General features: G+C 41.7%; 2 long non-coding RNA genes across 5 annotated transcripts; one reads left to right on the top strand and one right to left on the bottom strand.

The window, feature by feature from the left end:
• Positions 1-24,670: 24,670 nt before the first annotated feature.
• Positions 24,671-99,691, bottom strand: LOC132364496 (uncharacterized). Of its 4 annotated transcripts, XR_009502817.1 has the most exons (7): positions 99,464-99,691; positions 46,711-46,976; positions 40,961-41,024; positions 38,885-39,110; positions 29,805-30,002; positions 26,032-26,077; positions 24,671-24,856 (listed from the first exon to the last, which is right to left on the bottom strand). It is a non-coding gene; the product is annotated as an uncharacterized LOC132364496 (long non-coding RNA). The 4 variants fall into 4 exon arrangements; XR_009502818.1 differs by lacking the exon at positions 40,961-41,024; XR_009502819.1 differs by lacking the exons at positions 38,885-39,110; positions 40,961-41,024.
• Positions 41,350-42,989, top strand: LOC132364498 (uncharacterized). Its single transcript, XR_009502821.1, has 2 exons — positions 41,350-41,611; positions 42,489-42,989. It is a non-coding gene; the product is annotated as an uncharacterized LOC132364498 (long non-coding RNA).
• Positions 99,692-144,179: the final 44,488 nt, after the last annotated feature.

Here is a 144,179-nt window from a genome sequence, read left to right as displayed (position 1 = left end):
CAGGGGACACGGGTTCGAGCCCTGGTCTGGGAAGATCCCACATGTCGCAGAGCGACTAAGCCCGTGAGCCACAACTACTGAGCCTGCGCGTCTGGAGCCTGTGCTCCGCAACAGGAGAGGCCACGATGGTGAGAGGCCCGCGCACTGCGATGAAGAGTGGCCCCCGCTCGCTGCAACTGGAGAAAGCCCTCACACAGAAACGAAGACCCAACACAGCCAAAAATAAGTATAAATAAATAAATAAATTTATAAAAAAAAAATACTGGATCTTACGGCCTTCTCATTGAGAAAAAAAAAAAAAAAGACAATAAGGGAATACTATGAAGAATTCTACATGCATAAATTTGACAACTTCGATGAAATGGACCAACTCCTTGAAAAGTACAAAACTACCACAGCTCAGCCAATATGAAATAATTTGAATAGTCCTATAACTATTAAAGAAATTGAATTCATGGTTATAAACCATGGTTTAAAGATAACTTAATGACAAGTCACAGATTGGCATGACAGACACAGCAACCTAGGTACACAGGTCCCTGTTCCTTTTCTGTCCCACTTTGGTCTTGCTTGGATGCTGTTCCGAGCAGCTCAGGCTAATTCCAAGGTAGGCTCATGTTAGCATTACTGTTTCAGTTTGCCAGCCTCCTGGGGGGGAATTTGTTGGAATTTGGCTCTCCGCTATTTTCTGAGGCTACAATGGCCTCAGTGATCACTTGTTTACTCTTTTGGTTGTTGAGTCCTTGCCCAGTGGCCATTTCCTGTCTTCACATGATTCCACCTTGGTAGGGATGTTCCATGCAATATTTGGGACTTACACTATTTATCTGCATTTTAAAGTTAACTGGGCATCCTGTATTTTTACTTGCTGAATGTGGCCACACTTACCTCAGGCCACTTCCCCTAGGATTCCACCTCCTGTCTGTCCCAGGTAACCCCTGAGAATATGTTTTCCATGAATCTTATCACTTAGGGTTTACAGTGACAATATGTTTACACATCCAGGAACAAAAACAGGCTCCTGTCCAACAACCTGGAAGAGGAATATTGTCCCTTCACGGTTCAGGCTCTTCAGAAAAATGCGGGTCTCTTTTCTCTAAACAGCTGTCTCCTCCACACAGGTAATCAAAAACTGCCACAGGAGGAATACTTCTCTTTGCATGTTTAGGGAGAAATAAAAATTAAATTCTTGCCTTGGACTAGTAGTAATAAGTTAAAGATGTGACCAATCCAATCAAAGATTGATTTGCTTCCTTTTCAATAACTCCTTTCACACAGTTTGTTAGAAAGATCTTATATGATCTGACTTTTTGCTAAGTGTGTCTGAGTCAGCTTGAAGGCAATTTCATACCAAGAAAAACATACTGAATTGTGGCATCTGGTGCAAGGGCTGGGAATTCTTTATGTCTGATTAGTGTTCTAAAATGTCTTATTCACGAATAAGCCAATATTTTAAACTTCAAGCACAGTCAAATTCATTACTTGAAATCTGTGATCTTATATTTGCCATGTATTTGAGCACTTTTAAACTCTTAATGATGAAAATGAGACTGTTAGTTAAGCTAAATGACATGACTAGGGTTATATACATTGATTATTACAGCATGCTTGAGTCAGAAACTCTTGCTTCTACAATTGGTGATGAGATATCTACCTCTGCATCTCTATCTATCTATCTATCATCTATCTATCTATCTATCTATCTATCTATCATCTATCTATCTATCTATCTATCTATCTATCTATCTATCTATCATCTATCTACTCTTCTGGTTCTCCATTTCTCCCAACATCCTACAAACCCTAAATTAAAAACATAAATAAAAAATGCTGTGACTTAAATATTTAAAAACTGGATAGAAGTATTTATCCACGGTTTAATTTTTCCCAAAAGCTATAATCCCTAGACTAAAACCACATGGGTGAATCATGCCTATATGTGTAAATACACTTCTTGAGTATTACATACATATATGTATATATCATGTTGGGATACATATAGTAGGCCTTTATCACATACTCCTAAATGAGTACACATGACTGGATGGAAAGACCAATGTATCTCACATTCCATTTCCCTTTGCCTGTTGCCGTCAATGAGACACAGACCTCAGCTTAAAACTCCTATAGCAGAGAAAGGCTTTTGGCTCTCAAAGTGCAAGTGCTCAATCATAAAAAAAACCTAGAGAGTGAGTCTTCCCTTCAACTCATCATTTCCCCAAAGATCCACAGTTTAGGGAGCGAGCAAAAAGAAGAGAATTGGAGTGGAGGTGAGGGGAGGTTAACTAAACTCTAGTGAGCCTTGACAGGGGGTTACCAAGGGCTGTTCCCTCCTCCAGGCTGAGACCCGGGGCAAAAGGTGAAGAAAAGTGTGGAAAAAAACCAGATGAGATCATAGGCACTGAAAGTGGTGAGCATCTATACTCGCTTGCCCCTCCAACCCACTCAAAGGCTGGGGAGGCAGCCAGACACAGGGTCACCTGGAACACCTGCATGTGCCGGAGTGCTGGGTACATGGCCCCAGGCAGCCTCACAGAGCTATGCCCTGACCTCTGACAGAGCCAGACCCTGGGAGCCTTGCAGCCTCCCTGCATGGGCAATGGGATAGCAGACAGGAATGAGGATTTTATTCATTGGAGGAACATCCATCATTGGACGGACAATGACCCAGACCAGATGCCCCCTCCTACCCAATGCCTGGGCCCAGCAACCTAGGAGGGAGAGGGAAACTTCCCTCGACTGAGGTTGTTTCCACATAAGATATACTAAGTATGGTTATAAAGAGACTAAACAAAGTTATATATTTTATGCCACTAAGTTTGTGGCCTGAAATACAGTTCCATTATAGATAGATAGATAGATATCAAATATAATCTTTCATATACTTACATTATATGCATTCTCTATTTTAGGTTTCTAGTCTGCAATTTTGCTGAGGAAACAGACAATTAGGAGAGTGGGCTCTTCTATTTATGATGGAGACTTGGGAGACTAAACAGGAAATTATCACAGTAGTTACAATAAGGAAAACAAAAAAGAAGGTGTGTGTGTGTGTGTGTGTGTGTGTGTGTGTGTGTGGTGTAGATAGACAGATAGATAGAAATATTGAGCTGCCACCTCTCTGCCTAGAGCAGTTATTTTAATGAAGAGGAAAAGCCAGATTGCCTCTAAAGCTTTTGTATAAACCTGAACAACACATCAGGTTTCTTCAATCCACTTTGCCAGCCTCAGCCATGCATTTAATCTTGTGGCCTCTTGTGCTCTCCCAGAGGACAGGCAGAATTCCGACTGTAACTCCAGTGCTGGATTGCACTTTCTGAAACAATCAGATGGTGGGAGATGTGTGGGCTTAGTTTGACCCAGCAAGCCTTTTTCCCCATTAAGGACAAAGCATGAATAAATCAAACACACTTTCTGAAAGTTTTGAGACAAAGCACAGATCTTAGGCTTCCATTCAGGAAGAAGGAAATGATACATTTATTTATTAAATTATGAGAGAAAAAAGAAGAATATTTCTGGTTTCTCTTCATGAATCACTTAAACTAAAAAAGAGGTAGATTTGTGAAGAGCAGCCTAGGTAGATTATGAGAGAGGCAAAATGATGGAGTGGCTGAAAGCATGGACCCTGACATCAGATGCCATGGATTCAAATCCCAGCTCTGCCTCAGTTTGGCCTCTGCACCTCAGTGTTCCTCCTTGTAAAGTAGGGTTTATAACGGTACTTACCTCATGGGATTGTTGTGAGTATTAAATGAGTTCTCTGTCAAGAACCTAGCTTAGTAAACATTATGTGTGTTGCTTGTTATTGTTATTTATTTTAAAAGGTTAACAGGCCAAGATCACCAGCTTACTTTCCACCACATAGGCAGAATTGGAGGGAACAACCTGGAAATCAATATAACAGATTCAGGTTAGGCATAAGGAAGAACTTGGAAAGTTTTTGTTGTTGTTTTTTAAGTTCTGGAGTAGTTCACCAAAGAAGTTACAAGGACTTGAAAAATGCCTCTTAAGCAGGGTAGTTAGTTGCTAATTTGATCAGGATAGTTTTGGTGTAAATTTGTTATCCTAGAGGCATCTCAGATGAGTGTCAACCATCTTGATCTGGATGGCTTGGAATTTTATTTAGTTGTCTCTTCTGACTTTAAATTAGCAATGTCACTGGTGATGATGGTGAATGGTTTGTCATTTCCTAAAGGTACATTTGTCCTGGTGGTGGACCAACTGCATATTCAATCCCCAGAGAAGAGACTGCTACTAGAATATTGTTAAGGTTTTCTTCATATTCCAGATGATGAAGATTTACAAAGAGCATTTCAACACTCATGTGACCATTCAGGATGATTTTCCATGTGAGTTAATGCTATTGAACAAAACAGAAACTGTCTTAAAGTTTTCCTAAACTCAGTTGTGTGTCTTAATACATGCTCCCCAGTTGTTTGAAAACATGTCAAGAAGACACAGTACAGAACAATTAAAATAAAAAATTGAAAACTAGGTTCCTGGTACTGTCTGTAAGCTGCTAGTGGTTTGCCAAAAACAAAACCAGGAACCAAAAACCATCTGTGGTCAGTTAGTCTTTTGGCCACAACTAATTCAAAGGATGCTTTGAGATCAGGGGAGTAAAGCGTTCCACATCTTGAGGCCTGGTTGGTTTTACGGGGTAACCCTTTCCTAAAGATCAAAATAATAACAAACAAACAAAACCAGGCAGTTTGCAAGAGTTATAACTGACCCCAGTGTTGTCATCATAGCAAGAGTAACACAGCATTCAATCTATATGCTGTGCAAATCATAGAGTTGAAAGGACCTTAACAATATCAAGGTCCACCACTTCCCCCCAATTTACAGATGGCAAAACTGAGGCTCCCAGAGCTCAAGCTCTTTATCGAAGGCGTAACAGCTTGCTGGTGGCAGAGCTGAGCTAGGAATTCAAAAGTCCTGCCTAGCTCTCCAACGTCATCTCACACCATTCTCCTTCTCCCTCATTACACTCTAAGAAAAGTTGTCTCCATTCTCTCCAACCAGGCCAGGCTTGATCCCACTTCAAGCCTCGGTACTTGACATTTCCTCTGTCTTCCCCCACACACACATTCCTGTGGCTCCTCCTTCTGTGAACTGTCACCTCAGTTATGATCTTTATTTCCTAATTAGTCCCTGATAACCCACCAATTGCTGTCTATTTATTGTATCACCCTGTTTAATATCTGAAATTATCTTCTTTATTAATTATTTATTTTTCTGTTGTCTCCCTGCCATTCTCAGGTAAACTCCAGGAGAGCTGGGACCTTACCTGTCTTGTTCCTTACTGTATTTCCTGCTTCTAGAATGGTGTCTGGTACAGCGTAGGTACCCAATGAACACTGTTGACTGCAAAAAGGAAGAAAAAAGCTTTTTAAGAGTCCCTCTGTTTATCTGGATCTTCTGATTACATTATGCTGCAACTTTTATTTAACACAGCATAAATAATAGCTACTATTTATATTTTCAAATGTTATATTTTCAAGTGTTACATTTTCAAATGTTCTGTTAGGGCTTTTTCAAATCTTATTTCGTTTAATCTTTGCAACAATCCTAGGTGTTGGTGTAATATCCTTGTTTTTCTGATGCAGAAGCTGAGGCTCAGAGAATTTAAGCGTCTCAAACAAGTGGCAAAGCAGCGTTCCAACCCATGCTTGTCCGACTGGAAAGTAATCAAACCTAAAGTAAGCATACTTGTAACATGCTTTATTTATTACATCTGTTCCCAAGTGTTCAATATCAGGGCCATATCAGTAAATGCCATTACAGAACACTTACCACAGTGAAAGCTCAGAACGAGTTTTACTTTCATATTAATAATGAAGCAGTCAGTCGAAAGTACGGAGATGTTTATAATTGCATTGATCTCTGAATGGTCAAGTAAGCTTTGGCATTCTCATTTGTTTAGGTTTCGATTTGTTTGCTGTGTCTGCCAGGACTGATGAGAGGAAAGGAGAAATCGTTGCTGTGAGGAGAGAGCTGCAGACTCAGGCCTGATAGGCCAGGAGGAGCTGATGTCAAGTTTTGGGTTCGGCCCTGCAACTGTGCAGGAGGCCTCGACCTGTAGGCAATGGGCTCGGGGCTGATTCATTCAGGCTATGAATCAGGATCTTAAGAAGAATTGAAAACAGGACCCATGACCCTAGTCTTGGTCTCTGTTCCGACTGCTAACTGCTGACTGCCATCAGCTCCCCACGCTGTGAATATGGCGAGCTGTGTAAATGCTGACTGACAAACAGGCTGAGAGATAATGGGACATCGTTTCTGGATGGCAGACTTTTTTGACTCTTTTCAAGGCTTGTAAAACTTTTCTGCCTTGATTCTTCCATCCTGGCCATTCTTAGAGAAGGGAGGTGGGGCTCAGAGGAGGGTCAAACAGTTGTTCACTTCAGGTTCAAGGATGTTTCCAGTCAACCCAGAGAGCACCAGGGGGAGAAGGTTCAGGAGTGGCGGCAGTGGTCGAGTCAGCTGCCTCTGATCCTGGCCATGGTCACGGGCATCAGGCACATTCATGACCACCCCTGGCGGGCAGGCAGCATCTTCCACAGACTCTCTCCCTCACGCCCACTCTCTTTCCTCGCCCACCTCAAGCCCTCAGTCCTTATGTTACCACCATCCCTTCCTGCTAGCCTGTCTCCTGAATTACATTGTGCTAAGAGTCTCTTCCCCAGCCTAGGGTTCTACTGCAAGAGCCACTTCCAGGACTGGAGTTTCAGAAAGGGTAGTGTCCACTGTGTTTTTTTTTAAATTTTTTATTCTTGTACAATTTTTAAAGGTTACTTTCCATTTACAGTTATTACAAAAGATTGGCTATACTCCCCATGTTTTTCCATCCATCCTTGAGTCTATCTTACACCCAATAGTTTCTACCTCCCACTCCCCGGCCCCTATGTTCCCCCCACCACTGGTAACCACAAGTTTGTTCTCTAGATCTGTGAGTCTGCTTCTTTTTTGTTATATTCACTAGTTTGTTGTATTTTTTAGATTCCACATATAAAAGATACCACACAGTATTTGTCTTTCTCTATCTGACTTATTTCACATAGCATAATGCCCTCCAAGTCCATCCATGTTGCTGAAAATGGCAAAATTTCATTCTTTTTTATGGCTGAGTATTATTTCACCATATATATATATATATATATATATATATATGTATATACACCACGTCTTCTTTATGCATTCACCTATTGATGGACACTTAGGTCGTTTCCACGTCTTGGCAATTGTAAATAATGCTGCTATGAACATTGGGGTGCATGTACAGTTGAATCAGTGTCTTCGGTTTTTTGGGATATATACCAGGAGTGGAATTGCTGGGTCTATTTTTAGTTTTTTGAGAAAATTCCATACTGTTTTCCACAGTGGCTGCACCAATTTACATTCCCATTAGCAGTGTACAAGGGTTCCCTTTCCTTTTCTTTCTTTTTTTTAAATAAGAGGCTGCTTGCAATATTTTATCTCTTTTTTCCTTATTTTATTTTATTTATTTTTGGCCTCGCTGCCCGGCTTGTGGGATCTTAGTTTCCTGACCAGGGTTTGAACCCGCGCCCTCAGCAGTGAAAGCACGAAGTCCTACCCACTGGATCACCAGGGAATTCCCCCCTTTTCTCACTATATTTGTTTTTATCCAAATATCCCCTTCAGAAAATTCCTGCATGGATTCTCATCTATAATAACACGGGTGTGTACAGAGGTTACCCAAGGACTCAATGCAAAGGAAGGAAAATTATTTTTTAGGCCCTTCTAAAGTCTAGAACATCTTTTGTGCAAAGTAGAACCATGGGGAGCAGATCACGAGCCAGCCTTATGCTCTGTAGTGCTGGGCACCACAGCGCAATGAGATGCAGTGAAAAATATAAAGCTGGATTTTCAAATATGTTAATGATCAGAGGAAAGAATACTACTTGTACATTAAACATTAAAAGGGAGGGGCGAAATATTTTTCTCCAGCAATTTTGGGATGGGAATATAGGAGAAGACAGTAGAGTGTGAAATTTTAATGAAATATTCTGGCTTTTAGGAGGAAAAGCAAATGAAGAGGGCTGGAAGGAAAGCAGGATATACTGAATGGAGCTAGAGGTCAATCTAAGAGAAGTGGTTTTAGGATTAGAATAGACAGGAGGCTGGTTTAGGGAATTCATGGGCCAGAATCCTGGGGTACCACTGTGCCTGGGGAGGCTGCATATGCTTCAGAGTCAAGGAGTGGGGCTTCCCTGGTGGCGCAGTGGTTAAGAATCCGCCTGCCAATGCAGGGGACACGGGTTCAAGCCCTGGTCTGGGAAGATTCCACATGTCGCAGAGCAACTAAGCCTGTGTGCCACAACTACTGAGCCCACGTGCCACAACTACTGAAGCCTGAGCGCCTAGAGCCCGTGCTCCGCAACAAGAGAAGCCATTGCAATGAGAAGCCCGCGCACCGCAATGAAGAGTAGCCCCCGCTCACCTCAACTAGAGAAAGCCCGCATGCAGCAACGAAGACTCAACACAGCCAAAAAAATAAATAAATAAAATAAATTTTAAAAAAAGTCAAGGAGTGGACATGGGGCTCCAGTAGGAAAGGACTCATGCGTGCCGATTGAGATTTTCCAGTGACAGAGCTGGGGAGGACGGGCAGATTTTCAGGCAGGTACACAGAGCACCTGCACCTTGATTGACAGATCAGTCATGCCGCTCACAGAAGTAGCACAAACATGGGAGCTGTTCCCAGGGCTGGCTGAGCTGTTACTAAGGGTCAGAGGAAGCCTTAGTTGTGGGCTTGTCAGGCTGCACTCTGATATGGCCTACGCGTGAAGTGGGGTGAGATGGTGCCCAGACTAGGGCACGCCACACAGGGATGGGCAGTGGGCCCCAAGGGGACATGAAGAGGCTCATGAATCCAGATGCCTACAAAGAAGGAAGGGAGTCCACATGAGCCTCTGGGGAACTTGAACAGGAAAACAGGTCTTTGCCCTACTTTCAGAGGCTTATTCTCATCCTATCCTGGTTAGAACTCATCTCTGCATGGGCTGCCTAGAGAGAAATGCAAAGAGGTGACTTGCTGGAGAAGCCCTCAGTGGAGAAGCAGATATCATGTTCATTACCAGTGTTTCCCTTCGTTAAGGGCTGGAGCTGGAAGCGAGGCAGATAACTGGAAGGGACCAAAGGGGGATGGTCTGGAACAGACTGGGATGGTTTATGTTTATGCTAAGTTATTAGAGCAACTGAGGCTGTGCACCCATCCCTCACCTTGGCTGTATCCATGGGGTGGAGGGTATGGGACCAGGTGGGCTGCAGCTCGTGTCATGTGGAGCCCATGTTGTGAGAAGGCAAGAGTGATGACTTTAGTGGCATTGTCTGAGCAGCTGGATCAAACCTGACCTGCAACACCAATTACTACTCGATTTCAGATACATGAAAAACACATTTACTATTATTATTGTTATTATTGTCAAACTGAATGGGATTTTCTGCTTTTATTTTTTGACATAGTTTTAATTGATGCATTAGGGAAGGGTGAAGGGAGCAAAGCCTACAGGAGGAGTTATGATGGGCTACACAGGCCTCTCATTTCAGGAACTGGGTCTTCTAGAAAATAAATCCTACTGGCTTCTCTAGGGATGGTGGTTTTGAATATAACTTAAGAGCAGTGCCCTGGGGTGAGGGCTTCCCTCTGGAAGCAGCAGCTCATACCAAAAACGGAACACAAGCTATGCAAGGCCAGTAACGATGTCCAGAAGGTGAATGGTAAGAATGCCATTACTTTATGTTTGATTTGTTTTTTGAGCTTCCCTAAAAAAGATGGGAGGTGGGTCAGAATTTCTTGTACTCTGCTAAAGGTTTTGTTGAATTCATCTGCGAGGTTGGAGAAAACTCACAAAATTGGCCCTTCCAGATTGTTCTCTAGCTTCTAAGAAAGTAAGACAGCTGGCTGAGCGTGGGTGGTGCCAGGAGAAGGCACAGAAGTGTTCCTGGTAGAAGGCCCCCCAGTGTGATCTTTCGGAAGAAATGTGCTCCTGGGACCAGGATCCACCCTGCAGCCTCAGCCTCTCAGTCCCCGGGGGCACTGAGGCTGCTCTTCCAAAGAACTCTTTGGTTAGGGTTCAAAAAAGCACTCACTCATCCCAGGGAAAAGTCACCTGCAAAGGAAAACTGCACAGGTAGGCAGTCTCCTTCAGTGGCCTGACGTTACCAAGAGAGGGAAGATCCCCAGTATTTCTATTCCTCTTTCATGGCTTGTATTTTCTCCAATGTTAAAATGCAAATGCTGCCAGGGTAAAGATATTTCACCTGGGAAAGGAATGTCTGTGTGACCTGCCCTGATTTGAAGCCACACCCCCTTCTAGGACTGACCTTGGGAAGATCCTAAGGGAGTTCATTTTTTCTTGGGCAGAGATTGCTCCCTGGAAATAAATGGAAGTAGTCTGGGCAGCTGCAAAATGCTGAAGAGTGTTCAGCAGGCCCTAATCCTGGAGGTCCTTTACAAAGGACTTCATTACACTGTTAACCCCTACAAAAATGGAAAGAACTATTTTCATTTTTCTAAGAATGGTAGGTAGGGGTCACATCATAAAAGCCTGGAGATGTCATGCTAGGGAATTCAGACTGGATACTGCAGGGAACTGTTCCAGAAGGGGAGTGACTGGCTCAAATATACCTTAAGAGAGTCCCTTCAGGCATCAGGGTGAATGGGAGGGAGGTGGGAGGATTTTACAATAGTCTAGGAGAGAGCAAAGGGGGACCTGGTGGTAAGCTGTGACTGCAGGGGATGGAAAGGAGAGGGCGAGTTCAAAAGAGAGAAGCCAAGGCTGACTCATTTTGCTATTTAAATTGGAGGTTGAAGTAAACATATTGAAAATCAGCAAAGTTGACTGGAGGGTAAAATGCTAAAACCCAACAAGACTTTCCTTGCGAGGAGTGGGAAAAGATTGGGGATCCTGGTGAAATGAAGGATTAAGCTAAGCAGGACAGGCTGGGGGGCTGGGGATCGTAGTTAGGACTGAAGTCCCCACTCACTCTTTGATACGGACAACTGCGGTTTGCTCAGCACTGTGAAAGGGGCCGTGCAGATGTAGCTTCCAGACTCCCCCTCCATCTCCAAACATACCGGCCCCCTGGGCTCCTTCTGTTTGGAAATTCTGGAGCCGCCTTAGCACTAAGCATTCTGTAAACTGCTGCACGGTTTTTGCAACAAGCGTGGTACTCTTCAAAATGAAGATTAGTGACCCTGGCTTCTTGCTTACCTATACATTAAATATGTATAGTCTGCTTTATAATCATTACCAGGGAGTAATATCTAGATGGGTCACTTCTCGAGGCAAAGAACAGAAAAGTGTCTTTTACAACGTAGAGTGTCAACTACAGAGGAACATCGTAAAGAAGCACTCACAGCTTAGTTGTGACAGAGTGTTTCCAAAATAGCAGCCGAGACAACCATCTTAACTATGGAAATCCCTGTGGAAAGGCGAGTGTTCTTTCTGCCCTCTCGAAGCCTGCCAGGACTTGAGAGGCTGTGTCATAGGTCAGTGCCACCCACCGCCCAGGGGCTGAGGGCTGCTGGTAATTGTTGCAACTTCACCCATTGTCTCCCAGGCGTATCAGGCCTTGGCAGGACGTGGTGGGCGCCACTCTCTGCTTTCTTTGAACCCTCTCTCCTTCTGCTCCGGCCAGATCATTAGCTGCCAGCAGGCTGCGGCCTCCTCTCCCGCTGCAGCCACCTGACACCGCTTTGGGCTTTGTTCCCGCCCTACTGGAACTTGGTGGCAAAATCAGATCCAAGTCAGCATTATCATGGGGACCGCAGAAGCAGCCTGTTTGCAGGGTTTAGATGTTCCTCTGCGTTTGGCTTTTCTTTCTCTGCTGCCATCCTAGCGATCTCCCTGACTTCTCTCTCGGGCTCTGACTCTAACGTATCCATTGGAGGCCTACCATAAACTGGACTCGTTTGGGGCCTCTCAAATGGGGCCCACACGTAGGGACCAGGCAAATCAGCTGGAGAGAGAGGAATATGCACTTAACCCCCTCTTAAGGCACGCAATTCTCTGTCCCCTAGTCTCACCGAGAGGCCTTCTCCTCTTGCCTGTGTGGACGTAAGTGCCAATTCAGAGGTACGATTCAGGAAAATAAAATATTGCTTCTTGTGGGGATCATAGAGAGCCTTCTGTTCGCATTTTTGGGAAAAGTGTAGACCAATGTAGGTAATGTACACATGACCTGGGTGTATAGGGTATAGGAAAGCCTCATATACTGGGACAGAATACCTTTCATTATGGTTAGTCTGATTCATTTTTATGTCATACAAATGTTAGCTGAGTTTTTTGTTTTTAATTTTCAAATTTTGGGGTAGCTAGATCCTAGGATTATAAATGGAACCTTCAGGAAACTAGATAAATGCAGGTGAGAGATGGAACAGATGTCTAATTTCAACATAAACCTGAACAATATGGTCCCAACAAAGCCTACTGATTTTTAGTTTCTCGTCCCTCTCCTGCAGCACAGGAGAGAAACCAGCAGAAAAGATGAACAAAATTCCCAAGGGAGTTTTTAGTTCTTTTGTTTTTCTTCATCCACTCATCTCTCCACCTTGAAGAAATTATATTTAAGACCCTGGCGAAATTCGGCCGCAAAACATTCCTTTCAGACCTTTTGTCCTGTAAGAGAGAAAAAAAGCCGTTCCGAAGAGCTGATCTCACTTTTTTGTTGGAGGCTCCTGAGCTCTGTCTGTCCAAAGAACATTCTGCTAATTAGTCAGACAGCCGGTGAGTTAGGGCTGCTTGGTTTTTAAGGGAATAGGAATCGTACAACGTGTAAGCAACTCTGACAGTTGGGATTTCTGCTTTCAGTTCTTTTGAAAGCAGAAATCCCAACTGAGTTCCTCTCTGGTGTGATCAAAAAAGTCCAGCCCTTCTGTGGTTCTGAGCAGCACTGAGGATTTGAACACAGGCCTGTGTGTGGGATGGAAGAGGAAACTTGCTAGGAGACAGGTCTGGGCTAAACTGCAGGGCTGAGGAGTGGAAGAACGGGGCTTACCCTTTTAGACACTGAAGAGTGAATCAGAATTTCTTGGCTCATTTACTCCCATCATTTGGGCTGGGTTGGCTTATTGCCCTTGGTCATCTTTAACTTTTTCCTCTGTTCTCGTGTGACTTGTCATATACCAGTGAATCACAGCATAGGGCTTTAGAATCAGACAGACGTGAGTTCCAATCCTAAGTCTCCCTGCCTACTTTGGGTGAGATTCCTAATCTCTATAAGCCTCAGTTTTTTCATCTGTAAAATGGGGATAATAACAGCATACAGGGTTACTGTGATGATTAACCACAATAAAGTATAATGAGTAGCTGGCCTATTGCCTAATCCATTGTAGGTGCTCAAGAGATTATTTCCCTTCCTGGTCCTGGCTGTACAATTTAATAGCTGGGAGACTTTTAGCAAGTCATTTAAATGTTTCTGGCATCAGTCTTCCTTATCTTTAAATTGGGTAGAAGGAGAACACAACAATAATGCCTGCTCACTGGGATGTTCTGAGGTGTCCGGACACGTGTACCTGTGGTCATGGGAGATGGCCACCACTGTGAGACCTGACCACTGGCTCAGAGGTTGACTTCACAGCCATTGCCCTTATGGGGTGGAAGAGTGTCTGGCTTATGTTTGAAAGGGGTCAGAGGGTGTGTCTCCCCAGAGGTGGGACAAGCCTGAGGGCATACTCCTTGCAGGCGGACATCCTAAAGGCAAATAGTAAATTGCTTTTCCTTTGGAAAGCGTGATGGTTAATTTTTATGTGTCAACTTGGTTGAACCACAGGATGCCCAGACATTATTCTAAGATGTCTGTCAGGTTGTTTCTAGATGAGATTAACATTTGAATGGGTGGGTAGAGTGAGTAAAGCAGAGCGCCCCGCCCAATCGTGATGGGCTGCGTTCCATCCATGGAAGGTCTGAACATAAATAAAAGGCCAAGGGCTTCCCTGGTGGCGCAGTGGTTGAGAGTCTGCCTGCCATTGCAGGGGACGCCGGTTCGAGCCCTGGTCTGGGAAGATCCCACATGCCGTGGAGCAACTAGTCCCGTGAGCCGCAACTACTGAGCCTGCGCGTCTGGAGCCTGTGCTCCGCAACAAGAGAGGCCGCGACAGTGAGAGGCCCGCGCACCGCGATGAAGAGTGGCCCCCGCTCGCCGCAACTAGAGAAAGCCCTCGCACAGAAACGAAAACCCAACACAGCCAAAAATAAATAAATAAGTTTATTAAAAAAAAAAAAAAGAAATAAAAGGCCAAACCTCAAGGGAGTAAGAGGGAATTCCTCCTGCCTGAGCGTCTCTGAGCTGGGACATTGGTCTTTTCCTGCCTTTGGACTTGAGCTGAGACATCAGCTCTTTCTGAGTCTTGATTCCTACCGGCCTTCAGGCTGGAACTTACTCCACCTGCTCTCCTGGGTTTCCAGCTTGCCGATCTTGGGGCTTCTCAGCCTCCATAACCACGTGAGCCAATTCTTTATAATAAGTCTATCACCCCTCTCTCTCTCTCTCTCTCTCTCTTTCTCTCTCCTACTGGTTCTGTTCCTCTGGAGAACGCTGACTAATACAGAAAGTCTCTCATTTGTCACTCCTTCCTCTCTCACTGCTTCTGTCTTAATCCAGAGGCTTCTCATCCCAGGATATGAACGGTAGCAAAACTGATCTTTCTGCTTTCAGCCCTCAGATGAGTCTTTCTAAAATTCCAATTACCTCTTGTCTTTTTGCTACTCAAAAACTCAATGGCCCCATCACCTAGATAAACTGAAGACCCCACGGTCTGATATACAAGACCCTCCTATCTGGCCCACTTTATCTTACTTCTCACCATTCCCCTCACAAACTCTTCACTCATCCACTAAGTTCTCACCACTATTTTCCAAAGATGATGTGCATATTCTCAACTCCTAGCCTTGGTCCATGCCCTTCCTCCTGCCCAGCACACCTTTCCCTTCAGCCCATCCTAAACACACCCTCATTTTTGCCATGAGGTTGTTACAGCCGTTGCATCTCATTGGTCTGGGAAACAAGTGTCTGAATTTCTGAGCTCAAGAATGGTTACAATAAGTGAAGCTGGGAGGGGAAGCAGGTTTGATGGGGAAATGATTGGGTAAACCTTGGAGATGTCAAATCTGTGGCAACGGCATTTTGCGGGTGTTCTTTCAAAATCACTTTGGATTTCAGTGAGAGAAATGTTGTTCAGGGGAAATGTTTCTTAAAACTGACAATCTTCTTTTACTCTAATTTTAAAAGTAGAAATAGTTTGATTGGTTTTTTTCTAGTTAGAAAAGAATAAAGAATAAAAGGATAAAGTTTAAAAAGACTAGAAAAAAAGAGGAACTTTCCTGGCAGTCCAGTGGTTAAGACCCCAAGCTTCTACTGCAGGGGGCGCGGGTTCGATCCCTGGTCTGGGAACTAAGATTCCACATGCTGCACAGGCGTGGCCAAAAAAAAAAAAAAAAAAAACCATTAAAAAAGCATTTTAAATGTTTTAAAAAGAAATGATGTCACACTTACTCTTTTCAGACATTTTTATACATTATATTCAACAATATATTGTGAATGTCTTCCACAGCAATGAACATAGATCTAAATAATAATTTTTAATGACCATGTGAGGGTAAACTAAAATGTATGTAATCAATCCTATACTGATGAATATTTAGCTTATTTCAATTTTTCAGTTTTGTAAACAACCTCATCACGTACCTCTAATTATTCTCTTAAAAGAAATTCCTCAATGTGGGACATAATAGTTTGTATAGTTGAGTTTGGAAAATTGTATTGATTTTTAGAGACAAAATTTGCAGGTGTTCATTGTGAGAACAGAAGAAAATAGAGAGATTAGCAAAACAAAGATAAAATAACTCACAATTCCATCCCCTAGCGATAAACTATAGCTAGGTTTCCATAGCACTCCATCTTGGAGATGACAGAACACTTATTATATTATTCTGATCATTTCCTTCTATTTTCCTGTTTGCCCAAGTGGTTGAAATTTTATCTGGATAGTCATTGATGTCTACACATTATTACTGTTTTTCTTTTGCGCTTATACGTTAGGTGTCTCGGCAAAATCAAGATTAATTCTGACATGATACATTACAAATGTATCAAGAGGGAAAGTTATACCTCTACTGCTGTGTCTTATCAACTATATATTTAAATTTTCTTTTTTTTTTTTTAGCTTCTGGCTCCTGCCTTGGAAATTGGATATGGTGCCACAATGCTGTGTCACTTTCCTCCAGATACACAGAGTTCAGCATGCTCGGATCATGTGTTAGGAACTTCCCACTCATCCACATCATCAGCTTTTTGAGGAAACAGTACTTCTCTCTGGGTTATTCCATCTTTTTATTCTTCTTCTCCTATGCCTCTCCATCACCCAGGACTGTGCCTGGTGAGAACCCTGAGTTCAAGGAGCCTCTGTCCCTCTTCTTTAGATTTCACTCTGCATAGCACTATATCTGCCTTATAGTAGCTGCTTAAATAATAAAGTTTTGAAGCAAATTATCCACCAGATTAGTAAGAGTAGGATGATGAGAGAGATAGGAACAGATGACTTTCCTGGCCATTAGGCATTTTTGCCTTCCTGGGGCCTTCCTCCACTTTAAAAAAAAGACTTAAAACTATATTTTACAATTACATTGATATAAAAATTAATTTAATCAAGGCTGGATTTATTATTACATATTCATTATTATTTTATTACTTTTCCCTCTGATTTTAAAAGAAATAAAATCTTTCTGTAGGAACTGTGCCTGACGGATAAGGTGCCCATCTGAGTTTTGAAAGTTAAGGGCAAAGAAATGTGATGCTAGAGGAAAATTCCCCTTCTGGAATTGGCCAGGTTTTTACTTTCATGCTATTCGTTGAGAGTTTGCTATAGTCCGAGGAGCCCGCTTATGTGAATTACTCTTATGTAATCACCACACCAGCCCTCTGTGTTAATTACTACAATTATTTCTCATTTTACAGAAAAAGTAACCCAGGCATACTGGGACAAAATTAAAGCCAAACTCATACGGTTAATAAATGGTGGGACTGGGATTTCATTCACTGCACAAATATTTCTGGAGCATCTGCTGTGTGCCAGGCACTGTCCTGGACAGTAGGAAACAGCAATGAGCAAATCAAAGTCTCTGCCCTTGTGAAGCTTCATACTCAGCCTGATTCCAAAGCCTGTGCACTTAAATCCTATGCCCCAAGTCAAGTTTGTAGGCTTCTCCTATTCCGTGGGCTGAGGTTTTACAAGCGGTGAGAAGCTCTATGTTTTGTGAATAGACGGTCAAGACCCTGGCCAGAATTTCACCTACCTCTCTGCCCCTGCATATGAAATTAAGGCACAGCTACTCATTCCCGTGGACTCAAAGGCTCTTCCATTGGGTATCCCTCTTCCATTCACCCTGTCCTGCCTCGGCAAAGACCGGCATGCCTCCTGTCCCCATTGTTGCCATCTTAGTCTTCCACGATTGTCTAACTCACGGGTGCTGCCAGAGATGCCCATCTGGTCTGGTCCTCACCCCTGTTTAAGACCCTCCATGGCTCCCAATTGCCCTCAGGATAAAGCCCATATTCTCCAACCTGGCCTGTCAGGCCTGTTCTCATGTGGCTCTGGCTTGCCTCCATCCTCACGTCATTTACCTTCTCTTTTCTCTCCCTTGCTCACCACTTTCCATTCCTAGTGAATTAACTAACTGTCGTTCTTCATTAGTCAACAAACATTAATTGAGCACCTACTATAGGCCCTGCTCTGTGTAACATGCCGGAGTATAAAGAAGACGACCCAGTCCCTGATCTTTAGATGCCTACAGCTTGAGACAGAAGAGCAAAAGGAACACTGTGCATTCTGTGAGTAGGACGAAAATACAGAAAATCATGCAGTACTATGGGAGCCCAGGACACGGCAATGATACCTAACCCCACAGGGAGGAGAGCTCATCCCTGAGTGCCGGTGGGTAAAGCCAGAGGTTTCCCTTGGGATGAGGAGGGTGAGCCTAGAGAACAAATGGGGGGAGGTGGAGTGGTGAAGGCAGAGGGTGCTCCACTCTGGGGGCCGAGGCAGCGGGTTCAGTCTGGCTGGGGCAGGTGACAAGTAGGCAGGGACCAGATCCTCGAGGAGGGGCCAGGGTCCCTGCCCAGGGGTTTGCATTTATCCTGAAGGCTGTGAGGAGGGTTGTTAGCAGGGATATGGGAATGATGCCAAAGCTGCTATCGTAATGGAGGTGGTGGAGATGGAGAGAAGTGGGCAGGTTGGAGAGATGGTGAGGAAGTAGAAAGTCCAGGACTTGGTGTCCAAGTGGATGTCAGCATGAAGGAAGAAGAGTGCAGTGATCATTTCCTGGCTTCTGGAACACTGTGCTCTCACTTCCCTCCATGTCTTTGCACTGGTTGCTTGCTGCTTCTGATTGGACCTTTTCTCCCTTTTCACCCAAATAATTCTGCTCACCATTGCCACTCAACTCAGGCATCACCTCTTTCTGGAAACCCTCCACAGCTGTCAGGATCTAGCTGGAAGGAGAGGGCACGTTATCACTGAGCACTTAGGGAGAAGTAGTAAAGCGACTAGTTATAAAGGTGTGAGGAGGGTTTAAGGAAACCAAAAACTGATGGTGCAGTACCCCACGGCTAGTAGTACTGTTACCATCCCAGAGGCTAGAAAGGACCAGGGAAGAGATGGTTTCTAGAACCCCAAGGAAAGAGTCGTGTGGCAAGGCCTACCTGTCAGGAGCTGCATCTTTCAGGAACAGATACAGCCCGTCTGCAATGATCCTGAGAGGAGAAATCCCAGAGAGAATTGGCACCCCAGACTTTCCTCCTTTCCACCCATCTTTTGCTTTGGCTCTTCATTGGCCGAATCCAAATGGACACAGCAGGCGTGGGGGCCTATTGATGCAGTCCCTACGAGCCAGCCCCAGGGCACAGAGCAGGGTGGAGAGTGGGCCTGGAAGACACCCTGACCAGCCCCAGCCCCAGTCTCTAGCAGCAGCCTCTCCCATTAGGTCCCACAACACCCTGTGAGTCTCACCATCACAGCACTGCTCAGGCTCCCACATCCCCACACACACTAGACTGTGAGCTCCTTGGGGGGCATCGGCCACGGCTTATGCATCTTGGTATCTTCCATGCCTAGCACGTGCTAAGGGCTCCACTGATATTGAGTGAATAAGGAGCCACGTGATCCAATGCCAATTTCATATAGAGAGCAATTTCTCAATCTATTATCAGCTGATGCCTCAGTGTGGCTAATGGCAAGAAAGAACAAGTTTTGGCATTATGAGTTTGAAGTTACTCTCCCCAGAGGACATGTACTTCCTTGCTTTATTCTTTTCTTGGTGGATCAGTGTGTCATCAGTCAACAAGCCTGCTGCAGTTTCCCCTGTGGGGCGGGGGGAGGTGCAGAATTCCCACCCGAAATTAACACGCGTCTGCGATTGGTTTCCTTTTGTCACAAAGCTAATGCGAAGCGACCGAAAGCAATGATGCATTATTTCGTGCAAGTGGTATAGGACGGATCAAACAGAAAGGCGTGTTGGGGAATTGAAAGTACCAGGTAAAGGCAGCAGCACAGAGTTCACAGCTGTTTTGCAACTCGTCGTGTTCACACAAGCCGGATGACCGAGTTGCAGTCTGTCCGGTTTGCCCCCGCTTCTCTATTTTCACAACCATCCCAGGTCACCTCCTCTTTCGATCTGGCCTACACTGAGGAAATGGGGAAATCTATTTCGGCAGCAATTTTCATCCCATCATATTATTCTCTAGCTTAATGTTTAAACCCTTTGGACAAGCATCTCCCACTCCACCCTTAGTGATGGAATATGTCCTCTTGTAATTGGGTCTCAGTCATGTACCTACAGCTCCGCTCGCTGTCTGTTGTTAAAGGCAAACTCTCTTTCTTCACTTTGTTGCAAATTCTTGCCCCATCCCATACCTAGTAGGCACTCGAGGGGGATTTCTGATTAAAACCCACTTAGAGGGCTTCCCTGGTGGCGCAGTGGTTGAGAATCTGCCTGCCAATGCAGGGGACACGGGTTCGAGCCCTGGTCTGGGAAGATCCCACATGCCGCGGAGCAACTAGGCCCGTGAGCCACAACTACTGAGCCTGCGCGTCTGGAGCCTGTGCTCCGCAACAAGAGAGGCCGCGATAATGAGAGGCCCGCGCACCGCGATGAAGAGTGGCCCCCACTTGCCACAACTAGAGAAAGCCCTCGCACAGAAACGAAGACCCAACACAGCCATAAATAAATAAATACATAAATAAAAATAAATAATTAAAAAAAAAAACCCACTTAGATATACCTACTCCCTGTGAGTCACAGTAGTAGCTCCCCACCTTGCTAAAAGCTGATGGCAGCCGTGTGTAATGACTTGGCTTCGTCCCCATTCAGCCACTAATCCTGTAGATGGATGATTTTGTTCCTACCTCCACCAAGCCTGTGAAAAGTCAGAAATGTTGCCAGCTTGCTACCTGATTCCTCTCTGCCTCCAAACACAATACAAAACAAGCTCCCGTTTCCATGCTGCACATAAATAGAGATTGTTCTCCAACTTCAGAAATGTCCTTGGCACAGAACGTACAAGCCTACCCGTCACAGGAATGCTCTCTCTCCGTCTTACAGGGCCATGGCTGAGAACTTGGTAATCGTGTTCAGGAAGCCCAAGACGCACCGACCCTTTCCCTCTCCTGATGGCCCTGTGTGATGGAGGGATTAAACATTCCCTACTCAGTCCCCAGAACCTGGAGCCAAACCCACGGGAATTCATGGATGCATTCCGTGTCTCCTGCTCAGAGACGCTACTACCAGGCAGGGCTGCCACATCGCACAAGGTAAACGGTGCTCCCTGGGGCCGTGAAATGTGGTAGGCCTGGTACCAAGCCCTGTCTTGCACCCAGGAAGGCCACTGGCTGTGCGGCATGTCTTTGCTCCTTCAGAGGCCCTCTCTGATCTTCCCAGCTTGCTCTGTGAAAGCAGAGCAGGGTGGGAAGATCAGAGAGGGCCTCTGAAGGAAACAGACCCGTATGCATGGCTTCAACACCTCCGCCCTCCAACTTCCCACTGGCAGGAGATTGGGCGGCGGGGAGTGCCAGCAAACCTGCCTTGCTGCCAGGTTGCTGTGGGTTTGCAACTAAGGGCGGCAGCTCCTGTCAGGCAGCCCAGCCCTCTCGATTCAGTTACCTTCCTTCTCAGAGTTCTGGCGAGCGCTCAGACTACCCCGTTGTCACAAGCCCCAGGGGATTGCGTTATCCCTTGTCACCCTCATCTTTCTAAATGGCTCCTCTATGAAACTCTCTTAATGGTGACTCAGTTCGAGCATGCCATCATTGATTTCTCGCTGGAATCCTGACCGACGCAGCGGTAGATAAGGCAGAGCTAACACTAGCATGGAGAAGAGACAGGCAACAAACACATCTGCAAATATAAGTTATATGATTTTAGATAGCGATAAAGCTAAAGAAGTAAAATAGGGTAATGGGATGGAGTCATCACCTGACTCCGCGCCACTCCCTGCACTTAACAGCCTGATTCAGCAGAGCACCTCCTTCCTTCCGTCTTTTTTTTTTTTTTAGATCATGTATTCATATTGCTACTTTCACGTCAATTCCCTGGTTTTAAAATGAATAAATTGTTTTCTTCAAAAAACAAAAAGGAGGACAACCTGACCGACATCTAGGGGAGAAAGGCTGTATCTTAGAGTGGCCTGGAAAGGCCTTTCTGAAGAGGGGACATCTGATGAACACCATAATGATGAGAATGAGGCAGCTGCACCAACATATGGAGAAAGAACATTCCAGAACAGCAGATGCAAAGGGCCCCAGATGGGAAAGTGTTTGAATAGCATGGAACCTAGCGGACCAGAGGAGAGTAGTAGGAGAAGGGGTCAGGGGGAGAGGGCACAAGGGAGTTTGGGTTTTATCCTACGGCCACTGAGAAGTCATAGAATTTGGGACAGGGAGTTGTAATGGCCACCGTCCTAACAGAAATCAGATTAAACCATGAAAGGGTTTAGCTGAAGAGAACGTGATGAAAGGACTATTCACATAGGTGTGGTCAGGGCTAGGGAACTAATAAAGGGGTGAAGCTTGTGGGAACTGTCATTAGAGAGAATCTGTTAGCAGCCCTACACCTGGAGGGGACAAGGAAGGGGAGCCGTCACTGGCATGGCATCTGGGAAGAGAAGGAGCCGTGAAAGAGGGGCCGCTGATGGGAGCTGCATCAGCTGGTGACTTCCCCAGGCTGTTAGGAAGGTTTGGAGGGTGGAGATGAAGTCGGATTAGGGCACCTCCTGAGCCCTGGGGGCTGAGTCCTGGGGAGGGGAGGGTGGGTGACACAGGAGGTCTGGACTTCAAGGACCACTGGGCACCCAGCCGCCTGCCCCTGTGACGTGAAGTAGAGAGGCTGGGAAGAAGGAATTTCATCTTCCGATGATTACCCTTAGTCCCAGAATGTCTCAGCAAATCCTAACAGTTTACTTAAACATGAACACCTTCAGGGCTGGGTCAGGGAACTGGGAGTTTCGGGGGAAGCCAAGAACAAGACGTGGGGACTGAGGTAAGAGGGGATGCCAGCCCACGGAAGGGCCTTCCCACTGAGGAGTTATGGAGGTGAACGCACGAGAGCCGTCTGGTACCTGGAGCCAAACCACAGCTTCAGGGATGGTTTGTTCAGCCAGCTTCCCAGGCTCGACAAACTTTCCAAAGTCCTTTTACTGCGGTGTTCCCATCATGCGATGAAAGCCCAACAGGTGCTGGTTTGGGCTGAACAAAGGGCTCACTGCCTTGCACCTGCTCACACCAAGGGGCACTTGTCAACTGGCTGGTCCAGGCTGGCAAAGACAGATGGCTTCCAACCCTCTACTCCTTAGTGCAGAGAAGCACAGAGTTCTTAGTGAGACTCAATTCCAGGGAAAGAAAACACTTTGAGGGTTTTCTCGGAGAAAGTAAGTATCTATAGCATTTCCCCACCCCCCCCCCCTTCTGGTTTCTGTCTTGTAGTAAGATACATCTGAAAAAAACAACAGGGCATTGCTTTCTTAAGAAGCCTCAGCCGCCCCCCACTGACATTAATCTCATCCAGTGGTTTCCAAATGTTTTTAGCAGCACCACTCTTTTTACAAACAAAATCTGCCACGGAATCCTAATGTGTAACACAGGCGACATCCCAGTGGCCATTTCCTAGGCACCCCCGTAGCCCTGATTCTAGCCAGCTGAGCAGGATCTTCCTGAGTGTGTGCATATGTGTAAGTGAGGCTTACTGAGGTATAATTTGCATACAGTGAAATTCACCCTTTCTAGGTATACAGTTAGATGAGTCTTGACACAGTCTTTTAATAACACCACAGTCCAGACCCAGAACAGCTCCATCACTCCCCAAATTCCCTCCTGCTCCTTCGTAGTCAGTCCCTTCCCCCCACCTCCATTCCCAGAAACCACTGATCTGATTTCCGTCCCTGAAGTTCTGCTTCTTCCAGAACATCGTGTAAATGGAGTCATGCTGTATGTAACCTTTAGTGTCTGGCTTCTCCCATTCAGCCTAATGCTTTTGAGAGTCATCCATGGTTTTGCATCAGTAATTACATCAGTAATTCGTTCCTTTTTATTGCTGAGTAGAAGTCTCTTGGTTCTTGTGTGGTTTTCAAAGTTGCCCTTCAGCTTCTGATTCTTTTCTGCATAGCACATGAAGCCTTCCATTCAGATAATTTTCCTTCTTCCTTAAAATACTGAGATTGAAACCCTGGTAATGCCACTGAAGGAGCACATGTGGAGGGAGGCTGTTTGACCCCAGGAGTGTCATCAGTGTGCCACACTGCTACGTCGGAGCTGTCACCCCCTGAGCTGGCTCCCCTCACCTCAGAGTACCTCCGACTCGTCCCAGGACTAGAATTCCTTGGAATTTTTAAATCAAAGCAAGGGAATACTGCTTGCTTTTTCTTTTAAATTATAATTAGCAGACACATTCTTAAGCTGGGGGAAGAATACAAGGGAATGTCCGTGTTCAGAAAGAAACCCTGGCTGCTAAAGGTCTCCGAAGGACAATGATACGTGGTCCAAGCACAAATCCGTACAAAAACTACAACCCAAAACTTCAGCTTTGGCCAATGCTCATTTGACCGCACAGTTGCAAGAATCTTTTGGATTCTCGATCCTGCCATCTGACAAATAGATTTTGTTCCTCTCTCAAAGGCCATGCTACTTGCCAACCACCTCACTAAGTTGGAACCTGTGTGCAGAGAATGAGGTGAGGGAGGGGGCAGAGTAGGGGGATCCACAGAACCAGATCTCGGGGACTCGGGCGCTCTGCTCTGGAGTTTGGACCTTACGCTACAGCCAACAGGAACGAGCAAAGGACGGTCAGTGTGCATTCTGGAGATCTCTCTATTGTCCAAGGTAGGGAAATCTGTTAGGGGATCCTGCCATGGTTCAGGAGAGAGATAATGCGTCAGTAAGATGATGGAGAGGAGAGAATCCATCTCAGGGGCACGTGGGATGCAGAGTTAATAGATGCAGAGTTAATAGTCTGGAAGAAGGTGAGAGAAAGGAAGGTGCAAACAACTTCTTCTGGCTATACCCCAATAACACGGCGATGTATGTGCTGTGGTGTCCATTTCACAGATGACAAAACTGAGCTTAATGAGGTTAAATTCACTCACACGAGTTTACTAGTTAACAGGCTGGAAATCATACCATGGTAGTGAGGCACCACGCGCGGCGATTACTCAGGCATGTAAGATAGTGAGAAACACATTTAAGGGATTATTGGAAACTACCTTTAAAAAACCAAAAAACTTGCTTTGGGAAGAGAGTATCCCTGAGTCCTCGGAGAGCAGTATTTGGGCAGTTACCGCCAGTGACCTAAATGGAATGAGCAGATTTTAAGAGGGTTTGCCCTGGTCTCATCTTCCTCACTTATCCTCTTTTACTTTGTCCTTCCTCTTGCAGCTGGGAAAGAGAGATTTGTATAATAACGTGTTAGCATTTGAGAGCATTTCAGCAAAGCCGGCTGCCAGCTGCCTCTTCTGACAGAGGCACATCCCCCAACATCATTTTATTCCTTTTGGGTAAGTGGCCTCCTCCCCATTTCCCAACTGCTTTGGAGATAAAAGAAGGCAGTGAGGGATTTATCCTTTTTCCCATAATACTGTGGCTGTAATTTAAAGCTGCCATAACTCATGTGAAGAACTGTGACCATAATACCATGGAAAAAGCCATCATTCAAACCCCGAGGGAAGAAATGCGGAGTCCTGTTTCTTCCAGCTGTAAATTGCCTCAAAACCTGCAGACAGCTGTGGGCATAGCCAGACAATGGAAACTAAGGTTTGGCAAGTTACCCATGATGAATTGTTTTTTCTTTCTCCCCTTTTCCACATCTTCACTAGAGTCAAAATAGTTTTCTGTGTTGGAAGGTGACCAGGAATAGATCATCGATCTGTACTCAGCTAGTACCTGACTCTCCAAATTTGGGGGATGCCCCCAAAGATTCTTAGAACTGGATTAAATTTGCAGATAATAGAGCCTGGTCAAGTTGGGTTAGATCAGTTAGACTAGTTCTGTGAGGATACCAGCCATGAGTCTTCTGGGGAGTGTGGTGTCTATTTTTCTTTTGTTTCTGGGCTGGGATGTTCAGACCTGTAATTTCTCCCACTCTGTTTTGGTCCATGCTTCCCAGCTGTGGGTGAGCATAACAGCCTATGCTATGGTTAAAACTCACCGCCCTAATTATTCTCCAGTGAGCTCATGTAGGAGAGCATGAATCCCCTAAAATCTGCTCCCCATATGTCCCATCACACTTAGCTCTGTCCAGTATGCATACTTATACATAGGTATGAACACCTTCTACACATCAAGAACATTCTAGGTACTTTGCACTCACTATATTATCTCATTTAATCCTCACCACAACTCTGCAAGTTAGAGATTATCATTCCCAATTTATAGTTGAGGAAATTAAGTCATCAAGTGACTCAGTGACTAAGGAGAAGAAAATTTCTAACCCAGGTCAATGGAACTCATCAAGCCAGTGCACTTACCTCTCCTGGTTCACGATTCTTTTAGGAGATAAGATGCATATGACCTCTGTTAGAAAAAGGAGGACAAATTTCTCATAAATGCTACTGAATGTATAAACTTCTGAATCAAATATTACCTAAATATTTCTGAGATATTATTTACTTTTGGAAGTTAATAATTTCCTATTCTTGTGCTTCTGCTTTAAGACTTGTGAGTTCAGGTTTTCTGGGGTTAGATGGCTTGAATTCAATCCCAGCTCTGTCACTTCTCACCAGTGTGACTTTGGGTAATGAAGTCAATAACCTCTCTGTGCCTTTGTTTTCTCATCTTAGAATGAAGATTCTAAGTAGTATCCACTTTATAGGGTATTCTAATTTTTAAAGAGGATAAATTAATGTAAAGTGTCCAACACAGGTATGGCAAGTGGGTTGTGTGGTTGACTTACACTGGTGGCCTCAAGTGAACCACGCCTCCCAATACTAAGCCTGTGTGTAATGCCCTCCCACCCTGACTCTGGACTTGGCTGGATAACTTGCTTTGTCCAATGGGTTACTAGCAAGTGGTATGGAAGCAGAGTCTTAATTAGTGCTTGCACATAGGGGTTCGTCCCCTTGAGACATTTGCTCTTGGAGCCCTGAGCCACCATATAAAGAAGTTAGGCCATCCTGTTGGAGAGACCCCCTGGAGAGAAAGATAAATGCCCACTGAAACCCTAGCTGTTCTGTTCCAGCCATCCCGGCCGAGGCTCCAGATAGCCATCTTGGACATTCCAGCCCCAAAAGACACCATGTGGAGCAGAATTACCCCCCAACTGAGCCCCATCAACCCATAGAATCCTAAGAAATAATAAAATATTCTTTTAAGCCACTACGTTTTGTAGTGGTTTTTAACACAACGATAGGTAACTGAGATAAAGTGTATTCAATAAATGTCAGCTATTTTTTAAAGTTGTCCTCATTATCCATTGACTTTATTTCCTCCAAAATAATAAACATTAAGACATGAAAAGCTGTGTTCCTTAATATCTCATTCACTCAACAAAAATGTGTTTTGTTCCTCCTATGGGGCGGGGGTCAACAATGACTTGTCTCCCACCTTTAAAAAAATGGCATTTCCCCCCTCAAGTATTCCTTCATAGGAATTTTGAACTCTTAGATTTGCAAAACAGACAAATTTAAATTTCTCATCTTGTTGAAATTATTATTTATCGACTGACTACAATATTTATCCATTTATAAAACCTTTTAAAAATGCATGAGGCAATGAGTGTAGAACCCGACCTTATTTTTCATATGTTCCCTGACTCTTCTTGATAGGAAGTTGAAAAATACTCAGCACCACATCAAAAGCAGGCGCTCAAGGATAAAAGGGCCTTTGAAAGGTCAGCCAGTCTGCTCCAGTCTAGGTAGGCTTTCATCTCAGCTGCCCAGAGAGCTGCCAAGGCTCCTGTTTTTAAAGATCTGCAAGCAACATTCCCTGGGTAGCAGCTGCAAAGCCCTTCATGCATTGGTGTTTCCAGGGGAAACCGTGGGGCGGGGCTAACTTTGCGTCCCTCTCAGGCTCCTACTTTGTGGGCTGCTGTAATTTAGAGTCATGTTTGTAGCCCTGAAGTGCCATTTGGTTGAAAATCGTCCACTCCTCGCTGGTCTTATACACAGCTTCTACTGGGCACACAAACAAGATGAGTTATAACAAAATTGTGCGGTAGAGAGAGCTTGCCTTTCCTCCCACAGTTCTCTTGTGGCCGGGACCTGTGGGCCTTCACCTCCTTAAAGACTGTTCTGACTTCAATTGTTTATAGGACATACGAGTTTTAGCCTTGCATCATTTCTCCCTCTACGTTTGCGTCTTAAGATATATATATCTCCCAATTATAGCATATAATAGAATATATCTCCTCGTACCCTGTTAATCTAATTTTGAAATCAGAGAGCTAGGAAGTGGAGTCTAAGCCAACTCCCACACTTATCTGCTGTAGTCATTTTAAGATATGAACGGGAGTGGCAATGGGGTCACAGAGGGACGACGAAAAGCATTTGGCCTGGAGACAAACATTCACAAAGGATCTCAAATTTAGATTTTTGACATTATTTCCAGATGAGGCTTACTATATAGTCAAGGACACAGATGCTTCTCGTTCACTTCTAATCTGTGTCCCATGATGTGCCTATACCACCTCTCAGGTGCTGCGAATTAATTAAAGAAAAACAAACTTGTAATTACCTGAGAATAGCACAGTTACATACCATTGTGTTTTTTGAGTTAAAATCATAACTTGTTAATGTAAACATTAATATGTGCCACAATTTTGTGATCCTGTTTTGACAATACTTTAAAGTAACAATAACGAAGCACTTGTGGAGTCTTTATATTCTAGGCACTTTGCAGGTGACATCACGACAAGCTGGTGAAGTGGGAACTATTCCCGTTCCATTTATCCTATTTACAACTGAGGAAACTGAGGCCTGATAAGAAGTAGGCCCAGGGCCCACGTAACCGAGCAGGACCCTACGAGGCCTTCTCAGAATAGATCCCCACCCATGTCCTCTGCCTGCCTTTTGTCTGTAGAAGAACTTTAGTCAGAGGATAAATTTAATCAGAGAAGTGAGAAAATGCAGAAAGAAAGGAAAACAGTCAAGCAAGACAAAATAATAATACTTTAGCCATTAAACAAAGTCATGGACCTTTAGTTCTTCCTCAAGGACTATAGAGAATATTCTGAGCCATGTCCCTTGAGCTGTTTTGCAGATACTGAAACCCCCCAGGCGGGAGAAGGTAGCTGTACGCTGCCCACAAGCACGTAGACCCCAGACGGGCTGGAACCAGAAGGTTGATGATGCCGACTTCCAGTTACCTCCCCAACAACCGGTCAGGAGAATGTCCACGAGCTGATCACGCCCTGCTCCTTGAACACTATAAGACTCCTCACTACCCCCTTCAGGGTGGACACACAGTTTTGAGGGCATGAGCCTGCTGTGGCCCCCTTTGCCTGGCGAAGCAATAAAAGCTACTCTTTTCTACTTCACCCCAAACTCTGGCTCCGTGTTTCTGTTCAGCACTGGGGAACAGGGGCCGAGTTTCGGCAACACCCACAGGTGATTGAGCACAGAGTTGGGGTTTGAGCCCAGACAGTCTGGCTCCAGAGCTAACATGTTCAGCCCCCAAATCTGCTGTGATTTTCATGTCTGAAAGTCTCCACACATGGGGAGGACCCCTTGTATCTCCAAGAGGAGCTGGACAAAGAAGTTGGGGAGGACAGGCGTGGGAATGATGCCGGGAAGGGTGGGCCCAGGTGAGCTGTGTGATTGCTGACACACAAACTGCAGTGCCTGCTAGAGCCAAGGAGATGAGGCTGCCTTCTGGAATCTGCCGGGAGTCGGCCTGTCCTCCCAGCAGCTTCCCAGCCTCGGCCCTGCACTGTGGTCCTGCCCCCTCCACTTTCTCCCTCTCCTCCCGGCTTTGTCTCCATCTCTTCGCCCCAAGACTCCTGTACCTGGGGGGGTCCTGAATCCTTTCTCTCAGCTGTTCCTCTCTCTGCCCAGCCTGCGCTCCACCCTCAGCTCCCGTCTCTGACCTCAGGGGCTTCTGAGTGGCGGCCATGCTGTCACCCCTAGTCAGCCATGGAAAATTCAGGGCCCAGAATTTCTACTACCTCAAGCTCTGAGTTGACCCTTCTAGGCCCAAATTCCAGGGAGTGGAGAAGTGTGGAGTGGAGAAGAACCTGTGAGTAAGAGGAAGGTGGATGGCCCAGGAAGTCCTGTTGTAACAGGTGTGTGGGGAAACGTGTGTTTACCTCATGGGCGGGGTCCCGGAAGCCTGTTGACACTGCAGTTTGTACTTCCGTGTGCATGTGCAGTCACGAGGAGACGGTCACTCACCACATTGCCGGTGAGCCTGCACCCAGACAGGCCTGGTCACGGCCGCTTGAATCACGAAGCCCCACGGGCACAGAGGATGTGAGCTTTGTAATGGCCCACAGAATGTTCAAGGCCTGAAAAGAAAATTGATTACAGAAAAATAAAACCATAAACTAAAAATAAATGTCTAATGAAATGCTTACAAACCATAAGAGCATATCACCTAGTCAACCACAAGTCAACTCACATGTAACTAATATTTAATGCGGACTGTGGGTGGATTTCCATCTCATTTAATAGGTTTGCAAAGATCTTCAACCAGCACTGAGGCAAAGGGTCTTGCTCCCTCTGTGGCAGCTGGCAGTGGGGACCGGATTAAAAGTGCCAGAGGATTTGCATAGAGAGGAGGGCTCATGGGTGGGCACCACAGACCCTTAAAGGGGGGCAGAGTGACAAAGGGGGCCCTATCAAAGATGCCCCTACGTTCCCCAAAGTGAGCCCTTCCCTCTGGCTCCTTAAATCTTAAGTAAAATTCCAAAAGTTACAGTTTTGGTGCAATTGAATTTCTTGCAGAAGTCAGCAAGGGGAGTGGGTGGGGGATTGAGGAGGGAGGTTTGCCTCTCTCTCAGCGTCTCTAAAACTGAACCCGCCTCCATCTACAGTTGACAGTACCTAGGTTAGGGACACCCACCCTCCACGCAGCGGAAAATTCGCATATAATCAGCCCTCTGTATACGAGGTTCTTCCACATCCGTGATTCTGCATCCACGGATTCAACTAACAGCAGATCATGTAGTACTGTAATATTTACTACTGAAAATAATCCACATATAAGTGAACCTGCACAGTTCAAACCCGTGTTGTTCAAGCATCCACTGTACTTCTATCCTGGTGCCCAATACCTTGTAGTTCCAGGGCCACTCTCTGTCCCCCGGACAATTGCAAGATCCCCCTAATGGGTCTCCTGCTTCTCTGCCAACTTCTTTCTACCAAACAGAAACAGTGGTCTTTAAAAACCATAAAGCAGATGCCTTCAGACCACGACTAAGAATAAACTCTCGTCTCCCTTTGCCTTTCACAAAGCCTGTCGTGACCTGGCCCCAGCTGGCCACTCATCTTCATCACCAGCCCCTCTCCTGAGTGCAGTGAACCTCAGCTACACAGCCTCCCTGCATCTGCCTCAACACGTCCAGCTCGGCCCGACCTCAGAGCCTTGGCCCTGGTGGTTGTCTTTGCCCGCAATTCCTCCCCAAGACAGGCAGGCCACCCAGCTAGCCATCTGGGTCCCAGTCAGAGGTCACCTTTCAGGAGGGACTTCCCTGACCCCCCAGGGGAAATCCACTGCATCACAGGGCCTCACACCGCCCTGTCTCATTTTCTTTATCAAACTTTTCGCTCCCTGAAACTATCTTTTCTTGCACGTTTTTCTTTTATTCTTGTTTACTTCTTTGCCTGCCTCTCACCTACTAGGATGTAAATTCCTCTGGGACAGGGGCTTGCCTATGGCTGTGATGCGATTGCCTGCAATGATGCCTGGGATGTAGTAGGTGGTCAGTAAATGCTTGTTGAAAGAATGAGTAGAAAAGTGAATAAATGGGCCTGAATTGATGTGGCCCACAAGAGTGTGGAAATCATGGGAATTCTTTGAGGTCCTCCAATCAGAGGTAAACTAATTTTAACTAACCCTCCAAGGGGTCTTCAAGTAACATCTGGTTTATGTATGTATTTAATTATACCTTACCTCATTGCAAAAGAATTTGTGGGCATTTTCAAAGATACCTAGAGTGCAGTAAAATTGTTTAAAAGGAAATAGTGAATATGGAGAGGAAATTAGCATTGAAAAAATAAGATAAAATGATGGCAAGATTAGCAATTAGAATACATATCACAAAGTTCTTTCTTCCTTGACAGAAGTAGACTGTAAATTTGAACTTCTTATTAGCTAGTGACAACTTATCTACACTAACGTTCTTAAAAGTGAGAAAAAGGGTAAAACTTTACTTATTGAATTTTCACCTGTTAGCCATGAGTCATAGCAACTATGGTAACATTGAAAGTGTTTCCAATTAATTTTACTAACCTTAGTTGTAGAGCTAACTATGATTTGTTATCAATATTTACTGAACATCTGTACTCAAAGGGCTCATGCATTCCAATAAACTCATGTGCCTTCCTCATGTGCTGCCCTAATAACCTGGCAGGGTTCTAACTACTCAAAACATTTATGAGGAGCAGACCCTGCAGGAAGGTTCGTTGACAAGCCCCCTACGCGATGCAGGTCTGATGTGCCTTACTTCTAACCAGTAGAAAATTCTTACTTGAGTTTAATTTGTAGTCTCCTTAATAATATTGAGTTTCATTTTCTTCATCTGCCTTCTTGCCCCACTTTTCCAGAATAAAACCCCTCTATTGGTTTAATTTTTTTCTAACATTTATAAATTTTCCAAAATTTTTCTCATCTCTGTTTCTCTGGAAGCTTCCCGTGTTCTCCCTCTCCCTCTCCCTCTCCCCCCTTTCTCTGCTATATGCACACATTTTTGAAAGGCAGTATAGCACGGTGTTGAAAGCATGGGCCATGGACTATTGGCCAGGTTGCTTAATCTTTTTTGCTTCAGTTGTCTGTTTGCGAAACTGGGGATGATAAATTCACCTACCTCCCAGGGTGGGTGTGAGGATTAAATGTGTTTGTACACGTAAAGTGCTTGGAAGCCTGGCACATGGCGAGCACAATGCGAACTTTATGATTACATGCTATTCCCCTTTAAAGTGCCCCTCCTTTCCTGTGTCTGTCAGCAGAAACTGTATTTACTCCTGTTGTCTTCTATCTCTATGTCTCTGAACATTACTGGAATGCCTTTCCCCTCTTCTCTGCTTGGAGAACTCCTATTCATCCTTCAAAACTAATCTTATATGTTTCCTTCTGCAGAAAATCTTTCGTTTTTTGTTTTTTTTTAATAAATTTATTATTTATTTATTTATTTTTGGCTGTGTTGGCTCTTCGTTTCTGTGCGAGGGCTTTCTCTAGTTGCGGCGAGTGGGGGCCACTCTTCATCGCGGTGCGCGGGCCTCTCACTATCGTGGCCTCTCTTGTTGCGGAGCACAGGCTCCAGACGCGTAGGCTCAGTAGTTGTGGCGCACGGGCCTAGTTGCTCCGCGGCATGTGGGATCTTCCCAGACCAGGGCTCGAACCCATGTCCCCTGCATTGTCAGGCAGATTCTCAACCACTGCGCCACCAGGGAAGCCCCCAGAAAATCTTTCTTAATTGACACACCCAACCCCTCCCCTAGCAGCCTGTGTGCACCTCTCTATCACAGCATTTAGAATACTGTGAGGTATTATCTTTTTGCTTGTCTGTCTCTACAAAGGACTATTGAGACAAAGGCTGGAATTTAACCCTTTGTGTCTTCAATGTCTAGTACATTGCTTGCTACATAGCGGTTGCCCAGTTCTAGGTTGTTTGAACTAAAATGAGTACAGAACTGATCCCATGGGAAAAAATCAGTCAACAAAATGACAGCATCACATTTCTTATATGTTCCATACCTAAGCATTCCAGTATCATGTTTGCTTTTCTGGCTGGGACTAAAAGAAACTATGTATTCTTAATCTTTATCATTTAAATAAATTAAGATTTAACTCATCATAATAGGAGACAAAGTCCTATTTCCCTTGCAAACACATTTCAGGAAAGTGGCATAAGCGTTGGACCCTTTACTGGGCCCTGGATTCAAACCTTACTTCTGCCCCTCCTAGCTGCGAAATTTAGGGCAAAGTAGTTCACTTTCCTGGATTTTGGTGTTTGTATCTGTAAAATGGACATTGTGATGCTTGTCTCCCTCTCACACTTCTTGTGAAGATCAGTCGTGACAGTAGATGTGAATGTGCTTTTAGAACAGCATATCATCTCTCTGCGGATGTTAAATAGTATGTTATTTGGGGAGAAATCTTGGTGTCTAGATTTAGGCACCTATCTAACTAAGGGGTGGGAAACTCTTCTGGTTGAAAGGTTAACTGGAAATAATATTCCTTTTGAATCAAGGTTCAGCTGTGAAGCAATTTGCACATTTATATTTTCAGTCACACCATTTCATTAGCTGTTAAGAGATGTTCTAAAAAGACACTGCTGTGAGAGGCAGGGTGTTTGTTAGTGCAACCCAAACCCTTAGTAGTTCTTCAGGGCATGCTGAGTATTCCTAAGGCAGAGGATGACTATATAAAGGAAGGTGGGGACAGGGCCGAACAGTCAGGGCAAAGGCCAGTTTGCACACTCCAAACACAGCGCTGTGTGAATTATGACTATTTTTACATGGCAACTGAACCATGAAAACTTATGCATAGCGATTTGTTGGCTAGAAGATGTCTACATGCCAGTCCTTTAATTTTTCTTTGCTGCTTTCTAATTTTACTGTGATGATAACAAACGAAACCACAGCATTTCCATCAGAAACCAGAGCATGTCCATGAATAACTAACAGACTGCATACAGTTTTCCCAGTGAATTTGCAAAGCCAAACGTGGGTTGGCTTTTGTATATAAATTGCCAGTGCCCCTTTTCCATTCTGGCGGGAGCTTTCTGAAGGGAACATTACAGCTGTGATGAATAACAGTCCCTCTAAAGAAGCTGGCGTGAGGCACACATTTCATCCCGCTGAGTGGAACACCATGCCTGTCGCCAAATGTGCCGGGTCTCCCACCATTAAATAAATATATACATATGTCACTTGGCTTTGTTTCCAAGTCCTGGGTTCTATAGAAACCAAGCACTTTATTACTATTAATAATACTACAGTTACAATAGATGCAAAACCAAAGAATGGCGCTTTGTCCTTAGATGGTGCCTTTGATTACGTTTCTCATTGTTCATTACTTAATTGTTACTTACAACATCCTTTAACTCTTCGTTTACCACTACAATAAATGACGATATTCTTTCTAATATAAATTAGCTCTAATCAGCCAATATTCTAATGAGTCTATAAACATAACATATACCTCACAGGATAATAACAGTTAACATTGATTATGTGACAGATATTTTTCTAATCATCATTATCCCCATTTTACAGATAAAGAAACTGAGGCTTAGGAAGGTTAAATGACTTCTTTAACATGGCATAGGTAGAATTTGAACCCAGACCACTATGTTCTAATGCTTCTCTATGTAAGTAAAGCATAAAAGTGCTGTTCAAATTTTTTCCCAAGCAGTGGCAGAATCATAACCATTCCTGTGTAGAGAGGAGTTTTTTTCCAGAGACAACACTCATCAGTGATCTCGCAATAATTATTGTCATGACGCTTTTTTTGAAATGCTATTTAAAAAATTAACTCAGGGTATTAGTTAGAATCAAACAAGAGAGTATGGAGGCAAATACCCAGTTTTCTGTTTCTTTTAAAAATTGTATTAGATGTAAATTTTTATTTTAAGATAACATCACTTAGCTTTTGGATGTTTCCTATAAGCTTTAAGCTATCTTTCTGACTTCTCTCTCTCCACCCCCTCACTAAACTGAAGAAGCCTATGGAAACTGCAATTCGATAGCCCAGCTCCCAACCTCACATCCACCCCATCTCCTCACCCCCAGCTACAGTGTACCTATTGCCTATGGAACCAAATCCAAAATCCTCATGTCAAAGCCCTCATCAGTGTGGCTTCATCTTACTTATCCAGTCTTATTTCCCACAACTGGTCGACATTTATCCTTACTCTCAGTCTAATCTCAATCAGAGCGACTTTTCTGTCCTTGAGACACACTGCTTATTCCTGATTCCACACCTTTGATTATACAGTCCCTGCACTATGGAACGCTCACTGCTAACATGTAAAGAAGCTTTAAGACCCGTTTCTTCCTTGAAGGCAACCATTCTAGCCCATGTTGCTTTCCCCTGGTCTTCTTCCTTTTTCCCAGGTTTGATTTTTTTTTTTTTTTTTTTTTTTTTTTTAATGTGTGCAATAGCTCCTCTCTTCTCCTGGAGGCTGTGAATTCTAATTGTTTCAACATTTTCTTCTGCTCTCTTCATCGTCTCTCATTGATCTACATTCCTTTAGCCTGTATATTTGTTTTGGGGTCACTTTCCTTCATATTGGATGATTTGTTCAATGTTGGTTATCCTTGGCCTCTGTTTATCTTTTAGAGGGAAGAATTAAGACGAGTGAAAGTTCTGTGTGTATGAGCAGTGTGTGTCACCTAGCGGGCTTCTCTGTAGAAGAAAAATGGCAAATTTTAATAAAAACAATGTCCTGAAATGATTTCCAAGGAAAAAGTAACCCATTCAATACCAAAGATTCATGAATAATGAAAATTTTGCTTATGAAAAAAATAACTGGGTAGATGCAGAAGGAAATTATTTAATTCTAGAGCTTAGTTTAACTGTATATTGCAGAGACAAGGTTGAAGTAATAGATCCTCAGTAAAGCAGCTCCACAGTTTATAAAAAGTATAACAGCTCTCTTAGTTCTGAACAGATAAACAAAGTTCCCTTTAAAGCAACTGTTAAGAAAATGAATCTGACAATATTTAAAAACTTATTGATGCCTGGTGGAAATTTTTGAAAAACATAACTTAGAGACAGTTCCATTAATATAGTGTACACTGCCTCACAGTTTCCTTTTTTTCTTTTTTTTAACCATCTTACAAAAATATTCATTTAAAATCACCTTGGCTCCTTAAGAGTTCTGTGGATTATAGCTTTTTTTTCCTTTTTACCTCATTGTTTCATTTTACCTGTAATTAAAACTGCAGTAAACCAGGAAGAAGTGAATGAGAAAAATATTTCTCTAGGCTGTTTTTCCTGTCTTGTTAGCAGAAAGTCTTCAAAATAGAATATTCTTAAAAGTTTTTCAGGAGATATTGAATTCACTGAGATACTCAAGGGAAATGAAACTTGTAAATGCCATCAAAGCCTCATTAACTCGTTTCACGTATTTGCCATTAAATCATTTTGTCATAATAGCCTCATTAATTCATCATTCTTGTTTTTTCCCTCTTTACCTATTCTTTTTTATTTTTATAAATTTATGTATGTATGTATTTATTTATTTATTTTTGGCTGCATTGGGTCTTTGTTGCTGTGCGCGGGCTTTCTCTAATTGAGGCGAGTGGGGGCCACTCTTTGTTGCGGCGTGCAGGCCTCTCACTGCGGTGGCTTCTCTCGTTGCGGAGCACGGGCTCTAGGCACGCGGGCTTCAGTAGTTGTGGCTCGCGGGCTCCAGAGCTCAGGCTCAGTAGTTGTGGTGCACGGGCTCAGCCGCTCCGCGGCATGTGGGATCTTCCCAGACCAGGGCTCGAACCCGTGTCCCCTGCGTTGGCAGGCAGATTCCTAACCACTGCGCCACCAGGGAAGCCCCTTCCTATTCTTTTATCATTACTTATTGGTGACCCCAATAGGTAAAAGTACCTTCGGTCTTTGTTGATTGCTAGCTCTCCTGTCTGGTTTATTTGGGGGAAGGAAGCAGAATGTTACAAATGGTGACCGCCTGGCTTCACACAGGTGCTTGGAGGACGGCTCACTGATTAATGAAAGTCTCAGTTTGAAGAAATTACTCGGCTGGTTTTTTACAGCTTGACTCTCTGCCCAATGAGGTAATGGCAGAAAGTTTTCACTTGCCTTAAAGATGATTCCTTGTACATTATATCAAAAAGGAGCTGAGGGTTGCAATTTAACTTGTAAGATATAATTTGAAATATTAAAACGGAGAAAGTGCAGCCAGCAGACAAATTGAAGTGGCAGGGGAATTCAGTACAGCTGAGGACAAAGTCATCCCGGTTCACACAGTGCTCTGAGCTGCACCTTAGTTAAACTCCCTGCGGGAGGGTTTTTCTTTCTTTTTTTTCTTTTTTGGCTGCACTGTGTCTTTGTTGCTGTGCACAGGCTTTCTCTAGTTGTGGCGAGCGGGGGCTACTCTTCATTCCGGTGCGCAGGCTTCTCACTGCAGTGGCTTCTCTTGTTGCGGAGCACGAGCTCTAGGAGCATGGGCTTCAGTAGTTGTAGCACGCGGGCTCAGCAGTTGCGGTGCGTGGGCTCAGTAGTTGTGGCATTCGGGCTCAGCAGTTGTGGCTCGCAGGCTCTAGAGCGCAGGCTCAGTAGTTGTGGTGCACGGGCTTAGTTGCTCCACAGCATGTGGGATCGTCCCCGACCAGAGCTCGAACCCGTGTCCCCTGCATCGGCAGGTGGATTCTTAACCACTGCGCCACCAGGGAAGCCCACTGGGGGAGGTTTTAAACATGCATTCAAAGCTGGCTCCTTTCTAGACCTAGTGAAATGAGCCTGAGAATCTGCGTATCTTTAAAGTTTCCCAGGTGATTCTAGTGCATTGTGAGGGTTGAGGACTACTGAAATAATAGGACAAGATGCATTACACAGTGAGTAGAAATAATTAAACTCGCCCTGTCCTCTCAACTCTGGGTCAGACACACCATGCGAGAAGGTGTAAAGACACAGAAGACATGGCTCTCCAGAGTTTTCTATCCTCTCTGAGAGACAAGCACAGGTGAAGATAACTGAGTGCAGCATAAGGCAAAGCATAGTTAGGTGGATGCTATGCCTATAGGGATTCTGGAAATCCCTGTGGGTGTGAATAGTAAAGAGGCTTCCTACAGGGGATGCATTGAGTTGGAGCTTTGTGGTGAGCAAGGGGAGGGTGTTCATTGCAGGTGAGACAGAGAGCAAGGGAAGGAGTGTGCTCGGGGTATGAATATAGCGAGCAGACCGCACCAGGGCTGTGGTTGCGGGTTGCCCTGCTCTGCCCTCATCACCACCCTCCACCGATGCTTTGCATCAGTCTTCACTGTAACCCCTCAGTGAAGTATCATTACAGGTGGAGAAGCTGCACCTCAGAGATTTTAGGAAGCTGCTCAGTGTCTAGTCCCCTCTCCCGCCAGAGCATTCAGGCTGGGCATCCAGGTGACCTGGTGTTGAGGAACCGAGGAGGAAGGAGGGAACCCCTGTTAATCTGCAGCTGTGACACCGGTGGGGAGAGTTTGCAGGGTCAAGGTGGAGAAGCAGGAGCAAACTGACCTTTGATGCAAGAGCACCTGAGGCCCTTGTCAGGAAGCCAGGTCAAGGTGAAGAGGCTCACGAGCCAAGGTCACCAGAACCAGAGCAAGTCAGGAGTGACCCAGTGCAGCACTGGAGACAGGCAGCCCTATCTACAGCGAGGCATTTGCATGCTCCCAGAGGCAGGCTTGTGTGTGAAGCAGGAAGTTCTGACATGGTCTTCTGGATGCAACAGATATTCTGTCACCTAAAATAAATTAGCATTCAAGGTTTTTTTAATATGGTTATATAAAAATGTTATATAGTATTATTTTAAGCAACATGCACTTCAACCTGCCTCACCCCGTACCTGATCCCCAGAGCTATAAGGAGACATTTTGTCACCTGGGACAAACAGATGGGCATTATTAACAGTGCACACCATCTGGCGGCTTTCCACTTTAAACCATTACTCTTGCTAAATAGATGTTAAGCTTTCAAAATCATTATTTACAATTTTTGTGCCCTCTAAGTCTCAGTGCCTTAGGTCCAAGCCTTTTCCCAAGCTCGACCCCTGGACCACCCCTCCTCCAGCCAGTAGGGGTGTGACTTGGGCATGGGGTAAGGGTATGCTGTGTACATATATGGGAATGAAGACAGCTAAGGGTTTAATGTTCTGCTTCTTAGGGTCATGAGAGAATGTAAAAGTATTAATGTTTATGGCATCCAGGAGGCCATGTCCAAAGAGTACAGACCCTTTGAGTGACGTGATGAGTCCCCTTTAGGGACCTAGGAGGGACAGGAGACTCATGGAATCAAAACAACCAAGTAGCATAGATGTGATTTGAATTTAGCGCATGTGATTCCCAAGCTGAAAGTTTCTTGCAACCGTATTATACCCTGGCTACTCAGATACCATGTGCATTGCAAAGAGACGTCAGCTGCAGTCCTTGTCCTTGCCCAGTATAGCTTTCACCTTAGCTATACTGACAGGGCTGGGATGTCTAAGAATATAAATAATGATTCCTTGCTGGCATCTGATTAAAGCCAAACAAGATGAGAGAACATTAGGTACTGAGGTAGACCAATTCTTCTGTGGTTCTCTTTGGAACCTACTGATCTAGATTATTCAAGATTGAATTTTCATTTCTATGATTTATTTCTTAATATTTGTATTTTTTGAACAGATATTATAGGCACATGGCAAAACATTTAAATGATAGAAAAAGATACACAGTAACTAATAAGTTTCCCATTTTTCTGAGTCAGGAAACAAAATTTACCTTCAGAAGACTCAAATTCAGAGACGTTAATAAAGGGGCCACTCACAGAGCTGTGGGTAGGGTTAAGGGGATTAAAAAAGGGACGTGAAGACTAGCAACAGCCAAAGAAGGAAATGTTGTTAGTGGAGCCCAGTGAGAGCTGGGACTAGTTGTGTTGCAGACAATGCACCAAAGCGGGGAGAGAGCATGGAAGAAATCGCTCTGTCTTTCCCTCTTCCCACCCTCAGATCTCCTGCTGGTGCCTCCCATTGGCCAAATCTAAGAGGAAGTCAACCAACCATCAAGGGGAACTGGATGATGGCGGCTGTGGAGGGCAGGCTCTCTGAAAGGAACAGAGGAGAGAAAGGAAAATGAGCTGAGGTGTTCTTGGGGTTGGGGACAGACCCAGAGAACAATCCACATAGCACCCCCGACCCTCAGTGCCCTGCCCCCTGCCCCCTGGCGACAATTGTTCGTGGTATTTTATAACCATCCAGAAATAGTCTATGTGCAGGCCAGCTCGTTTTCTACATAAATAGTGAACCCTTCCCCTGCTTCCCCTTGCCTTTTAGTCTTAGATTGGGCCCCTTCTAGCATCCATGGAACTATCTTGTCCTTGGAGACCAGAAGTTCTAGAAGTGTGGTCCCCAGACAGGCAGCAACACCATCACCTGGGAACTTGTTAGAAATGCAAATAAGTTACAAACTCTGGGAATAAGGCCCAGCAATACGTGTCTTAACAAGCTCTCTGGATCATTCTGATACACGCTACAGTTGGGGAACCGGCGTTCTAGACTTTCTGAATGAGGCTGGCCTCACCCGATCAAGGCTGCTGGCTGCCCCCAGGTCAATGTACCTGAGAAATCAGTGAAGAGAGAACCACATTATCAGCCTCTCAAGGCCATGTCTTTCCACTGTACCTACCAGTAAGAAAAACAAAAAGCATTAAGTATTGATTCAGTACCTGATATCAACTCTCAGGACAAACCAGAACTCCAAAACAGCATGGAAAGAAGAGACTCACTCTCTTCCTCCTGACACATTCATTCCCTTTTCTCTCTGTCTTTTTGTATGTTTAGTTCTTTGGATGCAGGTAGTGTTTTAATATGTTTGGTTGAGTATGTGATGCAATACAAGCTAAATATAATCATGGAGACGCACAGTCGCCACATGCTTAGGGTTGGCATGCGCTTGGAATCCACAATGAGACTCACTACCTGTCCTACTCCCTCAGGGCACTGACTCTGTCAGGAGGGCCCTGCCAGGCATTGCTCAGCTGTTGTTTAATGTGGCTCAAACGCTTACAGCATATAAGGCAATGGCCCACACAGAAGATGGACACCTTGTCCTCTGGAAGCTGGCAAACCAGCCTGAGGCTTGGGAGGCACTTATTAGCATTGTGATCCTAAGACCCTCAGTGTGCCTTGGCTCCCTATCTGTGGAATGGCAGTGATAGAAGCCGCTGGCTTGCACAACTCCCGGGAGCACCATTCAGGCAGAGTACGATGTGAGTAGCACCCGCTGGAGGGTGAGGGATGAATGGATGAATAAATAAGAACCCCTTCTGGTGCCTGCTACTGGGCTGAGAAGTTCCGCTGTGTGGCAAAGAGCTGTAGTGGAAAGTGCACTTTGAGTCAGGCAGTCTGGGGTTAAGTCTGGGCTTCCTTTCTTTCTTAAAATGTTGTGACTCAGGCAAGCTCATTCAACTAGAAGTATCCCTTTGACGTATCACCTAGAGGCAGTGGCTGGCACATAATTACGGCATGCAATAAATATTTGTTGAAAAAAATGAATGTATATTCATGACTCAGTTTCTTACTCTGTATAATGGGGACAATAATATAACTTATCTCATAGGGATAAATTAAGATTAGTTGAGATTTAAATATGTTAACAAATGTTTTAAAATGTTAGACACACTGGAAGGAATTCAACATGTGCAGTTATAGTAACCATGTACCAGGGAATAATTTAAATACGTCACAAAGATTGTGAACCTGGGGTACCATGTCCTGAGTCAGACTCCAGAAATAGAAATGTTCTAGATTATTCATGATTAAATTTTCATTTCTATAAGGAACTGGAGAAGCAAGGAAGAGAGAGAGAAACATTTATAATAGTGGGTGTATGATCCTGGCTGTATATTAGATTCACATGGGGAGCTTCTAAAAATTGACAATTAAGTCAAATCCTGGGTCATGGGTCTTGAGCATGGGTATTTTTAAAAACTGCTCCCTGTGATTCCAAAGTGTAACCAAGAGGGAGAACTCTGACTTATGGACACCTATTACATGCCAAGTATTGTGTTTGACGTTAGACAAATACCATCTCCTTCAGTCCTCACAACAACTCTACATATTAGTTATTTTATCCCTATTTCACAGGTGAGGAAATCAAGGATCAGAGGCTAAAGAAACATCCCCAAGGTCACAAACCAGTGTGACGGATCCTAGCATGGAAACCTAACCTGGGACCATCTGACTTCGAGGCCAGTGCCCTTTTCACTGCTTTGCACTACATCTGGAAGGATCCTGTAAGAAGGGCATCAGAAGAGGGCATTGGGCCAAGAAGAAGGAGACAAGGGAAGGCCCCAGGGACCAACTGAAGTTTGGTCACTGGGACAAGGCATAGCAGTATTACCGGAACAGAAAGGTGAAGTCCAGAATGCCCCACCTTACCTCCAACTGGTCCCCCATTGGGCTGAGCCTGGGCTTGCAGTGGGCTCACTGGCCCCCGTGCTGTACACAGAGCCCAGCAGCGTTGGACCGGTGTATGCATGTGCTTCCTCGCGTGGCAAAGGGTCATTTATAACGGAAAATATGGGAGTTGTTTTCCTTTCCAAGTAAGTGATATTTCTTGGTAAAATGCTAAGAAAATTCCTGAAAGTGTCAGAAATGGAGTTTCTAAGTGTATTTCTAGTTAAGAAAGATTGGTTTTATGGCAGTAATTGACAGCTTCCCATGTGAACCAAATCCAAAATGCTTACAAAATGTCAGAGTGTGCATCCAAGACAAACTAGCCCTCTTCAACATCTGTAATTGTGACATGGATGCAATTCTCTTTGGGTCTAGAAATTAAATTTTCATTGTGAATACCACCATCCCATAACTAACTATAAAATGTGAAACCCAAAGCTTGGATGGACACAAACCCAATGTTTCTGTTCTTCTATGAAAGAATTATATGTTTCCCCTTTAAAACTATCTCCCAAAGCAATTGGGCAGGAGTGGGGGGAATAGCACATTTTTTGGTTATAAATTCAGTTTGTTTGTTTCTCCTGGGCCCAAGCCATACATTTGAGTTGGTCATCCAGGCCATATTTCAACAATTGGATAGTCAAATAAGAGACCTTTGGGAATAAAATCTCTGCACAGTTAACTTCGTAATCATATAAGCAGTTTGGACTACCCATAGTTTTTACAAATTACCATTAAATTATTGGGAAGTGATCTAATCTTTCTGAGAGTTTCCTCATCTGTAAATGAAGGGGTATGGGGGTAGGACTTGATGATATCCAGAGACCTTTCAAGTCTAGAAATTCCACGCTTCTCTGAAACTCTACTGATTGAATTGACTCTTTAGGTCAGAATTTAAAATTATGTTTCTTTTTTTTTTCAGAAAAATAAGTTATTTTTATTTATTAAAAGACTGGTTCAATAGAACAATTTCCCCCAATTTTTTTGGCTTTTTATATGACAGTGATTTTGTAATGTAACTTTCTATATGGAGAACATAAAGATGATTTAGCCTCCACTCTAGCATGGGTGATAGAAATTTTTTTTTTTTTTTAAAGAAGCAAGTAGCAGCAAAAATTTTTTAGATTATACCAAGAGCAGTAAATGATTAAGAGAAAGACATAAATTTCAGATAAAAGTAGAAATGGAGTCTTGGACAGCTTGAACATGAAATTAATAAAAAGTAAAATACCTGACCACATTGAAAAAGATTTAAATTTCTTGCCAGTTTCACACAAAATACTGACGTCAACTAAGATAACAAAAACTAATAATATGCCACCACAACCTGGGCATCAGCAACAAACTAGTTAATAGGGGTCATTAATTTAAAGAGTATTTAAGACTAGTTACTACCCAAGAAAACTTGAAATGTTCTGAAATTTTATAGCTTATATGTGAAAGAAACTTGGGAGAGAACTTCCCAAATTTGATAACGATCCTAAAAACGTACTTCACCTTACCATTAACAAGGTATAAAACTTAAAGAAAAATTTCCAAGCCATCTAAAATAATGTCTCTTAAACTAAGGACCGGGCTCCAAAGTAGGGCTTAAAATGTAATATTGTATATTAGAAACAACAGAGACTTGAGACCCAGCCAGGCATGCGTACAAACCATAGGATGTTCTGCCACTTCCCGTGTGAACCATCACTTTGAGCCCCAGGTTCCTCCTCAATAAAATGGAAATAAGTGATAGTTATATCAGAGAGTTACTGTGAGGATTAAAGGAGAGACTATAAATATAAATAGTACAGTAGTGTTAGTAGGTGTCATTATCGTTATTATGATTAATGAGATGGTCTGACTTCCTCAGCCACCTAGATTCTCCCTCTACTGTGCACTACTTTGATTTTGAAGATAAGCAATTATGTTGAGAAAGTGAGACCAGAATTAGGATGTACCACAGGTTTCTTATATAGGTGATGGCATGGGGAAGTGATAGCTCGGAAAATGTTGAGGACGAATGAGGAAGAAAAACTAATTTAGAATAACACAGCGATGTTGAATGCATGCTTCTTGCTGAGGTTTCGGAGGCTGATAACACCCCTTCCTTCCTGTTCCAAATTTGGAACCAACGGAGAGGTAGACACAAAGTCACATAGATGGAGATCAAAGTGAGACTTTGCTACTCATAAAGCTGGCTTGGAGGACAGAGATTAAGCACATAGCACATGGATCCTGACATGGCACTTAATTTAACACTCTGCACAGCTCCCTCAGAAGGGCTGCACCGCCGCGGGCCATCCCCACAAGGACCCGCTTTTCTAAGCTCACTTGTGGAGTTGCAGAGTCAGCCTCTTCTCCTGTAGCGGGAGCGCTGGGCTGAGTTCCTTCTCCCAAATGTACCGTTCAGGTAAGTCTGGCAGCCCAGGGAGGAGAGCGTGAGGGACAAAAAGAAGCTCCTGGAAGGGAAACTCAAACGTCTTTCCCCCTCCTCTCTCCTCCTGGGAGATGGAGTGGTTAATCCTTTCCTTCTATGGAAACCTAAGGGGAGGCGGGGAGGAAGTGGGCCCCCCAGCTAACATTTCTTATCTTGGATCTGCATGCTTTATGCTTGCCTGGAACTGTTGGAATGCTTTATCAAATGAAGGTGAAAGAGAATTTTATTCTCTGCTTTTTATTCCTTTCAATTGATCTTAGATATGAGAATTCTGTAGGTAAAGACTATACACACAGAAAGATATATAGATAGATGACAGATAGGTAGATATAGATGTATAGATACTTGACTACTATAGTGGATGTATTATTTTTAACATACTTTTTTTTCTCCCAAATTTTTATTTTAAATAATTTATAGGATCTCAATATTGAAGAAAATTACTTTGAAATGCTGACCTAAAATAAATAGATGGCCAGTTATTTTTCCGGCAAAAATGGGTTTATTTGGGATCAGCAGAGAATTGTAATTTGGGGTCTGTAACCATGGTGAGTCACATGCAAGTCCCAGCACAGTGAAGAAAGGAGAAATCTTATCAAGGGGAAAGGAAGTTGGGAGGGCTGGAGTAAATAAAGAGTCCATGGTTTTTCACTGGTTGAGTTATTGCCAAGAAAGAAGACGAGTCTTTTTCCTGTTGGGCTCTACTATCATGGCAGGATATGAGAGTTCTCTCTTCTGGTCTCGCAATTCAATTTTGTTTTGTTTTGTTTTGTTTTTATTAGTTACCTATTTTATACATATTAGTGTATATATGTCAATCCCAATCTCCCAATTCATCCCCCCCCACCCCCGCTTTCCCCCCTTGGTGTCCATTCGTTTCTTCTCTACATCTGTGTCTCTATTTCTGCCCTGCAAACCAGTTCATCTGTACCATTTTTGTAGATTCCACATATATGCCTTAATATACGATATTTGTTTTTCTCTTTCTGACTTACTTCACTCTGTATGAGAGTCTCTAGATCCATCCACATCTATACAAATGACCCAATTTCATTCCTTTTTATGGCTGAGTAATATTCCACTGTATATATATACCACACCTTCTTTATCCATTCGTCATCAGAAAATCTACAAACAACAAATGCTGGAGAGGGTGTGGAGAAAAGAGAACCCTCTTGCACTATTGGTGGGATTGTAAATTGATACAGCCACTATGGAGAAACAGTATGGAGGTTCCTTAAAAAAACTAAAAATAGAATTACCATATGACCCAGCAATCTCAGTACTGGGCATATACCCAGAGAAAACCATAATTCAAAAAGACACATGCACCCCAATGTTCACTGCAGCACTATTTACAATAGCCAGGTCATGGAAGCAACCTAAATGCCCATCGACAGACGTATAGTGGATGTATTGGTTATCTATTGTTGCATAACAAATTACTCTGAACACAGTGACTTAAAACAACAGTAGATATTATCTCACATAGTTTCTGCAGGTCAAGAATTTGGGAGTGGCTTAGGTCGGTGGTTCTGGCTCAGGATCTCTCATGAGACTGTAGTTAAAATGCTGTCTGGGGCTGCAGGGCTGTAGTTTTTTGAAGCTTGACTAGAGCTGGAAATCCACTTCTGAGATGACTCACTCATGTGGCTGTAGGGAGGAGGCCTCAGTTCCTTGCCACGTGGATCTCTCCTTAGGGCTGCTTGAGTGACCTCATGACATGGCAGCTGGCTTACTCCAGGATGAGTGATCTAGAAGAAAGCAAAGCAGAAGCTGCAAAGTCTTTTATGACCTACCTTTGGAAGCTGCACTTTGTCATTTCTGCAATGTCTTATTAGTTAAACAGTCAACCCTTTTCAAGTGCGAGGGGACACACAGGTGCATGAAGACTGGGAGATAATTAGGGACTAATTAGGGCCATCTTGGAGGCTGACTACCAAAGTGGTTGACTCACCAAAGACTGAATTTTGTTTTCTTCACTTCTGGAGAGAGAATGGTCAGTGAATCCCATTGGTGGTCTTTGAGATGTACCAAAGCTACCTCTTGCTCTCACCTCCAGATAAAGTATTATATTATTAATCAGCCTTTTGTGAATTTAGGCTGAAAAAAGAAGATGTCAGGAAGGTTGGGACAACCTTTAATACACAAATGTGGCAGTGCAGGCTATTTGTCGGGGGGGAATGCCACATGACTCTCAGACATTTTCTGAGCACTTACTTTGTACTAGGTATTATGGCTTATGTACAGGATCACACTGCCTCCTTGCCTGTGAGGTGGGACCTATTTTTCTGTTTTACAGATGCAAACTCAGGCTCAGAAAAGTGAAGTAACTTGCCTGTAAATGGTGGAGCTGGGATGTGATCTCGGATCGGTTGAACTTTAGATCAGTGCTTCCCAAACTAAGACACATACAAATCACCCGGCAGGCGGTGGGGTCGGGGGGGGGGGTGTCCAGTTAAAGTGCAGAGTTGGTTTCAGTAGGCTTTGACCAGGGCTGGGGTTCTGCCTATCTGACAAGCCCCCAGGTGATGCTGACGCTGCCGAGGCAGGGACCTCTGTCTGGTAAGGAGGCTGCAGACGTGTCTCTGAACGACTACACCAAGGGTGAGGACTTCCAAGCAGCACAGCACCTGGCACAACTAGTTGTCAAACAAAAGGCAAAACTTCTCTGCAGAGGGGAGCTGAAACCCACTACACTCAGTCCACTATGGAAGCACCTTGCAACTGGGAAATCAGCAGGTGGGCTTATCCCACTCACCTGAGGGAAGGATGAGGGTTGGTTTGAGGGGCTCCCCTGGGAGGCGAGGATTTCCAACCATGCCCTTTCTGAGGCCTCTTCCTTTTTCTGGGGCCACATGCTCCCAGTTAGCCATTACCTGGAGGTCCCTGAAGGCCATCTGCTCTGGAGAGTGCATTTGGCACCAGGCAGGAAGCTGTGTTTCCCAACCTCACCACACTGGGCTTTCTCAGTGAAACTTCCAAGCTGAAGAAGGGAGCTGGGGTGACGAGCTCTATGTGAGTGTGTGTGGGAGTGGGAGTGGGAGTGGGGCGGTAGGGGGGACTGAAGTGGCACCCTCAGCTGGGCTGGGGAGCCCTAGCTCTCCCCTCTTTGTTTGTCGCCTACAACTATGGCAAGAAGACCAATCCTCTAAGAATGTGTAGTATTTCCCAGAGAGACAAGATAATGAGTATTTTTCTTAGCTCATCCAGGAAGTTAACATACAATACATTCTTAATTGCATTTAGGAGCATTTATTCAATTGTAACTAGTGTAACTAGTAATTCAGAAAGTGCCCAGTAATACTAATGTTATAGCACACTTGGAGTGCTTCCCTCCGAAAGCTCCAAGCATTTCCTCAGTTAGGCTTTGAGGATGATGCTGGCGCTTGGCTCCAGAAGCAAATCTGAATTCTTGTGGACTCTGTGTCCAGCGTTCACTACCCTTTGGTTTTCTAAGGCGAGGACCCAGTGGTTCACTTTCTTTCATCTTCAGATCATTTCAGTCGTCCTCCAACGTGATTCCTATAAGCCCTGGTAGGAACTTCAGAATCAAGAGGGAGTTACTCTCCATTTCATGGCAAACCTCCCTTCCCTCCAAAGCCCAGAGCCAGGGAGACTCCTGTTTGGCATTTAGACTGGTCAGACAAACCCTGTCTGGACTTTGCCACTTTATCAGCCATATAACCGTGGGGAAATGACATGACTTTCTACACTTTAGATGGCTCATCTGTAAAATGCAGGAATGATAGTACCAGTTCGCAGGGGTTGTTGTGAGAATGAAGCGACACGTTAGCCCAGGCCTGATCCATGGCACATGTTCAGTACTTGTCAGTAATGATTATTCAGTGACTTGAGGCTCTCAGTTTTTAAAAAATGATTTACAAACTTATGGTTACCGAAGGGGAAATTGGGGGGAGGGATAAATTAGGAGTTTGGGATCAACATATACACACTACTATATATAAAATAGACAACCAACAAGGACCTACTGTATGGCACAGGGAACTATACTCAATATTTTGTAATAACCTATAAGGGAAAAGAATCTGAAAAGGAATAGAAATATATGTAATATATGTATATATTCATATATATATATATATATATATATATATATATATATATATATATATATATATATATGGGTTGGCCCAGAAATTTGTTCGGGTTTTTCCCATAAGAGCTTACAGGAACCCGAACGAACTTTTTAGCCAACCCAATATATAACTGAATCACTCTGTTGTACACCTGAAACTAACACAACATTGTAAATCAACTATACTTCAATTAAAAAAAAGAAAGAAAAAATAGTAATGCAAAATAGTTCTTGCTTATAGACATGTAAATTATATCCAATAGAAGATTAACTGGTTTCTGTTACCCACTGTAGAAACCATCAGTTTTGCCTTCGTTGGCATATTCATTTCAATATTCCTGATCTATAAATGTGTTCCTCCTTTGAACTGGTGGTAATACCTTACCAATTCTCTCTTTAATAACAAGCTAAATAAAATCTTAAAACTGGGTTCACTTAAAAAAGAAAAGATCAAACCTTTGGAAATAAAGCAAGAGGACGGATGACTGTGTGCTTTTCAATGTCATGTTGGACAAGTGTCCAATAGGCCTGCCTAAGGATTATGTGACACAGTAGAGAAGGAACTTAGCACCACAGTGGACTATTGATTAGGGCCCCGTTTCCTAAAATTTTGATGTTAAAAATAAGTTGCATATAATTTTTGTCTAAAAGAAAAGCAAATAATTTTTGTGCAGTGGAATGGAGATCCACAGAGGCTACAGTTGTACTGCTTTGGTTTTTTTGTCTAATTTAGCAATTTGATTTCAGCATCATGTCTCTTACTGACCATGTATACATCGATCTCAATGTATCCTTTTTTGAACCAGCTTTACCATCCTGTTGGTTCCCTCATTACTTAGTTAAATGAATCTATGACACATATACACTGTATCATAGAGTAGGAGAGTCATGTTTTACCTTTTTGAAAATTATACTTTGACGTCAGTTAATTCATCTTTCTGCTTTAGTTGCCAGAGCTGGGTTCTTTCGACTGCAACCACAATAATATTAACTAAAAGAGCTATATTTGTATTATCATAGTTATACTGTCTCTTTTATTCCAACTTCCTTATCAAGTTCTTGGCTACCAGGTGCCTCAACTTACCCTGAAATATTCTCAAGGAAACAATTCCTGAATTTACTCGAATAGTAAATTCTTACCTTCCTTTTAAGACAGCTGGTGTTTTATTTTCACTCTGTTTAATTCAGGAAATAGTTACTAAAAAAAAAATACTGACTGCAATTGCTTTTAAGAGGTGGGACTTTGGACAATTTTTTTTTCCCGTTTCTTACTTTACTATTGTCCATATTTTCTGGATCAATGATGTGCTGCACTCATAATGGAAAGGAAAAAAACCTTTTTTTAAAAAAATAGATCTTTATTGGAGTATAATTGCTTCACAATACTGTGTTAGTTTCTGTTGTACATCAAAGTGAATCAGCCATATGCATACATATGTTCCCATATCTCTGCCCTCTTGAGCCTCCCTCCCACCCTCCCTATCCCACCCCTCTAGGTCATCGCAAAGCACCGAGCTGATCTCCCTGTGCTATGCTGCTGCTTCCCACTAGCTGTCTATTTTATATTCGGTAGTGTATATATATGTTGATGCTACTCTCACTTTGCCCCAGCTTCCCCCTCCCACCCCGTGTCCTCAAGTCCGTTCTCTATGTCTACATTTTTATTCCTTCCCTGCCACTAGATTCATCAATAACTTTTTTTTTTGATTCCACATATATGCGTTAGCATACGGCATTTGTTTTTCTCTTTCTGACTTACTTCACTCTGTATGACAGTCTCTAGGTCCATCCACCTCACTACAAATAACTCAATTTTGTTTCTTTTTATGGCTGAGTAATATTCCATTGTATATATGTGCCACATCTTCTTTATCCATTCATCTGTCGGTGGACACTTAGGTTGCTTCCATATCCTTGCTATTGTAAATAGAGCTGCAATGAACATTGTGGTACATGTCTTTTTTTGAACTATGGTTTTCTGTGGGTATATGCCCAGTAGTGGGATTGCTGGGTCATATGGTAGTTGTATTTTTAGTTTTTTAAGGAACCTCCGTGCTGTTTTTCATAGTGGTTGTATCAATTTACATTCCTACCAACAGTGCAGGGGGGTTTCCTTTTCACCACACCCTCTGCAGCATTTATTGTTTCTAGATTTTTTGATAATGGCCATTCTGACTGGCGTGAGGTGATACCTCATTGTAGTTTTGATTTGCATTTCTCTAATAATTAGTGATGTTGAGCATCTTTTCATGTGCCTCTTGGCCATCTGTATGTCTTCCTTGGTGAAATGGCTATTTAGGTGGTCCACCCATTTTCTTTTTTTTTTTTTTTAAATTGTTGAGTTGTAAGAGTTCTTTATATATTCAGGATACATGGCCCTTATCAGACATATGATTTGCAAAAGCTTTACGCCATTCTATGAGTTATCTTTTTTTTTTCTTTTTTAGCTGCACTGCATCTTCTGCCCATTTTCTAATTAGATTGTTTGTTTTTTTGATATTGAGCTGTTTGTATATTTTGGACCTTAATCCTTCATCTATTGTTTCATTTGCAAATATTTCCTCCCATTCTGAGGTTGTCTTTTCATCTTGTTTATGGTTTCCTTTGCGTACAAAAGCTTTTAAGTCCCATTTATTTATTTTTGTTTTTATTTCCGTTACTCTGGGAGGTGGGTCAAAAAAGATCTTGCTGTGTTTTATGTCAAAGAGTGTTTTTCCTGTGTTTTCCTCTAAGAGTTTTATAGTGTCTGGTCTTACATTTATGTCTTTAATCCATTTGGAGTTTATTTTTGTGTATGGTGTTAGGTAGTGTTCTAATTTCATTCTTTTACATGTAGCTGTCCAGTTTTCCCAGCACCACTTATTGAAGAGGCTGTCTTTTCTCCATTGTATGTTCTTGCCTCCTTTGTCACAAATTCGGTGACCATATGTGCATGGGTGTATCTCTGGACATTCTATCCTGTACGACTGATCTATATTTCTGTTTCTGTGCCAGCACCATACTGTCTTGATTACTGTAGCTTTGTGGTATAGTTTGCAGTCGATCCTTCTCAAACTCTTCCAAATAATTGCAGAGGGAGAAACATTCCCAAATTCACTCTATGAAGCCACCATCACCCTGATACCAAAACCAGAAAAAGATATCACAAAAAAAGAAAATTATAGACCAATATCACTGATGAACATAGATGCAAAAATCCTGAACGAAATACTAGCAAACAGAATCCAACAACACAATAATAAGATCATACACCACGGTCAAGTGGGATTCATCCCAGAGATGCGAGGATTCTTCAATATACACAAATCAATCAATGTGATATACCGCATTAACAAATTAAGGAATAAAAACCATACAATCATCTCAATAGATGCAGGAAAGGCTTTTGACAAAATTCAACACCTATTTATGACAAAAACTCTCCAGAAAGTGGGCATAGAGGGAACCTACCTCAACATAATAAAGGTCATATATGACAAACCCACAGCAAACATCATACTCAATGGTGAAAAACTGAAAGCATTTCCTCTAAGATCAGGAACAAGATAAGGATGTCCACACTCTCCATTCTTATTCAACGTAGTTTTGGAAGTCCTAGCCACAGCAATCAGAGAAGAAAAAAAAAATAAAAGGAATACAAATTGGAAAAGAAGAAGTAAAACTGTCACTGTTTGCGGATGACATGATACTGTACATAGAAAATCCTAAAGATGCCACCAGAAAACTACTAGAACTAATCAGTGAATTTGGTAAGATTGCAGAGTAGAAAATTAACGCAAAGAAATCTCTTGCATTCCTATACACTAATGATGAAAAATCTGAAAGAGAAATGAAGGAAACAATCCCACTTACCATTGCAACAAAAAGAATAAACTACCTAGGAATAAACCTGCTTAAGGAGGCAAAAGACCTGTACTCAGAAAACTATAAAACACTGATGAGAGAAATCAAAGATTCCATAAACAGATGGAGAAATATACCATGTCCTTGGATTGGAAGAATCAATATTGTGAAAATGACTGTACTACCCAAAGCAATCTACAGATTTAATGCAATTCCTATCAAACTACCAATGGCATTCGTCACAGAATTAGAACAAAAAGTTTTACAATTCGTATGTAAACACAAAAGACCCCAAATAGCCAAAGCAATCTTGAGAAAGAAAAACAGAGCTGGAGGAATCAGGCTCCCAGACTTCAAACTAAATCTTAACTTTTAAAAACATGTGTATCTACTATATTCCTAGCAGTGGGTAGAACTCAGCAGGGAACCCAATGTTCAACAATTCATTGCTCCTGTCTTTGACAGTACGAAGGTATAAACGTAGCTATGAAACAGGACAGAATACAAGTGCAGATTGAGAAAGAACACATTGTACCTATGGAGGAAAGTCTGGGGAGGGGGTGGTACAGAAAGAACCATGTTGGAGAACTTGCATTTGATAACCCCATTTATAGCTAATAGCTAGTATTTAATGTGCATTTGTTACATGCCAAGCACCCTCACAAATCCTTCACATGCATCTCATTTAACTCTCTTCATTTTTTTTATTGTGTTAAAAAAATAAGATTTACCATCTTAACCATTTTTAAGTGTACAGTTCAGCAATGTATTTTCATTGTTGTGAAACAGATATCCAGAAATTTTTCATCTTGCAAATCTGAAACTATACCCAATTATATAACAACTCCTTTTTTCCCACTTGCCCCAGGCAGTAATAACCAGCATTTCACTTTGTTTCTATTAATTTCACTATTTTAAGATAATTATGTAAGTGGAATTATGCAGTATTTGTATTTTTGTGACTGGCTTGCTTCACTTAGCATAATGTCCTCAAGCTTCATCCATTTTGCAGCATATGACAGGATTTTCTTCCTTTTTAAGGTTTAATAATATGCCATTATATGTATATAGTACATTTTGTTTATGTATTTATCTGTCGATGGACCTTTGGTTTGCTTCCACCTCTTGGTTATTATGAATAGTGCTTCTATGAACATGGGTGTGAAAATATCTCTTCAAGACCCCATTTTCAGTTCTTTTTGATGTATAACCAGACGTAGGTTTGCTAGATCATATGGTAGTTTTATTTTTAATTTTTTGAAGCCTCTAAACTGTTTTCCATAGTGGTTGCACCATTTTACAATCCTACCAACAGTGCACAAGGGTTCCAATTTGTCCACATGAAGATCAAAACTTCTTTCTTTCTTTCTTTCTTTCTTTCTTTCTTTTTCTTTCTTTCTTTCTCTCTTTCTCTCTCTCTCTCTCTCCTCTCTCTCTCTTTCTTTCCTTTCTTCCTTTCTTCCTTTCTTCCTTCCTTCCTTTCTTTTTCTTTCTTTTTCTTTCTTTCTTTCCTTCCTTCCTTCCTTCCTTCCTTCTTTCTTTCTTTCCCTTTCTTTCTTTCTTCCTTTCTTCCTTTCTTCCTTTCTTTCTTTCTTTCTTTCTTTCTTTCTTTCTTTCTTTCCATACCCATCTTAATGGGTGTGAGGTGATATCTCATTGTGGCTTTGATTTGTGTTTCTCTGATGATTAGTCATGTTATGCATCATTCCATATGCTTGCTGACCATTTACATTTCATCTTTGGAGAAACAACTATTCAAGTTCTTTGCACATTTAAAATCAGGTTATCTGATGTTTTGTTGCTGAGCTGTAGGAGGTCTTTATATACTCTGGATATTAACTCCTTATCAGATATATGACTTGCACATATTTTCTTCCATTCTGCTGGTTGCTCTTTCACTCTGTTGACTGTGTCTTTTGATACATAAAAATTTTAAAATTTGAGGTAGTCCCATTTGTCTATTTTTGCTTTTGTTACCTGTGCTTTTTGTGTCATATTCAAGAAATCACTGCCAATCCAATGTCATGAAAATTTCCCCCTTTGGTTTTTCCTCAGTTTTATAGTTTTAGGTCTTATATTAGATCTTACATTTTGAGTTAATTTTTGTGCATAGTGTAAGATAAGGATCCAACTTCATTGTTTTACATGTAGTTATCCAGTTTTTCCAACACCATTTGCTGAAGAGGCTGTCCTTTCCCCATTGGGAAGAGGACACCTCTTGGCACTATTGTCAAAGGTCATTTGACCATTTATGCAAAGGTTTATATCTTGGCTCTCTGTTCTATTCCATTAGTCTATTTGTCTGTCTTTATGCCAGTACAAAACTGTTTGATTACTGTAGCTCCATAATATATTCTGAAATCAGGAAGTGTGAGTCCTTCAACTTTGTTCTTCTTCCTCACAATTGTTTTGACTATCCAGGATCCCTTGAGATTACATATGAATTTTAGGATGAATGTATCTATTTCTGCAAAATACACTGTTAGAATTTTGACAAGGATTGTGTTGAATCTGTAGATTGCTTTGGGTGGTGTGGTCATCTTAAAATATTAAGTTTTCCAATCAATGAACATGAGATGTCTTTCCATTTGTTTGTGTCTTCTTTAATTTTTTCAGAAATATTTTGTAGTTTTCAGTGTACAAGTCTTTCATCTCCTTGGTTAGGTTTATTCTGAAGTATTTTATTCTTCCTGATGCTATTATAAGCAGAATTGTTTCTTTACTTCCTCTTTACGTTGTTCATTGTTAGTGTACAGACACAACTGATTTTTGTGTCTTGATTTCGTGTCCTTCAACTTTGACAAATTTGCTTATTAGTTCTAACAGGGGTTTTTTTTGTGTGGAATTTTTAGGGCTTTGTACATATAAGATCATGTCATCTGTGAAGAGATTCTTTTTTTCTTCCTTTTCAACTTAGATGTGTTTTATTTCTTTTCCTTGCCTTAGTGCTCTGGCTTTAATGCTCTTCAGTTTGTGGATTAAAACATTAAGGTGTTAGGAAATGTCTTACTACTGCAAACATTTAAGACCTTCATTTCCCAAGATTCTTGTTTTTCATGTTTTATGCACACACTTAATCCCGATGGAATCAGCAGGAAAGCTGTCTTTTACCCAGGGGTCAGAGTCCTTCCTGGTCCTAAGTCCTCTTTGGTGGAGGACTTAGGTCAAGAAAATAGTAAGGCTCTGCAGAGAACCAAGTTTGTTCATGCTGAAAAACAAATTATTTCTACCATTTTCTGAGGCCTTATGTCCTTACCTCCTCTAAAAATAGCTGCTCTTCTAAAATAATCTCTAAAATTGCACTCTCCCATATTTCTGCACATATACCCCCTCGCCAGTTATGATACTTTAAAAATTGTCTTAAATATTTCATAATTGTTATAATGCCCAGCCAATGTTAAGAATTTTTTATGGAGTCCAATACAGTCATTTCAACCATATATATGATATATGATGTTATACAGCACTGTATGCTGTCATTATTTTTCAGATGAGGAAATTGAGGCCCAGGAAATTTTTATATCTTAGCCAAAGTCATAGAGTTTGTGAGTAATGGTGCCAGATTTAGAACCCAGGCAGCCCAAGTCCTGAGTGCCTGCTTATCGCAAATGGCCCAATATCTAGCCTAAGCCTTACTTTTGTGTTTTAAGTGATCCTAAAAATGAATTCTCAGAGAACATATCATCAGGATGTGGACGTGGATGTTTAAGTTGCTGGAATTTCCTTCTATCTGGTGGTTCTTCAGAGAGGCATGTTCAGATGTCTGGGAGTCAATTGGTTTTTGAAACAAGAACAAACCCCTTGATATCCATATGGAGATTTGCAATCCTGCCTACACTTTAAATTAACCTTATTGACGGATTTCCTGCCAAGCTTAGTTTCATTTATTATGCATGTTCCTTTTAGTAGGTGGAAGAAAAATTACATGAGAATTATCCTCTAAATAAAGCAATATATAAACCAGGCTCATACATTTTCTAAAGTTTATTTTTATTTGCCAAGCTTTTCTGTATTTTTTTGGGGATAAGTGTTTATTTAATAAAAAGAAAAGTGATATCTTGAAATAAGGATATCTTAGTAGTAAACAACCAGGAGTGGATCTTTTTTCTCTTTCATTCATCATTGTCAGCTGAAGACATTCTCAGCCTGCAGCTAGGGGTGAAATTTATGGCATCAAGATGGGTGAGCCACTTCACTGTTTCTTCTTGAGCTTAAAGAAATTTCAGCCTGATATTCCACACTTCCTGGATTCTAAAATGTGACACCAGATACATGTATTACAATAGTTGGGCCTAAGACTTACTGCAGGGCTGCAGAATCAGAATTCCCTGGAGGTGATGTGGGGAAAGCACTCATGGGGTGTTCCCATTTTGGGATGAAAAAATATGGATCAAGGAAGGGGGAATAAGGGAAAGTGACTTTATTTAATATTTTTTGATATTACCTAAGATAGCCAGACAATGCAGTTTGTCGGGAATACTCTTGGCTTTTGATGATCTGGGGAAAAATATTGAAAAAAGAAACTTGGGTCATTGGTACCCATAAATGGCAACTTTATAACTGTTCTATCTCTCCAAACCAAGCTGGAGTGTGGGGGAAGGAGAGTGGTTCCCAAAACAATTCGCAGCTTACTGGTTTCTCTAAATAGCTTGGAGCTCTAGAACTTTCTGTCTGACTGGGAAAAATAATGACCCAGTTGATCAATTACATATGTGGGCTTGTTCAGAGAATTTCTGATGGAATCTGTGATTGCAATCCTTTCAGACCCCATGCTCCCTTTTATAACAAATATTTGAATGCCCTTTTTATTATCCTGAAATGAAATTTATATATTACACATTAAAAAATAAAACACTTCATTATAAAAGGAGAACTAAGGAAAGTAATTTTCAATAAGAGATGTTTCTCAATTCGCAAATACTCAGACAAGGCAACTGTTAAAAGATAATTTAAAAAACCAAACAAACAGATAAAATCATGACCCTCACCCAGATAAAAAATGTATTTATGGTAATTAACTCATAAAGAGGAACCAGGCAAACGTTATAACCCATTCAAGAGAGAAAGAATGGATATATTTATAAACTGGGAATATTGAAATGATGTATAAATGGAGGAAAAACTAGTTTTGTCAGCAGTGGGGAAGAGAGGTTAATTGAACCTCTACCAGACAGGACAGAACACAGATGTCTACAGACAAAAATTATCTTGCATTGTTATCACTTATCTACATTTTACAGAGTTGTAGAATTGTTCCCATGGAATCAGAATCAGATAACTTAGAGCGGTGTGCTGTAGATAACACACAGTTTTTCATCGAAGTACAAATTTTTGCCTACACTATCCTTAATGAAGTAATCAGACATTCACCACTATAGATAAAAACACCCTGAATAAGGCATCTACACAGGCAGACTGACTCAGTTGGTTGAATTGTCTCCCCAGATACATTGAACAGTGATGCTTTCAGACAGTTTCTGAAATGGAGACCAATTCTTGGTAAACCTCTGAACAAAGAAAGTACACTCTTCCCTCAATTTACACAGTACCTGAACTCCTAGAAAAGGAGGTGCTTATTAAAACCACTTGAGAACACTTCGTATTTGTGTGTATAATGGAGTTGGGTTCTAGGTTAAGATAGTTATGTTTTTCACCTATACGAATATCTGGCAGAACACTCCAAAGCTGTGGGAGATATAGCAAATCCTTTACTGTGGGGCATTTTCCTGTACATTGCAGGGCATCTACTACCCTCGCCTTGTCCTCTGAAGGCAAGTGGTACCCTCCAATCATGTGACAACCAAAACAAAAAGTCTCACAAGTTACCAACACACTCCCTAAGGGTGGAGTTGCCCTGATGGAGAAGCACTGTCGTAGCTGAAATATGCCCGGCGACCCATCGCTTCATCCCCACCTCCAGCAACACCATTTGATCAGCCGGGCAGCTATGGAGAAAAGCAGAGGGCCTGCTTGAACAGGGTTAGGCCAGAGGTAACTTTTAACTTAAAGAATTGACTCGTCTCCTCCGAATCCCTCTCTTCTAAGTTTAACTAACCAAGTTGAGAGACCAAGGGGGTCCATCACTGAAAGTAAATACGCATCCCGGGTCTATTTAAGCTGGAGTTTGCTTCTGCCTTTCTGAAGAATTCTTGCCCCAAGACCTGTGGTAGGGGGCGGGGTGGTGGCAGGCACCGATAGAAAATGGCACCGTCAAATGACCAAAGACCTGGCGACAGAGGAAGGGACGTGGTCCAGGAAGTGGGGGGACTGTGTGTACTTGCCATGGCTCAGGGAGTCGTCACCACTCAGCCCAATGTTGCCAGATTTTCTGATTTTACTTGCAAAAGAAACAGGAAATCTGCACTTTTTGTATGCAATTTTTCAGTTCTTAAACATTGGCTCATGTATATGTATAGATAAATAGATGATAGATAGATAGATAGATAGATAGATAGATAGATAATGTACTTAACAAATGTATACACATATAGAAACACAGATAACTCCATTCATACATACGGCTCCTTAGAATTAGACTCATAAATAATAGTGACTTAGGTACTGACTAGGACCCTCCTTTGAATCAGAATGAAACCTATGAGCCGGGTATTTTACTCCCATTGCAGAGATGAGGGAAAGTGGGCTTTGAGAAGGTAAGTAATTTGCCTAGAGTCACACAATAAGTAGCTGGGCTGTTCTGCTCCTGATACCAGGTTGCTGCCCAGTTTATGAAGAGACCACAAGATGAATGAACATTGTTCTGACCAAAACAAGCCACAGGAATAATTTCTGTTGAAAACTGCATTTATGCACTTATTTAAGTGAAATCAACATTTCTTAAAGCTTCTTGATCTATGTCACTATCAGAAGTGTGGGGAGATTTCTAGAGAAGGCAGAGTATCTGAGTTTGATGGTATTTGCAAGTGACCTGGGTGAGCCATTTGCTGTGTTAGCCTGCCATCCATCAAAGATGGTGATGAGAGTGACTGAATCCCTAGGGGTTGCTTGTGAAACATGTTAAAAGCTTTAATTGAAAGGATCTCCAACACAGGCCCCAAGTAACTTTCTCATTGTGAATTCCTGTCTTGCCCCCAGATACCCTGAGGCCCTGCCAAATACCAGGGCCAGGTCATTCTCATGTACTTAAGGCATAAACCCCTGGCAGGACCTTTGATGATGCTCAGCTTGGAGTCCTGTGCAACCCCAACCGGGAGGGACGCACTTGGAGCAATGTCATCTGTCAGGGTCTAACCTCTTTTCTGTGAATGTCTGCAAATTAAACCAGCCTTATGGAAAATGGGGATGTTTCATATTTAAAATGTCTTGATTGGAATGTACATATGATGAAAAAGATAAGCTTGGCTTCCTAAAAAAAATTTGCTGTAACAAAGCAGCAGGGATTCCATCAGAAGCTTTTCATGGGCTTCCCTGGTGGCGCAGTGGTTGAGAGTTTGCCTGCCAGTGCAGGGGACACGGGTTCGAACCCTGGTCTGGGAAGATCCCACATGCCGCGGAGCAACTGGGCCCGTGAGCCACAACTACTGAGCCTGCGCGTCTGGAGCCTGTGCTCCGCAAAAAGAGAGGCCGCAATAGTGAGAGGCCCGTGCACCACGATGAAGAGTGGCCCCCACTTGCCGCAACTAGAGAAAGCTCTCGCACAGAAACGAAGACCCAACACAGCCAAAAATAAATAATTCTTTAGAAGCTTTTCATGAGCTTCAGGAAAATCCTTTACCAGCTTCCTTTCTCTTGTTTGTGATTCATTCATTCATTCATTGCCCTGGCTCAGCCTAGGGTATGATCCCAGGCTTACATTCTATTCAAATCCGTAAACATTTCTTCTTCCAGTTCTAACTCTGGGAAGGTGTCCATAACCTTCCCCAGACTGCCTAGGGGCAGCATGGAGCAAAAGTGGTTAAGAATTCCTGAGTGAAATCTCTCATTCATGAGCTCTTCAAACAAACAAATAAAAATTCTGCCCCTTTAAAAATGTTTTTATTACATCCTTAATGCATGCTCATCAAAGACAAAGTAATGAGAGAAAAGATAAACAAAAACAAAAGTCTTGGTGATCTCACTTAAAAACGTGTGTGTTATTCAGGGTAAGTCATCAGAACTAATGAAATGTTCTCTGAATCTAAGGAAAAGTTAGGCAAGAGCTGGCCCCCAAATTCGCTGCATTCTTTTATTCTTGCAAAGTCTGACACAAGATGATCATTCAGTTGCCTAATCTCCCTGTGGATAAAATTTCTTTGTTGATAGATAAGACTGGTAAAACAGTTATCATCTGTATTTAGAATAATATATAATAGTTTAACAATTACCCACCAATATATACTCTGAGCTGACAATCCAAAGCAATTTAGGACCATTCTCTAAATGTATATTGCAAATCACGTCCCATTATGTGGAGCCCTTATGCTTATGAAGAGAGGCAGAGAATACAAATGTGGGAATGAGATGCAGGGAAGCACAAATTGTGTAAATGAAATCTGGACTGTTTCTGGGAACATAATTTCATGAATAAAGATGATCTAGCATCTCTGAACTATGTATTTTAAGATTAATATTTCTCAATAGTACTTGTCAAAGTGAGTGGCAGTAGAATCCATAATAAGTACTTTATTGAATTATATTTAGTTTAAATATAAATGTAAAAAGGCACCATGAATTCTCATGTCAAATTATGTCACCCAGAAGTTAATTAGTTGTACCATGATTCAAAAAAAGAATTCTTTTTAATTTGGTGAAATACAGGTTTGTATTTCTAACAATTCAATCATTTTTTAATTAATAAAATTTATTTTTTAGAGCAGTTTTAGGTTCACAGCAAAATTGAGCGGAAGGTACAGAGAGTTCCCATATACTCCGTATCCCCACACATGCACAACCTCCCACGATCAACATCCCAAACCACCGTGGTACATTTGTTGCAATCAGTGAACCTACACGAAAACATCATTTCACCTAATGTCCATAGTTTGCATTAGGGTTCACTCATGGTGCTGTACGTTCTACGGGTTTTGACAAATTTATAATGACATGTATCTAATTCCACCATTGTAGTATCATACAGAATAGTTTTACTGCCCTAAAAGTCCTCTGTGCTCTTCCTATTCAACTCTCCCTCCCTTACAACCCCTGGAAACCAGTGATTTTTTTTTTTTTTTTTTTTTTTTTTTTTACTGTCTCCATAGTTTTACCTTTTCCAGAAAATCATATAGTTCAAATCATACAGTATAAAGGTTTTTCAGATCAGCTTCTTTCACTTAGCAATATTCGTTTGTTTCCTCTGTGTCGTTTTAATGACTTGATAGCTTATTTTATTTTAGCCTGAATAATATTCCATCATCTGGACGTACCACAGTTCTGTATCCATTCACCTACTGAAAGACATCTTGGCTGCTTCTAAGTTTGGGCAGTTATGAATAAAACTGCTATAAATATCTGTGCACAGGTTTTTGTGTGGACGTAAGTTTTCAATTCATCTGGGTAAACACCAAGTCCCTTACATACCAGGCTGGAAACTGGAAGTCCTCAAAGGCATTATTTTTTAAATTTCTAGAAAACTAAAACACTATGGTCAAAAGTTCTGTTGGTTATATTGTTCAGCCTCCTCATCTCAAATTGAAATCAGAACAGATAAGCCCACTTTGGGCGACATTTTTTCTTTCCTTTTCTGAGCTTCTTTTCAGCATTCACTGAGTATTATTTATCAGGCAAGGCAAGAAAATAAACTTTTTCTTCTGGTTTCTTGAATCAAGAATCTACTTAGCTATTTTAACAGATCATTTTTCAAGTAAAAAATGGAAAGGAATCAGGAAGTTGTATTTCTACATTTCCATTTATCATGTCCTTTTATGTCTATTTCAAATCCAAGTCCAAGTCCATCAACCCAGAATGTGAAATCACATCGAAAAAGCTCTATCAAAGTTATTCTCTGTTCCTACTCTCTATCTGAAAAATAAACTTAGAAGATAAAAATCTAATCTGCTGAGACTCAAATGATAGGCTTTGTACCAATGGGTGATAGAGGGGGTACCAATGAGTGATAAGTACACTGATGATGGCAGTCAATATACTCATCACCCTCACTGTAACTATTTGTTGCCTGTCTTTCCTGTGAGACTGTCAGCTCCCCAAGGGCAGGGACAAGGCCTGACTGATTACTCTCTGGCACATGGTCAGTATTTCAATGTATATTGGTTGAATGTATCATTGGTTCATCAGATATATTAAATATTAATTAACCTCATTTGTTTAACAGTGATTAAGCACCTACTAGGTACAAGGCTGCATATTGGGTATTTGGGGTGTATGAAGATGAGTGTAGTTCAGTCCCTGTCTTCCAAGAGCTTACAACTGTCAATCATTGTAGCAGGCTGTCTTTGTCAAGTCCATATCCCCTCAGGCTCCCCCTCCTCCCACTCTGGATAGTTCCACCAGGAATTACGGCTTCCAGCATCACTCCACATGAAGGCATTCTTTAGCCTTGGAGTAGCTCAGCACCTTAGAGGCAGGCTGGAATTATCAGAGAAATAACATCTCCAGAACAACTCACATCAAATGAGGGTGGCAGTTCCTTGCCCTTCAGTAGAACACTTATGAGCACATGCCACTCAGACTCTCAGGGGGTCCCCAGTGGAGCTGAGCCCAGATGCTCACAGTAGTAACCTGCTCATTAAGATACCCTTTATTAGCTTTTCTCCTTTCTTGGTCTCACTTCCTACTCTGTCACAGTGCTTCCTGGGATCTCTTCCCAAATAAATTATTCTCCCCAAATCCATTACTCTGGGTCTGATTTTAGAAGAAGCATGGACACTGGAGTGTGATAAGTACGAGAGGTATGAACAGAGAGCTATGAGAATGCAGAGGAAGAGGGGATTAATTCTAGCTGGAGAAGACTTGGCATCATTTGAATGCGGTCTAGGTGGGGGCAATGAGTGCACCTGTGGGAAGAGATGCTTCAGGCAGAGCAAACAAAGGCACGATGGTGTTGAAGAACATCAAGCGCTCAAGGAATTGTAGGCAATTGGGTCCAGAGGGAATGTGGGTAGAAGAGTACCTCAGACTTTCCCGGAAAGTACTCCAGAGCCCCACACATTCCAGCAAGGAGGCAGTTCTCTCTGGCCCCTTTCATCCTAAACTTCAGCTCCAGTTCCTTACCCTTCTTACACTGGTACTTTGAAATGGCCGGACATTCTTCTTCTCATAGGAATCCGAATATAGAAACAGACATAGCCGCACATTATCTATAAAAGCAGCCATATGGTAACCACTGACCAACCCACTGTCTTTTTCAAGCATGGCACTATCTTTCTGCCTGTAGATTTGAATTCATGTTTTCTGAGTTCCCATGACATGCTGAGCATTAATATTTTGCTCTTTCTGAGAGCTCATAGTCTAAACATAGTGTCCATGCCTCAACCCAGACAGGGAAATTTTCCTCCCTTCTGTTAGAGGATAATCTTAAATTTTAAAACAAACAAACAAAAAAAGGCAGTGTGTCATGGAGTCAAAGAACATGACCCTGACATGTACACACTGCTCTGTTTAAGATGGATACAACAAGGACCTAATTAATGTATAGCACAGGGAGCTCTGCTCAATGTTACATGGCATCCTGATGGGAGGGGAGTTTGGGGGAGAATGGATACCTGTATATGTATGGCTGAGTCGCTTTGCTGTGCACCTGAAACTATCACAACATCTTTAATTGGCTATACTCCAATATAAAATAAAAAAACCCCAGAAACAAAGAACATGACGCAAGCTAACTTTACTTTGAAATCCACTCTATTACTTCCTAAGCAAGTACAATGCACATGGATGGTCCTGCTCATTCTCTTGCTCTGGGTCCTAGAAATGGTTTTCCTCTAATGAAATGTTCTAACAAGTCATTCAACCTCCAGTGCCGACTCAATTATAGCCTCTTACCATGATCAACAACTGCTAAATTGATTATAAACCCAGAATGAGAGCTGAAAACCAAAAAATAGAGGTGTGGCCGGAGGACGGGAGCAGAATAATTTGGTCATTTTCCCAGCAGAGGAAAGCCAGTTTAGGAAAGCCAAAATGAGTACTTCTGGAACAGGTATACAATATTGGAAAATAACAGAGAAATTAAAGAAGTTATTAAAGCTCGCAAGAGAATCTGGGGAGAGAACACTACTCATTTCAGCTCAGCAGGAGCCAGTTTGCATTATTATGTTTTGCTCTATACTTAGCTTTGAAGAAAGCCACAAATTACAATGGTTAAATAGAGCTTTAGAAAATGGAAAATAGCAACATTGCAAGGACAGAACAGTACTGGGGTAGAATACCCTCCATACCATTCCCAAACTGGGCTGGATCTAGAGAATTCCTGAAATTCCTCCTTCCCTCAAGAAGTTTAGCCATGTGTCCTTTATGAATCCCCATTATTATAATATTGCTTGTGTAATAAATACAGCTTTGTTTTGTTTTTAAACCAAAGGATCAAACAAAGGTTGGGAGAGAAAGGAAGCTGCTGGAGTACTTCGACCAGGTTGAGTACTTGGGGAAGATAGTAACTTAATACATACCTGGATTGAGAAGGGAATGACGATGATCACATTTTTGAGCTCTTTGTACATTTGAGACACTGCTCTATATCATATTACATGTATTAGCTAATTTATCCTCATAACAACCTTATGAAATTGATACGGTACCTAATCCATTTTATAGATGAGGAGACTGGAGCACAGAAAGGCTAACTAACTTGCTCAAGGACATAGAGCTGGTAAGTGGCAGAACCAGGATTCAGTCTGACCCCAAAGCTTGTGTTCTTGATGACCACACTCAGAGACCATGTTAGGAACTGAATGTTTGTGTCCCCCCAATATTCATATGTGGAAGTCCTAACTCCCCTATGTGATGGTATTTGAAGGTGGGATTTTAGGAGGTATAGATGAGGTCATGAGGGTGGAGCCCTGTGCTGAAATTACTGCCCTTATCAAAAGAGAAACAGACACCAGACCTCCCTCTCTCCACCATGTGAGGACACAGTGAGGGGTGGAACGGTGAGAAAATAAATTTTCTTTTTTAATTCTTTTTTCTTGAGTTGTGGGGGCTGCATTCAGTGGCTTGTGGGATATTTGTTCCCTGACCAGGGATCGAACCCGCACCCTTGCAGTGAAAGCACAGAGTCCTAACCACTGAGCCACCAGGGAATTCCTTAAATTTCTGTTGTTTAAGTCAGCCAGTCTCTGGTATTGTGTTAGAGCAGCCCAAGAAGAGTAAGACCGCAAAGCTATCACAACCAAGCTGTTACCCACAGAGTCAAGGAATTGTAGGCAGGAGAGTTTCAGCTGAGACCCAGGGATTTATTTCATGGGCTTCGCTGTGAGTACCTTGCTTCCTGCAGGATAGGTCACAGAGAATCGCTTGGCCCAAGGGTGATGTAAGGTTGATCCAAGACCAGGAGTTAGACTTTTGTGGGAAACTGCGTAAAGCTCGGTACCTTCCCCGCTATCAGTGGTCACTTCATTCCTGGGTGAAGCTGCTGTTACGAGCAAAATATTCAGTGATTTGGATCTGGACAGGGCTGTTGAAGAAAAAGGGGCAAGTCAGTGGAACTAAGAAAAAACCTTCCTCCTCTCGTTCCTCGGAAGATGGTATGAATCAAGATTTGTGTGAAATACGAAGAGGTTACTATTTGAGGTGCCCTAGCATGTCCCTCTCAGCCTTTCATAGAATCCCAGTCCCAGGTGGTTTAGCTCTAACTCACTTTGTTACAAAATTTTTGCCACTAAGAATAGCAAAAAATTTTGCTCCTATAATACCCTTATGCATATATTCGCTATGTATGGGGAATTTTACTTCTATGGAATAGATTCTGAGAAGTGGGGTTTGTAAGAGGAAGACTATTTTTAATTTGAAAGATATTTTCAGGTTTGCTTTTAAATAGGCTCTAACAAATCACTTTCCACTGGTACTGTAGGGCATATTTGCCTTTCTTTCTTAAACATCCTTCCTAAGTTAATGGCTTTCTCTTCAGGGAGAAGCCAGATACTCACTTTCCCAACATCCCTTGTAGTTTGAATGCAGACAGGTGACCTAGGCTCTGCCAATCAGACACCACAAAGACTTCACGTTAGTGAGACAAAGATACAGGTCCTCAGAGAATCCAATCGATATTTCCAGCTTCTAGACATAGCACTGGCAGTCATGCCTCATTCTGGAAGCTTTGCTGCTCCATGACAGAGATATCCTGTCAACCCCTCAGTAGCGGGAATTGGTTGATCTTCTGTTAAATGCACTCGCAGCCGTCAATCCCATTGCCTCTACCCCAGCTGAGGCCACCATGATCTCTTGCAGGGACAGCAGCAGCAAACTTCCACCTAGTCTCCCACTCCCTAGCATGATTAGAAACCATTTTCCACCCTGCAGCCAGAATGATCTTCCTAAAACTCAAATGTAATCATGTCATCCCCTTGCTTTTAAAACCTTTCATTTTCTCCCCTCTGCCCCAGGCTGAAGTTTCTATTCCTGAGCCTGGCCCACAGAATCCTCCAAGAGCTGACCAGGGATTCCCTCCCCAGGCATGCCTCTTTCTTCCCATCAAATTCTATACTCTAGTCATACTGAACATTTCTCAGGTTCTTGATGGTCCCAAGCATTTTCTCACTTCTGGGCTTTTGCAAACACTGTACCCTCTACTTTCTTTCCTTCTCTTTTGCCTACTTAACTTTTTCTTCTCCAGTTGTCAGCTTACATGTCACATCTCTGATTGCCCAGGACTAGATTATGTGTCCCTTCTCTAGATTACCAGAGCACCTCATAGGTCTTATCTTATCTGTGTTTTCCACTAAGTTATATAAAGGTAGGGACAGTGCCCATTTTGTTCCCTTCTGCATATTCAGTGTCTAATACAGTGCCTGGCACATAGTGGGTAATAAATTCAAATTTGTTGGATTAATAAATAAATAAACAGATGAGACAGATACTATTATCATCATTTAGTCATAGGGTAACTGAGGTTTACAGAGTCTATTTTCTTAAAGTTAGGCTAGTTAACAGTGGACCTGGGACCAGAACACAGATCTTCTGACGCTTAATGTATTTTCAACTGTCCCTCATTGCCCCCTTTAAATGCAATTTATCACTCTTTTAAGCTTAATAAACATCATTATGATGCACAAAACCCCTGTAAGGCAGGTATCTCAACCTTAGCGCTATTGGCATTTGGGGCCAGATAATTCTTTGTCGTGGGGCTGTCCTACACATTGGAAGATGTTTAGCAGTATCCCTGGCCTCCAATCACTAGATGCTAGTAGTATTCCCCTCCTGATTGTCTCCAGACATTGCCAAATGTCCCGTGGGGGCCAAAATAGCCTTCAGATAAAAAACAGTGTTCTAAGGATACCATGCACAATCTGTTAAATCTCTACAGCTTTGGGTTGAGAATATAAGTCGCAGCACAGACATACCCCCCCGGTGGAAAGATGGATGTCAAGTGCACATTCATGTCCAAACATCGATCTTGCATCTTTTAAGCCACAGGTCGCTGAGCCTCAGTTTTCTCCTGTGCAAAACTGAGATCATAACACTCAAAATTGCAGGGAGGATTAGAGAGAAGGTACATAAAGAACTCAATAAGTTACATTAATTTAACTAAACCACTGCTTTCTTTGGGCCAATAGCTAGTGGGTCAATTCACCCAAACATGCATAAAGAAAACATAACTAAAGAGAGGAGCTAGAAATTCAGGGTGAACTGGGATGGGTTTGATGGCAGAAGGTTTTTGCATTCTGGGAGGCCAAGAAAAACCCCAAGTTTCAGGAATGAAAACAAGTATGACATTTGAACAAGCTTATGGGCCTGCTGCCTGTTATTTATTCTCTCATAATTTCATGGTTTTATGGAGAAAACAAGTGAAAAAAAATCATACTTAATGATATGTTACCATTTTTTAATATGATTACACACCCCAAATTGGATTGGTGGTGGACTTGGGGAGGCTGCAAGTTTCAAGATCTATCAGAAAGGGAATCAGGTGCTTAGCAGCTGCTCACATTCTCCCTCTCCTTTATGAATTTTAACGCATTTTTATTTAGTATTTGACATACTGTGTTTGTTTACAAGATTCCTTCCATTTTGAATAGCAAGTCTAGAAAAAATATTTTTCTTCTAAGCATCTACCGTTTTTTGCTGACTTCCTACTTTGGCACAACTATGCTGCTCCGGAAAATGCTTTTTAGGGAATTCTACATGGTGTCACTGCCTGAGGGTTCAAAGAATTAACCTAAAGGGATGTAGCATTCCCGCTGGGAACAGTAGAACTCAATCCTCTAACTCCACAGAACTTCCGCCCCCTCCCTCTCTCCCTCCCTCCTCCTCTCCCTTCTCCTACCTGGGACTCCAGAATTGCTTACTCCCCTCTATTCCTAGTGAGATGCTCCAAAATGCAATCTTCTGCAACAGAGCTAGATCCTCTTACTTAGGTCTAAGGAGGTCTACCTCCTGAACCCTAAACTTGAAAATATAAGGAAATAATATCTACCAAAAGTCATGCATTAAAATGTCCACTATTAATACTGGCCCAAACCTGGAAACATCCCGAGTGTCCATTGCAGTGGAATGGACGGACTGCAGTTAATCCACACAGTAGAACACTACAGAGCGATGAGCACGAACAGAGTGCAACTTCATGCATAGACACCGATGAATCTACCATTAACTAAGGAGGGGAGGCACAAAAGAGAACATGTGGTGCTCTTCAGCGATGTTAAAAAGCAGCAAGACTAATCTCCGCCGTTAGAAGTCAGCCTAGTGAAAGTCAGGAAGGTGGTAACCCTGTGTCAGGGATAGTGACAGGGAGGGTTTCTGGGGGCTGGTTACAAGAGTGTGTTCACTTTGTGGACAACAGTTTCTTAAGAACAGTCTCTCTTTTGTTTTGAATTTTATTTTATTTTTTCATACAGCAGGTTCTTAGTAGTTATTTATTTTACACATATTAGTGTATACATGTCAATCCCAATCTCCCAATTCATCCCACCACACCACTCCCCGCCACTTTCCCCCCTTGGTGTCTGCGCGTTTGTTCTCTACATCTGTGTCTCTATTTCTGCCCTGCAAACTGGTTCATCTGTACCATTTTTCTAGGATCCACATATATGCATTAATATATGATATTTGTTTTTCTCTTTCTGACTTACTTTACTCTGTATGACAGTCTCTAGATCCATCCACGTCTATACAAATGACCCAATTTCGTTCCTTTTTATGGCTGAGGAATGTTCCGTTGTATATATGTACCACATCTTTATCCATTCGTCATCAGAAAATCTACAAACAACAAATGCTGGAGAGGGTGTGGAGAAAAGGGAACCCTCATGCACTACTGGTGGGAATGTAAGTTGATACAGCCACTATGGAGAAACAGCATGGAGGTTCCTTAAAAAACTAAAAATAGAATTACCATATGACACAGCAATCTCACTACTGGGCATATACCCAGAGAAAAACATAATTCAAAAAGACACATGCACCCGAATGTTCATTGCAGCACTATTTACAATAGCCAGGTCATGGAAGCAACCTAAGTGCCCATCGATAGACGAATGGATAAAGAAGATGTGGTACATATATACAAAGAACAGTTTCTTAAAAAACTAAAAATAGAGCTACCATATGATCCAGCAATCCCACTCCCGGGCATATATCTGGAAAAGATGAAAACTCTAATTCGAAAAGATACACGCACCCCTATGTTCACAGCAGCACTACTTACAATAGCCAAGACATGGAAGCTACCTAAATGTCCATCGATGGATGAATGGATAAAGAAGATGTGGTACATATATACAATGGAATATTACTCAGCCATAAAAAGAATGAAATAATGCCATTTACAGCAACATGGATGGACCTAGAAATTATCATACTCAGTGAAGTAAGTTAGACAGAGAAAGACAAATATCATGTGATATCACTTATATGTGGAATCTTAAAAAATAATACAAATGAACTTATTTACAAAACAGAAACAGATTTTGAAAACAAATTTATGGTTACCAAAGGGGAAAGGTGTGTGGTGGGGGATAAATTAGGAGTTTGGGATTAACAGATATACCCTACTATATATAAAATAGATAAACAACAAGAACCTACTGTATAGCACAGGGAACTGTACTCAGTATGTTGTAGTAACCTATAATGGAAAAGAATACATACATACATATGTATGTATGTATGTGTAACTGAATCACTTTGCTGTATACTTGAAATTAACACAACATTGTAAATTAACTATATGTCAATGAAAAAAAAAAGAGTGTGTTCACTTTGTGAAAATTCACCGAGCTCTTCACTGACGACTTGTGCATTTTTCTGGATGTAGATTATACGTAAACATTCACTAAAAAAATCAAGCAAAAAATAAAACGTTTAAAAAAAAAACCCAAAAATTTCCAACATTTTTATTTCTTTGAAAATCCTCTTTCTTTCAGTTTAGGCCTCTCTCTCATAAAAGAATATAGTCTCATAGCAAAATTATTTTAAGCTTTAATAACACTTTTCAGAGACTAGAAGAAGAGCTGAAAGATCTGAGTTCTAGTTTCCACTTAATCTTCCTATTGATTTCTGTGAACTGTGCATTAAGCACAGAATGTTACTGCCACAAGATACCGCAGGGATCATCCAGTAAGTCTCCTCCAACACCTTCCTTCTCCATAATAGGGAAACCGAGGTCTAGAAAAATGAAGTGACTTACTCAGGGACATGTGTTCTTTAGTAATAAAATGGCATGGAAAAATATTTCAAAATGAAAGTGGCAATGACAGTTTGTGGCCCAAAATCTTCCCTGATTTCTCCTTCTATTTAAGAATGAAAATATTACTGATAGGGAGAAGCAACTGGGTCATTATATAAATACAGAACTTTATTTAATTTGCTCAATTTAGATAAGAGCTAATGCTCTCAATTGGTTATTGTGAAACAAGATTCCCTTTTAATTGGCACTTACAAGATAGTTTCTCTTTGAGACTAAAAAAAAAAAAAAGATGAAATAGGAGAGTGTAGGTTATGCTCCCATAACAAACAGCCCCCAAATCTCGGTAGTTTGAAACAGCTCAGGTTTATAATTATGCCACGTGTCTATCAAATGTCAGCAGGAGCTTTGTTCCACCTTTTCATGGTCCTCTGTCTGGGACTCAGGCTGAAAAGTAAGCTAGTCTCTGGATTGAGACTGGTTGTGATGGCAGTGGGGAGAGAGAATGTATAAAGGCACACACTGGCTTTTAAACCTTCTGTCTGGAAATGACACACACAACTTCCACATCCATCTCTGCATCAGAGCAAGTCTCCTGACCACTCCCAACCTCCCATTGCAGGGAAGTACAGTCCTATGGTGAACTGAGAAGGAGGGAGAGCTGGAATATTTGGGAACAGCTCTAATAACTACCTCAGAATGCAACTGAAATTGTCCCCATTGGGAGTCCCACATTTCCTCGTGAGTTTTACTGTAATCACTGAGACCTATGCTATTTAAATATATGATGGAGTGAAAATAGATAAACTCTGCAGAAAGTAGAACATAGACATAAAAGGCAGCATTGGCAGGTGTAAAAAAAACTCTTTCAACTGTCATTGAAATGATTTTTATGAAAGACACAAAGTGGTTTCATCTGCCTTTCTGCAAATAATTTAGCGGCTGAATGATCAATACTCCTCTAAAGTGCCCAGGAACCATTTTGACCAGAGGCAACTAAATAAATGAATTGCCCTCCAGAGCTACAACATTAAACTTAAATGAAGGCAGTTTACATGGATGCAAACAAAGGTGTCCCTTGTGGTCATTGTAAGCATTAAACATAAACTAGGGGAGAGTGCTTTTAAGTAGAAAGGAAAAAAATTCATTTCTGGGGGGCTCTGATCTCTAATGTTAAATTTTTAAAAAAAAGAAAGAAAGAATTTGACAGGTAATAGTTTGTTTTTCATGACTTTCTCCTGTTTTTTTCCTCTGCCCACAAACCTAACGATAAAGTCATCAGTACTGATAAGTTACTCACTCCTCAGCCTCTCTAAGCTGTCACTTTCCATGCTGAGTTTCAAGGGATATTGTCTTTGGTGAGTAGCAAATATTGTATTAAAAAACATCTAGTTAAGACACGCATTTAAATGCACACTGGTCAAAAAGTAAAACTGGAATATAAGTAACAGTTTATTAAACATACACACACACACACACACACACACACACACACACCACACCACAATTTGGCTAGTTAGCAGGTGCCAATGCATGGTTTTTCTCCGGAATTAAATATCCTGTTTATGTGCTCTTACACTTCAAATGATGCCGAGTTCAAATACTTTCTTTACAACTTGAAAAAAAATGTTAATACATATAATACATCCTTCTGGTACCTCTGTAGCAGGAATACTCTTGATGCTCTACAGTCATATTATTTGTTAGTTTCAATGTCCAAGTATTTGTGTGTATCATGGTATAAGACCATACATGGACTTAATGGTTGCATCAGGGAATACAAATGATCTAGGTTATAAATGATCTTCCAATTTTTTAATTCTTAAAGAAAATTTTTAGGTGAAATTTTTTTTCAATGTGGAATATAAGAGTGAAAAAGTGATATTCAGATATGATTCTGGAATATTAAATAACATTTCAATGTTAATGGCTTCTAATAAAGATATAAATTTTGAGGACCACACCAAGGGTATGGGCTCTTGGAACAGAGGTCCAGGAAGGGCAGACAGTCAGGTGCAGATGGTAATTTACTGAGGCCAGGCCAAGGTGGGCCAGCAGATGGCGTGAAGAAAAGTGGTGGTCAGGAGGGCTAGGAGAGGAAACAAAATGTGAGACAGGGTCTTGCCTGCTGGGTCAGAGGCAGTGCAGATATATGAGAGCACGCCAGGGGACAAATTTCTCTGACACCCTCTGAAGGACTTCTGTCTTTCCAACCTAAGGTCTCCTTGCTTGTTACGATCCCCAATAGAAGTTTAGTCCTTCTGGGACTGAATGTCAGCCTCATTCTTCTAAGAACTCTCTAGCTGGGGACAAAGGTTTTGCCTACTAGCCTGACTTAGGCCTCCAAGGGTGGTCTCCATATTCACATTTGTTACCTGAGTGCCCGAGCTTGGCACATATAGGTGCTTAAATATTTGTTGAATAAATGAATTTTGAATAAAAAAAACATGAGCAGGATGGAAAGTGGAGCAAACGGTGGTGGCACATTCTCTTCATCTGATGGTCCCTCTTCAATAAATCATTCATTCCTGGTCTAGCACCAGGGCCCTTATGAGAACATCCCTAGCAAACAAGGCACCTTTCAGAGTTTCAGAAGGTTCATTCAGTCCTTTGCCTGGGTTCCTTCCTTTGCTGGCATTTCAACTTTAGTTCTGCTGAAATAACTTTCTAGGTCCAACATGGAGGCACTCCTGCCTGGGGTGCCACGTCAGCAAATGGAATCTCAGATAACTTTCGTGTCCCTATAAATGCTCCACTCAACCGGAAACGTAATATATCCAGTCAGCCAATCCCCAAACACCAAGCCAACTCTGGGCCTTTTCACCCCAGATATCAATGGACTATGTGGTGGACTCTGTGGTACCAGCCAATCAGAGAGTTTCTGTTTTTCTTACTTGCTCTTTATTCTTTATCCTGTAAAAGCTTCCTGCTGTCCGCCTCATTTTGCAGTTCTACAAAAAAACACTGTCTGCTTCACAAAGTGTTAAATAAAGTTCGTTTCTATCACCTAAATTGTCTTCTTTAATCATTTTTAAACAGCTCTTACATACAAACTCAAAGTCCCTTCATTAACGTTCATCTATGCTACAAGGTAGTTAGATTAAAAATGTCAACACTCTCATGATACAGAAGGAAGCCCAAAGGTACAAGTATAATTTCATGGGGAGGAAGTGTGGAAGAAGAAGATTAGTAACCTCTTAAATTACATTGATCTTACTGTTGACTAGTGAAGAGTGAGGTACCTAATTTTGTAAATGCCAAAAGCAGCAGAAAAGCACCCATGTATAAATATATGGCCTTTCAAATAAATTTGACAATGATTGCATTTTGAAAACGTAGTAACTCTGGCCTCTCAGGGACAATACTCATCTTAAAACACCTAACTAAAATCTGGAGCAGATAAACACCTGAAGTTTGAAGCTGAACACCCTTAGGTTAATATTTTATATCACCAAGAAAATAATAACAAAAGGGACACTGATTTTTTTAAAACATTTTCAAATACTCCAAGCTTTAAGGTACACTTTTTTCCAAAGCACACATTGAAGACATCACAAACTAACATTAATATCTTCCTGCATTTATAACTATCCTTGCAAATTTATTGTGAGAACACTAATTGGGAAGCAGTATTTTCAAAATGTGTTTTAACATCTCTAGAAAAGCTTTTGTCCCCTTTGCTCTCTGGCCAACCGTGCACATCTTTATGTTCCTTCTGACTGGATTAATAGTGGATACAAACATGATATTTCTGGGATGGAGACAGCAGACCAAACCAAACCAAACCAAATTCATGTTGCCCTTAAACTTCCAGTTTCAAAAGGATTCACCAAAGTTCTCAGCAGCTGTCCTTACTTTGGCTGTACATTAAAATAGTCTGTGAAGCTTTAAAAAAAAGACAGATACTCAGACCCCAATGGAGACCATCTGTAATCTTTGGAGTGTGGAGCCCAGAAATTTGCTTTATCAAAACTCCTATATGACTCTAATCCAGTGCTATGGTCTAAATGTTTTATCCCCCCCAAATACGTATGTTGAAATCCTAATGTCCAATCTGATGGTATTAGGAGGTGGGACCTTTGGGAGGTGAGTAGGTGAGAACACAAAGTTCTCATGGATGAGATTAATGCCCTTATAACCAAGGCCCGAGACAGCTGTCCTGCCCTTTCCACCACGTAAGTATACAAAGAGAAGTCTGCAACCCGGAAGAGAGTCCTCACCCAACCACGCTAGCACCTTCATCTTAGACTGCCAGCCTCCAGAACTGTGAGAAATAAAGATCTGTTGTTTATAAGCCACCTGGTCTGTGGTATTTTGTTACAGCAGCCCGCACAGACTAAGCCATCCAGCTGGGGTTGAGAACCCATCAGGCTACAACCATAGGAACTGAAAAGCCGATCTGATAATGTCTCTTACATCTAACTTTGTTTATTTAGAAGGCCCAAACATCAGTTAGCCTGGAAGTAATAGCTTGATGATGCTCCTCAAAGTTCTCATTTTCTTATCACCTTCATAATTTTTACCACATTCATGGATCTATCACGTGTCCTAGTCTTTAATTAAACTTTTTCTCTAAATTAAATTACATTCTTTTTTGAAGCTCCAAAAACATTTATTAAGTTAACTAAAGAAGTGTCATCAAAATCCACACTAATAGACAAGTTCTGTTGCAACTTAAAAGGGACTTTCCGGGCTTCCCTGGTGGCGCAGTGGTTGAGAATCTTCCTGCCAATGCAGGGGATGCAGGTTCGACCCCTGGTCTGGAAAGATCCCACATGCCGCAGAGCAGCTGGGCCCGTGAGCCACAACTACTGAGCCTGTGCTCCGCAACAAGAGAGGCCGCGATAGTGAGAGACCCGCGCATCGTGATGAAGAGTGGCCCCCGCTTGCCACAACTAGAGAAAGCCCTCGCAGAGAAACGAACTCCCAACACAGCCATAAATAGAAATAAATAAATTTTAAAAAAATCATTAAAAAAAAAAAAAAAGGGACTTTTCCAAAGTCTTTAGTGGCCGTGGAATTTTGTACTAAACATCATTGAAGTAAGTAAGTAGTCCACTGGGCTGGGCCTTTGTTTTAGGGGACCATTGACGGAAACCACCCACCTTGGCCAGGCACAATAATAACTGCTTGCACCTGTTGTCTCACAACAGGAGGTCCCGATAAGGAACACGGTGCTGCCTCGGAAAACTAACGGGGAGAATTCGGGAGGGGTCAAAAGGGGGGAGGAGACACCAGCCCAACCTCCGAGAAACCCTCACCCTGGAATCCATCTTGGCTGAGAGATGCACAGGCACCACCAGGAAGGACCATGAATTAGACCAAATATGGGCACAAGCAAGATGATTGGCCAGAGACAACCTGGAAGGTAACCCCATTACCGTAAAACCTGAGACTGCGAGCCACGGGGCAGAGCAGTTCTCCTGGGTTCCCTGACCCTGCTGCTCTCCCCTTGAGCACCTCTTTCCAATAAAGTCTTTTGTTTTTGTCAGTATGTGTGTCTCCTCGGGCAATTCACTTCCAAGTGTTAAAGAGACCACTCTTGGGCCCTAGAAGCAGGTCCCCCCTCTTCTGGTAACATGTGCACTTTTTGGTTATAGGGCCTCTAATGTAAAGGTGTTTTGCTATAACTGGATTTGACCTCTTCCATACAAGAAGATCTAAATTTTAATGCAAAGTACTGTTTGGCTACGTTCTTCATGACCGTTAGCACTGCTCACCTTGTTCTCATCTTTCTGACTGACAGCTCACACTGGCATCAAAGGTGAATTCACGAGAGTAGAGGTGAGATATTGTTAGGCAAGTCTTCTTCTGACGAACCTCAAGCATTGCTTCAAAATCAGTATCGTCTTCCATTTTCTCTACATGCCTGGGCAGGCTTTTGCGTCCCTGCGGCGCTTGTACTCCGAAAGAGGAGGGCGGCCACTGGCTGTTGCTACTGTTAAGTCTCTAGGCCCCAGGCCGTGGAACCGCACACCCCAAATTTTGGGCTCTGAGAGCGGACAGGCCCCAGTGAATCTAAAGGAAACAATGGGATCAGAGGAGCCGCATGAGAGTTCAGGACGACAGCTTCGGCAGCTCAGGATACACCCCTGTGACAGCAGCAGCAAGCTCTCTCTGCGCAGAGCCCTCAGCACGGGCTCTCGCGAGAAGCTGCCTCCACTTCTAGTCTGGAGCTGCCGAAACCTCACGAGATCTAAGCATGGCCCCAGCGACCCTGGCCCGGTTCTCCCGCAATGACTGCGCCACGGACGTTCCCATCCCCCACTCAGAGAGGTACTTTTGACTCCCCACTCCAGATAGGCATCCACATCTCCTAAATTACATTTTAAAACCGAATGATAATTAAAAACAAAATTTTTTATTACAACTGTAAATAAGAAATCAGTAGTATTCGCCATCAAGAGAAGGCAATGGGGGAGAAAAAAGAAAAGCAAAACCAAACACCCATGTATTATTCAAAGTAAGCCAGACAACTGTTGTTTGCCTAAAGGTATCCAGACAGAGGTCTGCTCTCTGTTAACAAGGGATTGGAGAGTCTTGTTTAGTCACCTAGCACACTGACCCCTTGCCTCAGACCTAGGCCTAAGGCTTAGGGCTACTCTTGGCCATTAGGATTGTTCAGGAAAGGCCATGTGAGCCAATTTGTGCTGATGAAACATGAGGAGGAAATTTCCTGGAGGCTTCTGGGGAAAAAATTTTTTTTTCTCTCTTTTGAGAAACCCTGAAAGATAATGCATCTCTTCCTCTGGATGCTGACTGAGGCCAATGTTGAGTACAAATGCCCTCCCTGGAGCAGCCTCAGCCATGGGAAGAGCTACTGCCAGCCCAAGAGTGAGGCCAGATACTAGATGCCCCAGAGCCAGCTCAGCGGACCAGCCAGGACTCCTCCCTCCTGCCCTCTAGGCTATTTCAGGCCTTGAGAACATCCTGAGTTGGGTTTTCTGTTTTTAGCAACCAATCACATCCTAATACAGGGGAAACAGCAAGTGTTTAAAGATATACTGCCACCTGACAGAGACTTGAGGATTGGGAGAGAATGGTAAAGGAGCAATATCCGTATTGATTCAAGGTCGTCTAATGGCATGTATATCCATCAAATAAGGTTAACTTAATGGCATACAACCCTCACTTGGGAAGTATTTGTCCTAGGTCGGGAGAGATTGATGGCTTAACAGAAACAAAGCTTCAATAGGCTATGCTTGACTTTTGTTTACTTCTTGATAACTTTTCTCAATAAGAAAATCCAAAGTGCACGTTGCCAGCTGCACTTCAACTCCCATAGGAGTCTTTGAAAGTGTGGGCTGGGGATGGGGGAAGAATAACTTATCAAAATAGTGTCTGTGCCTCTGGCATTAAGCATGGAGCTCTCTGAGCATTTCCTAAGTCATATCCTTTAATATAATCATTTTATTTGGGGGAATCTAATCTTAAAAGTAGAAAAAAACTATGCAGAAATATTTTAAATTTCTATATATTTTATAATAATGAAGTGATCTAAATGCCCAGCAGTAGGAGAAGATTAGGTATATTATAGTACATCCACTTGGTGGCATATTAGACTACTAATTACAATGATGTTTCCACTAACAATACAATGCCATATAACCACTTCTCTATTAAATTGGTCGGTGGAATATGCAGAAAGAAATATTGTACAGTATTTTTTAAACCTTTTGACCACAACCCAGAATAAAGAGTTAACTGAAAAAAAAAAAAAATGCCCAATCTAAAAGTGGCTAGCTATGTTTTATTCAGGGACCTTACTGAGGACTGTAATTGGGGAGGCAGCCTCTCAGATAGCTCTGAGGGACTGTTCCAAAGAGGTAAGGGAGGAGCCGGGATATATAGGAGTTTTTGCAGGGGGCAGCGGGGGGCGGGGTGGGGACAGTAGTGGAACATCAAAAGATCACTGCTAATCACAAAACGCAGACATCTCAAGTTAATGATTTTAGTGCTTTTCTACCTATGGGAAGATGAAAGAGTCTGGGCTCATTGAAACTATTCCTTTGATATGCATCTGAACTATCTAGGGTCAGTATCCTGTTTTTCCTCCATCCTGAGTCCTGAACTCCCGGCAGGGCGCATCGTGGTTGGCGGTGGTGCCCTGGCTGATGGCTTGATGGCAGCCAACGTTTGTTGTTTACTGGAATGACAGACAACCCTCTCTGTCCACACAGTTCATTTTGCCTCTTAACCCAGGACATCTTATACATACTTTTATTACTAACACAACGGCTGCAGGAAACCACGCTTGCCAATGCTGGGTGTCATGCATTTTGGCATTTTATATAAGTTTCCACTGGGTCTTTTCCAGTTCTAGTTAGACCCACCACATGGGTTTCATCACCAGTGACGGCTCGTGACCCTTCACGGATTGAGCATGATCCCAAAGATGGAAAAAGAACAAATGACAAAAACGTATGTCTAGAAAACATGCTTGGGGAGAACGTGCCAAACTGTCAACAGGCTTGCAACTCCAAGGGATTTATTTATATTTTCCAATTTGTCTCTAATAAACTTTACTACTTTTTATAATAGAGATAATATTGCCATAGTAATTCTTAAGTTGTTCCCAAGGCTTCTCCTCTCCAAGCTAAGTAATCTCAGTTCCTCGCAATCCAATAAATTCACTTTATACCTCCTGATAAACTCCTGAGACCAAAGACAGGGGTGGCAGCCAGAGCCACAGGCAGCTTGTGAACCTGAACCACACCCTGAACAGCTCTGGGCTTTAGCACTTCCTGACTCAGTGCCCCACGTGACCACTGCTGAATTAATGTACACTTTAATGAGGAGATTGATGTCACAGTTATCTGAATCCTTGACTTCTCCTTTCCTTCCTTTCTTCCAACACAATCTTATTGAGTGCCTGTTATGTTCCAAATACTATTCTAAAGCTATATAAAAATATGTTTGTATTTTTCAGTTTTTCTATAACGAGCATGGATTTCTTCCATAGTTAGAAAAAAATACACATTGTTTTAAAGGAAGACCTTAAGACATAGATCTTGCCTTCAGGGTGCCCACAGCCCAGGAAAGAAGCAGTCAGGTAAACAAATATGTCAGTATGGGACTTACCTTAGTCCCTTGCACACCTCCTGCTCTGGCCAGAAAGTGGCTCCTCTGAGAAGCTTTTAATTATTAGGGGCAAAGGGGTTTGTCTTTCTCCTTGCCCAGGACACCGTGAAATTCGTCTGACTCCCATCTCTGCCCCCACTCCTTATATCTCCATTTCCATTTGCTGGTTGAGAGAGAGAGAAAGAGCAAATATGGAGAGAAGAAAGAGAGAGAGGAGGGAGAGAGAGGCACCTAGCCCGGCCAGAGCTGTTTGGATCTGAGGTGGATTGTACCTTGGCCGTAAACATCTGACTGAGGTTAGTGTTGGGGGAATCCTGTGGTGCTGGGAACACCTTGTAACTTTGCACCCTTCTGAGCTTGAACAGTGTAACGCAGGCTAGGTGGTCCATCAGAGTTTATTTCCCTGGTTTTCCAAGTGTGTCGTGGATGGCCTGGCTGGTGACCTCTGGAGGAAAGAGACAGCGGCTCCATGTTGGTCTGGCATCAATGACTGCAGCCAGATCTTTCTGGTTATTTTCAGGTTTTCTCAGTTAATGAGTAATGTTCTGATGGTAGCTTCTCTTCAGGACATTAACTTCTGATTCTGGTATTTCCCCGAAGAGGTTCAAACAAGTTCGCAGACAGCAAGCTGGATAAGTCACTAGAGAAAACTGCGTAAGACTCTTAAATCTATGCTCCAATGGCCGCTGCTCCTGGAGAATAATTGATTTATCACCATCTTGTTGAAGGAAGTGTCTGTTTTCCAACATGGGCGGCCTGTCAAAATGTAATATAACGCCAGGGGCAACTCCAGTCAGTCAGGGATATTTTAACTCAGCAATTCCTTAACCTTTTGGACTCTTGCTGTAATCAGAAAAATTTCCCCTCAGCATATTCTTTTAATAATCCCTTGGACACAGTCGTGGCAGATTGTGACATGTCTAACCATCACAGACTGCCCGGCCTGAGTGTTCACACAGCGTATGTCCGCCTTCCAGGGCCACGGTTCTGCTGAATCGTGTTCTTCTGATATTTGTGGGGCTGCTCAGGGAAACAAGAGGTGTCCGGGAGGCTGGGAGGCAGGTTTCAGGGTTCTGGAAAACCTGGCGAAAAACATTTCTCTCCAGTGCCTCTTTTGTTTGCACCTCATGATAAATATTCCTTTGGCCGTTTTATAAACAGACTGCTAAAATGTCACCTTTTTAGAAGTGTGAGCGGCTCGTTGCAGAGGACTGCTGGGAGTCAAGCAGACCAGGGGCAGGAGGTGCCTTGGCCTGAGTTGGCGATTTGACAACAAGCAGGCTGTTTGTCTGAAGAGTTGGCCAGGACTGGAAAATTTCAAGGTACCATCTTTCACGCAGACAGAAAAAACAAAACAAAACAAAAACAAAAAACCCTGCTGATCCTCTGAAAGTCAAACAGGGGTTTCTGGGTGCATTTCCGTCTGTCTCCATGAATGTCTCTCCGTCCTGTGTGTGAGAAGCATGGAGGACAGAGCAGCAAAGGTAGTCTTAGAACCTGGAACAGGAGGGCCCAGCTGGTCTAGAAAGGGGGTAACCCCACTCTCCTCCCCCCAGCCTTGTCTCTCTTAGGAGCAATAAACAATAGCTCATGGAATGAAGCAGACAGATAAAATGGGGTATTTACCAACCCAAACAGCCGGTCTGTAGAGTGCGAATGAATTAGGTCATCTTGATAATACATTTGGGATCCCCAGAAGCTGAATATATTGTGAGACAAAGGAGCATATTATTTGAATTCACGCTTGTTCGATTACTGCAGAAATTAGTTGTAACTGGTTTCAGGCCCATCCAGCCCAGAGAGAAGATGGAGCCTGTCCTGGTTCGCTCATTAGCACACCATTGATGGAATTCCATCTGAATTCCAGAAATTCCCCGGAGACTCATAAAATATACCTTAGTTGCTATACAGGACACGTTGGAAACCGGGAAAATAAAAGTCTTAATCTGTAAACTGAGGAAAAATACTGGACGCCTCAGGAAAGGAAAATGCCCAGGACTTCCTAAGCTAATGGGAGCTGGTCCTCCAGACTGAAAGCCTGTTTCCATTCAGTGGCTCCCAAGGCCTTATGTTCAGCAGGCCCAGATTTTTCTCAGCTCAACGGAGCAATGCTTGTTGACAGACACACCTGCTTTACATTTGAATGGTTCCGATGCAGCAGTTTTTCACTGGAAGCTTACAGATTATAGTCACAACCCATTGCCTCCCATTGGTAATGAATGATTTAAGAGCGGTGCTGTCCCATACAGTGACCAGCGGCCACATTAAGGACTTGCAATGTGACTAAGTCCCAGCTGACATGTGCTGGAGGAGTACAATACACACCCGGTTTCAAAGACTCAGGACACACCTGAAAATGTTGCATAACTCAGTGACGTTTTATATCGATTACATGTTGACGTGATAATGTTTTGGAAAGAGTGAATCAGATAAAGTATATTATTAAAATTAGTTTCACCTGTTTCTTTTAATCCTTTTTAAGGAGGCTCGTAAAAAATTTAAAGTCACTTATGTGCATTATAACGGATAGCACAGTGTTAATGGTTTCATTTCAAGTGTGTAAAGAGTCATCAGCTCCATTTCCCACACCCTGTCAAAAATCTTCTTTTGGTCTAATTTTGAAGTCCTTTTAGTGAAACACCAAGTTTTTTTTTGTTGCCAGAATTAGTGACAACTTTCAAAATCCAGTGGCTTTTAAAATGGGCAATGACTACTCAGTAGATGTGCACTAGGAAACCAGGAAAGAAACATTGGTCAAAGGGACAGTCCCACAAAGATGTTTCCAGTCAAACATTACATTTTCTTCACCAACCTCTTTCCACTTCTCCACCTGCCATCACCCCAACAATGCACAAAATGGAGGTTTGTCTGAGCCCCACTGCACAGGTCTGACACAAACAAATAATTGTCTAAGAGTTATACCAAAATTTTACATACCAATAGGGCTGGATTCCTTTCAGACATAAAACACTATGGGCAAAAGGAACACGGGAATTAGTAAAGAGACTCTAAACCTGGAGGCAATGGAAGGACATGATATCCATGAAATCCTGCAAGTATCCAGCCATTCACAGCCATCTCTCTCTGAGGAGACAGTGTCAGCACCTAAGAAAGGTCAGATTCCAAAATTTCTGCCTAGATAAATTCATTTTAATGATCTTTACATATTATCACTCCGTCAAGCTCAGAGGTACATGAGAAAGAGCCTATGAAGAAGTTGAACCAGAAGGATACTGTATTCAAGAACAAAGATGCAGATTTGGGGAAAGTGAGGGATTAAGTGAAAGTCTGCTAACTGAAAAGTGAGACCTTGGAAGTTCCCAGCCCTGTACTCCAGGAAGTCAAGGGAAGCTTATAAATACCACCAACCTGGAGATCAGAGGATCTTCTCTGGAGAAACTGAACCATCACAGAATAAAGATATCCAGAAATTGCCTTTTTTAGGGTCGCTGTGAAAAAGCCAGATGGCCATACAATTGCCCCACAGTAAAGCCCACCAACCAACAAGCTCCATTCAAACACACAGTGTAGCTTAAGCTGAATTACAATATCCAAGGATGACAGCCTTTTAAGGAAAGCCTCTGGTATGAAAGGGAAAAATCAAAATTAAATATGAAGCCAAAAGTTAGAGGAAAAAGAGAGGATACAAAAAAACAGAATAAAACTTTAAATCCAGAAAGAGAGAATAGAAAAAGAAAATACTGGAAAGGAAATTATATATTAAAAACTAATAATAATATAAGAAAACTTATCAGAACTGAAGGACATGAGTTTTCAGATTGTAAAGGTCTAAGGACTGAATGAAAAAGAGCTATGTATCAAGGCCCATCACAAAATTAAGGGTCTTCAATGCTAAATAGAGGCACTCTAAATCTTCCAGAGAGAAAGCATGTCACATATAAGAATTGGAGGTCAGAATGACATCAGATGTCTCAATCACAGCATTTAAAAATAAAAGACAATAAAGCAAGTTCAAAATTTTGATGGAAAATTATTTTCAACCAGGAATTCTATACTCACGCAAATTAGTATCTTAATATGAGGATAAACTAAGGACATTTCAGACATGTTGTCTCAAAAATTTACTTTTGATGCTTCTCAGAAGCTACTAAAGGAAATGCTTCATTAGAATGAGAGAGTAAACCAAGAAAAGAAGAAGACATGGGGTCCAGGAAACAGGGGAACAGGGAGAGAAGAGAAAGAGAGAAGAGAGGACTCTGAAAGAAATATCCCTGGGAGGAAAATGGATTGGATGGACGGACTATGTATCAAGTTTGACAAAGTGGGGCATTGTACTGAGAAATGTCTTACAGAGCTATTTGAGGTATGGGAAGAGGTGTGGGAAGACCTAGCTAGTAAACAAATGAAATGAACAAACAGAAAAAGAGACACTTAATAACTCCAGATAAAGCAAGTTTGTAAAGGAAAGTTGTGTGTGTGTACTATAATTGGGATTTACCTGCATCTAGTAGATAAGGGGATAAAAGAATGAAGGGTCTAAGAGAGACAGAATCCCATTTATTATAACAATGTCTAATATCATTATCCTTGATTCTGGGAAGGAGAATTAAGGGAGAAGGAAGCATGAGTAACTAGGCAGGAGGTGATGTCACTTGCTGAGACAGAGAGCAATGGAAAATAAGCAGATATGGGGAATGCGGAAGCACTAGTTTGTCTGCTTAATTTTGGACATGTTGCATTTGAGGTGCTTATAGGTCATGCAGGTGGAGATGTTGAGCAGGAAGGGATATACTGGATATACTGGTCTGGAGCTCAGAAGAGAGGACCAGGCTGAGGACATCTAACTGAAGGTGGTATGGGTATGTAGATGGTAAATGACACTGCTGACGTTACCTGGGTAGGGGATGTAAGGTGAGAAGAAAATAGGGTCCAGGAACAATTCCTGAAGAATGACACAACTTCAGGGTGAGAGAAGGGGAATGCATCTGGCAAAGGAGATTGGGAAGGGAGGTAGGAGAGGTAGAGAGTGTGAGAGTGTGGCTTCTTCATGGAAACCAGAAGACTTCCGGACCTAATATGAGGGTAGACCCCACTCCCCATAATATGTTCTTTTCTAGTTGTACTTTCCTTCCTGTACTATAATGAGATGAAAATTTATGCAATCTTTTCATTTGTTCATCGAATAAATATTAAATGAGCACCTACTATGTGCCAAAACTGTTCTAGGATGTAGATACAGCAGGTACAAAACAGACAAGGCCTGTGTTTTCATGAAGTTTATCTTCTAGGGGGGATTAACTGGTGGAGATAATAAGGAAGGAGGAGAGGAAGGGAGTGGTCAATGGTGTGAAATGCTTGTAAGGAGTCAAGAACAACGAGGACTGAAGAGCAGCCACAGGGTTTAACCACATGGAGCTGAGTTCACAGGAAACATTAGTGTGGGGGACAGAAACCAGACCAGAAGGGCTAAGGAACAAATGATGAACCCATCAAGAGAGGAAATGTGGACAACTCCTGAGGGAAGAATGAGCAAGAAGGGTGGGAATAGAACAGTGCCTGCATGTATCTTCTTACAGGGAAGACTTCAGTCAGGAGTGATTGCTACATGTTTGACAGATGACAGGAAGGATCCAGTTTTGAGAATAAGATTGAAAAAGTAGAAAAAAATAAGGGCAGATGCTGAGTAACATGAAATTTCTTAGAAAAGGGGTGGAGGGAGGGACCAGAATGCATTTAGAGATTTGCCTTTGAAAGCAGAAGGGACTTCTTCCACCATATTAGAGTGGCAGAGATTTGAGGAAAATGGTGAAATTCAAATAGCAGTGACAGAAAGTGTGTTTGGAGATGTGAAACATGTGCATGTTTTATTCCCTGACCTTGAGGGAGGGGCATTCATTGTCTCAGGAGGAACAAAAGAGGAAGAGAATGAGAAAGGCAGGTGGAAGTCAACAAGAGCATTCAAGCAAAGGCACTGGAAGGAGAGGAGGCTGAGGGCCAGAGATGGGACGCTTGAATCACTGAATTTAAAAGATTTGTGCGCAGGGATGGGTGAGCTGGAGTCTAGGGAAAGATCATTGGAAATGAAGTTCAGGAAGTGCGTGGCAGAAGAACTGAATGATCCTCCAGGGTGGTGCTCGTGTGGCCAGGAGGATGGGAGGAGATGGAGTGGAGAGGAGGGCGGGGCCAGGGTCCTCAGTGCCAACGCCTTTAGGTGACTGGCCTGGTTCCTGAGAAGTGAGACTCCACTCAGGGACTAAAAGGGGAAGAGGTGAATCCCTGAACAAAAATCTTGGCAGTCAGAAGAAGGTGTAATGCATCCTGGGAGGAAATCCCCAAATGTTGGCCATGGGTTATTGACTGTGGTCCTAGGTAGACGCTCTGTGTGAGACCAGCCTGCCTCATGGGACCAGCCCTGGAGTTGAGCCCTGGGACTTGTTGTTCCCTTCTACCGTAAAGCCCCACGGTTTTCACTTACATGGTACTTCACAGTTTAAACAGTTCACCCAGAGGCCTGGGTGTTGTGTCAACAGTGGCTTCTGTCTTTAGACAAAAGCCGCAGGTCTCAAGCAGTGTTTGGGGCAGGTCAGGCTTGTGTTCCCTTAAGCTGCAGGTAGAGGGATGCAGCCCTGACATTTAGAACAGTGTTTCTGAATAGTGCTGTAGCTTATACCAGAATCACCCGGAGGCATGTGACAACGTGGATCGCTAGGTCCCGCCCGCACCCAGAATTTCTGTTTCAGAGAGTCAGGGGTGGGGTAGGAGAATTTGCATGCCTAACAGGTTCCCAGACGCTGCTGCTGATCTGGGGACCATATTCTGAGAACCACTGGTGTTGAGCACTGTTTCTAAATTCTGGCTGCACTTTGGAATCACCTGGGGAAATTAAAAAACTCATGTGGTCTGGAGTGAGGCTTGAAAATCAGGAATTTTCAAAGCTCCCCGGATGATTACAAGGTACAGTGAGTGTTGAGAGCCCCCGGTTTAGAGTATGGGCCCTGCCTGAGAAAAGCACATGGGACAATTGATTTCTTCCACTCTTCAAGCAGCCATAGATAATTACTTAAGCTATTTGGACATTCACTTTCCAAGAGATAGTTCATATAATGAACTACCATATCTGGGATTTATTTCCTTATTTGACTTTGTGATTTTTTTTTTTTTCCAGATCATCATAGAGTGTGCTTTTCTAGTGCAGAGGGGATTGTGATATTTGTTTATCTGATAAAGATGAATCTGCAAATTAAAGGGACATTGGAAAATGTGGTATATTTCATTTCATTAATGGAAGTGACATGGCTCATTAAGTCCCACCAGTAAGTTTCCACTTGAAAACTGTGTAACTTCCTGGTCAGGCTTGTGGGGCTTTGTGTCCTTGAAAAACACATTTCACTCCAAGAATTTATAATTTGGAACCCACAGAACTTGCTTCTAGGTTGTCTGCTTTAAGGAGCTAATAGCAACCGGGACAAAAGTGCTATGCAGTGGTTTTTGCACTCAGGAAGCCATCATTTTTTTTTTTTTTTCCTATTTCTCAGTTGATGTATACTTGGCTAATTAGTGCTCTGCTGTTGACCAGTTATAGCTCCTTCTCTAGGGTCCATGATTCTGGAAGTTTAGAGTTGTGGCCAAGTTATAATGAGGTCCTTCCAGTATTCTTATAATCAAATTACATTAAACAAACTTCAAGGGCTAACTCCAGATTCCTCAGCACTTTTTTTCTTTCTTTCTTTTTTTTTTTTTTTAAAGCCTCCAGTGTAACGTTGTAAAACCTGTTTGCGGTGCTCTTGAGGAGTATGGATTTTGGAGTCTGAATAGCAGGGTTTAGTTCCTAGCTAAAGCACTTTACTTTTAGGATAAATTACATAACTTCCCTGAGTTCTCATTTCCTTATCTGTAAAATGGGAATATTAAATGACCTGGCTTAACTACTTCACAAGTTATTGTATCAAAAGACACCACGCGTGGGAACGCTTTCTGTAAACTGTGAAACAAAGTACAAATGTTAATTGATGGATTTCTACCACAGTGATCACAGAATGTAAAATTCTGGAAAGTGGGTTTTTAGGGACAATTGAGGCTTCAGTGTAAATATTTTCATTTCAATTAGAGTGGAAACAAACACACTCTCCTCCTGTGTTCAGCGATCCTGGGACCAGACCAAATAATTTACCTGCTTGCTCCAGGAAGTATTTGCTCCTGGAAAAGAAGACTGGGAGCCAGTGAAAATGACTTACTTACCAAGCGTTAACAACTCGCCCATCAAGACTCTTTAAGACCCTGTCCTGCCTGTGCCCAACAACCCAAAGCTATTGTGTTGTAAACTCTGCCCAATCCGTTTCCTGCCTTCCAAGGCTTTTATCCCCAAGTCATTTATCCCTCTTAAAATCCTCTAAATATCCCCCCCTTGAGTTTCCCCTTTTGAGACACAGTCTTGTCTGTCAAGGTGATGTTCTCTCTTATTACAATAAAGCTAAGTAAAGCTTAGTTTTTCCTAATTAACAGGTTTTTCTGGTTAAAAAAAAGGAAGTTGACACTATTGTTGAAAATCTCTCTATCTGTATATATGTATGTCTATATATATATGTATATCTCTCTCTCTCTCTATATATATATATGTAGTATTCCAACTTTCTTCCATAGCAGGGATGGCTTAGTATGAAGAACATAAAGGAATTTAATCTATTTCCAGATGCTATTCAGTGCCCTAGATGATCTTATAGATGATTGATTTTTCATCTAAATGCATTGTCCGCAAAACAATGATTCCAAACCTCTGGATAGTTGAGCCTTGGTGAAATGAGAGCAGAATGGAGTAGGATTCAAAGCTGGCTGACTCAGAATATCTGGGACTGGAGCCCAGAAATAAGATAATTCAAGTTCCATGGGGCTTCTGCTGCTCAACCAGGGCTGAGATATTTGGTGTAATGTATTATTAATTATGCAGAGTTGAGGTTCTCAAACCCCGATGTACATAAAAAATCTTCTGAGGAGCTTATTAAAAATGCAGATTCCAGAGCCCCATCCCCAGAGATTCTAATTCATAGGAATAGGGTGGAGCCCCAGAATCCATATGCTGATTAAGCATCTATAGTCTTCTATAGCTAATATTTTGAGAAGTGCTGATTGATGTAGGGGAAGTAATATTCTCAGAGCGGCAGGAAACTGTTTATGATTAAAGTCTTTAGATAATAGCAAATAATGAGATACCATTTCCTGAAATAACACTTTTTTTATTCCGGGCTTTATTTTCCTCATCTGCAAAATGGGATTGATAAGATTTATTAACCATAAGACGTGCCCATTTTTCTCTGTGGCAGGACCCTGACTAAAATCTGCATAATGAAAGAACAATTGACAAATTTATTAATTAAGATCCTGTTTTGAACTATATTGTGTTAACATTGCTAAACTTCTTTAAATTCAATGTGTTGCCTTGAATAAAATACCCATTCTCTAGGAATACGTCAAGGTATGTATAGGTTTCTCAAATATATTTGATTTTTGTTCATCTTGGAATTTGAACTTAACCAGTGTTTTCATAAGTTCACAAGTAGCATACAAAGTCTTAAGTTAACAAACAATTGAGCTACTAAAAATGCCAGGTACTATAGGATATGAGTAGAAGAGATGTGACAAGGGTGTAATAATTATAAAATAAGAACCATAACAAATAAACAACAAAAAAGTTATGGGTCCAAAGGAGAGGGGACAATTACAGGAGAAGATGGCACCTTTAAAAAGTGAAAATTATGGTATGTGAATTATATCTCAATAAGTCTTTTATTAAAATGCATATTTGGACCCCAATACCATTTCTGGATATATATCCAAAGGAGTTGAAATCAGGATCTCAAAGAGGTATATGCACTCCCATGTCCATTGCAGCACTATTCACAATAGCTGAGATACAGAAATAACCGAAACGTCCATCAACAAATGAATGGATAAAGAAAATATGGTATGTTCATGCAATGGAATACTATTTAGCCTTGAAAAACAAAAGAAGGAAATCCTATTATATGTGACAACATAAATGAACCCGGAGGATATTATGCTAAGTGATAAAAGCCAGAAGGACAAACACTGTATGATCCCACTTATAAGAGGCATCTAAAATAATCAAATTCATAGAAGTAGAGAATAAAATGGTGGTTGCCAGGGGTTGGGGAAGGGGAAAATGGGGAGTTGTTCAATAAGTATAAAGTTTCAGTTATGGAAGGTGAATAAGTTATAGCAATCTACTGAAAAGCATTGTGCCTATAGTTAAGAATACTGTATTGTGCACTTAAAAATGTGTTGAGGATGGATTTCATGTTGTGTTCTTACAATGACAACAACAATAACAACAACAAAGAGGTACAAGGAAACTATTGGAGATGGTATGTCTATTACCTTGACTGCAACAAGTGTTTCACAAGTGTATGCGTATTAAATTGTATACAATTTATTAAATTGTATACATTAAATTCATTAAGCTGTATACATTAAATACGTGCAGTTTTTGTATATCAATTATACCAAAATAAAACTGTTAAAAATGAATATTTGGGAAAGTATAATAAAATACAACAACCAAGATAGAAGTTTATTTGTTTCCTATATAAAACAAGCCCCAAGATAGTCAATTCAGGACTGATGTGGTGCTCCATGGGGTCAGGGAACCAGGCTCTGTCTTCCTCAGCATGTGGCTTCCATCCATGGTTTAAGATGGCTACTTGAGTTTCAGCCACCACTTCTGCATCCCAGCCAGCAGGAAGGAAGAAGGGGAGGGCAAAAAAGGTATGGGTCTTTTCCCTAAGGTACTTCCCAGAGGTTGCACACATCACATCTTACATCTAATTGGCAGAATTAAGTCACATGGCTCCCTAACTAAAAGGGAGGCTGGGAAATGTAGTCTTTATTCAGAACAGCCCTGTGTCTGGCTAATATTCAGTAGGAAAAGATTGTCTCTTATTAAGAAGGAGGGAGAGGACAAATTGACAATCTCTGACACATGGACATTCTGTAGAGGGCCTTGAATATCATGTTAGAATAGTTTGTACTTAATTTTTCAAGCAATTTGGAGACAGTAGCTTATTTTGAGGCAAAAAGCAACATTATTTTAGGGATATAATCAATCTCTGGCAGTGATGTGTAAGATGGATCGAAATGAGGAAAAACTAGAAGTAGGGAGGCCAATTAGATGATCACATTAGACAAGCAAGAGGTAATGTAATGTGGACAGATTAGGACAGCAGTGGGAGGACTAGGGCAGAGACACTCAACTGAAAGAAAAGAACCAGAGAATTTGACAACTGAATTTATCATGCATATGGGCAAGGAGGTGAGAGAGATTGCCAAAGTTTGATCACGACTTCTCAGAATGGGGGTTCAAAAACTCAAATGTCTACAGGGATCCCAAGGGTCCAATAGATAAGTAATTGAGCAAAATGTACTCCCACCTCCCCAAAAGAAGGCAAGGAAGTAGGTGGGGGTCTTCTGGGTGCCGAGCATCAGGAAAGCAGTTTAGGCCCATGGAGGCATGTAGCTCAGATTCTGAACACGACTGTTAAGTACCCTGTTAAGGAAGTATAAAATACCAGACTGTGACTATGTAATCACTTCTACCCTCAGCCCCTAAGATGGGTATTAATTATATAATAAAGCCAGCATTTTTTTTTTTGGCCACACTGTAGGGCATGCAAGGTCTTAGTTCCCCAACCTGGGATCGAACCCATGCCCCTTGCAGTGGAAGCACAGAGTCTTAACCACTGGACCACCAGGGAAGTCCCCAAAGCCAGCATTTCTAAATGCCCTAAAAATACATAAGAGATAACATTTATGTACAGTTTTGTGGTTTTTAAAGTACTTTTTTAAAAATCCATTTAATTACTCCCTTAAATGTAATTCCCATTTCACGTGTGAGAAGACTGGGAAATAGTCACGTTGGATAACAGTCAACCTGGTGGGAAGGGTTGAGACCAAGATCCTAATCAAGGTCTTCCTACCTCCTAATCCCAAGGTCTCCCACCTTTGCTACGTGAATGAGCAGGAAAATGGACATTTCTAGATTGTGTGTGTGTGTGTGTGTGCGCGCACACTGTGCACTGTGGTTATTGCAAAGAACTGAGAATGCCCCCAAGTGATCTGGGAATCATGATTAACTTGTCATGTTAGAAGAACTGTTCCAGTGTAGATGGGTAGCCAGTGTTCACTGTGATATGAGAGCTGTCTCTCCAGCTGGGACACTGAGCCCTGGTGATGTCTCTAACCTTCCTAAATCACTTGTACATATTCTCTTGGTTGATGTGACAACTGTCTCCTCTTGTTGCTACTGATTTATGCAGGTGCTTGTTGCTACTGATTTTTCATGGTGTTCACTGAACTGGCTGAGACTCTGGATTGGCTCATGGCCAATCTATGTTTTCTTAAACTCTTCCTATCTAAACTCACAAAGAAATAAACCATGCTTTGAGCTTCATTAAGAGAATTAAAACTCTGCTAACCTAGAATAAAATATATCTGGTAAGTATAGAAAAGATGAAGTGTGCTGCAGTTATTGATATCATGAGGAATTTGGGAACAACCCAAATATCTCATAGTAGGGCCTTATGTGTCCTATTTATTTATCGTTATGAGCAAATAATGATAGATCTACCCAATGAAATGTTATTTATTCATTGAAAACTGGTAGTTATAAAGACTACATAGTTGGGCTTCCCTGGTGGCGCAGTGGTTGAGAATCTGCCTGCTACTGCAGGGGACACGGGTTCGAGCCCTGGTCTGGGAAGATCCCACATGCTGCAGAGCAGCTAGGCCCGTGAGCCACAATTACTGAGCCTGCGCGTTTGGAGCCTGTGCTCCGCAACAAGAGAGGCCGCGACAGTGAGAGGCCCGCGCACCGCGATGAAGAGTGGCCCCCGCTCGTCGCAACTAGCGAAAGCCCTCACAGAAACGAAGACCCAACACAGCCAAAAATAAATAAATAAATAAATTTATAAAAAATAAATAAATAAAGACTACATAGCCACACAAAACAATATATTATATAATGAGGGGGGACGAAGCAGTTAAGAAATTGAATGTGCCCTGAAGTTTTTATCATGTGAAGAGGATCAGGATATGCCACCCCACAATATGCCACTTTAGCATAGTATTGCTATGAGCCGAAGGCAATAAAAAGCAGCAATACAGAAAGAGCTCTCTGCCCTTCCTTTATTTGCCTAAAAGCAGGATATAAATTTTGCTTTGTGAAGATGTTCCCCCTCCTCGCTCCTGGACCAGGAGGAGAACAACCATTATCACCGGAGACAGAAAGTCGGCCCTGAGATGGGTCTGCACAAACAAATCTTACTGAAATAACTTATCTTCCATTAGTTTCCCCATATATTTACTTTCTTACAATTTACCACTGCCAGGAGCCCCACCCCCTTTTCCTTTGTCTTGCACTTCCCTACAAATTTATCACCCTTTGTTAAAATGGTATATTTGCCCCAAATTCTAACCACCCCTCGGAGTCACTCACTACTGGGTTCTCCAGCGTGTATGAGCATTGCACACATAAATAAACTCTGTTTTATTTTCCTGTTAATCTGTCCTTTTAATTTGCAGAGCCCCAGACACTAAACATAAGAGGGTAGAGGAGAAACTTTTTCTTCCTCCACACATGTTAAATAAAAAGGAAAATGGCAGAAAGGAAATATACCAGCATGCTAATATTGGTTATGTAACATTCGTAGCACATTCAAACAGAAAAAAGTCTTGTCAAAGCAACATTTTGTGAGGACTGCAAATTAACTGAACACCAGCATCTCTACTGTTACAAACAGATTTGGTTTAGGTGTTGATCAGTAATAATACCTGGAGGGGTACTTTTAGGGCTTGATAAGGAGAACAGAACTTGAGAATGACTGAACCCAGGCTACGAAGCAAGAAATATACACAGTTTTACAAGAGAGTTTACAAAAGCATGATGATGAGTCAGGTTCTGAAGTCAGATTATTTACTATTTGCAAGTTACTTAAACTTTTTGTGCCGCAATTTCCTCTTCTTTAAAATAGAGATAACAGTAACTTCCTGCTGTTGCTGAGGATTAAGTAATACTGCCTGTATATGGTAAGTACTCAGTATAAACTACTAGAAACATTTTGATAATGATTCTCTTTCTTTTCTTGCTAAGAAAATGTTGATAATCCTTAGCCATGTGTAGCAAAAGAATGGCTGTATCAAGTGTTTGGCAACTTGATTGCCCCCCCCTCCCCCGCCCTGTTTGATAACCTGGGTGACATAGCCCTGGAAGTTTCTCTCTCTGGTCTGGGAGATCTGTGGTCTCTCCTTTGCGTGGAAAATTAACTCTATGTGTGGGGTCCAAAATGAAGATGATTTCCACAAGTGGGCAGAAAAACAGACACCATGATATTTCCTATGAGACTCTGTCATATGCTCTTTCCCACTCTGCAGCACACAAGGGTATTACAGCTTTGACACGCACCCTGCATCACGTTAGGCATGAATAGTGGGTGGGATGGAAGGGCTACGGGTGAGTCAAATGCAGGAGGCAGAAAGTGTCAGGGGACAAAATAGAACGATGGACAAGCAGTCATGCCTTGTGACCTTGGGCAAATGGATTCACTCTGACCCTTAGTTCCTCTCCAGGTAAAATGAGGGGACACGGCTGGGTAGATTCCTTCTACCACTAACATTCTATGAGTCATTGCACCCCTCCCAGCAACCAATTCTTCTGAAAAGACAGAGGAAACACTGCAGGTCCTGATAGGCCTCCACTGACTCATGTTATCCCAGGCAGATTGCAATGTCCCTCAAACCTTTTCTTTACCAGTTAGTCTGAGTAATACTCAAGACTGAATTTAGGCTGGAGTTGGGAACAGAGGACCTGAGCTCCCACTTGTACAGACTGGGCACTCTTCATTTATTGGTTGTCTTCGTTGTCCTGGGCAGTTGCTGCCTCATCTCTGAGAGACTTTCATGCTGTTAACTCTGCCTCTTTCTTTCTCCCAGCACCCTGCGGAATTGTGCTGGCTGATTTCTCCATTTACTTTTCATAAGTTCAGTTTGCTTTTGGCTTTAACTTGGAGTTTTGGTGCTGAAAGAAAGGAGACAGTATTTCCTCCACCCAGAGCTATATTTTCAGGGCACAGCTGCCTAGACCCATGAGAAATAAGAGGAGGGGGAACTCCCTGGTGGCCCAGTTCTTAGGGCCCCACACTTCCAGTGCAGGGGGCCTGGGTTCGCCCCCTGGTCGATTCCACAAGCTACACAGCCAAAAAAAACCAAGAGGTAGCTATGAGATTGAGATCATGGGCAAATCCCACGCGGCTCCCTCCTGGTGGGAGAAGAACCCAGTGAGAATTTAATCTCTGGAAGGTGGAGTCCGAAGAGTTTTGTGGGTGGATGCTGTGTGCTGGTGTCTTATCAGCGATGGGTTGAAGAGAGAGCTCTTTTCTGGGTGATGGGTGGAGCTGCCCATCAGCTGTGTTGCTCAACTCCCAAGTTCCTGTGACTGACTGCCTGCGGTCTGGAAGAGGCCTTAATCTTTGACTGATGGGATGTTGGAACTAGAGGGTCCCCGAGAGCTGTTGGGCAGTGTGACCCTGAAGGCCTGTTTGGTGCTACCCTGGAAAACTGTAACACCAATACTGATGCAGAACTCACTGTGGGAGGCCTTCTAGGTGGATTAGGGACCTTGTCATTTCATATTCATGTTGTGTGATCAGTACACATACACCCACAGACTCGTGTGCAAAGCAGGTGACTGGAGAGTGGATGGCCTTTTTACCAAGGCATTTGAAATATTCTCTCCAGGACAGCAAATAGCAGTCTGGAAATAATAGCTATGTGTACACAGTATTTATTGAGCTCCTATGATATGCCAGGTACTTAATAAGGATTATATCATTTAATGTTCACTGTAATCTCATCAGGATGGGGCCACTTTTATCCACATTTTGTGGATGGGAAAACAGAGGCCTAGAAAATTTAAATAACTTTTCCAAACTCACCAAGCTACTAAGTAGCGAAAACAGAATTTTAATAGAAGTAGTCAGTCTATGGAACCCCTGCACCTGTCAAGAAAACTGAGTTGCTTCCCCACATGTGATCTCTGTCCCAGTGACATGGTTAACACCATTTATTCTACAATAAATTTCGTTCATTATAGATGAAGAATCAGGACTTTTGGAACCTTACTGCCTGGATTCAAATCCTGTTTTGCCATCTATTGATTGTTGTAATGTTGGACGAGTTTCTTAATCTCTGTGCCTTCATTTCCTCACCTATGAAATGGAGATAATAAGAGTGCCAAGTTGATGGGTTGTTGTGAGGATTAAGTGAGAGAACACAGGTAAAGCTCTTGGAACATAATAAGTGCTAGCCCTTCTTATCATATGTTAACTATTTATTTTATGACAAACTGATATACTGATATATTTACGAATTTTCTACTGTATACCAGGTACTAGGTTCTTAGATGTAGGCAGAGGAGAGGGACAGGATCTTGTGGTTAAAGAGATAGGTTATGGGAAGGGGGAGACAGATATTTAAACCACTTATGATATAAACTGTTATAATCCACAGTGGTTCACTAAGAAAGGAGTGACAGGCAGGAGATAAAGCTACAGAGGAAGGTTTGGGGCCATATACAGCAGGACAAGGAAATCTTCTGTGCTAACGGGTTGGGACTTCATCCTGTGTAGGCAACCAAGGAGCTGGGGCATCTTACAAACAGGGGATGGCACAATCATTTAGGAGCTTTACTAACCTCTGTCTGAGCCCTGTTTAACCAGATATGAGCATAAGAAAAGATCCAACAGGAGAGGAGTAGTTCTTACGAAACTTCTCTGCCAGATATTTAAAAATTCTGTTTGGAAGCTGATCTGTAAATTTTATATAAGAAGATTCATTGCACAAAAAAAGGACTTCAAATATTTTATATCCTGATCCCATTTGCAGAGTGCAAATGACTCTCATTGACTTAATATATTTGGTACCCACTAGCAGGTATAAAGCAATGCTGTATAAATAGGAACGTAACCCATGCTGCCAGGGGCTCCTCTTGTCAGGCAAGGATGACAGTGTATTCTCTTAAGAATATTAGATAATGCACGAGGCAGTTCCCTCACTCGGTATGCCAGAGGATGTTTGAGTTGGGGACATAATCTCCAGGGAACAGGAATAATTTTAAGAGTCAAAACTAGGGTTGGCTGGTTTTTACAGCAGTACACCCAACCTGTTTCACCAGTTCCAGTCTGCATGGCTGATTACGTGACTAGCATGACCAGCCAGGTTTTCTTTGCCATGTGTGCCCGGCTCCAGCACAAGGAGCTAAAGGAAGTGGAAAAACCCCAGGTTAACAATGAAATAGCCAAGGATGCGAGCAAGGATTCAGCATAAAATTGTTCATTACAGTGTTGATTATAGTAGTAAGAATGCCCACCAATTAGTAAAGTGTTTAAAAAATATTATAGAACACCTGTAACGCTCACTACTATGATTATTGAAAATGATGACGAGGAAGAGCGGGGAATGATGACCACTCAAGCAGATGGTGCTATATCACAATGTCAAAAAAACCCCCACCAAGCTTCTAAATTGATGGGCACAATAAAATCTTATTTCTGTAAAAGAAAATGAAAGGTTCATATAATAATAACTATTATCTCTAGGTAGTGAGATCATAGGCGATCTATGTTTTACTTTTTTGCTTATGTGTACTATAGTTTTCTAGAATGAACATTGATTAATTTTGTATCTAAAGTTATTTTTTAAAAAACAAACAAACTGGGCTTCCCTGGTGGTGCAGTGGTTGAGAATCTGCCTGCCAATGCAGGGGACACGGGTTCGAGCCCTGGTCTGGGAAGATCCCACATGCCGCGGAGCAACTGGGCCCGTGAGCCACAACTACTGAGCCTGCGCGTCTGGAGCCTGTGCTCCGCAACAAGGGAGGCCACGACAGTGAGAGGCCCGCGCACCGCGATGAAGAGTGGCTCCCGCTTGCCGCAACTAGAGAAAGCCCGTGCACAGAAACGAAGACCCAACACAGCCATAAATAAATAAATAAATAAATAAAATTTAAAAAACAAACAAACAAACATCACCTTCCTATCTCTTCCTGGTTCCTACCTACAGAGGTGGCAGCCATCTCCTATTTGCCTGTCTGGTGGCAGAAACTTAGTCTCCGTCAGTTCGAGGTTCCCCGTTCTCACTGAGATCGAGTCTGAGTTCCAGGAGGCTTACGTTACGTCACAGCTCTGGGAAGGGCCATCTGGCTCTTGATAACCATCTAACTAGGCTGGCCCCTGCTTGGATGTGCAGCCTTCCCTCTCCTGCTCCTCATGTGTGAGGGTATCTCATCCCCATTGCGGACCTCTGGGCCTCTCCAAGTGTGGCTCGTTTTGATGCTCTCAGCTCACTCTGGAGTTCACTCTTTGGTGCATCTCCCTTTATCTGCTTGGGAGCATGAGGGAATTCTAGGAGGCTGCTGTGGGCCATTGACCTAGACACCCCGCATAACCATTTCCCCTCCTTACCTCTGCTTCTGACCAGTGCAGGATAAGTTGGGGTGGCTTATCACCCCTCAGGTTCCAACTGGAAAGTAAGAAGAGACACCTTCTGCACCCGAATCCCTCTAACCTTTTCTGGGGTATCTATCATTCCCTTGGCTTCCACTCCCAGGATGCAGCCCAGGGAAGGCAAGGCATAGGGTACCTCTTCAGGGTCCCAGCTTTTTATACTTTCCCTCCAGTCCTCTCCTCCCATCCACCCGGGGAACATTTTAAAGCTAGTTCTGAGGGTGGGAAAAACTGGCTGTGAGTCATCCCGTATTCTTTGGAATATCTTATCCTGTGCCCTGTGTTCTTTCTTGTTCCCACTGTGGGTTGGGCTTTTAGAACTACAAAGGCTTCTTTTCTCTCTGCTGGGTCATTCCTACCCCAAGGCAAAGTGCACTGAGCCTGAGTGGGAGGAAGGGCCATGGGGAAAATCCTGGGGCCAAGGTGGGGACCCAGTGGTTGATATCTTAAAATATTATTCCACCACAGGGGTTTGATATGTAATGTTTGCTGAAGGCTTTTTTCAAAAAGCTTTTTATGAGTTTCTAAGAACATCACTGCTCCTATTCAGTCTCCCTCATTACATGATGATTAGATTATAAGGCACTGAGTTCAGATGGTCAGTACAATTAATTCCTTTGATCATGTCCATTTATTTAAAGAGCTGAGATAATTTTATCTTTATGTACTCTACAAGTGCTACTTCTGTGTACATTTGAGATTAATTACTATTAACTGAACTACACCATTTTCCTCTTGAATCTCACATAAATGCAATCATATAGTGTGTACCATTGTTGTGTCTGAATTCTTTTGATCAGCTTAATATTTGTGAGATTCACTCATGTTGTTTTGTGGATTTAAAAAAAATTATTGTATAATATTCTATTGTACAAAAGGCCAGAATTTATTTACCTATTCTCTTGTTGATGGATATTTGGGTTGTTCCCAATTCTCGGTTATAATGAGAAAAGCTGCTATGATCATTCTCATCCTTGTCTTCTAGTAGAGAGGCTTCATTCCTCTCGGGTATATGCCTGGAGTGAGATTGCTGGGTCTTAGGATAGTTATATACTGAGCTTTAGTCTATAATGCCAAATAGCTTTCTAGGAGGGGTATGAATTTATACTCTCACCAGCAATGGATGAGAATTCCAGTTGCTTGACATCCTAATCAACAATAATTTGTATCATCAGACTTTGAAGTTAGCCATTCTGATGGCCGTATAACCCATTCTGATGGGTTATATCATTGTGTTTTGATTTGCATTTCCCTGAGGAGTAATGATGTTGAGCACCTTTTCATATGCTTATTAGCTATTTGGATACCCTCCTTTGTGAGATGTCTGTTCAAGTCTTTTGCCCATTTTCTATTCAAGTGTTTGTCTTTTTCTTATTGACTTATAGGAGTTCTTTATACATTTGGATACAAAGCTTTTTTTGGATATGTGCATTGCAGATATTTTCTCCAGAGCTGTGGCCTGCCTTTTCACTCCCTTATGGGTGTCTTACTTTTGATGAGCAGAAGCTCTTAATTGTAATTATGCCCAATTTGCTAATTTCTTATGGTTAGTAATTTTTGTGTCCTGTTCAGTAAATCTTTCCTTAATCCAAGTTCATGAAAAATATTCTCCTGCGTTTCTTCTAGGAGTCTTCACGTATAGATCTGCTAGCAATCTCAAATTAATAATTTGTGTTTGATTTGAGGTAAGAGGCAATGTTCATTTTTTCCACAGGGGTATACAATTGCTATAACACTATTATTAAAAAGATTATTCTTTTGCTATTGTGTTGTTATTGCACATCAAGTAACTGTATATATGTGGGCATATTTCTGAACTCTATATTTTGTTGACTTATTTGCCTGTTCTCAGGCCAGTGTCACACTGTCTGAATCACTGTAGCTTTATAGTAATTCTTGAAATTTGGTAGTGTAAACTCTTCAACTTTGTGCTTTTTCTTTAAGATTGTCTTGGCTGTACTAGGCCATTTGCATTTCCATATAAATATTATAAATTTCCACCCCAAAAAATCAACTGAATTTGGATAGGGATTGCATTGAATCTGTACATCAATTTGGGAAGAATTGATATCTTAACAATAGTCTAATCCAATTTCTAAGATTGCTGGATAATTCTATGTATATTCAATCATATATCTGTGAATAAAAAGTGTTACACCTTCATTTCCAACCTTTATATCTTTTAATTTTTTTCTTGCCTAATGCATGAGCTAGATCCACCTATATAATGTTTAATAGAAATGGTGATAGTAGGCATTGTTGTTTTATTTCTGGCCTCAGTGGTAAGGAGTTCAGTACTTTATCATTTATTTAATATTAGCTATAGGTATTTTATTGGTACTCTTTATAAGGTTAAAGAAGTTCCCTTCTAATTCTAGTTTATTAAGAGATTTTATCATGAATGGCTGTTTAATTTTGTCAAATGCTTTTTCCACATGTATGGAGGTGATCCTATAATTCTTCCCCTTTATATTATTAATTTGGTGAATTATACTGATATCTGAGTATTAAATCAATTTTGCAACCTTGTAAAACTTGGCTTGGTCATAATGTATAGTCTTTCTTATTTTTCACTGGATTCAATTTACTAATATTATTTTGTTTAGGATTTTTAGTATCTATATTCTTAAGTAAGACATAATGGCCTGTAACGTTCTTATAATGTCCCTGGCAATTTTTGGTATCAGGGTCATGCTGGCCTTATAAAACTAGTTTGGAATTGTTTCTTCTTTTTTCTCAAAAAGTATATATATTCTCCTTTGAATGTTCAGAAAAAGATTTACCAATAAATTCATCCAGGCCTGCAGAGTTTTCTGAGGCAGCTGGAGGATAAGGGTGGATTTTTACTTCAGATTCACTCTTTAATCTGTATTGGACTATTTATTTTTCCTATTTCCTTTGTGTCAGTTTAAGTAATTTGTGTTTCTCAAGAAATTTTTCCATTTCAACTATATCGCCAAATTTTTTGGTGTAAAGGTGTTACATTACCATCTTAAATTTTTAAAAAATATTTAGGATCTGTAATTATGCCCCCTTTTTTATTCCTGCAATTGGTAATTTATGTTTTTTGTTTCTTGATCTATGCTTGGGGTTTATCAATTTTATTGATCTTTTCAAAAAACAATTTTTAATTTTATTTCTGTTTTATTTCTATCTCTATTTTTATTTCTTAAAGTTTTGTTCCTGTCTTTATTTCCTGTCTTTTTTAAAATTTGCTTTTCTTTTTCTAGCTTCTTGGGATGGAAGTTTAGATCATTAATTGTCAAACTAAAGCTAAAAATTTCCCTCTAGGCACTGCTTTAGCTGTGTCTCAAATTTTGATGTGTAATATTGTTATTTCTTTGATTTTTAAAAACTTGTTTTTAATTTTTGAATAGGTAATGCAAGCACATAGAAACATGTACAAAAGTATATGCAGTGAAAATTTTCCATCTGTATCACTTGGAATCTGGCAAGAAACAAACATTTCCCCCACTTAGATGGTTCATATGAAGATAATTTAATAAGAAATTATTACAAAAGTATCAATAGGACTGAGGGATCAAACAAGGGATTTAAATTATTGTTGATTCATCATCAGCAGGATGTCATTATCACTTTTAGGCCTGAAGGAACAAAATTAAGAAACGGTGTTCACAGAAGCTGGTAAAAGTTAGAACCATGAAGGTAGGGCCCGCTGCAGGTACCACAGTTACGGAGAGGTGAGGATACTGCCAGAACTATTTCACCAAGAAAATAGGGAGTGGGATGAGAAATCTGGCTACTCTCCTCCTGTGCTTCCATCTTCTGCTATTGCTTCTTTTTAGCTGAATCCAAGCCAGTCTTTAGGTGATGATCTCCAGGACAGAGAACTGGTCAAAGAAGGGTGGAGAATGAGGGGCTGGGGGAAACGATTGGAGAACAACAAGCACGGGAGATGTTCAGCGGGTAAAGAATGGGGATGAAGCTATGACATAACTCTGCCCTGAATTGCTAGGGTTGTTGCATAATGGACGTTTGTAAAGAAAGGCACTCCGGTAACTGGGGAAATCAGGGATCAAACTCTCTTTAACTCCATTCCAAAGAAAAGTAGGATTTGGAGGATCACAGAAGGTATTACCAAGACCGTGTATTACACACTGTTAAACACTGTCCTCAGTGTGAGATGTGTACCCACAGAGTACACAAAATAGTACAAGGACTCAGTATTATAGGACGTTGAATCACACACTGAGAAATTAATTCTCTTTTTAATTATCCCTCAGTGCTTCTGATTAAATCAAGAAGAAAGTTTCCACTTGAATGTTTTAACAACTCTCTAATAAGAACAGACATCTCCCACTCCCCCACCCCTACGTTGCCCCTCCCCCCTCAACTATTGGGTATAAGATAGACTCAAGGATGGATTGTACAACACGGGGAATATAGCCAATGTTTTGTAATAACTGTAAATGGAAAGTAACCTTTAAAAGTTGTATAAAAATAAAAAGTTTTAAAAAAAAGAACAAGCCCAAGTTCAGAGCTTTTGTCAAAGAACAAGATCAAGCTAGAAGTTAATAACACTGGTTTTCATGGCTCTTATTTTTATTTATTTATTTATTTATTTATTTTATTTTTTATTTTTTGGCTGTGTTGGGTCTTTGTTTCTGTGCGAGGGCTTTCTCCAGCTGTGGCCAGTGGGGGCCACTCTTCATCGCGGTGCGCGGGCCTCTCACTATCGCGGCCTCTCTTGTTGCGGAGCACAGGCTCCAGATGCGCAGGCTCAGTAGTTGTGGTTCACGGGCTTAGTTACTCCGTGGCATGTGGGATCTTCCCAGACCAGGGCTCAAAACCGTGTCCCCTGCATTGGCAGGCAGATTCTCAACCACTGTGCCACCAGGGAAGCCCTATGGCTCTTACTTTTGAAGTAGCTGTCAGTTTATGGCAAATAATATTGGTTTTCCATGTATGGAAATAATGTAAAGTTTCTTTTGAAAAAATATGTATTTAGGTAAGAACCAAGTCAGTTTAAAGAAAAATGTATAAGAACACAGGAGGTAATCAGCTGTGGCAAGCATAGTGAAAGGATACTTAAAAGACTAAGTTTGGGAAACACAGCTCAATATTATTGTGAGGTGTTTATAGTTATCTACCAAAAAGTTTCTGTTCCAGTTTGTAGTGTTCCAGAACCTTCTCTTTCTTTGATACAGAAACCATTGTTGGGCAGGCAATGCTTTACTTCGTTTTAGGATAGTCTTTTTCCTTGCACATTTCTTCAGGTGCAGAGTATACAGTTTAAACCAATATTCAGCGCTGTTTAACTTTTTTTGTAGTTTTTGGTTTTATTTCAGGACTTTTAATAATAAACAAGTCTTTCTCTTTTCTTTTTTTTAAAAATATTTATTTATGTATTTATGTATTTATTTATTTATTTTGGCTGCAGCGGGTCTTGGTTGCAGCATGCAGGATTTTCATTGCAGCATGAGGGATCTTTAGCTGTCGCATGCGGGATCTTTTAGTTGCAGCATGTGGACTTCTTAGCTGCATCATGCAGACTTGTTAGTTGAGGTATGCAGACTCCTTAGTTGCGGCATGTGAACTCAGTTGCAGCATGCATGCGGGATCTAGTTCCCCAACCAGGGATCAAACCCAGGCCCCGTGCATAGGGAGCATGGAGTCTTACCCACTGGACCACCAGGGAAGTCCCCAAGTCTTTCTCTTTTCTTTTCCTTTTTTTTCTGAAAAAATACATCCTCCCTCTCTGTTCACATCAATGACACTTACAACAAAAACAAAGGGACTTCCCTGGTGGCACAGTGGTTAAGAATCCGCCTGCCAGATGTAGAGAATGGACTTGAGGACACGGGGAGGGGGAAGGGTAAGATGGGACGAAGTGAGAGAGTGGCATGGACATATATACACTACCAAATGTAAAATAGATAGCTAGTGGGAAGCAGCCACGTAGCACAGGGAGATCAGCTCGGTGCTTTGTGACCACCTAGAGGGGTGGGATAGGGAGGGTGGGAGGGAGACGCAAGAGGGAGGAGATATGGGGATGTATGTATATGTATAGCTGATTCACTTTGTTATAAAGCAGAAACTAACACACCATTGTAAAGTAATTACACTCCAATAAAGATATTAAAAAAATATAAAATATAGAAAAAAAAAAAGAAAGAAAGAATCCGCCTGCCAATGCAGGGGACACGGGTTCGAGCCCCCGACCAGGAAGATTCCACATGCCACGGAGCAACTAAGCCCGCGTGCCACAACTACTGAAGCCTGCCCGCCTAGAGCCCGTGCGCTGCAACAAGAGAAGCCACCGCAATGAGAAGCCGCGCACCGCAACGAAAAGTAGCCCCAGTTCGCCACAACTAGAGAAAGCCTGAGCCCAGCAACGAAGACCGAACACAGCCAAAAATAAATAAATAAACTTATTAAAAAAAAAAAATCCTTTTGTTTCCTTCCTTTGTGTTCTTGCCCAAATATAAAGATCTTCATGGTTTACCTAGGATGGGCGATGGGAACCATTAAGATATTACTGGTTTTACCAAATCTATCTTTCCTGTATTTTTTTTTTTTGGAAAGGGATAAGAGGATTTGACAGTTGAGGCTCTTAGACATAACAGCCCCGAGTGGGATGCCAAAAAAAAAGCTTTATTTGGTTCCCCCTTTGTATGTGTTGGTTGCCAGATAAATTATCCTAATAAGTGACATGCAAGGCAAACCCAATTTTAAAGATAATCCTGAAAAAATGGAGAAATGTGGGATAAAGCAAATATAGTACAATGTTAATTATAGAATCTAGGTGGTGGGTATATGTGGGCTCACTGTAAATTTCTTTCAACTTTTACATAGGATTGAAAATTTTCTTAGCAAGATTTTGGGGAAAAAAATCTTTAAAAGATCTATTTAGTGTTTTCCACTGGAAGTATGTAGGAAATAGGACCTTCCAGGTCTGTGTGCAATTTGGTGGTCTGTTTGGGCCCCTCAACACTGTCCAGCACAGAGCGGGGGGTGCATCAGGTGCTGCCTGCACTGCACATTTGCAAAGGCTGGTCTAGCGGTTACAAATTCCTTTGCCTTTCACAACCGCATTGACCCCAGCACTGAGCTGTGAGGCTGGCGGGCAGATGTCATTACCACCATCAGTCTCTTTTTATAAATAAGGAAACTAAGGCTTAGAAGTAAGTAACTGTTGATCCCAGGAGCTCAGCCAGACCTTCTGACACCCAGCCCTTTGCTCTTTCTTCTGGGTTTCTTTATTCCCAGTCAGAATTCCCACCCCCCTTTTTCTTTCTGGGCGCTGCTCTGTGTTATCAGGGAGGCAAAAGGGATCTGATAGACCAATTCAGGGAATCTAGCTGGCCAAGGTGTTGGTGATTCTAAAGTGCTAAATATGCTTCTCCTCCCGAGGGTGTTTGTATTTTAAAGAAAAAAAAATAGAGCAATCACTTAACCTTCCCTTAAAAATTTTAAAATATTTATTTATTATTTATTTATTTTGGCTGCTCTGGGTCTTAGTTGTGCTATGCGTGAACTTTTAGTTGTAGCATGCGGACTTCTTAGTTGCTGCATGTGGGCTTTTTAGTTGTGGCATGCGACCTCTTAGTTGCAGCCTGCGTGTGGGATCTGCTTCCCTGACCAGATATCAAACCTGGGCCCCCTGCATTTGGAGCATGGCCTCTTACCCACTGGACCACCAGTAAAGTCCCAATAACTTAACCTTTAGCTATGTAACACAGTCACAGCTAATGGAGAGTGAGTCGGGGAAGGGCCAGGAGTAGAGGGTTGAGAGGGCGCAGCTGGCCAGGTGCAAATCATTCCTTGTAAGTAATCAGTGTCTGTCCGCACAGAAAGCCAGCTTTGGTGAAACAAATCCATTAGCTAGGATTTTTCACATTGTGGTAGAGCAATTTAACGGCAGGCACACATCGTTAATTCTTTTTACATTTAAAATTTTGTGTTTGGGACAGAATATTCATCTTTTTAAGGATACTGATAGCCATCTAGACCTGACATGGACTTCAGTCTTATTTAGCAGCAAATAATAACTGTCAGCTCTTTGTAAACAGATACAGAGAAGTAGGTGCCCGTTTTTATTAAATGAAAGAAAGCCATCATTCTCTAAAAGCAAAGTTTGCGTGAACCTCTTTCTGGTTTGGCGTCGCAGAGGTCCATGGACTCTAAGTGAGAATTGAATTGTTCAAAAGCAGAATGGGAAATGCCAATTGACCTGAGCTCGCATAACTTCTTTAACTCAAATCTAGCAGGCTTGTTGTCACACTACTGACACTACACAGAGCAGTCTCTCACAGCATCAGATGGAAAGCTCATTTAATCAGATTTGGTCTGGAAATTTTTCTAGGGTTTCACAACCTATGAAAAACACCAATATATCAGCACACTCAAAAATCTGCAGTGAGATTGCTTTAAATATAGATATATTACCAAGATCTGAGAAAGCACATAATGAAGGGTAAGTTTTCCAGCAGAGAAGAGGAAGCACAACCCCCTTGTGGGAGCAGAGTACCACCCCTGGATGGAGGTAGTGGATGTAGGGCTTTCTCAAGATGTGCTCCCCAAGCCTCCACCCCTACGAGATTTTTATCAACTTTATTGAGATATAATTCATATATGATAAAATTCACCCATTTATAGTGTACAAATCAGTGGTTTTTTAGTAAATTCACAGAGTTGTACAACCATCACTACAACCTAATTTTAGAACGTGTTCATCATCCCCCAAAGAACCCGTGGACGGTAGCAGTCACTCCCCATTCTCCCTCTCCCCAGCTCCCGGCAACCTGCTAATCTGTTTTCTGTCTCTATGGATTTGCCTGTTTGGGGTATTTCATATAAACGAAATCATAGAATTTTGAATCATACAAAATCAAATCATACAATATGAATATTTCTGTCCCCCCTGCACTGTAGGCACTTATGATGATGCATAAGAGAATTTTCTTCTCCTGGCCTCAAATTTCCAGGTAAGGGCAGACAGACCCAAACACACAAACCCTCAGTGAGTTGATATCCTCTAACGTGAGCATCTTGGATCAGCACAGGAGTAAACCAAAGAGAGTATCTCAGGCCGGGCCTGGGACTGGGAACCACACTAATACACCTACAAGAGGTTAACTAAGGCCTGAAAGTGTTATGCCCTAGATAGGTGGCCACATGGATTGGGCCAGTCTGGTGAACTATCTTTTTTTCCCTTCCTCTTTTTTCTTCTTCAACTATTATCCTACTATAGAAAAATTTCAGGAGTCTTATCTTGGATCCATACAACTGTGTCAAGAGATTTATTCTCTTTTACCTAACAGGGAAAACTGCCTTTACTTTCTTGGCTCAGATCCTCTTGGGAGTGACAGGGACCTTGGAGATCATCTAGGTTATTCTCCAATTATCACCAAGCCAAAAAGCCCTGGAAATTGGCTGCTTCCATGGAACAGTCATTGCACTCTTTGCCAATGGAAAAGCGCTGATGTCACTCTGTTACTAGCAGTTGGCTGCCGAGTGGTAATGATAAAAGGGGGCAGGCTAGTTGAAAGCATGTGGATAGGTGGAAGGGAGGGCCAAGGTGATTTATATGCAAGTATAACAGAAAGAGTGCTAAGCTGGTGTTAGCTGTGTGACTTTGGGCATGTCTTTAAGCTACCTGGGTTTTACTTACCTGTAATAAACAATCAAAGCAGTTAACACTTACTAGGTTCTTAATAGTTTACGTGAACTATTCATGTCGAATTTTCACAACAGTTTATGATAGATCCTGTCATTTCCTCCATTTTACAGATGAGGAACCTGAGGCACAAAGAGGGTTACTTGCTCAAGGTCACTCAAGTAAACCCAGGCAGTCTGACTCCAGAGTCTGAGCTCTGTCAACGGAGAGGGTTGGGTTAGATGAATGTTAAAGACTCTTCCCATCTCTGCTATTAATTTTCTCCCTTGTTAAACTGGGATAATAATAGAGTTGTGAAGATCATGAGATAACACAGATTAAGTGCTTAGCACAGCGCCTGGATCATAAGTGCTCAGTGAATGTCAGCTATTACTATCATTCATACTTTTACTATTACCACTGCCATTTTATGGAACAAATCACTCTTGCCATCTCCTCAGCAGCTGCCGGAGTACACAGCCCAACTGGACCTATTAATAAATTCAAACAGTGGGTCAATTCAGTCATAAAATCAAGCAAGCCTGAACTGATGCTGAAGTGAATTGCCTAGTTAAATAGTCTTAAGCAGTGCTATCCAACAGAACATTCTGTGATGATGGAAATGCTCTCTATCTGTGCTGTCCAATAAGGTAGCCACTAGCAGCATGTACCCACTGAGTGCTGGAAATGTGATTAGTGTGACTGAGGGACTATTTCACTGTATTTAATTTTACTTACTTTAAATTTCTAACTTAATAGCCACATGTGGCTGGTGGCTACCATATTGGACCACTCAGGCTAAGGCCTATCTGGTAGCCAAGAACACTTGGTAAGAGAACTCGAAAGTGCCAGGAACAAGAAAGGGAGTCGGAAGCTCCTCTGGCCACAACTCTGTTTTGTTACAGGTGCCTTAAAGAATCATTGATATTAGAATGCTCAGGCTTTAAAGGATTCCCTTCATCTATTAAGTGGGGATGTGGATTTTTTAAGGGTGAGAGGCAAGGTGGTGGGAAGAAAGAAGACAATTCCACTTTCCTCACTGGGATACCCCCAATTGATTCTGGGTAGAACTACATTCCTTATTACTATTAAAAATTATATGGTGATAGGGGCTTCCCTGGTGGCGCAGTGGTTAAGAATCCACCTGCCAGTGCAGGGGACACAGGTTCAAGCCCTGGTCCTGGAACATCCCACATGCGTGGAGCAACTAAGCCTGTGCACCACAACTACTGAGCCCGTGTGCCACAACTACTGAAACCCACGCGCCTAGAGCCCGTGCTCTGCAACAAGAGAAGCCGCCATAGTGAGAAGCCTGTGCACCACATCGAAGACCCAACGTAACCAAAATTAAGTGAATAAATAAATAAATAAATTTATTTAAAAAAATTATTTGGGATGGGATAGTTTATACCCACACTATGTAAAGCGCCATGACATTCCATCTTTCAAATGCTCTGTTTTACTACATGCAGAAACTAAAAAGTTATTTCAAGTTGTGGCTTGAATGATTAATTAAGAAAAAGATAATCAAAATGGATGATCAAAGTATCATAGACCTGGAAGGGGCTGTCTCGTAAGCATGTCCATTACAAACTGGCATCTTAGGGAAGTCACACACACATCCCTGGGACACAAGTGTGACACTGTGCCTTGCTTTTTGGACTGACTGGCTTTGGATCGGAGAGGAGAACAGTCAGCCAGGTGGTGATAGCACTGCCCTCAGCTCTCACCCTGGTCCTCTGAGGATCTCACCCACATTTTTTAAAATAAATAATTTTCTGATGATACAAGGATAGCAGTGAGCCCATTTCCATCTAAGTCTGTAAACACGTGACTGCTTCCCTCGTACAAATTACTAGACCGTGTATCATGTTCTGATTCTAAATATTTTGAGCAGAAGAAATCCCCCACCCCTGCTCACTCCCCCCTACCACCAATGAATAATTCACTGGCTGCCAAAATTTGCAGAAGGCAAAACTGAAACCTAATGAAGCTAGCTTGTGCGAAACCAATTTTTAAATGATAGTAATTAAGAGACTTTTCATATAGGAAAGGCTTTGTTTAGATTGAAAAGTTAAAAGCCACCGCCAGAAACACAAGGGTCTTGTGCATAAAGGATTCTCTTTTTGCCGCCCAGCAGTCACCGCGGCCAGTGTGTGAGCAGTGAATGCTAACACAGCGGTCCGCCCTGGCGTTTTCGCTACTTCACCACTGTCTTGTGGAGTCCCCCTCGGAGAGTGCCTTGCACCAGGGCTGCAGTCTCTCAGGCTGTCTGCAAGCAGACACCAGGCCATCTGTCCTCTCGCCTTCCACCCAAACACAGCTGCTGGGCTCTATCCCAGCTCCAGCCATCTGGAGGAGGAACAAAGGCCCCTCTCCTCACCCTCTCCCTTGCTGCCGAGGGGAGACTGGGGAGTCTTGGAACCGTCTTGGCCTCGGTGAGGAAAGGAAAATGGAAGAAGCAGCCATGTTCCCTCCTAGTGGTCAGCAGCTCCTCCCCCTGGTTCTCGGGGTCGATGAAACCCTTCATTCATGCCCCAGACATGTGTCAAGATACTCTTGCAAGTGTCAAGCCCTGGACCAGGCTCTGGGGACTCGAGAATGAGACCCAGCTTCTGGCCTCTAGGAGCTCACAGTCTGGTGAGGTTGATGGACGTGTACACAGTCAAGTCCTCTGTACGCAGAAGTGAAAGGTTGGAGGAGCCAGCAGAGGGATGCTTGACCCAGGCGAAGGGAGCCAGAGAAGGGTTCCCACGGCGGGGCATTGGACTTGATGCCTAAAAATGAGTTTGCACTCGGCACCAGCAAATCAGAATGGGGAAAGTCTGGCCCAAGCAGGAAGTGTATGGAACCCTATATGGTGGGAAGAGGAAGATGATGAAGGGAGAGGACAGACAGGGAGAGCCAGATTCTAGTGGTCCTTGATGTCCGTCAGAGGATAAGGGGAGGCAGTGAAGGGCTGTGAGCATGGGAGGCTCATGGTCAGATTTGTGATTTGTGATTTGAGAAGATTCTTTAGACGGTGGGGAAGAGGACAGATACGAGGGAGCGAGCCTCATTAAGACCAGTCACGGTAATCCAGGGGAGAAATCGTGGTGGCTGAATGAAGTGAAGAAGGAGGTGAAGAAATTAAATTGAGGGAGAAATCATCACTAAAAATGCTAGCTCGAAACCCTCCAAAACAGTTCCCAAATAATTTTTAAGTTCAGAGTAAGCTCTGCAAAAGGGGAACACAAAACTACTCTTCAGTGTTACTGAACTCAGAACTACTCTTCAGTCCCATCTGAGAAGAGTGACCTCTTCTCAGATAGGAAAGAGCTTGACAGTACAGGGATAGCTACTGCCCCAAAGGGCCCAAGAGCCACCTGGCAGCCACAGACGGTATAAGCTGGCATGTCAGGCTACTCTCAGAAAGGATATTTACCAAGAGGTATCAGACTTGCTGAAATGCCTCCAATCCCAGCTCAAGCATTTACCTATGATCTTCGTGCCAGTTAGGTCCTCAAAGCCACCAGGAGAGACTTCCTTTCTGAAGGCAGGCTGTTCTGCTGGTTGCACTCAGCTCTGGGGTGCTTTTGGCCTCATTGGGGGAAATCTCAGGGCAGTGGAGGGCAGCTTCTCAGAAGAGCGGTGTGTCAGTCACTGCCCCTTTCCCCCTCTTGCCTGCTGCATGAATCTGCCCACAAGATTCTGCATGTCAGAGGTCCATGGTCTGTTCAGTTTTTAAATTTTTTTTTAATTAAAGGAAAAGAAAGTGAAGGCCCTTTCTGTTCTGATGCCCTTCATTCCTGGTCTCCTTACAGCACGTGGGGTCATAATTTCACAGGAAGAATCAGGAGCCAAAAAACAGGGTTAGAAATTGGTTCCTCTTAGAAAGGCAGGGACCAAATGTTAGTGACAATCTGATTTAAGATAGAAGAGGAAAAAAAAGATGCCACAGCTCCATCCCTTAGATCTATGCAATGGGCTCAATACTGGCTCCAAGAGAAAGACCCTGAGGCCTGGCTCACTGCTCAGAACCTCAGTTTCTAATCATAAAAAATACTTCCAAAGCACTTTATTATGTGCGTATTTTTCCATTTTTTTAAAAAACGTGAGGCGTGGAGAACTATAGTAGGTCATAGGTCTGGCAGCTAGATTAAAATACTCTTTAAGACAGTGAAAACTCACACTATTATTTTTCCTTCTCGGGGATGAATCTTAATTTCCATTCTGAGGAATTCTTTTTCACTTTTAACACATAAAATTTTAAAATTACAACTGCTAAAAATAGCCATGGGTAGATTTTCCATTCCTTTTCTTCTGTTTCTCGAGCCCTTGTATCACAGCTGCTTTCCTGTAAGGAGGATTGTTTGGGTTTGTTTGGTAAGTTTTGAAAGAATATATTTTCTGTTGCTTTCATTGTTGCATTTTGAGCATCTTCTGTTATTAATGTTACCCTAAATTAGACATTGTAGAAACAGTAGATAAGCTTGTTCATTCAGCTGATTCATAATTTCTTACCTAAAAAAAGCATATCAGTAGTTTTAGAAGACATGATAAATTAATACTACAATATAACCTTCAAAACAGATTGCTGAAGGGCCCAAGGATTACCACTTAGTGCCTTCGTTGAGAAAGGTTTTTTTTGTTTGTTTTTTTCCTTCTTGGTGTTATTCCCATATTTTAACAGAGTAAAAGAGAATATTTTCTGTCAATCTTGTTTCTAAAATTCATGCTGTTTTTAATCCTCAATGCATCGATTTCGAGAGCGGCGATCTTTGTAAAGTCCGTTCACTTCCCTGGGTCTCAGTGTCCGTATCCTGAGAGGAAGTAGGAGAGGTAAAAGATGTATAATGTCTCAAGAGTTTTAATGTTCTATAGTTTCCCCATTTATTTATTATTTTTTTATTTTTGGCTGTGTTGGGTTTTTTCGTTTCTGTGCGAGGGCTTTCTCTAGTTGCGGCGAGCGGGGGCCACTCTTCATTGCGGTGCGCGGGCCTCTCACTATCGCGGCCTCTCCCGTTGCGTAGCACAGACTCCAGACGCGCAGGCTCAGTAGTTGTGGCTCACGGGCTTAGTTGCTCCGCGGCATGTGGGATCTTCCCAGACCAGGGCTCGAACCCGTGTCCCCTGCACTGGCAGGCAGACTCTCAACCACTGCGCCACCAGGGAAGCCCCAGTTTCCCCATTTAAATGCTCCTTCTTTATTCTGATAGAATCCATACTCTTTCTCCTATCACAGTTCCCGAGTGCCTGAATGCCTGCACTCCCCACTTACGCCTTCCCCCTGCTGCGGGCTCTGTTATCGTGGGCCTTGAATCACATTCTTTCAGCCAGAGAACGCGCAACAAATTTTGCCCTCCAAGAACCTGCATACTTTTGTGGGACCAGAAGGGCAAGTCACATGACTTCCCTTGCTTGTCTGGAAATTGCTCCGTCAAAAGATTTCTCAGCATTTCTTTCACTTCATTTATTCCAGATCCTTCAAATCCCACATTGTTCTCATGCTCACAACTTCAACAGATGGTCTTCTAAAAGGAAAAATATGTTGCGGTGTTCAGTTCCCCTCTTACATCCCTCACTTACCTACCCTTGAAGTCTTTTTCACATCCTACTCTCTTCTAAGCTTATATGTATATAGATATTTTTCTTTTGATGTGGTGACCCCCTCAACCATAATTCCTTATTCTGTTTTGCTTGAAGTATAAACTGGTCACTCCCAAGACAAACTCTGCAGGCAACACAGCTCTACACCTTCAGACGAATGCTGAGGCTTTCGTTGTAATAGTCTTATTTGTTTTCTGTTTAAAAAAAGATGTTTTAGGAGTTCCAAATCCAGCTTTCTAGGAACAAAACATAGAAGCATGAAACCAGGGTATTTTAGAGGAAGCAGAATCCTTTGAGGTGATGCCATGGGGTGGCCCCATTTTACAGAGGAGAAACTGACAGTCTGAAACTGGGAGACTCAAGGTCTTTTTAAGAGTAGTGGCAGAGTTCAAACCGGAAGCAGAGACAGCCGCGTCTCAGACCAGAGTCATCTCTACCTTGGTTTCTTCAACTGTGAAGTGCGAAGGGTTACACAACCATAAAGTGAAGTACCCGGCTCACAACAGGATTGAGAAAGATAAGTGAGTTAATATGGTAAGTACTTAGAACAGTGTCTGGCACAAAGTAGCATCCCATAAGTGTTAGTCTATTATTAACAGAAGTACTGAAGGCCCATATTGTAGGGAAAGGATGCCTTATATTGTCATTGTGTGAATTTTGTGGAAACTTTTACATTTCTTTATTCTATGGAGTTTCTGTTAGAAATTTGAAGGATGGAATTAGGCCCCAAATGATGATACTGATAAATTCACATAAAATATAATAATAATAATAATAATTTAAAAATTAAAAAGTGTCACAGCATTAAATATGTTTTATAAGGTAGATGACATTACCAAGGGCATAGAGAAACCCTTGATAATCCGTTTTGTTTTGTTTTACCTTTTCTATCAACTTTCGGTTTTATAATGGTTTTCTACAAAAACATATACTATATTCTTGAATATAATATCTTCCTCTATTTTTATTCCTCATGTTTTTTTTTCTCTTCTTTTCCATCATGGTTATTCCCCACTGAAAACAAATTTAGGGGCTTCTAAAGCTTTATAACAGCAGCAGTCTGTCCTTTCTATAACCCGACAATGCAATCTGTTCATCAAACATGCACCTAACTCTGTTTTTAGTTATAATATTTGTTCCCTTAGCCCTCTGATATTTTCATTCTTAAGACGGAGTAGACGGGGGATAGTGGCGAGAAATCTTCGAAGAGGAACGGCTTAAAATGAAAGCACTTTAAAATGTCAGTGTGTCAAGACTTTACAATGTGATGTTCATGGGATATAAGTAGAAGGAGCCAGAAAGACCTGAAAAAAAACTAAGTTATTTGCAAAGTGGTTGAAATGCGGTATACATTTAGAATTCCCTTTCAAATGTCAAGTTTGTGAGAAGATTTTTAAATGCATGGCTATTATACATATGCATAATAATTGATAAAGATATCCTTAGGAACAGCAGATTAATTCTGGGGTGTAAGTTTGGGCCTGACTGAAGTCATATAACCGCATCATGTCTTAAAAATGGAGCAAGCGTTATGAATGAACCCCTCCTTTGCTGAGAGGAGGTGTATGGACAGGGATGGGACAGTGGTTGAAGGAGAAGTGAATCAGCCTTGAGGGACTGGATCAGGAGACTGACTGAGTGTTAGGAAGTGCACTATGGCTAAAGGGCTCACAACACAATCTCGTTCGCTCCTCACCACACCCTGTGAGGTAGGAACCATGACCCCATTTCTACATGAGGACACTGGGAGTTATCCAAGATCATTCAGCTAGCATATGAGACCCAGTGGGATGGGAAAGGCACAAGAAAAAGGAAGAAGTATTGTCCAGGGTGGGTGGAGGCTGGGGGGTGTGATTGTCCTTGACTCACAGTCAGGCTTGTTGAAGGCAAGACAGGTAAGGGGTGAGGCGGGGGCAGCTAAGAAGCCAGGAAAGAGTCTGGAGCTGAGATGGCACAAAGGAGCGACAACTGCCTCAGCCAACGGAGTGTCCAACAGCATCTAGAAGTGCAATTTCGAAACCATGAAGGGGGTGGGGATGGGGAAAATATGAAGAGATACAGCATTTTTTTCTGATGTGTGATAGACTGCTCTGGCTTTAACTAGGGTGACTATAGGTTGGTTTTCTGGGGTCACTGTCAGTAGGTGAGGTGGAAAACTGCAGGGGTCCTAGTGGTTCTCTTCCTGTGATCTTTGCTTTCTCAACCAGTCCCTCATTGGCTGCTAGGACGTGAGGTCAGTATGAGACAATCTTGCACGCACTAAGCTAAGCCACGCCAATGCCAGACCCATTATTCATTTAGCCCAGATGATCACCATCTCTCTAGAGAGACAAAAGCCTGACATTGCATGATGAAAAAAATTAGGGATTTTTCCACCCCCAAAATGGATAAGTTTTTAGAAAATGAGGAGACATTGGATGCATACAGACATGTATCCATATGTGCATATATGCATGTTTACACTCAGGGATGCACACACACACACACACATGCACGCTCACACACGTACTTCTAAAATGGGCATTTTAGCACAAACCAGCTTATATTTTAAACACAATTTTTACTTTAGGTCTTATTCAAGGTTGTGTTCTCTTGGAAACACTCTCTGAAATGAAGGTTAGTGTGCTGGATGTTCATTCAGTAATGGTTTTAAGATCAACATTTGTGAAAAGGGGGAAAGAAAGTGTTGGGAGAAACTAGCCCCGCTGGCCACCTGACAGCCTCAGCCAACCCTACAGGGAACTCTGGAGCTAAAATGGGCCTTCAAGGTGTCCCATGTTAGGGCAAAAGGCTGGGCTTTTCTACTTCCACCTCAGTCAATCACTGGATATGAGCCGCCCCAGGAAGGGTCTGTCCCCGGGAGAGGTGGCTCTTTGCAGCCGAGGTTCACCCTACAGAGGCTGACAGCTAAAGGCTGTCTGCCAACTGCCCTCCCAGCAGCAGATGCAACATATCCTTCCTTTAAGAGAGATGGGAGGGCCCATCAGTGACATCGCTATGGAGCTGGTTCTAACTGACTGTGTACACTTGGGCAGCTTACTTTGTCCCTCTGGGTTTCAACTTTATCTCCTACAAAAGGTTTGGTTGGGTTTCCTTCAGCTCTAAAATTCTAAATTTTTCAAATCAAAATCAGTTTTCAGAGCCAGACTTCTACCTTGTCTTTAGCAAATGGAGAGATGGAGAAAATAATTTTCATTACCTATGTTATAGATACACAGGTAATGAAAAGGTATACACATATATACATATAGGTGGAACGTCTTCTTATTCCTTTTGTCACAAGAGGGATTTGGCCAGAAAGTACAAGCAAGAGAAGAAGTGGAATTGATTAGATAAAAGTTCCATTCTTGGCAGCACTGAAGAGCTACCAAGGTGGCCATATAATGTGCCTCTAGAATACAGAACACAAAATTCAGGTTGTTTCTTAAGCCTTAGATGCTCCAGACTCTCTACCTGATGGTGATTACAGTTTCCTCTCTCTCTCACATTATGGTGATTAGGATCAATTGTAGGAACATTAAAGAAAAAAGTAACCTTCTCATTTCTTCCTTTATCAGCCAGCCCACAGGATCTTCCACCTCCTCCCCAGCTAGGTTTTTCAAGGCTCGTGTGGGCATCTGCAGTGTGGAAAGCAGATGGCGGTTTTCTTGAATCTGCCTGTTCTACTTTAACAGCCTCTTTGCAAAAAGCTAACCCAAAGAGTATGCTGCAGGTAGGGTCAGCATGAGAAAACAGTGGATTCAGGTCATCTGAGAACACGGGATCCCCAAATACCAAGATGATGTGAAAAGAATTTAAAGGCAAAACTCACTGTGGAAACTTTCAAGGGTCTATTGCTGGGTGAAATACGCAACATGGTAAAACACACGCAGGAAATGTGGCTCTGGTGTTTTTTTGGGGGGGGGGGAGGGGGTTGTAGAAATGGTCACCTATTTGTAGGTAGGAGCAGATTGGTAGGGGAAAGTTTTGATGTCTAGTAGAGTTTACCATTTTCTAGACTTCTGGGCATATCTCTGTCTCATGGTGAGACTCTCAGGATGGACCAACTTGGTTGCTGGTGTTTGTTTGTTAAGAGAAAATGGTTAGGGCAGCATGGATGGTGGGGGGGAAGGGGCGATATTATAGGATTCTGGGGTGAAGAAAGATAGAATGCTCCGTGGGTTTTCAAATGCCAATCTGCAGGCTGGGATCAAGCTGGCTGCTTCAGAGTCACTTGGGGAACTTGTTAAAAATAGACATTTCTGAAACCCATCCTCAGAAATGTTGATATAGTAACAAATTCTCCTGTTTGAGTCTGACATGCAGTTAGGTTTGGGAACTACAGGAGTAGTTAGAATGTAACACTTAAATCACTGGAATTCATCCATTATTCAAATATATGGCTATTAAGCATCTTCTATGAAAGAGTTGCTCAGTTAAGTTCTGTGGGATTTATAAATATGTATAAGACATAGGCTGCCTCAAATCCCTTTGAACATGAGCAGAGAACTAGCTAGGTAGGCAGGTAGGTGACAGACAGGGATGTTCTCAAACATGAGTTTACAGTCCAGAGGGATGCGAAGAATAGAATGGAACTATCATGCCAGGGGAAAATGAGCAGATGTTTTAAACCAATTTAGGAAAGAACAGGGAGACAGCTTGGCAGATTTCCCAGAAATGGTCCCTAGTTTAGATGTCCAAGATGTCTTGGAGAAGACAAATATGAATATCAACCTCACAAGTTTGCAGAAAAAAATTCAGTGAAAGCACATATATAGTCCTTAGCACAGCATGTGATAATCATTAATAAATGATGGATATTAATAATTGTAGGAGGGCTTCCCTGGTGGCGCAGTGGTTGAGAATCTGCCTGCCAATGCAGGGGACACGGGTTCGAGCCCTGGTCTGGGAAGATCCCACATGCCGCGGAGCAACTGGGCCCGTGAGCCATAATTACTGAGCCTGCGCGTCTGGAGCCTGTGCTCTGCAACAAGAGAGGCCACTATAGTGAGAGGCCCGCGCACCGCAATGAAGAGTGGCCCCCACTTGCCACAACTAGAGAAAGCCCTCGCACAGAAACGAAGACCCAACACAGCCATAAGTAAATAAATAAATAAATAAATAAATAAATAATAATTGTAGGAGATTTAAAGGGCTGTGGGCAAGTTCCTTTTTCAAAAGTAACACTCCCTCTCTGCCTATAACAGTGCCTATAATTCCTTTACTGAGTTTGGAAGTCTTATTGGGAAAGACTTTTATTGAAGAAACTATTTTGAAAGGCACATGCCTTAAGCTTTTAATAGTCTAGGAAGAAGGAGAAGAAAACTAGGGGACAGTGACCCCATGGAAGGACAGAAGCCAGAAAGGAGTTGAGGTGGAGTCAGAGGCCAATTTTCATATATCCAACATGATTACTGTAGAAGCTGTCCTCCTGAAAGTGGGCCAGTGGCCCAAGGCAGCTGGTATGGCCTACCTACGTGATCATTCAGAGCCCAGGCCTCCTCTCCCTTAACTGCACCTCTTCCTCTCAACAGCTGACAGATGGTGAAAGAGACTATGGGGAAGGTTCCTCTGTTTCTTAACCACCTGTCTCTTGACTGAACTCTGTTGCTCAAACTTCTTTCTTTGGTGAGAATCAGTCCCTTGGCCCATCTAGACATAAGTCGGTGGGTGGGGAAGGCTGAGAAATATAACCCCTAGCTGGATAAGGGGACTCAAGACTCTTTGAGTCTTGAGGGCTCCTGAAAATGTGACAGCACATTCACAAAGAGGAGTCAGAAACAGAGAGACATGGGCTTAGCCAGCAAGAGAATGGGCTAAAGTCAAGAAACAGGTCAACGTACAGATGCCAAATAAATGAGCTTTCTCAGGGAGAAGAAAGTTGTTAAGCTAGGGTACCAGTCGAAGAGAAGAGGAGAGGGAAAGCAGTTGGGGAGCTTATAAGAGAGTAGAAGCCCTGGCTGAAAAGATGAGGAATTTGGCTAGAAGAAGATAGGGAGGCCAAGTATATGTGACGAATCCCCAGATGGAAATTGGATCTTCCATTCAGTGTAACAAGCATGGCTGGTTGACCACCAAAGATTCACGCTCCTCCTGACCAGCCGGAGGCTACGTTTCGCAGCCTCCCTGCCTCTTACACAGAGATGGGCTCTGTGATTGGTGCTCACCAATGGCGTGTGAACAGAAGACTTTTGTAAAAGGTCAGATGAGCCAAAGGGCCAAGATGCACATGTATCTCCATATAGTCTGTTTCTCCATTTGCCAGCTGCTAAGAGGATGAAGAGGAAGAAGGAGCCACAAGGAGAAAGGGCCGCTGAATGATCACCTGGAAGCCATACAACCTGCATCGGACTGCAGTGGGAATGGGACAGAAACTCTGTGGTTTGAAGTCTCTGAGATTTCAGAATTGATCTATTTCAGCAGCTAGTTTTACTTAACACATATAAAAGGTCAGAGGAGGCCTATGGGGAGCAGAGGCAACTCAAGAATCAAGGTGATGACTCCTTTGAACTCTTCTCCTCTATAAATGAAAGACCGAAGGCTGATAAATACAGCTGCCCCTCATGTCTCTTTAGGCAGTCACCAAGGCCAAGTAAAGGGAAGCTTCCCTCTCCTCCTTACTGCTACCCTAGGTTTCAGGCTCAGACTTTTAGAGGATTTATTTATCTTCCTTAAGGGTTCCTTTTTTTTTTTTGCTTTTGGCCTGCCACGGGGCTTGCCAGATCTTAGTTCCCCAACCAGGGATTGAACCCGCGTTCTCCACAGTGAAAGTGCAGAGTCGTAACCATGGGATGGGATTGCCAGGGAATTCCCTCCATCTGTCATCTTTTAAACCACTTTTATTCTAGACAAAAATGTTGGAGGATAGGAAGGACACGGTGTGTTTTAACCTAACTTTTTGTGGGGAAAGAGGGGATAAAGGAACAGGATCAGATAAACAGGGGAAAATCTTAGTTGTAAAGAAAAGGGCAGTGCTATGCTAAGAAAACATTGTCAAATCTCGGACCTTCGTGTTTGCTAAGTGGGGTAGTTGTTTAATTAGGCTAATATGTCGATAGGTCTTAAGTGGGTAAAGCTGGGCTTAGAGTTCAGTTTGGGACGTTGCTAGGGAAGAGCTGAGTTGAGTTAGTTATTCTGCGTGAAAACAGTAAGAGAGGTGAGAAAGAGAAGAGAGACAGCAAAATCCTGAGACGCCAGGAAGGTTTGTGGGGCAAGAGCATTAGCGATGTTCTGTTATGGGAGGGAGATGGAAGGCTACACCCATGAAACACTACTGTTCAGTGTTAAATGATCTGGTCACGCCTATGTAAGTCCCTATCTCTTCCCATGTTTTTAGTGGATTTTCACACCAAAGACACCTTCTGTGGGAGGTTTTTCAGGGGTCCCCAGGGAAGGGCTAGAGTTCCACAAATGAGCTGGCAAACTGAGGATCGGGGACAACATTGTGCAGGGTGGGAGATGACCTGTAGACAAAACTGATCCAGTCGAGTTTGGAATCCTAGGTGGCCATCCATTCTGCATCGACTGAGCACCTAATATCTGCCGGGCACTATTCTAGGTCAGGAGGACAATGCCTTGAACAAAATAGATAAGGTCTCTGAGAACTCACAGTCTAGTGGAGTGACAGGCAATACATAACTGACCAAATAAACAAATGAGAAAACAAAGCGGGGGGTGTGGTGGTGAATGGAGGCCCTACTTGAGAATGGACCGTCACCTTGCAGAGGCGATGTTGAAACAGATTATTCCCATCAGGATTTGCAAACATCTTAGGCGGTGGCGATCCGGGTCTCCCAGGAGCAGAGTGACCCCAGTACATGTGGGTTACAGACCAATCCCTTACTCATTTCTCTTGCTTAATCCTCTCCCTCGTCTCCTCAGGGAGGTATGCTCTTTCTCAACGGACAATAAACCTGTCCTGAGCCCTTCTTTGTATGCCACAGAGAGACGTTTGCTTCTCAGAGGATGAAATCAAGGTTGTCGCTGAAGGAGGGGTTCACGGATGTTGCTTCCCTCAGGTCCCTAAGGAAAAGGCGGTGAACTGCCAGTTTGAAATGATTTGATCCCACGCTTGCCTAGAGTCAGAAGAATAAAGCTAACTAGAAGACCCCTTAAGCTCCTCAGCTGTTCCGAGGGAAAGATGCACTCCTCCCTCCCCCAGAGGGCAGACTTCCCGGTAGGCAGAGAATGACATCCTTGCGAAGCAGGCAGGGTAAGGGCACCAGCTCTGGTTCTGAGAAAACTGCTGAGCCCACGCTGGCTGCCGAGCTGCCTGCCAGAGTCTCGGGCAACGAAAAGAAGGGGCTCCATCTAGTGTTGTTACAAAACAAGACCAAAGACATTCTGACCGGTTTATCAGGTGAACAAACACACCCTGTCTTCTGGCAAGAAAAGAGTACCCAAAAAAGCCAGAGCCGCTGGGTTGTGGGAGCTTAGCGTAAAGTAGAAGCCGGACTTCACCACTGGCTGGGGATGGACCCGGCAACAGAAAGAAAACTAAATTGTCTTACCCTCTTGCTTATCAGTGTTTCCCCCTAGAAGGGCAGACCCCACTGCTACATGCACATTCACCTGTTATAAAATCAAGATCTGGGTACTCGACAACACCCAGAGGAATCTGGGGAAACACACAAACTGGGTCCCGTACGTACGATTTTTGGAGACTTTGTACAAGTATTTGTAATTGATGGGTCATAGGGTTTGCATATTTTCAACTTTAGTTAATAATGACAAACTGCTTTCCAAAGTGGAATATAACAATTTATGCTCTCACTGATACTGTATGAGGATTCCCTTTGTGCCTTACGATCTCCAAAACGTGATATTGTCAATCATTCTCATTTTTGTCATTCTGATGGGTATGGTCATGATACCTCAATGGTGTTTGAATTTGCATTTTCCTAATTAGTAGTGAAGCTAAGAACTTTCCATACATATTTTTTTCTATTTGGATATCCTTCTTTGTGAGTTACCTGTTCAAGTCTATCGGCCATTTTTCCATGAACTTTTTCTTTATTATTTTTACTAGTTTTTTAGATATTCTGATTAAGAGATTTTTATTAGTTATATACATTGATATATATTCCCCTCTCAGGGTCTACTTTTTCATTCTCTTCATGGTGTCTCTGGATAAAAAAATGTTCTTAATTTTAATGGAATCTAATTTATAAATCTTTTCTTTTATGGTTTGTTTTCTGTGTCCTTTTTAAAAAATATTCCCCTACCCTGATGACAAGAAGATACTGTCTTATGTTATCTTTCAAAAGCTTTATTGCATTGCTTTTGCATTTAAGCCTGCAATCTCCTGAATCTGAAATTTTGTTGGTAGGAGGTAATACTCATGTTTTTTCCTTCCAGGTGGGTATCCAGTTGTCTTAGGTCTATTTATTGGAAAGACCATCCTCATCCCACTCTTCTACAGTGTTCATAAATCAAGTGTTCATTTGTGTTTATGTTTTAGAATGATCTATTCTGTTCCATTGTTCTACCTTGTCCCAATATCAAACTGTCTTAATTACTGGAACTATATTATGTCTTCATATCCTGAAGAGCTATCTAGTCCTCTCGCCAAATCTTCAAGTGTCTTGGCCATTATTAAAACTTTGTATTTTTGATTAAATTTAGAATCACAAGATTGCATTAAGTCTGTAGGCTACTGGAGAATTGACATTTTTATAATATTAAATATGCCATCATTAAATAGGACTATTTGTATAGGTCTTTTAAAATTTCTCTCAATGATACTTTTTAATATTCCACATAGAAGTCTTGGACATTTTTTGTTAGATTTATTTTTGGGTGTTTGATTTTTTATCCTTCTGTAAATGTTCTTTTTTTTAAATAGATTTTATTTGTTGGAGTTTTTGTTTAGCTTCACAGCAAAATTGAGCCGAAAGTACAGAGAGTTCCCATATTCCCGCCTCCCCCCACCCCCAAATCCCAGTTTCCCCTTTAATTAACATCTTGCATTAGTGTGGTACCTATGTTACAATTTATAAACCAATATTGATACATAATTATTACCTAAAGTCCATAATTGACATTAGTGTTCCCTCTTAGTATTGTACAGTTCTTTGGGTTTTGACAGATGCATAGTTATGTATCCACCATTACAGTATCACACAAAGTAGTTTTTCACTGTCGCAAAAATCTTCCTTGCTCCATCTGTTCGTCCCTCCCTCTACTCTAACCCCTGACAACCACTGATCCTTTTACTGTCTCCATAGCTCTTCCTTTTCCAATATGTAATATAGTTGGAATCATACCATAGGTAGCCTTTTCAGATTGGCTTCTTTCACTTAGTAATATGCATTTAAAGTTCCTCTATATCTTTTCATGGCTTAATAGCTCATTTCCTTTTGGCTCTGAATAGCGTTTTATTGTCCAGCTTTACCACAGATTATTTATCTACTCACTTATTGGAAAACATTTTGGTTGCTTCTAAGTTTTGGCAATTTTGAATAAAGCTGCTGTAAACATTCGTGTGCAGGTTTTTGTGTGGGCATAAGTTTTCATCTCCTTTGGGTAAATAACAAGGAGTGTGATTGCTGAATCCCATGGTAAGAATATGTTTAGTTTAGTTTATTTTCTTTTTTTAAAATTTTTGAATTTTATTTAATTTCTATTTTTATACAGCAGGTTCTTATTAGTCATCAATTTTATACACATCAGTGTATACATGTCAATCCCAATCTCCCAATTCATCACACCACCACCACCACCCCCCGCCACTCTCCCCCCTTGATGTCCATACATTTGTTCTCTACATCTGTGTCTCAACCTCTGCCCTGCAAACTGGCTCATCTGTACCATTTTTCTAGGTTCCACATATATGTGTTAATATACGATATTTGTTTTTCTCTTTCCAACTTATTTCACTCTGTATGACAGTCTCTAGATTCATCCACATCTCTACAAATGACCCAATTTCGTTCCTTTTTATGGCTGAGTAATATTCCATTGTATATATGTACCACCTCTTCTTTATCCATCCGTCTGTCGATGGGCATTTAGGTTCTTCCATGACCTAGCTATTGTAAGTAGTGCTGCAATGAACATTGGGGTGCATGTGTCTTTTTGAATTATGGTTTTCTCTGGGTATATGCCCAGCAGTGGGATTGCTGGGTCATGTGGTAATTCTATTTTTAGTTTTTTGAGGAACCTCCATACTGTTCTCCATAGTGGCTCTATCAATTTACATTCCCACCAACAGTGCAAGAGGGTTCCCTTTTCTCCACACCCTCTCCAGCATTTGTTGTTTGTAGATTTTCTGATGATGCCCATTCTAACTGGTGTGAGGTGATACCTCATTGTAGTTTTGATTTGCATTTCTCTAATAATTAGTGATGTTGAGCAGATTTTCATGTGCTTCTTGGCTACCTGTATGTCCTCTTTGGAGAAATGTCTACTTAGATCTTCTGCCCATTTTTGGATTGGGTTGTTTGTTTTTTTAATATTGAGCTGCATGAGCTGTTTATATATATTGGAGATTAATCCTTTGTCCATTGATTTGTTTGCAAATATTTTTTCCCATTCTGAGGGTTGTCTTTTCGTCTTGTTTATGGTTTCCTTTGCTGTGTAAAAGCTTTGAAGTTTCATTAGGTCCCATTTGTTTATTTTTGTTTTTATCTCCATTACTCTAGGAGGGAGATCAAAAAAGATCTTGCTGTGATTTATGTCAAAGAGTGTTCTTCTTATGTTTTCCTCTGAGCGTTTTATGGTGTCCAGTCTTAATTTTAGGTCTCTAATCCATTTTGAGTTTATTTTTGTGTATGGTGTTAGTGAGAGTTCTAATTTCATTCTTTTACATGTAGCTGTCCAGTTCTCCCAGCACCACTTACTGAAGAGACTGTCTTTTCTCCATTGCATATCCTTGCCTCCTTTGTCATAGATTAGTTGACCATAGGTGTATGGGTTTATCTCTGGGCTTTCTATACTGTTCCATTGATCTATATTTCTGTTTTTGTGCCAGTACCATATTGTCTTGATTACTGTAGCTTTGCAGTATAGTCTGAAGTCAGGGAGCCTGATTTCTCCAACTCCGTTTTTTTCTCTCAAGAATGCTTTGACTATTCGAGGTCTTTTGCGTCTCCATACAAATTTTAAGATTTTTTTTTCTAGTCCTGTAAAAAATGTCATTGGTAATTTGATAGGGATTGCATTGAATCTGTAGATTGCTTTGGGTAGTATAGTCATTTTCACAATATTGATTCTTCCAATCCAAGAACATGGTATATCTCTCCATCTGTTGGTATCATCTTTAATTTCTTTCAACAGTGTCTTATAGTTTTCTGCATACAGGTCTTTTTTCTCCTTAGGTAGGTTTATTCCTAGGTATTTTATTCTTTTTGTTGCAATGGTAAATGGGAGTGTTTCCTTTATTTCTCTTTCAGATTTTTCATCATTAGTGTATAGGAATGCAAGAGATTTCTGTGCATTAATTTTGTATCCTGCAACTTTACCAAATTCATTGATTAGCTCTAGTAGTTTTCTGGTGGCATCTTTAGGATTCTTTATGTATAGTATCATGTCACCTGCAAACAGTGACAGTTTTACTTCTTCTTTTCCAATTTGTATTCCTTTTATTTCTTTTTCTTCTCTGATTGCTGTGGCTAGGACTTCCAAAACTATGTTGAATAATAGTGGTGAGAGTGGACATCCTTGTCTTGTTCCTGATCTTAAAGGAAATGCTTTCACTTTTTCACCACTGAGAATGTTGTTTGCTGTGGGTTTGTCATATATGGCCTTTATTATGTTGAGGTAAGTTCCCTCTATGCCCACTTTCTGGAGAGTTTTTATCATAAATGGGTGTTGAATTTTGTCAAAAGCTTTTTCTGCCTCTATTGAGATGATCATATGGTTTTTATTCTTCAATTTGTTAATATGGTGTATCACATTGATTGATTTGTGTATATTGAAGAATCCTTGCATCCCTGGGATAAATCCCACTTGATCATGGTGTATGATCCTTTTAATGTGTTGTTGGATTCTGTTTGCTAGTATGTTGTTGAGGATTTTTGCATCTATATTCATCAGTGATATTGGTCTGTAATTTTCTTTTTTTTGTAGTATCTTTGTCTGGTTTTGGTATCAGGGTGATGGTGGAATCATAGAATGAGTTTGGGAGTGTTCCTTCCTCTGCAATTTTTTGGAAGAGTTTGAGAAGGATGGGTGTTAGCTCTTCTCTAAATATTTGATACAATTCACCTGTGAAGCCGTCTGGTCCTGGATTTTTGTTTGTTGGAAGATTTTTAATCACAGTTTCAATTTCATTACTTGTGATTGGTCTGTTCATATTTTCTATTTCTTCCTGGTTCAGGCTTGGAAATTTATACCTTTCTAAGAATTTGGCCATTTCCTCCAGGTTGCCCATTTTATTGTCATAGAATTGCTTGTAGTAGTCTCTTAGGATGCTTTGTATTTCTGCCGTGTCTTTTGTTACTTCTCCTTTTTCATTTCTAATTTTATTGATTTGAGTCCTCTCCCTCTTTTTCTTGATGAGTCTGGCTAATGGTTTATCAATTTTGTTTATCTTCTCAAAGAACCAGCTTTTAGTTTTATTTATTTTTGCTATTGTTTTCTTTGTTTCTATTTCATTTATTTCTGCTCTGATCTTTATGATTTCTTTCCTTCTGCTAACTTTGGGTTTTGTTTGTTCTTCTTTCTCTAGTTCCTTTAGATGTAAGGTTAGATTGTTTATTTGAGATTTTTCTTGTTTCTTGAGGTAGGCTTGTATTGCTATAAACTTCCTTCTTAGAACTGCTTTTGCTGCATCCCATAGATTTTGGATCATCGTGTTTTCGTTGTAATTTGTCTCTAGGTATTTTTTGATTTCCTCTTTGATTTCTTCAGTGATCTCTTGATTATTTAGTAACATATTATTTAGCCTCCATGTGTTTGTGCTATTTACGTTTTTTTCCCCCCTGTAATTGATTTCTAATCTCATAGCGTTGTGGTCAGAAAAGATGCTTGATATGATTTCAATTTTCTTAAATTTACTGAGGCTTGATTTGTGACCCAAGATGTGATCTATCCTGGAGAATGTTCCGTGCGCACTTGAGAAGAAAGTGTAATCTGCTCTTTTTGGAGGGAATGTCCTATAAATATCAGTTAAATCTATCTGGTCTATTGTGTCATTTAAAGCTTGTGTTTCCTTATTAATTTTCTGTTTGGATGATCTTTTCATTGGTGTAAGTGAGGTGTTAAAAGTCCCCCACTATTATTGTGTTACTGTCAATTTCCTCTTTTAGAGCTGTTAGCAGTTGCCTTATGGATTGAGGTGCTCCTATGTTGGGTGCATATATATTTATAATTGTTATATCTTCTTCTTGGATTGATCCCTTGATCATTATATAGTGTCCTTCCTTGTCTCTTATAACATTCTGTATTTTAAAGTCTCTTTTATCTGATATGAGTATTGCTACTCCCGCTTTCTTTTGATTTCCATTTTCATGGAATATCTTTTTCCATTCCCTCACTTTCAGTCTGTATGTGTCCCTAGGTCTGAAGTGGGTCTCTTGTAGACAGAATATATATGGGTCTTATTTCTGTATCCATTCAGCAAGCCTGTGTCTTTTGGTTGGAGCATTTAATCCATTCACGTTTAAGGTAATTAACGATATGTATGTTCCTATGACCATTTTCTTAATTGTTTTGGGTTTGTTTTTGTAGGTCCTTTTCTTCTCTTGTGTTTCCCACTTAGAGAAGTTCCTTTAGCATTTGTTGTAGAGCTGGTTTGGTGGTGCTGAATTCTCTTAGCTTTTGCTTGTCTGTAAAGCTTTTGATTTCTCCATTGAATCTGAATGAGATCTTTGCCGGGTAGAGTAATCTTGGTTTTAGGTTCTTCCCTTTCATCACTTTAAGTATATCATGCCACTCCCTTCTGGCTTGTAGAGTTTCTGCTGAGAAATCAGCTGTTAACCTTATGGGAGTTCCCTTGTATGTTATTTGTCATTTTTCCCTTGCTTCTTTCAATAATTTTTCTTTGCCTTTAATTTTTGCCAATTTGATTACTATGTGTCTCGGCATGTTTCTCCTTGGGTTTATCCTGTATGAGACTCTCTGCACTTCCTGGATTTGGGTGGCTATTTCCTTTCCCATGTTAGGGAAGTTTTCAACTATAATCTCTTCAAATATTTTCTTGGGCCCTTTCTCTCTCTCTTCTCCTTCTGTGACCCGTATAATGCGAATGTTGTTGTGTTTAATGTTGTCCCAGAGGTCCCTTAGGCTGTCTTCATTTCTTTTCATTCTTTTTTCTTTATTCTGTTCTGCAGCAGTGAATTCCACCATTCTGTCTTCCAGGTCACTTATCCGTTCTTCTGTCTCAGTTTTTCTGCTATTGATTCCTTCTAGTGTAGTTTTCATTTCAGTTATTGTATTGTTCATCTCTCTTTGTTTGTTCTTTAGTTCTTCTAGATGTTTGTTAAACATTTCTTGCATCTTCTTGATCTTTGCCTCCATTCTTTTTCCCAGGTCCTGGTACAGCTTTACAGCATTATTCTGAATTCTTTTTCTGGAAGATTGCCTATCTCCATTTTATTTAGTTGTTTTTCTGGGGTTTTATCTTGGTCCTTCATCTGGTACATAGCCCTCTGCCTTTTCATCTTGTCTATCTTTCTGTAAATGTTGTTTTTTGTTCCACAGGCTGCAGGATTGTAGATCTTCTTGCTTCTGCTGTCTGCCCTCTGGTGGATGAGGCTATCTAAGAGGCTTGTGCAAGTTTTCTGATGGGAGGGATGGGTTGTGGGTAAGAATATGTTTAGTTTTATAATAAACTGCCAAATTGTCTTCAAAAGCAGCTATACCATAACTGATGAATGCTGCTCATTCACCAGCAATGAATGAGAGTTCCTGTTGCTCCACATCTTTGACAGCATTTGGTGTTGTCAGTATTCCAGATTTTGACTATTCTAATAGGTATATAGTGATATCTCTCTGTTGTTTTAATTTGCAGTTCCCTAATGATATATGACATTGAGCATCTCTTCATATGCTTATTTACCATCTGTATTTCATTTTTGATGAGGTGTCTGTTCAGATCTTTTGCCCACTTTAAAATCAGGTTGTTCATTTTCTTATCATTGAGTTTTAAGTCTTCTTTGTGTGCTTTAAATAATAGCCCTTTATGTGTCTTTTGCAAATATTTTCTCCTAGTCTGTGACTTGTCTTCTCATTCTCTTGAGAGTGTCTTTAGCAGAGTAAAACGTTTAAATTTAATGAAGCCTGGGTTATCAGTTATTTCTTTCATGGATTATGCCTTTGTCGTTGTATCTAAAAAGTCATCAACCAACCTAAGGTCATCTAGATTTCCTCCTATGTTATCTTCTAGGAATCATAGTTGTGTGTTTTGCATTCAAATCTATGATCCATTTTGAGTTATTTTTTGTGAAGGGCATAAGGTGTGTGTCTAGATTTTTTTTTTTTTTTTGCATACAGATGTCCATTATTCCAGCCATTTGTTGAAGGGAACTATCTTTGCTCCAGTGTATTGCCTTTGCTCCTTTGTCAAAGACCACTTGACTATATTGACCACTCCTTCAATATTGTACAGGGTATTTACCTCTTCATGTAAACTTTAGAATCAGTTTTCCAATATCCACATAATAACAGATTTTGATTTGGATTGCATTGTATCTATAGATCAAGTTAAAAAGAATTGACATCTCGACAATATTGAATCTTCCTATCCACAACATAGATTATCTTTCCATTCATTTAGTTCTTTGATTTCATTTATCAGAACTTTGTAGTTTTCCTCATGTAGATCTTGTACATATCTTGTTAGATTTATGCCTAAGTATTTCATTTTGGGGGGTACTAATGTAAACAGTATGGCATTTTAAATTTTAAATTCCACTTGTTCATTGCTGGTACTAGAAAAGCAGTTCACTTTTGTATATTAACCTCGCATCCTGCAACCTTTCTATAATCACTTATTTTTTCCAGGAGTTTTTTTCTCAATTCTTTCTGATTTTCTACATCTATGATTATATCATAGACAATACAAGACTAACATGCAAAAATCAGTTGTAGTTCTATATACTCCAATGAGTATATGGAAATCAAAATTAAAACCACAATACCATTTATAATCACTAAAAAATTAAATACTTAGGTAAATCTAATAAGCCATGTACTGGACTTGTATGCTAAAAATGCTGGTGAAAAAAAATTAAAGACCTTACAAAAATAGAGGAATGTACCATGTTCATCTTCAACATAGTGAAGATGTCAATTCTCCCCAAATTGAACTATAGTTTTAGTTCAATTCCTAACAAAATCCCAATAAGAATTCTTGCAGATATGGGCAAACTTACTCTAAAATGTATATGGAGAGGCCAAGAAACTGGAATAACTAAAACAATTTTGAAAAAGACTGAAGTGGACTGAATTGCTCTACCTGATTTTTAGACTTAGTATATAGCTACAGTTATCAAGACCCTGTGGAATCGGCAAAGTGATACACACAAGGATCAATGGAACAAAATAGGTAATTCATAAGTAGAACCTATGCACAATATGGCTGGCTGATTTTTGACAAAGGTGCAAAAGCAATTCAAAGAGAAAAGATATTCTTTTTAATAAATGATGCTGGAGCAATTGAATACGTATAGGCAAAATAATAAAAAAAAGAACCTTAACCTAAACCTCATACTTTGTGCAAAAATCATCTCAAAATACATCATACTTTAAAATATAAAACCATAAAACTTTTAGAAGAAAGCAAAGGAGAAAATCTTCAGGATCTAGGGCTATATGAGGAGTTCTTAGACATGATACCAAAGCACGATCCATAAAAAAAAAAGGCCAGTTGGAGTTCATGAAAATTAAGAACTTTGTTTAGGATTCGGCTAAGAAAATAAATGCACTAGATACAGACTGGGAGAAAATATTTGCAAACCACGTATCTGACAAAGACATATCTAGAATATATGTATATATATTTAAACTCAACAGTAAAAAACAAACAACTCAATTAGAAAATTGGCAAAAGTAATGAATAGACATTTCACCAAAAAGGATCTCTATGGAATTATGCTAAGTAAAAAAAGCCAATTGTAAAATGTACCGTATAACTCCATTTATACAACAGTCTCAAAATGTGAAAATTGTAGAGACAGACAACAGATTACCAAGGGTTAGAAGATGATAGGAGAGGAGGATGGGTGTGAGGCTGGCATGAGGAAACTTTGTGGTAATGAAATAGTTCTGTACCTTGATTGTGGTAGTGGATATATGAGTCTACACATGTGATAAAATTTTACAGATTGCACACACACACACACACACACACACACACACGCACAACTGATGCATGTAAAACTGGTTAAATCTGAATAGGTCTGTGCATTGTACCAATGTCCATTTCCTAGTTTTGATATTGTGCTGTATTATCATTGGGGAAAACTTGGTGAAAGGTACACAGGACCTCTAAACTACTTTTGCAACTTCCTGTGAATCTATAATGATCCAGAATGAAAAGGTTTTTTTTTTTTTTATTGAAGTATAGTTGATTTACAATATTGTGTTAATTTCTGCTCTAAAACAAAGTGATGCAGTTATACATACTTTCTTTTTTGTATTCTTTCCCATTATGGTTTACCTCAGGATATTGAATATAGTTCCCTGTACTATACAGTAGGACCTTGTTGTTTAGAAAAGATTTTTTTTGAAACTATATTTTTGTACTGGTTTTACTCTTTCTTCAAAATCTTTACAGAGGATGCCAACAAGTGGCAAATTGGGGTGATTTACATTTGTACTATGTATTCTTCACAACTTGATGACAGGGACCCTGAATTGAAATGAAATATCTGCATAGCCACCTGGCAGAGGAAGGGGGGAGGAAATCAAGAATTTGGGCTAGGACAGGGAAGCAGTATGTACAATCATTCCTGAAAGGGATTTTTTTTTTCAAGTGTTGATTTTTTTAATGATCTTGAGTAAACGGGAGTCAGGGCAAGGCAGGCAGTCTTATAGAGGGGGTGTCTACAAGTGAAAGGGCAGGAGGGGAACCCCTGGAGGCAATAAAGAGTGAGGGTAACAAGAAGAGTTTAGAAAAGAAGAATTCACCCAAAAGACAAGGTGAGTGGAGAAGGCTATAAATTCAAAACTGAAAATGATCTGAAGAGGCAGTACTTGATAAAGTTATGGGGCATTTTAATTTCTCACCCACCAAACAGACATAGCGAATCTCTGTTGTGGTTTCCGTGAACCTCTGAATAGTATTTGTTGAGGTGAAAAAGAGCTCCATAGAATCCAGAAATATTTGACAATGTGTATTTACCATATAAATCTTAAAGGGAAAATATCCTGTTTCAACAATGTAATTGCTGCCTGATTGTCTTGTCTTCTGTTACCAAGTGAGAAAAATACAAATTGTTTGTTTGTGATTGTTCTATGGTGTTCTAAAAATATTTGCATTACTCTCAAAGGGATAATTGGATAAAGACAAAAGTGGGAGAAGCTTGGGCAACAGACATGACTGGGTTAGAATTCCAGCCTCACCACTCACCAGTCTGAAGACTCAAGCTCCCTGAACCTCAGTCTTTTCAGATGGAGACCTTCCAGGGCTGTTGTGAGGGTTACAAGCAATGTATGGAGAAGCGTCTAGTACAGTGCCTGGCACACTGTTGGCATATGGCCATTGATAAATATCCTGATTCTTACGTTGTTATTATTAATGAGTGAGTCTTCAGTATAACACCATTCACTATAAAGTGTCCCTTTGTGTGCGTTGACTCTTTCTTGGGCTAATCCAAAGGAGACTAGTTACTGATAAATCACAAAGACCTCCATACAAAACAATCTTATTTTATAAGACTGTCTCCTGGAGTGGATCCCAAGGATAGAGTTACAAGGAGGTCTTACAGCATTTATTTCCCCAAACAAATTGCAAACCTTACATAGTAGTACATTGTATTAATATAATAGAAATCATATACTGCAGATCAATTTTTTCTCCTAGAAATCCAAATAACATAGCCATAAGATAATCATGAAATAGTTAATAGATTTACCCAGAATACTACAGGAAGTTAAGGCAAAAATCATGCATATTTTTGTCCCTCAGAAAAAAACCCAGGTTTTTCCACTTCTTGACAAAGATTCTTTACTTGACCAAACTTCAGTCAGTCTCCTGAGCCTTCTCCTGGGCCCATCTGTGCGCTTCCTTTTAAAATCCAGTTTTAGCAAGAAATCTGCCAAGACATTTTACCAAGAACCCCCACCCTTCACATCCGACTGCTCTGAATATCTGATCAGGTTCCTTAACCTCCACCATCCCCCAAGTGATGTCTGATCACCCTGGCTTGTCTTCAGCAACAATCCTGTTAGGTCCATTTAGCTAGAACTTGCTTTACCCCTGAGGTTTCTTCTAAGTGATTTTTTATCCGTTGACTCCCACTCTGCTCCTTGGCTATAAATTCCCACTTGCCCATGCTATGTTCAGAATTGAGCCCAGTTCAGTACTGAGGTCTCTTCCCTGCTCTTGTAATAGCCCTGAATAAGATCAGTTTGTACTGCTTTAACTACAGTCCAGCTCTGGTTTTTCTTTGACATTCTCAAATCCCAAGACTTCCCATAGTGCGCTGAGTCATGTAGGTATCCCATGAATTCACTAAATATCCCCAAATTTTTGTGGGATTAAATTACATAGTATTACTACAAATCTTTGAAATGGAAAAAAAGAATAAATTTCCTGAAAGAAGTAACTATGGTTGTTCTCCCACCACCAAGTTCAATGTTACCCTTCTAGGCATTCATCTTTCAGTCATCAGCGGGTCCCCTTTTCTTAACTGAACCCCAAATTACTCCCTCTCAGGCTCTTGTTCATTCACTTTGTTATTAAGACTTCTCAGATTCCATCGTGGTTCAGGAACCCAGTGAACCCTGGAACATTTGGCTGTACTGAGTCTGCTGTCATGTTCCAATGGCAATGGAAACAGTTTATATTATAATTTCAAAAAGAGAACAGCGGGGAAAGTTTGGAAAGAACAAGTTCTCAGGGAAAGTCAGGGAAATCAAATTAGCTGGGAAGATTTAATTTTCACAAAAATATTGCCTTTACCCTGAGCTCTCTCTGAGGTCTGCTCTATAAATGAACTAAGTCTATGGAAGAAAAGTGCGGTGGAATTTGATGACAGAAAAGGCATGTTATTTTTTTAAATTAAGGAAAGAAATCATGGCTCCAGCTCTTTTCATAATCATAAATAGTCATTGCCTAGACCCATAAAATCTACAGTGGGAGAGACCTCAGAGATTATATAAAATCCAGTCCCATCATTTTATGGATGAGAATGAAATCTGAAGGTGTGACTGAATGTTCTCACAGTCACACAGATCCTTAGCACCAAGCTGAAGGTGAAAACCCAGGACACCTCATCTGTGGGCCAAGATCTTTACGTAAAGAGAAGCCACTTAGGTCGCTGTATTAGTCAGGGTTCCCCAGAGGAACAGAACCAATAGGATACATACAGATACACGGAAAGAAATTTATCATGAGAGATTGGCTCACATGACTGGAGACTGAGAAATCCCACGATCTGCTGTGTACAACTGGAGGCCCAGGAAGGCTGGTAGTGTGGTTCCAGTCTAAATCTGAAGGCTTAAGAACCAGGGGAGCCAATGGTATAATTCCCAGTCGGAGTCTGATAGCCCTAGAACCAGGAGCGCATCCAAGGGCAGAAGAAGACAAACATCCCAGCTCAAGCAGACAGAGCAAATTCACCCTTCCTTCATCTTTTTTGTTCTATTCGGGCCCTCAATGGATTGGATGATGCCCACCCTCATTGACGAGGATGATCTTCTTTACTTAGTCTACTGATTCAAATGCTAATGTCTTCCAGAAACATCCTCACTAACACAACCAGAAATAATGTCTTATCAGCCATCTGGGCATCCCTTAGCTCAATCAAGTTGACACATAAAATTAACCATCACAGTCACCATAAATACGTCTTGTTTTTAACTATGTCTTGTATCTCCTCTTGTAAATCCAATAAGAACCTCAAACCTAACAGAAGGGTGCCTTGTTTGTTGTGTTTATCATTACATCCAGTGCCTAGACTAGTTCCTGATAGCTAGTAGACAATCTGTATACCTGATAGACATCACAGAGAGTGAATATTAAGCCTACTCTCAGAGGTCTACCTGCCTATTCTAGGCCTGTGGATCAAACTTTGTCAATGTAATCTTGTAGCGCATTGCCCTTTGGCAGATTAAAATGGCCACACATTCGTTGACAATATTCCAAACGGGAGGTAGGTCTAAGTCCCCTTGCTCCAGAATCTAGTTGAGCTCCGTAACTGCTTTGACCAGTATAATACATTGGAAGTGATGCAGTATCTATTTCCAGGCTCAGGTTTGAGAAACTGGAAACTTCTATTTGGAACTTTTTCTTTCTGGGTGTCCTGAACCACCATAGAATATCTGACCAACCAGAGACCATCCTGATGGAGAAACTATGTATAAGTGCTTTATCTGAGACCCCACTGAGCCCTGCTTTACAGGCTACTCTGCCAAGGCACCAGACATGTGGGTGAAGCTGTCTTGGACCCTCCAGACCAGCCATCCACCAGCTGAGTACCACCCAGTGACCTCAGTCAATGCCATGTGGAGCAGAAACATTGTCCAGCTAACACTGCCTGAATAAGAGAGATAATAAAATCGTCGTTGCTTTAAGCCATATGTTTTGGAGTAATTTGTTATACTGTAAGAGGTAACCAGAATAGGCCCTACCAAAAAACCAGAAACCCTCTCTGTGCCTTTATGGAAGATTTAATTAAGAATATGTTTGGGGGCTTCCCTGGTGGCACAGTGGTTAAGAATCCACCTGCCAACGCAGGGGACACGGGTTCGAGCCCTGGTCCAGGAAGATCCCACATGCCGCGGAGCAACTAAGCCCGTGCGCCACAACTACTGAGCCTGCACTCTAGAGCCTGCGAGCCACAACTACTGAAGCCCACGTGCCTAGAGCCCATGCTCCGCAACAGGAGAAGCCACCGCAATGAGAAGCCCGCGCACCCCAACAAAGAGCAGCCCCTGCTCGCCGCAACTAGAGAAAGCCCGCGCGCAGTAACAGAGACCCAACACAGCCAAAATAAATAAATTTATTAAAAAAAAAAAAAAAAAGAATATGTTTGGCTGTAAATAACAGAAAACCCTGTTTAGTGGCTTAAACCAATAACAGAAGTTCAGAGCTGGGCATCCTGGAATGGCACAGCTTCTCCAGGCTGCCAGCAGGGACCCGGGCTCCTTCTCGCTTCCTGCTCCACGCAGGACGACCAATGCCTCTGCTGCTACTGCACCAGTGTTCCAAGACAGTCACAGTAGGTAAGGGAACAAAGGCCTGGGAGGTTAGCAGGCAAATCTGCTTCTTCTGAGGCGTTTTTCTGGAGGTCTCATTTAATGACTTTCCCTTACAATTCACTGGCGATACTCGGTTCACACGGGCTACCTCTAGCCTCAAGGGAGTCTGAGGAGGCAAGAACTTTTAATACAGCACATTGTCACCCTCATAATGATTGAGGGTAGCAAGGAAGAATAGGTACTGTATAAGCAATTAGTGTGAGTCACAAGGAATTCTTCCGGTCCTGGGGCCACAAACTGAGAAGGGGCTGCTTGCTACTATAGATCCTGAACTCCTACAGAGAAATGGTTTAAAGCATAAATTTCCTTAGAAAGGTAGGTGAGGGCACCTGTCTTGAAGCTGAATTTTCATAGCAAGTTCACTATTTGTTTGTTTGTTTGTTTTATTTGTTTGGTTGGTTCTTTGTAGGGTTTTGTTTTTGTTTTTGTTTTTTTTCAGTTAAATTCATCTGTACATTCATTTGGGATGGCTTAAGGAATCCTATGAATTTTGCAGGAGAGAGTGTCCCCTCCCACTGCCAACCACCTTTTGGAACTGACATTATCTTCTTGGGCGGGGAAGCACCAACAGCCATCGCTGCTCCAAGGAATGATTTGAAATTTGCTCTTCCCAAATATAAAAGGCCTTAATAACTAGGGCAACCCATAACAATCATTTCTGTACATCTTTGCATAACAAATGAACAAAGATGCAAATCGGCTTTCAATGGCACCCATATACACAAAAACTCATTACAAAAATGAAGGCTTGTCATGTTTGGAACAAAAATTTTTTTAAAAAAACAACCTCATCTGAAATCCAAATACCTCACAAGCACTTGAATGTGTAACATGGCCTAAATGTTAATGAAGCAATTTGGCTCACTCAGCTGGATGGGCAACAAAAGAAACCCTTTTCAAGACACAGCTGTCAACAATTACACTTGGTGGGGTGGAGCTGGCTGATATTCAGCATCTTAAAACTCATGGAAATGTGGAGGCTATTTGACTGAATCCATTCCAGACTCCAAGGAAGACAGTAAACCCCTATTTATTTGGCAGGCCTGAGAATGGGATATTCTGGTTAGCTGGTCATCCCCAACCAGCTCAGAAATAAGTGACAGATTTTTGTAAAGACTCCTGGATAATACAGAAAGCCCCTAACTTAAGAATGATATAGGATCTAACCTACCCTTCTCTTGATGTGGTGATTCAGATGGCATTTCAGGGTCTGGCAGGGCCTCAATGATTTTACATGATCAGGGAGGTACTTTTTGATTTGGACTTTCTGATTCTGTATTTTTATTAACAGAAGTTCATTTTACTATATTATGGTTACTTACAGGAGAGAGCCTTTATTCTGGCTAAGAAGTGCTCCTTTGAGAATTACTCTCCTAACCCCAAAACACACACACACACACACATGCGGATCTAGCAGACGTGTTTGAATTGAGTGGCCCTCTGACCACAGATCATTGGACCAGGAGTAACCCCTGGCCAAAGGGAGATAATCAGATTCTCTTTCCTGGTAAGTTGGAGGCGAATATTCAGAGAAAGCCCTGTGATCTCCATCAGTCTCCTTGAGCAAAGGACATGGGAACTTGGGATCTAGAGAGTGACCATCTTCCGCTGTGTGCACAGAGACACAAAGAGCCAGATGGGAGAGAAAGAAAAAGTAAGAGGTAATTATGGGGAGTAAAAACCAGACTAAAAACCAATGGGCCCCAGAAAGAGACCCCCAGAGTGGCCGCCTGTGTTCCCAAATACCTTCTAGTTCCTGGGTATTGCCTGCCCCTCCCCCCCACCATGAGACCCGACCGCACTTCCTGCCCTTGGTCCCCTGGCCCTCTCTCTGATCCTTCCATTATGACATAAGCTGGTTTAAATGGTTTGGCAGAGGCTGTCAATTGCTTCTCCAATCTTCATTCTTCCCTTCTTCCTCACTAACTGGAACCAGTTTTATTCAGAGCGACTAAAAAGACCACAATTCCTCTTAGTTCAAAGCTGGTGGATGGGATCAAGTGGGCTCGTGAAGGGGTTAGTCCTCCTCTTCTTTTTCTCTTTTGCCCAGGGCAGAGTTGAGACAGACAGTATTTTCTTTCTCTCTGGAGGAAGGGAGGGAGGGCAGATCTGTATGGCTGGTGGTAGGCCAGGCCTAGGTTAACTCCCTGGAATTAACATCTTTCTAACATCTAGGAAGGAAACCTTTCATCCTAAAACTTCTGATACTAACATCTACACAGGACTTAGAGATTGCAAACTCATTTTGTTTATATAGTGCACAGGCACTATTTTTGTCTGCCCAGCACTTGGGCTTGACCCTTCTCCCCTTCTCCACTCCTGTGGACATGCACGCAGTCAAAACAACCATAATTGTACCTGGTGACCCCTGCCCACAGCTGACTGGCCCAGGGGTGGGGCAGTAGCAGTTCCTCCTTCTACCCTTAACCACCATCTGCCGCTCAGTTGTTTGTTTGGCTCAGGGGTTGGGTACCTAATCCAAGCTCTTCCAATCAAGTCCCTTTTCCAGCAATTTTAAGTTTATACTAAGAAATCACAGTTTCAGTGTGACAGCTTTTTTCTATGGCCAATCCCAATCCAGAGATAACAATTTTAAGGATGATGCTTTAGGCATCTACTCTACAGATATCACGGTTGTGTTCAAGTAGGACAAATCCAGAGAGCGCACATCACTTCCCTTCAATCCACTGATCATTTGGAAACAGGAGCCACATGATTGTTCCAAGTTTCCCTTTTTCAAAAAATAAGATATGATTCGTATACCATAAAACTCATCATTTGAAAGTGTACAATTGAGTGGATTTTAGCATTTACGCAGAACTGTGAAACCATCACCACTATCTAATTCTAGAACAGTTTATCACCTGAAAAAGTAGCCCCATACCATTAGTACTCACACCCCACTGCTCCCTACTCCTAGGCTCTGGCAACCACTAATCCATTTTCGGTCTCTGTGATTTTGTCAATTCTCCACATTTTATAAAAATAGAATTACACAATATATAGCCTTTTGTGTCTGACTTCTTTCACTTATCGTAATGTTTTCAAGGTTCATCCATGTTGTTGAACATATCAGTACCTCATTTGCCAAATAATATTCCTTTGCAAATATATACCACATTTTGTTTATCTATTCATCCATCAGTGGACACTTGGGTTGCTTCCACCCTTTGGCTATAGTGATTAATGCTGCCACCAACATGGGTGTACGAATCTCTGATAGAGTTTCCGTTTTCAATCCTTTTGGGTATATACCTAGAAGTGGAATTGCTGGATCATATAATAATTCTATGTTTAATTATTTCGAAGAACAGACATACCATTTTCTATTATTCTTTTTGCCCCTATTGTTAAAGGAATTATTTTTTTATTGAAGTATAGTTGATGTACAATACCATATAAGTTACAAGTGAGTCATAATTTGAAAGGTTATGCTCCATTTATAGTTATTATAAAATATTGGCTCTATTCCTCGTGTTGTACAATATGACCTTGTGGCTTATCTTATACTCAATAGTTTGTACCTCTTGTTCCCCTACCCCTATCTTACCATTTTTGTTATAATAGAATTATTTTCTTAATTTCATTTTCAGATTGTTCGTTGCTAGTGTATAGAAATAGAATTGATTTTTATGTTGATTGTGTTACAAATTCCTTTTTTAAATATTGAACTTCTGATCTTGGGTGTGGGACTTGCAGAGTCGTTCTTTTCCTTCTTCTTCTATACCAGCCTTGGGATGGCATTCCCTCAATCCCTGACTGCTGCCTTGATCCCTCCCAAGCTAAAAATCTAAGTTTTATGGGCTGAAAAAAGAACCTGAAGACATTCAATATCCCAGCTGAAGTCATAGCATCGTAGAAGTCAGGAGTTCAGAGTTAACCCGTCAGTTAAACCCCTGAGACTCTGCAGATTTAGGGGTAGGATCAGGGGATTGGTAAGCTTTTCAGCATCCTCAGATGCAGGGTTGGCCCAGAAGACTCTGCTTTGGGCTTTTAAATAAGAACATATGGCATAATGACTCACAGATTGTTAGACCTTAGAGATCTTCTGGAGCCATGAATCTTAAATTATTATATCTTGATCCTTCCTCAGTCCTGCCCAAGGCCCCCATCCTCTAATCCCCCACCTCCAATGGAAAGACCCACCTTAAACCAGACCTCAGAGTCTCAATGAATATCCCAACTGACCTTCCTCCTCCGAGACACTATTAGGCTCTGTCCAGGTATCATTCTCCCTTACCATAGCAAGCAATCAACTCAACTTTGTCTTATTGACACTTAGTTCCAGTGCCGTTATGGGGAATAGCATTCAACAAGATAAAGACTTAAAGGAAATAGGCAAAAATTAAATCTATTAATGAATGACAATAATGTTATTTTCTAAAATATCAATTTGGGTACAACTGGGGAACATTGAAAGTAATGATTGTACGGAATTGTTAATTTTCTTAAGTGAAATAATGGCATTTGGAGATGTGAGATGAAGGGTTTAGGGGTGAAATATCATGATATCTGCAACTTATCTTCAAATCAACAAGAATAAAAAATATATATAAATATTTTCATGCACACACATATAGAAAGAAGGAACTCAAATATGGCACATGTACATACCTAGAGAGAGACAGAGAGGAGAAAGTGAGTGTATATATATAGCAATATGTTAACAATTATTAAAAACTAGGTGGAGTGTATATGGTTGTTTTTTGTTACTAGTTCACCTTTTCCATATGTGTGAAAATATTGAGGGAATAAAACTGTTAAGGGAATAAATGGTCAAGGAAGGGAAAATTGCCCTCCTACTTCAAATGTGGACCAAGTAATTTTATTTATTTTTAGAGCCAAAAAAGATTGAACTTTTCTCCAAATAGAGCCCAAATAACTTTGTTATTTATTTCTCTAGCCTTTTCTCATTTGTGGAGGTATTTGCAGTTAACCATTGAGAATACAAACTGTCCACAATAATCTTAACTTTAAGCAGAAAGCTTTTTTTTGGTTAATAACCCTTTTTGGGACTGGTATATAGTTACACAAACTGTGCCTTGCACAACAGGGCAACTTCATGAAGATCCCCCGGAGATGTGCAAGGAGGATGACCAGTTCACCTCGGTTTGCCCTGGGTGGTCCCAGGTTTAGCACCGAAAGTCGCACCTCTGCTGTTGGTCACTTTACATGCAACGCAGAAGGCCTGGCTATGTTTTACAATATTGAACAATGATGAAGAGGGCAGAGCACATCCTTGACTCTTTACAAGCCTGCATTAGCATGCTGTTCTGTCAATGTGATGGTTCTGGCTCTATGTGCCATCCCACTAGGCCACACCTCTCCACGTCAACAAGTGCTTTCCACCCATAAAGTCTAGCCCAAAGAGGTGATGTCAATGCCAGGGACACTGTTCAGAAACTATGACATATACTTTGTTGGGCATAGACTGAAACCCTCCAATATAGGCAGAACAAAAGGCCAACACCACCAGCCAAACAGGTGAAACTTATCATGTAATAACTGCTACTTTACCAGAGAGAAAATGGAGATCTGGAGAAGTTAAGCAATTTGCCCAAGGTCTCAGAGCTTGTAAGTGCAGGGGCAGGATTTGAGACCAGGTTTGCCTGAGCCTAGAGTTCCTGATCCTAATCACCCTATTCCTGCTCTGCACTGAATGTTCATATTACAAAAAAAAATCATATGTTGAAATCCTAACCCCCACTATGATGGTGTTAGGAGGTGAAGCCTTTGGAAGGTGCTTAGATCATGAGGGTGGAGCCCTCATGAATGGAATTAGTGCCCTTTTAAAAGAGGTTCCAGAGTGCTAGCTTGCTCTCTCTCCACCATGTGAGGATACAACAAGAAGTAAGCCTACTGCAACAGGAATAGGGTTCTCACCAGAACCCCACCGTGTTGGGATCCTGATCTTGGACTTTCAGCCCCCAGAATCCTGAGAAATAAATTTCTGTTGTTTATAAGCTACCCGGGGTATGGTAATTTGTTATAGAAGCCTGAACAGACTAAGACAATTCCCTTCCAGCTCATCATGTTTCATGAGCATTGAATTTATCTTACTGGTTCCACTTTCACAGGAAGAGTTTGCATTTTTTACAGGAATTTATAAAGACAGGAACC

Source organism: Balaenoptera ricei, chromosome 4, assembly GCF_028023285.1.
Source record: "Balaenoptera ricei isolate mBalRic1 chromosome 4, mBalRic1.hap2, whole genome shotgun sequence".
Classification (NCBI taxonomy): domain Eukaryota; kingdom Metazoa; phylum Chordata; class Mammalia; order Artiodactyla; family Balaenopteridae; genus Balaenoptera; species Balaenoptera ricei.
The sequence above is the reverse complement of the archived record's forward strand: the minus strand, read 5'-3'. Positions and strand labels throughout refer to the sequence as shown.